Source organism: Tamandua tetradactyla, chromosome X (assembly GCF_023851605.1).
Source record: "Tamandua tetradactyla isolate mTamTet1 chromosome X, mTamTet1.pri, whole genome shotgun sequence".
NCBI classification, from domain to species: domain Eukaryota; kingdom Metazoa; phylum Chordata; class Mammalia; order Pilosa; family Myrmecophagidae; genus Tamandua; species Tamandua tetradactyla.
In genome coordinates this window covers 32,962,701-33,086,598 of record NC_135353.1, presented here as the reverse complement: position 1 = coordinate 33,086,598, position 123,898 = coordinate 32,962,701, and the positions used below count along the sequence as shown (strand labels likewise).

The window sequence follows — 123,898 nt, the reverse complement described above, 5'->3', positions numbered from 1 at the left end:
AGGATAGATCAAGCCTACTTAAAATTAGGCCTAAGAGTCACCCCCAAGAGAACAGCTTTTGTTGCTCAGATGTGGCCTCTCTCTCTCCAGTCAACACAACAAGCAAACTCACCACCCTTCCTACGTGGGACATGACTCCCAGGGGTGTGAACCTTCCTGGCAGCGTGGGACAGAGATCCTGGGGTGGGCTGGGGCTCAGCATCAAGGAATTTTGAGGGGCCCTGGAATGGGCCTTCTCAATTGAGAGGGCCTTCTCAACTCGGGGCGGAGGGGAGGAATGAAATGAGACAAAGTGTCAATGGCTGAGAGATTCCAAACAGAGTCGAGAGGTTATCCTGGAGGTTATTCTTATGCATTAAGTAGATATTACCTTGTTATTCAAGATGGAATGGAGAGGCTGGAGGGAACTGCCTGAAAATGTAGAGCTGTGTTCCAGTAGCCATATTTCTGGTATATGATTTTGTAATGATATAGCTTTCACAATGTGACTGGGTGTTTGTGAAAACCTTCTGTCTGATGTACCTTTTATTTACCTTGTGAACAGACAAGTAGAACATATGGAATAAAAATAAATAATAGGGGGACAAATGTTAAAATAAATTTAGTTTGAAATGCTAGTGATCAATGAAAAGGAGGTGTAAGGGGTATGGTATGTATAATTTTTCTGTTTTTGTTTTATTTCTTTTTCTGAATAGATGCAAATGTTCAAAGAAATGATCATGATGATGAATATGCAACTATGTGATGATATTGTGAATTACTGATTATATATGTAGAATGGAATGATCAAAATAGGAATGTTTGCATTTATTTGGTGTTTTTTTGGTATTTAAAAAAAGAAAAAAGAAAAAAGAAAAGGATGTTGAATTTTGTCAAATGCTTATTCAGCATCAATCGAGATGATCATATGATTTTTCCCTTTCTATTTGTAATGTGCTATATTACATTAATTTATTTTCTTGGATTGAACCATCCTTGCGTTCCTGATGTAAATCTCACTTGGTCATAGTGTATAATTCTTTTAATGTGTTATTGGATTCGATTTGCTAGTATTTTGTTGAGAATTATTGCATTTATGCTCATTAGAGAGATTGGCCTCTAGTTTACCTTTCTTAGGAGCCTTCTTTTTTGGGGAGTGGGGAGGGTCTCTTCAGATATTATAGACCCCAGTCATATTTGCCCAGATGAGACAAGCCCATATCTCAGGAGGAAAGTGTAGCCGAATCAGTTTTCCCTGAGGGTGAGACCCAGAAGGTTTTCAGCCTTCCCTATGAAGCCTCTAGACTCTGTGCTTTTCCTATCCTGCCCAGTATATGGCACTTGTCTGTCTGCAGTCTCCTACTAGCTTAAAGGAAGCAGTTCCTTTCATTTCAGTAGACTTTCCTGCCACAGGCATGGTTGAGTCAGAGGTGAGGTGGTAGGATGGCTTAATTTCTTCTGTTTTCTGGTCTCTGGGACCTGAATTCCTTGAAGGAGGGATTTCCACCTGAGCTGGGCCCTGCCCCCCCCCCCACCTTTTTCTTGGGGAAGACACACCCTATAGGGAATTAACTCCTTTCTCCTGACTAGTTACTTTGACCCTCAGACAAGCTTAATTTTGCCCTTGCCTTGGACAGTGCTGGAGCCTGAGAGTGCTTGCAGTTCTATCTAATGAACTGGTAAGAGGTTAGAAAAAAAAAAAAAGGCAAAAAAGCCTTTTCAGAGCTGGAACCCTGCTCTTTAGTTTGTCAATCCAGAGCTTGAGTTGGTACATGGATGTATTTCCAGGTTCTATGTGCTCCCTTTTCTTGTGGTCCAGCCCTTTTCCAGTATTTTATGCTGTCCAACTCAAAAAGTCTCTGTTCTTTTTTCTCCAGCAGCCCTGCCCTCTCTCTGTGGGAGTGAAAGCTCCTGGTTCCTTTAGTACTTATTCCAGGTTTATCTGTGCTGGGGACCCATTTTCAGAAGTCAGAATTTGTTAATTAATTCCACAGTTGGAGCTTGATTGAGCTAAGCCCTTGCTACTTGTAAAGTCTGTTTCCTTTCCCCTTGGGGAACCAGCCTGCTTCATTTGTAGGGGAGGGGCACTGGCCTCCAAGGCTTGTGGGACTTACAGTTCTGTGTGGGATCTCAGCTCTTCCACCTGGTCTAGGATGGTATATACTCTGTGTCTTATCATTGACGTTCCTCTAGCAGTTGCTCTGTACTGTTCCTGGCTATTTACTAGCGGCTCTGGAGGACGAACTAAATTCCACACCTCTCTATGCCACCAACTTGCCTAGCAGCTCATAAACATTTTTAATGCATTTGGGGCAGCAGGCTTTGAACAGCTATGGCAGGCATCTTTCCTCCCATTTGGGGGCTCATCTTTTGATATTTAGTGCATTAGACAAAAAGCGTTTTTAAAAATGAGGGCTGACTTTGTTTATTCGAAGTCACAAATGCAATTCAGAAACAGACCAAAGCAGTGCCACCAAGAAATCGCAGTTGTCAAATAGCATGCTCATGTTCTTTCTTTCTCCCTCTTTCACTTTCTCTGTTTTCTACCTTTCTGAGGGAGGATATTCAATCAGACTTCTTTCTAAAGTTATCCATTAGCATACTTTTCATCCCATGCAGTATCTCTGAAGGGTACTTGAAATATTGGTTACAGAGATTGCTTCTGGACAGGAGAATCAGGTAGCTGGAAAAGGGAGAGGGCAAGAGGCTTTTCACTGTACCTTTTGTACTTTTGATTTCTATACTGAGTGCATATTACTCATTAATAAAAATAAATTACAGCCATATGTAATATCAGTGCTTGTCATTGTTGTGGACCTTTAAAAAAATCAAATTATGCCGTTGCATGTGATGAACTTAAATATGTAGGACTGGGATTAAGGCGTGAGCAGATGAACACAACCACATTTGGGCATTGGTGATGTTTGGACATAAAGCTGCCTACTCCTCTGTTTGTTAAAATTCAGTTAATATAACATTCGTGGAATATTGGTGCTTCTGAAAGAAGATTTACTTGTCTACGAATGTTTCCCTGGGGAGTTCTGGATAGGGCTGGGACCTTTCTCTCCCCTTAGTTCTTGCATAAAGCTGGGGTATGAGAATTGCTAGTTGAGTGATCAGTTTTTCCTATTTATTGGGTGGATAGAGGGATTCCAGAATGGAGGCTTCAGTACCAGAGTGGTATTTCTGCCCACTGAAATACTGTGGAGGCCACTGGGTGCAGATCCTGATTTGCTTTCTTATCAACTGAGTTTTGGCAAGTGCAGGGAGCAGGTGTGACTGAAAAGCATGGTCTTCCCTCTGGCCATGCAAGTGGATCAAGCAATTTGAAGGGGACAGGAGGATTGCTTGGAGGCTTCAAAGCCCAGATGAGAGTTCAGGTCTCTGGACTACTGTAGATGTTTGGGGCTGGACAGTAAAAAGGAACTGTCAGGGAAATCCTGAACTGGCTAGTGCCGTAAGGTTGTGTGGCCAGGTACTAACTAAAAATGCAATATCTAATTCGATAGCTACTAGTCACATGTGGCTATTAAAATTAAAAATTAAGTTCCTCAGTGACACAGGTGATGTAGTAGCCATATGTGACAAGTGGCTACTATATTAAACTGTGTATGCATACACGATTTCCATCATCCCAGAAAATTATATTGAACAGTGCTGAATTATACTGATAAGGCATGGTAGGATTATAACTAGCTGTGTAATCCAAGAGGAAAGTGCCTCTGGTACTTTCTATGCCCATCTAAATCTTTTTAAGATTTGTCTTCGCTGGTTTCTCTGGGAAACTTATGAACACTCTGGCTCACAGCCATGAGTCCTTTTTTGAACTCTCTAGAGCATCTGAAATACTTAAGACACTGTCTAACTGGTCTCAGAGTTTTGCTTGTAAGTTAGTTTTATCTTCCCAGTGAGGCTGCAGGGCCCTCAAGAGCAGAGCTTAAATCCCACACTGCCAGGAAGATGCAGCTATATGGAAAGCACAGCCCCCCTTATACTTTCTTTACTCTTATTTTCAGTATTGTAAGAATCAGCACATAGGACACACTATGAAGGTTAAAAACCATTTACTTTTCTAAGGAAAGTCAGATGTAGTAATGTCAGTTTTTGTCCTGGTGAGAGGGTGGGGGTGGGTGAGAGGGTGGGGCTGGGGGTGGGAGTGAGGAAGATTTGGGAATATCCATGTTAGATCTTGAAAACACTTTTGACAGAGCTGATGATACCTTCTTCATCATTTCAGATCCCTGTTTAGAAGTACTGGGCTTATCAGAGTCTGTGAACAAACCAAAAGAGAAATACAGACAATGGTTACACTTTCCAATTGAGGCTCTCATGCCAGGAGATTGATGATTTAGGATTCAGAAATAAACATTTATATAATAACATGATTAAAAAAATGCTTTCACAAAGATTCTTTGTGCCTCCTGACACCCCTGTGAAGGAAACCTGAGAAGTTCGGTGAGGCCAACCCCCTTGCCACGTGGGTAGAAAGTGGCCATGTTGGCACTAGGGCCCAGGCTCTGTGACACACAGGCCAGCATTGTGCTCACTGCCTCCTGATGCCTCTCTCATTCTAGTGGATATTGTTCTGAAAATGCCTAATGACTTAATTCTCCATAAAAAGGGAATGCTCAACTCTTAACAGTATGGGTGTCTATTTCAGGATTTCCAGGTAAATTCAGAAGTGCATTAAAAAACGGCTATGATTTCTCACCCACTTAGGTAAATTTTCACTTGACTGACCCCAAATGATCTGTTTGTTGGGTGAGCTGTAAAGGACTTGCACAACCAATAAGTCTCCATTTGGACTCATTTTTTCTGCACCATTTGCTTTGTGCATAGGGCTCTCTCAGTTTACTTTAACAAACTGATCATTATATCTGGAAGGACAGAAATGAATACTCATCTACTTTGCTGAACTTTCATGACAGGATGTGATCTCACATGAAAAGATCCAGGGTGATAAAAGCACATACTTTCTATACTTCTTGTAGATACCTAGTTTTGATCTATTTCAGCAATATAACCGCTAGAACCTCAAGAATCTGTGGTCAAAGCTAAGGTAGAGGACAAGCAAATTCACCCCCAAATAAAAGGAAACAAATAAGTGTAGCTTTTCAAATTAATAATGAGGTACTGGCTTGGCAGGACTTCTAGTGCCTGCCACCCATGCCATCTAAAAACCAGTGGTGACCCATCCCTTATGACAGCACACTCTCTGCATTTCCAAGATACTCCCCTCTGAGAAACTGCTCTATTGTCTGCTGTTTCCTAATAACTATCTCTGTTTTTATTCTACTTTTAGGGGTACTATTTTAACATCATCTTTAACTATGTTATTTAATTATTCTTTTTATTTTAGTTTGCATATTTATAATTCCAAAAGCACTATCTAATAATTGTTCCTTACATCCAATTTTTAAAAACATTTTATTGTGGCAACATATATACAACTCAAAATTTCTCATTTTAATCCTTTCAAGTATTCAGCTCATCAGTATTATATTCACACATTGTGCTCCCATCACCACCATCTGCAAAACTTTTCCATCACCTCAAACATAAACCCCTACCCTTTAAGCAAAGACTCCCCATTCTTAGTCCTACTCATAACCCCTGGCCCCTGATAATCTGTACCTACTTTCCATCTCTGAATTTATTTATTCTAGGTATTTCATATAAATGAAACCATACAGTATTTAACCTTTTGTATCTGGCTTATTTCACTAAACATAGTGTCTTCAGGGTTTACCCAAGTTGTTGTATATATCAGAACTTCATTCCTTTTTACAACTGAATGATGTTGCATTGTATATGTAACACATTTTGATTATCCATTTGTCTGTGGATGGATACTTGGGTTGCTTTAATCTTTTGGCAATTGTGAATAATGCAATGAATATTGGTGTGCAGGTGTCTGCTTGAGTCGTTGCTTTCAATTCTTTTAGCATATATCTAAAATTGGGATTGCCAGGTCATATAGTAATTTTATGTTCTATTTTCAGAGGAGCTCCCAAACTGTTTTCCACAGCAGCTGCACCAATTTTCATTCCCACCAACAATGTACAAGACTTATAAGTTCTCATCCTCACCAACACTTTTTTTTTAAATTAATAACCATCCTTGTGGGTGTGAAGTGGTATTTTGTGGTTTTGATTTACATTTATTTGATGGTCAATGAATAAGAACATCTTTTCTTGTAAAACAAAATAATGAGATACTAGAATGTGCTAGTAGTGAAAAAAAAATGAGAACAACCTAGAAATTAATAAAGAGACAAACCTACATCTGCAAGGGCAAAGTCAAAGGCTTGAATGAAGAAAAGAGATCTAAAGTCTGAAAAGGCAGGACAAAGATTTTCAGTTACAGGATTGAGAGGTACACTGTGAGGCCAGATTCTGAAAGTCTTAATGGAAGGGACAAATGAAGCTTTGTTTTTGAAATTTGGGAGTCTGTTTAAAAGTGCAGATGCCCAGTCACCATTTCCCAGAGATAGTAACTGAGCAGCTCTGGGAAGGGTCAGGAATCTGCATTGCTAAGGGTGATTCTGAGGTTAGGAGTCCCTGGATGACACTTAGAGACACTGTCCCAAAGAGCAATCATTGTTAGATTACTGCATAGTGTTCAAGATTGGCAGTTATCCCAGGACACATGTATGAAACTCATCCCTAAGAGCACAGTGTACCCTTTGGCTACCAATTCGTATGCATTTTCAAAACTAAATGGCTAAGAAGAGAAATTAAGTGGTAGGTGTGGCATTCACAAGTTTGAACTAGGAGAGTTAGATATTATGTTAAAAGGAAGTCAGCTTAGTAAGACCAACTCACTTTTCAAAAAGCAAACCCTGAAGGACTCAATGGTCTGACACAAATACCCTGATGCTGATCAGCTTGTGGGCTGAGTAGTGGAGTTCACCTGGCTGGCACCAGCCACTATGAAGAAAGATGTGCCTGGGTGTTTATGGCCAAAGTGGCTGGGGCATGTGCAGGCTGAATAGCACTTCACAACATAAACTGACTTTGATTCCCAATCAAATTAGATTTGTACCAAGTATACCATAAGCTGTAATGGGTATGTGTGGTCCAGAGGTCCTCTTTTCTTGTTTGTTTTCATAAATAGGCATCACTGTACTTTCCACTAAATTCTCTTCTGAGGGCCTTTACGTGTTTTAAAGCATCTTTATTAGCATAAAGTTACCCATTTTGGCATCTCTTCCTCCAAAAGCCCTATAGAAGAGCAAAAATATGCTCTTTGAGTTTCTACCTGTGACCCGTGAATTCCAGTAATGTGTAAAATGCTAGGGGTAGTGGAAGTGCTCCCTTCAAACTTCAGATACAGAAGAATGTAGGTTTACTGTCAAACTGGGCACAATGCCAGAGACCTAGATGAGATCTTTCCTACTTGCCACTGAACTCTGCGGACTGTCCTTGGCTGTGGCATAGTTCTCAGATGAAATGGTGACGAGCTGTGTCTGGTGTGAGGAGAGTGCAGGGGATGAAAACTACCGGACCCATGGCGTCTGAGCCTTGGATCTGCCATTTGCTAGCTGTGTGACCTCAGGCAGGTCATATACCGCCATTTTCTCTTCTGTAAAATGAGACTTTAACACTGGCAGAGGGTGTGTGGCATGGTAACCTCACTTTAGTGACTGTTTTCCTCATCAATGAAATGGAGATAATACTTCACAGGGCAGATATGAGAAAAGCACTTGGCAGAATGTCTGGTACACAGCCAGAACCTAATAAATGTTCTGTCACACCAATATCTGTTAGGCCTTTGCCATGAGATTTGAACCAAAGAACTGCATAATAACCTACAAATTGCATTCTACAGACATATGCATATTGTCATATTGGTGGTGGGAGGGGGTACTGCAAGGCTGGAACCACTCATTCCAGGGGGGTGAATAATGAAAACTTCTATATTTAAAATGACATAACTGAGAGTCTTATTATATTAGTAGTTAAATGACATATACTTTGTACCTGAAATGCCATCACTTGAGGAATATGTACTGGCAAGAGCACTTTGGCGTCTATAGAGGGTGATCAACTGCCAAGACAAAGGTGAAATATTACCTTAGGCCCCTGCCTCTGTTGGATAGTAAACACTAGAGATACCTAGAAATCCTCACAGGATGGACTACGACCATTGCAACATTGTGCATGTAACCTTGGGGCTCTGCAATCTGAGATTTAGACTGTTTAGAGGCATTATTTCTCATAGTAATTAAGATCCCCGGGACTGGCCCCAGGCATGAATGTCATCCTTGGCTGCCCCTGTAGGATAATTTCAAGGTCTCAAGTATCCAAGGTCATAAAAAGTGTCAGCCCTGTCTGCCCCCCTCCTTCCTTGGGCTTGGAAGAAATAAAATGCTCTAGATCCTTCTCTGAGAGACGATAATAAGGGCAGGCTTAAGGAAAGAAGGGGGGAAAGGGATGTCTATTTACCATCCTGATCTCCTTTTGTAGAAATTTTAGCAATCCTGGGGTCTGGAGTAGGAAAATGGCAGTGTGGGTTGCAGAAGCATGGAGATGGTAGGGCAGGATAGTGGTGCTCATCCTGGAGCCTCTGTGGATGTTACCACCTATTTGAGTGCAGAAGTGGCCTTGTTGCAGAAGGACATAAAAAAGATGGGGAAGGGAGTAGGATGGCAGTGGGGCTACTCTCTGGTGGTGGTGGTTAAGAAAGAAAGTGAAGTAAGGCCTAAAGACATGCGAGATAAGAGGAGTGTGTTTTGTATTGATTGTGTGGAAGTATTACTATGAGAGTTTTACTCTATTTCTTCCAAGAGGACCTGAGGCAGTTTATGGCCTAAGACATTGCAAAACAGGATACTTAAAGGGATAAACTGGGCCAGAGACAATATAAAGCACTGATTCTCAATCCTGGCAGCACAAAAGAACCATCTGGATAGATATAAAAAATATGGATGCTTGGGCTTCACCCCAATTGAACCGGAATACCTGAGGCTGAGGAAAGTATTGATATTTCTGAAAAGTGCCCCAAGTGACTCTAATGTTTAGCCAGGTTGAGAAGTCCTGATCTAAAGGACGCTGCAGGGGTAGATGCTATGAAGTGCCTGACATGAATAGATTATTTAAATCAGCGGTTCTCAGCACTGACTCTACATGAAAATCATCTGGGGAGTTTTTAAAACTTCCAACGTCCAGGCAACTGAATCACAATCTCTGGAGGTGGACCTGGGCATCAGTAGTTTTTCAAAGTTTTCCAAATGATTCCGATGTGCAGCCGGGTTGGGGACCTCTTCTTTGTGTGGAAGTTGACAAATGTGGCTAAACATCAGATTCACAGGGAGAGGTGTTTGGGGGAACAAACTGCCTTAGATACTAAATTTGGCTCTGATGGCTAAGGCATTTGCTCATTCAACAAATGTTTGTTGAATGTCTACTATATGTTAGTCACTGTGTTGGGTCCTGGGGATATAGCTATGAACAGAACAGTAAGGCCCTTGCCTTCATGAAGATTATATTAAAGTAGATATATTGTCAGAGGGTAAGGGCAGGGATTTTTGTCTGTTTTGTTTACTGCTGAATCTCCAGTGCCTGAAATATAGTAGGCACTCAATAAATAATTGTTGAATGAATGACTGACTGAATGGTGACTTAAGTGCTTTGAAGAAAAATAAAGCAGGACAAAGAGGGTAGTGTGTGTGTGTATTTCTGTTTTACGTGGTATGGTCAGGGAAGGCCTCACTGAGGTGACTTTGGAGCAAAGACCACAAGGAGTTGAGAGAGCAAGCCACACTAATACTTAGGAGCAGAGAGTTCCTGGCAGAGGAAGAGCAAGTACGAAGATGGAAGCATGCTTGGCATGTTAGGGGTGCAGTATGAAGGCTGGAGCAACAGAGGTGATGGGTGGGGGTGGAGAGGGAGGGTTCAGTTCATGCAGGACCTTGTTAGTCCATGGTAAGGACTTTGGACTGAGGGAAACAAAATGATTTCTTTTCTGACACTGGAGAGCAGATATATTTATATATACAGAGACTACAGTTTTCCCGGGACTAAATGCAAGCAGGAATTTCCATGCTATTGAATAAAGGGTGCTGAACACCTTAATGGATCATACTTTAACTATAGTTTTACAATGGGAAAAAAAAATGAGCAAGTGAGAAGTAGGGCAATTGGCAGAAAGAGTCCAAATGAGCCAGGGAATCAGTATGGCAAAAGGAAGAGCATGTCAGTAGGCCCTTCAGATTGGAGGGTCAGCCTCTCCTCTTTATAATTTTCCTTGAAAAGTGCAGTCTGTAGGTAAAGCTTGAGGTTGTCAAGTAGATGTTAATATTGATAAATAAGGAATGACTGGAAAAATTGATGAGCCGCACGCTAGCACGTGTGTGTGTGTGTGTGTGTGTGTATGTGGGTGGGAGGAAGCTCAAAGTCAACCAAGAAGAAAGGAAAGGCGATACAAAACACAGAGGAGGTGAATGTACAACTATGTGATGATACTGTGAGCTACTGACTGTTATATGTGGTTGGATTGTATGATGTGCGAATATATCTCAATATAAATTGCACTACAAAAGAAATAAGAGAGGAGGATATGTAGCTTTGCCCCTAATTTGAAATTTCCTAAGAGGGACTTAGGGAAGGGGAATTTGCTGGGATCACACTGAGGCATTGGCAGTCCTCAGAAATACTGGGAAGATGTTGGAATCAGCACTCATTCCCTGTTTCCTCTTCTAAGCATCTGTTTCCTCTCTGCTCTCATCAGGTACCTCACCTGGGTCTACCTGCCGGGTGACTCACACTCCCTTTCAGATTTTCTCCAGAGGCTACAGGAACAGAGCAAATGATTGGAATGATTGAATGATACTAAGGTGCTGAGGGGCGACTGTGGCGTACTTTGTGCACATAGACAAGGAAGACTTAACCCAAAGGTGAGGATTTTGATATAGGGATTTGCAGGAACCTGGGCCTGGCCCAGCCGGGAGAGATTTGGGTGTGTGAAGTTGTGAACAAGGCTTCCCGATGTCCCTCAAAGCACACCACACAGGCAATCCCTTATTTTGCCTTGACAACTGGGCCATTCCCCTCTGCACTGCACCTCCATCATAACGGGGAGCCAGGGAAAAATAGTTACCTTAATACTGCTTGAATTCTTTAGATCTGGATCCTCCAAACTTTCTGTGATCAAAACACAATATTGGAAAACAGTTATTTCAGAGACATGTACAAATGTTGGCACCAAAATAATCCTAATAACTTTCATCAAAGAAAGAATCACAGAAATCAGGCAAATAGAACAGTTCCACTTTTTCAATATACAGACAACAAGAATAAAGCTGAAAAGAGGTGATAGTCCTAGAAGGCTAGACACAGGTCGTGGCTCTTTACTTTAGAAACTGGGAAAGATGGAATATGATGTAGTGGAAGGAGCACTGGCCAGAAAGCAGGAGAGGTAAGTTCTGGAACTCGTTATGCATCCTCGTTCAACCACTCAAACTCCATGGGTCTCTTTGCTCATTTGTAAAATGAGAAATTAGGCTGTGGATGATTTCTAGGGGCCCTGGTAATTCTCTGGTGTAAAATGTTATTAAAAAAAAAAAAAAAGAACAAGGCCTAAAGGAATTCCAGAAAGGTGCTGGTCTTAGGAAATAGTTACTTCCTGTGAAAATCAGGAGAGCACTGAGGTCCTACTCTGAGTTCCAGGACATATCACTAGGCCAGTAAGAGAAATTTAGCCCGAGGAGGTAGAAACGATACCGAGAGAGGTTTCCAAAAGATCCACACATAGTGAGGCAGCTAGTAACAAAAAGAGCACCGGACTTATTTGTAGTCAGAGAAATTGGGTTTGAGTCTTAGCTTCACTTATTAGAGTTGTGAGAACAATGACAGATTGCTTCCAACTTCTGTTTCCTCATAGGTAAAATGGGGATGCGACTACTTTCTCACAAGAGGCTCAAACAAGGTAATATGTATATATTTTATATGCATTTTATACATGTGTGATCATGAAGGATCAAGATGTGAGGGTTAGCTTTGGGGCCAAGGTAGGTTTTGGAAAAAATACTAGAATAAAATCTCAGTTATCTTGAATATGAAGGGGATCTCATTCATTGAATTATCTGATAAAATTAGTTAACTAGAATATTGTCTACATTTCTTTATTGGTTACTGTTCAGTCTAAAGTGTCTTACCTTAGGAAGACTTGTATATTGCACATATATAAATTTTTCTTTTGGGGGGGTACATGGTCCGGGAATCGAACCCGGGTCTCCCGCATGGAAGGCAGGCATTCTAACCATACTGTACATATTTTAACTGATTTTTTTTTGATGATTGAGGACATTTGGGTTTATCAGGGCCATCATTCCAAACATCAGTTTTTAAGTGTCTGAATTAAATGGGTATTGACTCCCCACAATATACCTAGAAAGTTGTTTTGATGAAGAAGGTACAGAAAAACTACAGGTATTTGAGAGTCCTAGATAATCAAAATAACCTTAAATGAAATTTTACTGTTTATTATATGAACTAAGAAATTATATCTACAGCCTTGACCTTTCCACTGAACTCTGGACTTAAATATCCAACCACTAAGTGACATCTCCACTTGAATGTCTAATGGACATCTCAGTCTCAACACAGCCCAAAGAGATTTCTGGTCCCTTAGTCCTCTCCTAGTCCTTCCTGTCTCATTTAATGGTACTATGAGCCACTCAGTTGATCAAGCCAAAATCATAAGAATCAGTCTTGATTCTTCTGTTTTCCTCACTCCCAGCATCCAGCCCATTAGCAAGTCTTGTTGACACTACCTTCAAAATATATGCTGAATCTATTTGCTTCTCACCACCTCCACTGCCATCACCCTAGACCAAGCCACTATCATCTCTTGCCTGGATTATTGTAATAGCTTCCTAACTGGTCTCCCTGCTTTAATCCTATCCCTATTCAGGTCATTCTCCAAACAGTAGCCAGAGGGATTTTTGTAAATTCACGAATTAGATTATGTCACTTCTCTGCTTAAGACCTTCCTACAGACTTCCTACTGCAACCAGGAAAATAATCCGCACTCCTTTCCATGGTGTACAAACGGCCCTGCATGATCTGGCCCCTGCCTCTCTCCAGCCTCATCTCAAACTACTTTCCTTTTCACTGTGCTCTAGGAACTGGCCTTTTTCTCTAACATGCCTAGCTCATCCCATCCTAGTGTCTTTGCACCTACTGTATCGTCTACTTCCAGATCTTCCTGTGGTTGCCTCCTTGTCATTAACATCAGATATTTCTGGGTTTCCTGAACTAAAGAAACTAAACTACCCAGTCAATATTATGTTTATTATTCTTTTTATCATACTTATTTGGGAATTCCATAAATATTTACTGAGGACTTACTATGTGCCATTTTTCTAGGCACATAGGGATATAATGGTGAACAGATAAAATTCTTCACCCTCACAGAGCTGACATACTAGGGGCAGGAGAGATAGCCAATAAAAACATTTTAAAAATACTGTCTTTCAGATGGTATAAATGCTAGGGAAATAAATAAAGCAAGGTAGAGGGGTAGGTGTGTTGGGGTGGTAGTGAGGTTGCAATTTTCAAATGGATAGCCAGGGAAGGCTTTTCTGAGAAGGTGGCATTTGAGCAGAGATCTGAAGGAGGTGAGGAGTGAGCTATGCAGATGTCTGGGAGGAAAATGTAGCAGGCAGTTCAGCAGATGCAAAGACCCTGAGAAAGGAGATTGCCTGGCATGTTTGAGGCTAGAATGGAGTGATTAGGAGGGATCATAAGGAGAGGTAATGGGGAGGGGCAGTAGTATCTAGATCACCTAGGACCTTGTAAGCAATTGTAAAGACTATAACTTTTACTCTAGATGAGATGAGAAGAACTTATTCCTGTCCAGAATAATCTTTATATCTCTTCTCCCGATTGCATGTTAGAATATGAGTACCATGAAGGCAAGGACTTTGTTTTATTCATATCTATATCCTCAGCACTTAGAACAGCTTCCAGCACAAAGAAAGTGCTCAGTGAATCTTTGCTGAAGAAATGATTCAATGCACAGGTGCAATATTACCAAAGGATAAGCGAACTGAGCATGATTCCGGGCAATGAAGCTGAAGGAAACACTTACACTGGATTCAGGTTTGGCTCTATACCCTGACTTGCTGTATAAACTTAGACAGGTCACTTTCCCATTCTGAACCTCAGTTTCTTCATCTCTAAAATGAGGGGGTTATATTAGATGGCTCATTTCTGGCTTTAACATCCTATGACTCCATTAAGTGGTAAATACACCAGCGATACATTATGTCACCTGGCTGTGGTGTGTTCATGGAACTCAGGCATACATACTGCTATTCTATGTTTCCTCTTTTAATGAATATCATTCCCACTCTCAAGTTGAGAGAAAATATTTCTTGAGTAATTCCTTGAATGGGTTGCACATTTGAAATAGTCAGGGGAAACTCCAGCCCTGTGGCCTGAGTTTCAAGGTTGTCTTTATAGTAAACAGGGCACTCCTACTTCTATTCCATGCTGTCATGTTAGAACTATATTGATCCTTTGAGGTTTCAACAAATAGAGGGCCCAAAAGCCAACTCATAAATGTTTTAATGAGCCAGTTCTAACGAAGGCAAAAAATAAAGTAGGGTCCACTGTAGTCAGATTTTAATGTAAGCAATAAATTTAGGTTTAATCTTTAGCTTTAAAAGCATTTTTTATTTATTTTAGGAGGGCTAAGATATTTATACAAAGCAAGGATAAACTCTTAGAGAGGATTATGTCCTAGTAGCATGGGTTCTGGGTCACATATAAATTAATAATAAAAGTAATCATAAACTTGTAATATCATACCACATCCACTACACTGAAATCATTAATGAAATCTTAGGAAAAATTCAGAAAAAGCAAATTAGTTGGCTCGTTTTAACTAGTTAACCAACCCAGTACACTTCCAAAGTAGATAAACTTAGTGGGAAACCCAGTGTTAACTTTGGGTTTGACAGAGGAAAATTCATCAACATAATGATCAAAATCTCTTTTAAAATACTATCTATTTCAAATTAAGGAAAAAAAAATCAATCCAACCTTCTGTTATTTTGGCACTTGGATCTGAGGGACGATCATCGTCATCACTAAAAACAAAAGGTAAAAGACATTTTACTTTTTATGTATTTAATGAATTGAAGAGATTACTGGTTAAGCAAAAGAACAATCTATAAGTCATTATTCATATAGAAGCAAACCTGGAATGGTATGTCTTTGAGTTCTCAAATCAAATGAAAGTAATTGCTAGACTGACTTTTATTTTGTCTCATATATGCCCTCTTCTCTTCTCCATCGATTCAAAGAATTGAGAGTTGCCTGCATTACTTATTATGTTTGTCATGATTATGAGGGAAGATAGGGTCAATAGTGGGCCAGGAGTAGATATCCCATAATAGCATCAGGCGAAAAAGAAATACTACCTTCATAGTGCCAAGAGGAAAAAAACGTAGTTACAACCAGGTCAGTGTTTCTCCTTATACCCAGTTTCTTCCATGATACTAAATGTTGCCCCTTCTAGTTTGTGAATGTTCTTATAAACTTAAGAAAAATTTTAGCTATTTTAGAAAAAAAATGTTAATCATACTTTAAGTGTACAGTGTCTTTTTCCCCCTGCCTGTCCCTTATAACTACTGCATAGTCCAGCCTTTGCTCCTGTATTCTTCCCCAACCTAGGCGGTCTTCTTAGGTAAGTCTTAGCTATCCTTAAAGGTCCAATTCACTCCCAATTCTTTTGAGGATTCTTTTGTGAATGCTTCAGCTTATACCCCCCTCCAAATTCTTTGGATTCCTGTAATAGTGCCATACTCTTGAACATTTAGGTATTTGAGGGAACTGAGTAGTAACCCTTTTGGGCAGGCCTTTGGCACAGGGACTAGTGCTGATCCACTGTCCATCCCCTAGGTTCAAGAACCTAACACGTTAGTCACAACCTAATCTAACCTTGCTAACTATATCACTATACTAGAAATCAGGTCCTAGGAGAAGAAGGTAGAGAGCAGGTAAATAGGAATGGGAGTCAGGTGAATATGGGAAGGGGAGGCCCAGGAGTAACCACAGTGGTGAACCAGGAGGGAGAGTGAGGGAAGGCTGAGGAGCTGGACACTGCCTTCCTCACAGGTTTACTTGAAGATCCCATTCTTCCCATGAGAATAATTTTAATTCCCCAGATTTTCGTTTTCTTAGCCAACTTGTACTGCTTTGACTGTACCTAGAGAGTGAAAACAGATCCTCTTCATTGTATGAGGATGAACTCATAAGTCTGTGTATAAAGTAATGTGTTGGTTCGGTAAGAGATTTTCTTTCTTCTCCCTGGAAAAGTATAAGCAGGTATTACATAAAGGAGAGTTTGAAATCAATCACATAAAGTATTATGTAACATTCCCTTAGTTATCTTTGTAGCCAGGCTTTCTGATTATGCTGTCTAGAGAAACTGTTTTGAATATTGTATTTGTTCATGAAATCACACATGGCTTTGCAGAACCTAGCACAGAGTTTGGGTTAAGGCTATGGACCTGGTGAGCTCCTGAAATGACCTGCTATATCTTCATTTTGTTTTCTCTGGTTCACTGCAGCTCCTGGGTTAAATTGGGAATCCTGGCAAGTAGATAATCGAGAAAATTGTCTCACCAGGAAATCCTAAATCATATGTATTCTCCAAATACGTGGTATGGTACAGATTTTTGGGTAAGGTTAACTCAGGAGGTCAGTGGGACCTAGACCATTGTTAGAGACATACAAAATCAAGGACAAGAGCTATGAGTCAGAGTGATAGTGGGGTTTATGGCTGATTGTGGGAGGGATATTCAACGTATATTGGCTAGCTTGTGATGTATGGAGAAGTTGACTAAGTATTTTAAGAAAAATTTTGGCTGAGTATTTTGTCCAAAGGTAATATAGCTATTAAGTGGCAGAGGCAGGATTCAAACCCTAGATAGTCTGAACTTGCATGAATCTTTTTACTCCCCTCCAGCCCATCTTCTGTTTCTATCCATTAGTATGGGGTTTCTGTGCACAAAACTTTCAATGAGTATTTACCAGCCAGTGTACAAAAAATGATGGTCTTAGCTTGCTTTTCTCCTGTTTTCCATTTTTCTTGTGCTTCTAACTAACCCAGGACTCTTTCTGTGATCATTTTTTCCTCAGTTGAAGCTTCTGGCTTCATATGTTAATCATATCCTTCTTATTGTATATATCATCAGAGATCAGAGAGACTGCCTGGATCCAGTTTAGTACCCTTTCCTTTCTGATCATGGTACATTACTTGGTCTAAGTTTGTGAAGCACACTGCTCTTTCCATAGAAATCCTGTCACTGACAGTCACATTTTTTACTTACACTAAACTGGGACTTTTTCTCCCATAAGGAAAAGTCTGTGTTGGTGGAGGATTGTGAAGTAGCCTTGCCGGTTTCTGAATCAGTTCTTTTCTTTTGTGTCTCCTCAGATTCTGTCAACTGAGTTGATGATGCTCCGACATTTTTTATAGTTACACTGGCTTTGGAATGACAACGTTTGCCGAGTGACAAATTTTTTTTCAGACTGCTTCTGCTCATTATTAGCTTGGGAGAAGCCACTATGCTTTCTACTGGCTTCGTGTCTTCTTTTATTTGACCTTCAAATGGGCTTTCTGCAAATTCTTCTTTCACAACCTCTTGTAAAACAACTTCCTCTTCATCAGAAACTAGGTCCTCTTCTATTCTATGTTCCAAATATTTTTTATTAATATCATGAGCTACCAACCGAATGATAAGATCTTTTTTATTCTGGACATCTTTTAAAAGCTCCACCCTGGTGATGTCAGGCTTTCTTAGATTCTGAAACGAATTTCTGCTAGCCATCTGGAATTGAAGAGACAATGACTATTAAAAACAACTGCCACAGGAATTTTCCTTGTGGTTCTGTTGAAATAGGGAAATTTTCATATGCTATCTAGTTTTAATTTACTAAAATCATTTATCTTAAAATGCCACTTGCATATTAATGATACATTTAACAGAAGAGATAAATGAAAATCATAAAGAAGAGAGTTGTTCATTTCTATAATGTCTTTTTGCATTCAGAAATTATATTATTCCTGTACAAAGAAGACGATCTAAGAGTCTTTCTTTGTGCTTTAAAGTTTACCTCTTACTTGCCAAGAAATGCCAAATACAAAATTCCTTTAATTACAGTTTGTTTTCATCATTTACCATGAAAGTTTTCTAATAGACTGAGACATGAAAATGTGTTTCAACTTCTTAGTAGGGAGCTAATCATAGAGTAATATAAGTATAGATGCTTCATGAAAAAAGACAAAATATTGACTGACCTGGTTTTAAAAAGATGATGAATAATACTCAAAATTGTGAAAGCCTTTGAACTCCTTATCCCTCTACCCTTAATCCTTTGTGCATATTTTGCAAAAGATGATTCAAAGAATAAATCTTCATTTTTCCTCACCTCCCTAGTCAAATGTCACTTTCCATTTTGCAATGTTAAGGACAGCTCAAGGAACAGATCAAGGAGTAAACAGTTATTATTAAATAAATGATTTTTCCCATTTCTGTAACCTTTGATGATGCCATAGAAACATTAGAGTTATCAATTTAGATCTCAAAATCCCTTTGTAACCCTGTAAACTGGATTTTCAGATGTCGCCCTAAAGAAGTATCTTTTGTGCAAAACAAAATGAAAGAACTTCTGTAAGAAATGGAAATACAATAGTTTTTGATAATCTGTGCTGGTAGAGGTGAACAGTGGTTCAAAAACTCCAAAATCATTCTATATGGCTTCACAGTTTGTTATTGTATGAACTTTTAATAAGCATTAGTCTAATGTCTTGGGAATATTTGGTATCTCAGAAAAGCAACTGAAGCCCTGTTTGTGGATTCCTGACTGAGAAGGAGAAGCCCACTAGCTGTCTGGGTCTCTAAATTGATGAACTTTCTTTCTTGATAAAGGAATAAGAACTGCAACAGATAATTCTGCAGATGATTAATTAAGAATTGATGTGGGGTAATGTTCTACAGTTTTTTCACCCAGATCTCAAGCTCAAGGAAGTACTTATATGTAAATGAAGACTACCAAGTAAGCACTAATGTAATTGTGAGAACACAGAGAGAAAGGGACATTTTAGAGCAAAAAACTAAAGACCAAGGAGATTCAATTAGTGTCCTAGCCTATGATGATCTCAATTATTTGGGACTAAAAAGAGTACGCATTGATGTATTTACCAGTGCTGAGACTTAGTTCTGTGGGTTAGAAAATAATGCGAAGGAAAACATGCTCCTAAGTTTAGGCTGATTCTATAGAACTTTGCTCAGTTTCCAAGCCACAGGCTACAGCTTAGCCCACAGTCTGCTCAGTCCCCTTCTGAATGAACAAGACCATGCCAATGCCCTAAGACAGTGTACATTTCAACAGCTGCCAGCATTTTGATGGTCTAAGTTCCTGTTTTTAAAGTACATTTGGGGCTCGCATATGGGGCTGTGGGGAAACTGGTTCATAAAAATAGCAGCATTAAGACAACTGGGTCTAGGATAAGGGTAGAATAGGAAAAAACTTGGTACATCCAGAGGATGTAAGGGTATGGAGGACTTGAGAAGTCTTACATAATGAGAGTGAAATGAAACGAGTGGCATCTAGGAGTTTGCGGTCTAATATTTGCTTATTAATGTTGCTATGTAAAAGCAATACTACTATGGATGGAGCCCTAAGTTTGAGGCTTTAAATTTATTGGAGGCTGATTTATCTGATATTCTATTAGATGGCCCTTTTGCACCCATATAATACTATGATAATGTATATGCATAAAAAAGAACTTCAGGGATTGTAAAAGACTGCAATTATTCTCAAACTGCCAAATGAGGAGCACAAATCCAATCAGTCTGGTTTGCTTTTAAGGGCATTTCCCTGTATTCCCATTCCTCACGAAATGGCAATGCAATCTGACTGGCTAATAGAAACTAGCCTGACGCCTTTACACTGAGCCACAGTGCTGCTGTGGTAAGCCCCAGGAAAGCAAAGGACTGTACTGATTGGATCAGAATACCCAACTCTCCTAGTGGGCTGGGCAAGAGAAAATTAACTCTATTTTAGAAAGGCATTCCTAAATAGACCTGAGAAAGGAAATTACAGGAGGTCAACCATGTTTCACTAGCCACTCATTTCTTTTCACCTCTGCCATTTGCACTTACCTCTAAGGGCTCTATGTCCAGTCGTCCAGTCTCATCCAGTGAGATGCGTCTTTCTTTCTCTCTCTTTCTTGCATTACATGGGGCTGAGTAACTCCTCCCACTTACTGATGCTCGTCTCAGTTCTTCTATGCTGTGTCCTGTTGTTGCCAAACACTTCATCTGGAGTTTCTTAAGAGGTTGTGTTTTTATGGAAATGACTCCTAAGTGTTCTGCAATGATGTCTGGATCTACATTGATTGGTTGTTTCCCATGGTGAGGAACTATTTTAACCTTTTCAATTAAATCTTGCTCTGACCTTTCTTTCTGTGGTTCAGATTCCATTTTAACGGCACGCTCATTTGTCTTTTCGACAATTTGATCCAGGTCCAAATCACCAAAGAGATCAGCATGTGACTCTTTTGCACTAATTGTTTCTAATGGATAATCCAAAACTTTACTAACAATTAAAGAAGCCACTTTTTCAGGGAAGAATCTGTTTCTATTTTTCACATCATAGTAAAGTTCTTCATGTGTTCCGGTTTGTTGTAGTGTGTGATTATAAACAGAATCAACAAGCTGAGAAATCATTTCTATACTTTCTGGATTTAAAACATGTTCTTCAGGATTAGCAGCTACAACACTAAGGTTATTTCTGGAAATTTCGGCAGTCACAGATTTTGTCAGTTGAGAAGCAATTTTATGTAACTCAGGCCTTGATAAATTTTTAGCACCTTTGTTTAAGGCACTTGGTAACTGGACTAATTTAGCTAAGAACAAGGCCAATGCTTCTTCTAAAACCGTGGCATCTAGCACAGAACTTTTTCTGGATGAAGGCTTTTCCTTTGACTTAAGGTTATCAATAATCTTAACCACTTTTTCCATAATTTTGACAGCTTCCAGAACTAATTCTGAACTTGATGCTTCTTCCACTTGAGGCTGAAATTCTGAGCTGTAAATTTCTTTCACCATTAAAAAGCCTATTATATCAGACAGAACATTGCTCTTACCCATTAAATCTTTATACACTGAAGTATGTGAGCCCGAGTGCTTTAAAACACTGTTGTAAACAGAACTGACTACTTTTTCAATAGTTGCCCTGTCTGCTAAAGATACAGTGGATGATTCCTTGGCCTGGAGTACAACTTTAATCTGACTTTTACAGATATATTCTTGGAATGACTTTAAAATTTTTGAGATTATTTTTTGCATTTCAGCATCTAGAGAATAGTTTTGCTCCTGATCCACTTTTGGAAACATAGATAAAAGCTTCGATAAAAAATTTACAGCAATTTCTTCTATTATGTTAAAAGACAGTTTGTAAGCATGTGATGGGTGAGGTTGAGGAACTTCGGTGGTTTGGATGATGTTAAGGATATTTTCAACAACACTGTCTACTTCCATACACTGATGTGGGGTTAGCTCTCCAGAAAAATAGTTCTGCAACTGATTGGCAGCCACTTCACGTACAACTAAATTAACTATGGTTTCTGAAAGGATTCTGCAACCACTGATGACACAATTTTGTAGGATCTCTTGTGATCCAAATTGTGGCAAGAGATCATTATAAATAGTCTGAACCACTAATTGAATAGTTTCATCATCATTAGGATGTAAGGATTCTACATACTGTACAACCATATCTTCATCTTTAGAGATCTCTGCCATAACTGTACTTACTAACTTCATTTGAAGGAAATCTAGTTCTGTGTATAAATTGTCCTCAGATATTTCTGTTTTAGTGTTGGTTACCAATGAGAAAATTTTTGATAGAAGAGAAGAGATTAAATTTTCTAAAAATTCACGAGGCAGAATTATGGTGTATGGCAATAATGTCTGACATTCTTTGCAGGTTGTTTGGGCTATCTTTTGGACTTTTTTAATCACCTCCTTAGATTCTACAGGCAAACAGACTGAAACTGGAGCCTCATCACACAGTAAAAAGTTTAACTGAAGTTGAAAAATTTCTTCTATTACTGCATTAGCTAGCCTCTTTGCTAAATTTTCACCATTACTATTTATGGCCTTACAAATGGAGTATTGAGATCTATATTCCTGCAAAATACTACATACAGAGGAATGAACAACCTTATTGACCAACGTTTTATTGATTGATGGTATTTCAACCATAAGTGCCTTATCTGAATGTGTTTTGGTTTCACTATCCATGGGTGGTAGAATTTTATCCATAGTAATTATCTGTGTCTTTGGTGGTCCTTTATCCACTGACAGTTCTTTTTGCCTGAGAGCTATATTAAGAACTGATGAAATTTTATCTGCAAATGGGAAAAACTGATTTCCCTGACCTGGACTTATTACTTTAATTTGAGCATCTGAAAACTCCTTTAACAGTGAATCTATAAGTTTCATAGCCATGTCATAGAGTTTGGGTTGATTCATCTCATTGGTTACACTTTGACATGTATCGTGTTTATCCCATGTGGAAGAAAAGATCAATTTGTTAACTATTTCAGCGATAACATCTTCTAAAAAGTTAGCAGGCAAAATCTCAGGTTTATTTTCTGGTGGGTTCTGAGGACTGTCCAGTTCACTAGGTTTGCCTTTAATCTCTTCATCCTGATTTTTCTCTTTCTTGTCCTTTTTTGCAGGAATATTTTGGTTGGCTGAAGAGAATAAATCCTTCCTTGAAGTAGGCTGTGCAAAATCTCTGCCATACACTTGAGATACATATGAGGCTTTATTACCTAAGGGATTTTGGAATTTTGAATCATCTACTGGTCCCTGAAGAGAAGATATTTCTAAAGCATTGCTGTAAATTCTTTCAGTGACATTTTGGACATGTTTGGGTTCCAAGATTTGTTTGTCATCTGTAACTCTGTAAGCTGGAGGATCTTTTCTCTTCTTTAGCATTTCTTTATTTCTCACGTTGGGCTTCCAAAAATGTAATTCAAAGGGTCTGTCCTCTTTTTCTAATGAATTTTCTCTTTTTTCATCACTCTTTTTTTTATTGCCTATTTTAAAATCTGGTTCCAGTACAACCTTATCGTTTTCTGTATTATTAGTAGCTGGTGAAAAATGTTTGTATTCCTTGGTACCTCGCCCTTTCTCATCTTTCCTAGTTGAACCATCTTTCTTCCTGATTTCATTCAAATCTGGCTCTTGAGTATCCCTATTTTTCACACTGGTAGTTGAAGCATTTTTTGATACTTTTTCATGCTCTTTTTTAACTGAACTTTTCTTTTTCTTTTCATTCATTTTCTTTTTATTTGACACACCTGCAGATGACCCTGATTCTAGGGTAATGATTTTGCTTTTCATAATGCTGTTTATAGCAGTGCATATTGGCTCATGGATACTGCTTTTTTTCATTGATGGCTCCTCCTTTTTGAAATTCTCTTTTCTGTTATTTACACTTCTACCTATTTCTGAAGTGCCCATATTGTTTTTCAGGTCTGAGGTTTGAACAATGAGTTTAGATGACTGTTCTGGTAAAGTAAGTGGGTTCCCCTCTAAGCTTTGTGTGGAGGTTTTATAGGGTAAGTGTTGAATCCTTTGGATGATGTTATCCACATCTAGAAATGAAAACAAGCTAGATGACCAGTCTCCTAAAAATAGTGGTTGAATCTTAAAAGCAGAGATTGCCTTCTTGGCTACTACAGCAATCATCTCTATAACAGTGTTACGTCTGTCATCTTTCTGGATATTGTTGGATCCATATATTTCTATAACTTCATTATACACAGAATCAGATAATTTATCAACCGTTTCTTTATCTACTTTTGGAAAAGAAAATGTTTCTTCGGCATTTGCTAAAACTTTAATTTCACTTTTCCTAAATTCCCCTATCAGGACATTTACAAATTTTATAGCCATGCCCACAAGGTTTGGTCCTGATATTTCTTTGCCCTTAGGATCTTCAGCAATACTTGGGAGAGGATAAAATTTGCGAACAAGGTCAATGATAAAATCTCCCAAAAATGTAGCAGAATACACAGAAGGCTGTAGGAAGGCTGGTGTTTTGTTTTTACCAGGATTAGAATGTCCAGTGATATGGTCACTTGCAGGTAAATCACTGGGAGATGATTCTTCGTTATGTAAAAATGGCTGTAGATGATGAGCGACAATTTCCTTCATAATGAAACCAGCTATTCTCCTGATGAATGAGCCTCCCTTTTTGTCTGCATCTTTCTGTGCTTCAGCTTGGAACTTAAATTTCTTCATAATGTTGTTACATATGGAGTCAATGAAATTCTCAGTTGCTCCTAGTTGCGTACTTTCTGCAGCCTCCTCTGCTGTGGCAAGTCGAATCTCATGTTCAGAAATTTCTGTTATAATTTCAGCAGTCAGTTTTGAAGCTGCACCCACAAACTCATAATCTGGTGCCACCTCTTCCTCTTTTAGTTCAGTTTCTGTCTCAGAGGAAAGAAACATATGTGTTAGAAGTTTGTAAATAATACCTTCTAACAGGGAGTGAGGCAATACAGTTATGCACGACGGCAAGATATGGCTATCGTTGTTGATGATGTCAAGCACATTTCTGATGATATTCTCGTCTTGGAGGGAAGAGTAGGAATACATTCCTAATTCTCCTGAAACTAATAACTCCACCTGATAATCATAAATTTCTCCTAAAAGCAAATCATATATTTTTCTTCCAAAACCAACAGCATCACTTTGTATCGCCTTATAAACATGAATCAGAGATTTATAATCATCTAATATTTTTTCATAAATTAGGTTGACCTTTTTTTTAACCATTTCTTTATATTCTTTTGAAAAATACAGCTTTTCATCCAGGTTATCTACAACTAAAATCTGTGAAGTTGTGAACGCTACCACAATTGCTTTTACTAATGTTGTAACGATGTCAGTCATACTGGCTTTTGCTTTAAGTGGTTTTTCAGCAGCCAAGACATTATGTGAAAATACATAAAGGATTTTGCATAAAAGCTCAGCAATTACTTCCTCCAAAAACACAGCTGAATTCACAATTAAAGACAGTTCTCTTTGTTTAGGATCTATTGCTCTCTGTTTAGTTTGATCAACTGTACCTGAAGGGAACATTTTATCTCCAGATAAAAATGACTGAAGATGATGGTTAAAGATTTCTTTTATTATATAACTTGCTATTTTTGTAACAGGCATATGACTTAGGCCTTTTTTATCTTTTGTAAGAGATTGGTATAAATTTGAATGAGAAAGATCAGTATAGATGGCATCAACCATAGCCTGGATGTCTGTTTCGGCAATCACATTTTGTTTTTCATCTCTATTTTTAATAATACATATTGCATGCCTAGAAATTATCAACATGATTTCATCGATCAGTCTCATAACATTGTTTCTTAAGTCTGATTGCAAAGGGTCTTGGACTTCCGCACTGCGGTCCAATGAACTTATCTGAGATAAAACCTGCGTGACTAATTTCTCCAGGTGGGTGCGTGATAATACGGTGGTGTATATTGTTGAAGTCTGTCTTTGGAATCTTGATTTACCAATATCATTTTGAACTCTCTTTATCAAAATATCAGCATTGAGTTTTGAATATGATTTCAAAGGCAGCTTTGCTATAAAATCTGGATGAATTTGGAAATGAAAAATTTCAGCCAGGATGATTTTAGTTACCCTCTCAGCCAATGTCTTGTTATCACTGAGTAAATCTTTATCAGGTAGTAGTTTCATTTCATATTCTTGTAAAACTTTGCTATATACGGTGTCAACAATTTCGATGACTACATTTCTAGCTATTGGTGGCAAACACAACTGTTCTGTAGCGTTTTCCAGGATGCTAACTTGGGATTTTGAGAATTCTTCTGTTATCGAATATATGAGATTTTCAGCTGTTTCTAACAGTTCTTTTTCTGAATCTCTTACCGGTTTTGTTTGCACAATGCCTAACACCCTGTGGAATATTTTGCTTAAAACCCCAGAGATCACATCTTCCAAAAAGACTGAGGAATAAACACCAGCAAAAAACTGTTGCTTTCTCACATCATCAAAGTATGTATACAATGAAGGAAATGAAGACTTTCCGTATACAAATGGCTGAAGATGTTGCTCACAGATATTTTTAATGATAAAACCTGCTATTCTATCAGTAAGAACATTGTCACTGCTTGTGATGTCATGCTCAAACGTATGAGACTCGCAGTTGTGCAAAATATTTCTGAATACTGAATCAACAAGATGCTGAGCATCATCCTCTGAATGAATAAACTCGGTTTCTTCATCTTTTGAAAATCGAATTTCATGTTGGGTAATTTTTGTCATAATGTCACTGATTACTTTTGAACAGATTTCATTGAAATTAAGTCCTGACCTATCTTTTGGGGTTTCTCTGTATGGAACCATGTTAGATTCAGAAGGAAAAATTCTAGATAATAGTACTCTTATTATATCTTCTAAAAACGTGTGTGGCATCAAGGTGTTATATGGAGATAAATGCTGGTTTGGCTTGGTAGATTTACTGATGCCACTAGTGATGTTCTGAATAATATTCTCTGCTGTTAAAGTACAATAGGAAGAAGCTGACAAATCCCCAGAAAACAGTGGATGAAAAAGGTAATCAGAAATAGCTGCTATAACTAAATTGGTAATATTTTCCACAAAAATATCACTGTCTTTGAGTTCTTTATCAGTCTCAGGGGCCATACCATGCTGCTTCAGAATATTGCTATAAATTGAATTGACAAGTTCATCCACTGTGTCTGTGTCTACAGCAGGGAGAGACTGCTCTTTGTCATCATGAAGAATGCGAATTTTGGCTTTGTTAAAATGGTTATTTATTGAGTTCACTATTTTTTGTGTCATTTCGCCTACTTCAAGTTCACTGTTATATTGTGGATTGAAGAGCTTTGCTAAAATTTTGGCAATAATTTGTTCTACAAATGTATTGGGATAAATGCCCAAACCTGGTGATGATGGCTTCTGAGGTCTGTATGACTCTGTGACTTCACCGAGAACCTCTTTAACCATATTTGATATTTCATCCAATGGAGTACTTGAACAAGATAAGCCTTCTCTATGCAAAAAGGGCTGAAGGTGATTTTCAAAAATTTCTAGAATAATAAGACTGGCTATTTGGTCAATTATAATTGGGCTTTGGCTTACTATACTTTTCTGTACCGACACAAGAGAGCCAGATATTTGCAAAATATAACTATAAACAGACTCCACCATCTTTTGGAATTTTTTTTCTGTATATGTACACTGATGATCATATTTAGTGAGCCAAATTTTATGCTTTGAAATGGCTAGCAAAATCTTATTTATTATACAGGTGGATATCTCATTAAAATCCAAAGTCATTAAATACTTCTTTCCTAAGCATGAAGCCTTGCTGGGTGGAGGAATGAGCTGAGATAATAATCTTCTGATGACATCTTCTAAAAATGAGTATGGCAATATGGTAGTATAGCCTGATGAATGTTGAACTGTGTAATTAAGTTCTCTGATGTTATTTTGAAGTTTCTGCAGTATTTTTTCAGCTTTGAGAGGGTAATATGAATTAGGCATGAGTTTTTCCACAAAGCACAGTGGGAGTTGGTAGTCTAAAATCTCTGTCAATATGCCATTAGTTATTTGTTCTGTTATTGAGGTGATAACATGTTCCAGATCATTACCACAGATTGCTTGCAATTCATATTCTTGTAAAACATCATTATAAACTGAGTCAACAATCTTCCTAACAGTTTCTTTATGGATTGGTGGGAAACAAAGCCTTTCCTCAACATCTTGTAAAACAGTGATTTGAGCATTGTTCAATTCATTTACCATGGAGTTGACACCTATTGTACATATTTCAATGAGTTGTGCCTCAGTGATGTTTTCATTTTTGCCCCACAGTAAGGTAAAAAGACTGAGAAACATTTTTGAAATGATTTCCTCCAAAAATGTGGCTGAGTAAACTCCTGTGCTTATGCCACGTGGATGCAGGATGTTATGAATGGCTGCTGTATTCATTTCTATTTTTCCTGGTTTTTGAAGTTGTTCTAAAGGAGACGGGTTTTTTAAAAACTGCTTACCAAGTGGGGCTTGAATTTTGGAACTAATCATCCCGAGATTATTCACTGCCCCTGTCAAAGGCTTGCTGTCATAATTTATGAATTTTACAGAGCTTTTACCTTGTCTTGATTCTTTTAATTCTGGCCTTTTTGCTTTTAGGAAACTAGAAAATCTCCCAGTTGTTCTATACTTTAAATGCTTGTCTGCAAAAGGTGGGCTTCCAAGGGGTGGCTGTATATTATGTGACAGTTTTTCCATTAAAGATTTTACCAAGCTATGGGAAATAATACTAAGCATACATTCTTGATCTATTTCTGCCAGATTTTCCAAAAGATGTGACATGTCATATCTTTGAAATAGTGAGTCATCATAGTTCATTTTTTCCCTGCAATAACCTAACTCTTCATCTTCTACGTTTTGCAGTATGTTGAACTGTTGATGTTCTGCTGATATTTCATCAGAAAGAAGGCCATTTGTAAGGAGGGTATTGGTTGTGCATTCTTCCAAAAGTATACTAATAAACTTCTCACATACAATATTTAAAAGAAAAACTGATTGTGGGGACAGCCCTGGGATATTGCAAGGTATGCTATTACTTTGCTGATTATTTGAGGATGAGAATATTTTTCTTAATATTGTATTGGCATCCATATCCCAATTTTGGCATTCATCTGACAAAAACAAATCTAAAACAATACAAAAAATTTTACTGACTGCTTCTTTGGATTCGTGAGTTTTTAGGCTATCAACTAGATTGCCTAGCTTACATGCCAGAGTATTTAATTTGTATTTCTGCACAAGTTGATCAATTTGGTGAGTAGGAGCTGATATCCAGTCTCTGGGGCCTGTCTGTCTTTTCATATTTTTGTATTTGTTGCAAATGGGCAAACTATCACTTCTAAGCTTGGGAAATGATTTATTTTTTCCTTTCATGTCAGGCTGATGATTTATTCCTATTTCTTTGGATAGAACATGAATTACTCCTATTAAGAGATCCTGAAAGAGATCATCAAAATCAGCCACAACTACTTTTGGGCAGTAAATATATTTTGTTTTTACAGAGACCGTTTGTTGTGTAACATCTACTTTTAAAATGTCACTATTAAAAAGGATTCGAATAATGATTTCAGAAATTCTTAAAGCAAGTTCTCCGATAGGAACTGACTGGCTCCCAAACACTTGGGAATGAACTAAATTAATCTTGCTAAATGCTGCATGTTGGCTTCCCAGTGCTTTCTGCTTTGTTTCACCCTCTTCACTGCAATCACAAATGTTTGAAATTATATGGGAAATAACCAATTCAGTGAGATGTTCACAAAATTGATTAAGCGAAGAATCACTGCGTATACTTCTTAGAGGCTGTTTTGACTCACATATTTTCTTTGACAGTGTGGAAGCAATAGATACTTTGTCATCATGAGGACCTTAAAACAGAAAACATTGTTATTTTTAACAGGCATTAAAAAGAAATGTTGACCTTTCAAAATAATGGCAAATATATATTAATTACACTGGGATGCATTTCCACACACGAAATGGAAAAACCTAGTCAAGAAAGAAGCTGGATTTTCTTTGCATCTGATTTCCCACCTTATGGAATCTTTACTTCAGCTAGGAAAAAAGAAAATAGCCCAGCAGAATTAAAATCTCTAAGTCAAGTTTCCATTCACAGAAATGAAGTGCAAATATCATCCTTATAAACATAGAGTCTTATGCTTAAAAATAATTCAAGTCAGAACACTGGAACATGGACAGAATAAGAATTTTAACACCACTATTATAAACTCTGTCAATATTAATGGCAAAGACTTCAACTGGATATCTCAAAGAGAAGTTGAATCATTACTTGGCCATCAATTAACTATCCATGAAGGTGACTATAATGTAAGAAGTTCTTTTAAGGCATCTAGGAGAAAATCTCTTTGGAGCTTCTCTTTGGGAACTGCCTTTTGTGCAGAGTATGTACCACACAAAAAAACTGGTCTCATCACTTCATCATCATAACTCATACCCAATCCAAATCTTCTGCTTTAAATTATACCCGTTTATTCTTATCTGTAGTTAGGAAAACTGAGCAACACCTCTCCAAGTAAAACTTATGCAACTCTAGCATCCTAACCAGTTGAAAAACAGATAAGTAAATAAACAGCCACCCAAAATCCAAGGCTATTTTCAGGGAAGCAGCAGATGCAGCTTTTGGGTGTTAGGGTAATAACAAAATTCTTAAAATTATCACTGGCTGTTTTTTTGCTAAAATCACACCAACCCTTTAAAGGAAAGTTCTTTCTCACTTACCTCTGATTTTGAAGTTCTTGAAATGTGTGACCACAGATGTAGTAACATATCTTGCTACTAGATAGATTTCATCCACCCCCAGTTCTTGTTCGGCAAAAGCAACAACTTTGACCTCTTTAAAAGTCTCTGTTTTCTCCATCTTTGGAGACTTCTTAGTTTTCCACTTTTCCAGTAAAGTGAAATCTTCTCCACTGGCTTTAGGGCTTTTGTTTTCTTCATCTGTTTTACAGCTGATTCTTTTTTCCCATATTTTAAGCAAGCTTTTCTCCTCATTCTTTTGTTCCCCAGACAGTATAGACAAAGGACTTTTCTTTGATGCAAAATATAGCTTCATTGTCTCTACACTTTCATTAGTGTGTAGGGGTTGACCTGGGAAGCCAAAACTCAACAGTATGGTATTGACGATACTTTCTGCAGTGAAACAAATATTGAGTGGAGTAATGGCTGCTTCTATTTGGTTTGCCTCAATAACTGGTTTTGGAGTTTCAGAATGAAGCATTCTTTGATTGTCACTTTCTCCCATTTCTATTAAGGACATAGCTTGCTTTATTGCTGTTTCTGTAGTTTTACTGGATTTCCAAGATGGTTTTTGTAAGATGCTTCCTTCAGGGAGAGAGCTGTTTCTTTCTATGGTTTGATCAAAATGATTGAGGCTTTGGGTTTCATTTCCAGAATATGATGTTTTAAATTCTGATTTGAGTCTTTCCTTTGGCTCTGAGGCTTTAGGGGTATCTCCTGCAGAGTATCTTCCATATGAAGGTAGATTTGAGGAAGGTTTGTTCTTTCTTTTCATATCTTCTTTTGGATAAATCATCAAGCCAGAAACACTGGTTTGTGGAAGCTCATCTCCATAGCTAACACTCTTTGACTTTGAAGTAGGCATATCCATTCTGGTTACCCAATTGCCAGTGTAGAAATTTTCAACTCCTTGGAGCAGATTGTCCTTTGGATGGTTTTTGATCAGTGACTCACAGAAGTCAGTACACTGGTCCATCAGTGTGCTGATGATCTCACTTGCTACCATGTTTTCTTCAAATATGCCGATTGAAGATGGTTGCACTTGGCATACTTCTCTATCTAGCTTGTTCTTAATTATACTAAGCATGTCATTGACAATATTAGCTGTATAAGTAAGAAATTCTGAGTGGAATGACTGAAGCTGTTGAAGGGTATTTTGTATGTTTTCTTGGGAAATCATATTGCTCGATTTAGATTCATCAGAAAACATATTCAGTGGTGGTAATTTTGGTAATATCTTTTTCATTAATGGTTTCTGCTGGGCAGGAACAAAGTTCTCAATAGGTATTTTCACAATTTCAGAAAAAGCATATCCAGAGATATGTTTAAACTGCAGGTCTACAAATGACTCTAAGATATGTAGAACATTTTCAATGATCTCTTGGGCAAGTTGATTGCTAGAACCCCTCAAAATTTTGTCTTTCAGCTTCATATTACAGATTGGTATATTGCTGAGGTTGTTTGTTCTTAAGGAACTATATTTACTCTTAGCAGTAGTTTCTTTCCTGCTTGGTAAAGTTTCTTTACCATCTGTTTTGAGCACCTGATTCAAGAAGTACAGGTCTAATTTTTCAAATAGCATTTCAACAATTTCTCTGCCAAATATATTAATCTGTGCTTGGGAATCTTCAGCTCTAGTGTAAACTCTTTTAAAACTACAGTACCTGCTTTCAAAAGCCTCAAGAGGTAAAAAGTTTAAAAGTGAAACAGACTGCTCTAATTCTCTTGCTTTTATTAAAATTTCATACAAAACAGTCTCAGCTATCATCAATAGTTTATATTTTTCATTTTCCATGTCATTTGATTCTGTTTGCCATTTATCAAACACTTGTTTAAAAATATCTTCCTTAGGAAAAACTTTTTCTAGATGTGATGAAACATTCTCCAAGGAAAAATGCACTTCTGGATTGGCAAAACAGATTGTATTTAAATTCCTCTGTGAGAGTTTGAGATCATCTGAATGTGAACATTTTATTTGATCAGCCAAATGGTTGTTCTTTGTAAAATATAATCCTTGCAAAACTTCATTAAGTATTTCATTTGCTGCCATGATTTGACCAGAAGGTAAAGCTTTTACCTTTGTCATTGCTCTATTTTGACTCACCTTTTGAAATTCATTCACAATTGTTTCCAGAATAGTACTTACTGTATGCTTGGCGTACATTTTTAGTTCTGCAGTAGACAGTTTTGTTTTCATTAAGGAGCTTTTGGTAACCCCTGTTGAGCGGATGTATAGCAGCCCAATGGCAGTCTTGGATCGCCTGTTTTTTTGAGTCTTCTCTCCAGGACTTAATTTGGTCTTGCTCTTGGCCTTAGTACCACTAGGTCCTAGCTGTGGTTTTGTTCCAAATTTAGGCAAGGAGGTAACTTTTGATCTTGTTTTAAAGCTTGTTTTACAACATGGCTTAAGGCTGCCCTTAGGACTGGTTTTAGAACTGTGTGACCTCAGAAATGGCATTTCATCAGACTGATCCTTAGGGAATGAGCTTTCTTTCAGATTCACCAAAGCAAAATTTCTGATCTTACTGACAACTATTTGGATCAATTCTTCACCCACTTGCAATGGAGGATATTGTGAAAGGGTGGTTTCCAATGCAGTAACCGTACTAATGCCTGTGTAAGTATAAACTTGAGGTATCACATATTCAGGGGGGACACTTTTTTCCAATCCCCTGAAGCATGATGTATTCATCTGTAATTCATCCTTGCCAGATGCACTGAATTTTCCACTGGTTTCATCATTTTTATATAAGGATGTCACAACTATTGAAAACATTTTCCCCAAAACGCTTTCAACTATGTCATTCGCAACACTGCTTACATGTGACTGAAAGGTTTTTCTTTGTGGTGTGACTGATGTTTTAATTTTAGAATCAGATATAAAGTGAGGGAGTTTGTTAAATGTTGGCAAATGGTCTATGTCTTCTATTACTCTTTGATATACCTTCTTTAAAATTTCCTTAACTGGACTTAACAAAGAAGTTGGTTTTTCATGTCTAGCTTCTCCATTTCTCATAAATATTTCTTCTAAAACCCTTCTCTGGTTTTCTTCCTCTGATATAATTTGGTTTTGATCTGGATATTTTGAAAAGAGATGCAGTTTAGCGTTGTCTTCCATCTCTCTTTGACCTGGCAATATTTCATTTTGTAAAACTAGTTGTGTAAAGAGGTTAGGGTTCTGTTTTGAATGACAATTACGTTCTTTTAAGGATCTTTTACTGTGTAAACTCTTTAAGATATTGTTGACAGTTTTTCTTGCAATGATGTTTTCCTGAAATGAAGTATTGTTCGGATATAAACATACCGTGTGAATTTCTAGGTCTATGTCATTTTTAATAAGCGCCAAAATTGTACTGGCAATTATATCACCATATTCCTTAAGCCTAGCATGTGATAGAGGAATTACAGACTCAGGTTTTTCCCTATATCTAGTATATGTGTAATCTGTGAGATCTTGACTGGGTGTGGTTTTCGCTGTTGATATTTTCAGGATATTCACATCTGATGGCATTTGGTTTGATTTAAGAAATGTGCTATTATCTTGTTCATGATTTGCAAATTCTGGGCGAACAAATAATTTTTCTCTAGTCTGGGAGTCAAGAGTAAATAGTGAATCTCTTCTTTCTGTGGCAAAAGATTCTAACCTATTCAAAATAGCTTTAGTAAGGAAGTGAGCATTTTCTTCATATGGGTCAGGAGCATATTTCTTGGTGTTTTGTTTCTTAAGTACAGTTGTCTGGTTATCATCAGAATAAGCTGATTTCAGCTGTATACCTTTTCTCTTTCTTGTCAATGTAAAACTCTCCTTTTCCCTTTCATTCATTGAGTCCATGACAGAAAATTGTTGACTTTCTACTTTTGGAAATGAATCTGAAAAAGACAGGGGTAACCTTGGAGGAATAGAATCCTCTGCATTTATGCCAAGCATGACAGCAGAACTGATATTATGAAGAACAATATCCACCATATCATTAGAAATCATAGAAACGCAAGACTTAGGAACCAATGGTTTTACAGGAACCTTATTTACATACTCAGTCACCGTTTCAGAATTTTCTCCTGAATGCCTCCCACCTACATTATATTTAAGAGCGGAGGCAGGAAACGGGAGAGTATCCTCACCCAGTGTTTTTTCACAAATGTCACTTAAGATACCTTCAATGGTATCTAGTATTTGAAACTGAAGTTTTTTCCGATAACCAGTTTGATTGAACAGCTTTTTAACAATACCTCCTGGCTGACCTAAATCAATCTCCCTGCCACATATGTTTTTTTCATATTTTCCTTTAGTAGATAGAATATCTAACATTATGTTAACAATCTGACTTGGAATATTTTCATATTCCATAACATTATGAGTTAATGGACTTTTTATTTCTTCATCTAACTTATGTTTGAGTCCTTGTAAAATTTGTCTAGCCACTTCTGTTGCATACATATTTAATTTAGAGACAGTCAGTTGACATATTGAGGTGGTCTTTAGTGACTTACTGTGATCCACTGTACAACTGGAAAATTGGTCACTAGAATATGAATCTTTGGTTGATAACCATGGTTGGCTTACTGACGTCTCATTCTGCTGTAGAGGTAAGGCTACTGGCACTGTAAAATTGATGTGAGGGCAAAATAGAGATTTTACTTTGGAGGTAACAAACATTTCTAAATTTGTTAATATTGACTTAACAATATCTTCAACTACACTTACTTTTGCCAGTTTATCAATATTGAATCTATATTGAAGAGTACATCTGTCCAGTGTGGTAGAATGAATAGAGGTCTTTTCTCCACTGGCTTGCTCAGAAAAAGAGTTATTTACTGGAAAGGTGATAGTGTCATACCTATTTTCAACTGCATTTCTATCTGTCGTGGCAGCAGAATAAAGTTTTTGAAATATAATTCTAACAACATCATCAGCAACAGTGGTTACATCTGCTTCAGACACCAAAAGAGCTGCTGTTTTATTCAGGAATTGAACAGATGTTTGCACAACTGACTCATCATTGGCATGAAGGATGTTACATAAATGGGAGTGGGAAACAGGAAGCATGTTCTGAAAAATTTCATTCAAAATATTTCTTATAATAGGCACAATTGGGGATTTATGTGGCTCTTTGAGTTCTACTTCAATTTTTTTTAAGGTTTTTTCTAGTTCCCGTTGCTTAAGAGAATCTGATTTAGTTTCTTCTTCTGGTGGTCTTTCTTCTCCAGAACATTCTTTCTCTGTATGTTCAGGATCTTCTAGATGTGACTCAGGTTCGGCTCCTCCAGGAAGAAAATTTCCATAGGTTGGCCTGTATCTGTAATTTTCAACATCTCTCACTATAGGTTCAGGTTCTTTAAACATATCTGGAAGCTCTTCATCTAAAATTAAATTGACTAGATCCTTAAGCATTTGTTTCTCTTGTAATGGGTTGTTTCCATCTGTCCCCAAATCTGGCAAGCTCACATTTAATTCAGTTTGAATAGCCTTCAAAATAGTACTTGATACCGTCTTTGCATGCATATGTAAAGCACACTGCAATAGTTCTTCATGTGCATTAGCACAAATGTTGGTACTTCCACTTTCCCAGTCCATCTTATTGCCCTTTTTATTTCCATTGATTATAATGCCCAAAGTTTCTAAATTTTTACTGGCAAACCCTTTCAGTGTAGCAAAAACTGTTTTAAGGATATCTGAAGCCACAGCTTTGAGTTTATTTGGATTATCTACGTTTGCACATCCTATTTTGGGAACAGTAATTTTTCCTTTGCTGTTAGACACCTCTTGACTGCCTTCCTGGATCACACCGGACACCATGCTGGAGATTATATCAGTGCACTTGGTCATTTCCTCAATAAGTGAAACAAATGATAGGCTGTCAATGTCAAGGTTCTCTGGCATAGTTCTAAATTCTGAATTTGTGAAACTGCTATCCATCTCATTACATAATTTTGTAATGATATCTTCTAGAATAGTATTAGACACCAGCTGAATATTAGACTGCAATGCAGTGGTCATTCTCAGGTTCTTACTGAGCCACTCTCTGTTTTGCACACTATCAGATGGAGGAGAACACAGATGAGCTCCTGTGAGCTTGCATAACATGTCATACAAGGTATCCCCAATTCTACTTAACACTTGCAGTCTGGCATTCTCTTTGAATTCCTTTCCATTAAAGACACTACTGCAAACACATGGAATAACCAAACATTTGGGGATTTCAGGAGGCACTGCCTCTTGTATAGTAGGGCAAAGAGGAGGCAAACATTTCTGCTTATCATTATTATCAGTTCCAGATGAGATTTTAGGCCTTAGCCTATCAGAAAGGAGCAAAACATTGTTTTTAGCTGTATTTCCACTTAATATCTCACAAATACAAGTTACTAACGAACGAGCCATGATATCGTTATTGAGAGCTGTGACAACACATTCTAATTCCTTTTCAGTGTCAGCAAAAAATCCTGCCTCTGTAAAGCTCTTGGGAGGGCCATTCTCCCTAAGATTCAGATATTTCTTATTGTGCTCCAGTTCATTTTGAATAACATCTAAAACAATGTTTACCACTTTAGTTGTGTAAGCACTAAGGTGAGACTGAAACCAAGAAATCTTGGCAGATGAATGGCAAACTGATGGCTCCAAACTGACAGCTTGGATTTCTGGTTTGAGGCATGTTTGTAATTTTGGACAAATAAATGAGTTCAACTTTTTAAAAATAGTATGAGTGATCTTTTCATTAATATCAACTATGGGTGCAGATGTTGAGTCACTTTCTCCAGATTCTAACCAGGGAGGTTTTGTATGTTCTAAACTGAGTGAAGATAAAACTTTCATCTTCTTTTTACTTTTGAACCATATTTCTAATGCCTCTTTACTTGGTATGTCAGCGTTATTGAGAGAAGTTTGATATACTGATGAAGGCATGGAGTCTTTGGTGGCAGTGATAATGTGACTGGAAGCCACGTGAAGTATTTTTAACACAGAGTTTGCTATTTCTTGAGCCACCGAACAGATTTCTGACACAGGGAACATCTGGTTCATCCATTCTTCATATGATAGACCTTGTGGTTTTCTTGATGTAAGAAGTGAAGCTTCTTTACCATTTTTATTGTCTAACTGACTAGGTGGTGCCAGAGGTGTATCTTTGACCATTTCTGCTAAAATAATTTTAATTACGTTTTCTGATGCGTTTTGTATTCGATGCTTTTCATCTTGGTTAAAAATCAAAGTGTCTTTATTCAAACATGGCTTTTCCTTTAAAGGCGCCTCATTATTAAAAGTTGGAATGTAAGTTTTTAATCCCCAATCACAAAATGCTGCTTTGCCTCCATAAGCAGGTTTTGTAAGTGATTTGATATTTCTTTTGTATTTAAAACCAGCATTTCCCTTTGTTAGCCAATAATCAGGAACCTGTTTTTCTAATTTTGATTTTTCATCTTTAATAGATGAAATGAGTACATCTGCTACAATTTTGTCTATTTCTTCATTTTCATCTTCAGAATAAAGGACCATGCCAGGAACATTAATAGGTGGAAATAGCTGTCCAGATCTAGGGCCATTAGCTACTCTAGTGCCAGTGAGTATGTTCTCTTCTTCAGTGCCAGAAGGACTTCTCAGTCTGGGGCATGCACTCTTTCGGACATCTGTTTTCATTGTGTTCCGATGTAGCTGAGTCAGGATATCATCAAGAAGCTGAAGGATGACCACAGTTTTTTCAGTTGCAATAAGTCTTTCATTATTAAGTCCAATTTGTATATAACCTAATATAGTGCTTATTGCTTCCTCTATATAACCAACCAGAGAGGACTGGGAAAAAATATTTGACAGTAAAGTTTGTATTTCTTCTTTGCCAATTAAATTGGTTGCATCATGTTCAGTAATAGATTTCCTTTTGCTGGCTCTTTGAAGGAACGTATATGTTGGATCTTTCATATGTTGCCAATTAGCAAGTCCAGTTGTGGGTTCTAGATGAGGAAGTTCATTTTGTTTAGAAGATGCAAGAGCCATCAGTTTTTCTAAAATCACATGCACCATATCCTCTGCAATATCACTCATGTTCTCTGAAGTATAAGGCAGTGAAGCTTTTAAAGATTTTCCTTTTGAGAAAATGGAATGTTCTCTACTGGCTGTTAAATCTGGTTTAAAGTGGGCCGACAAATCATCTTGTGAAAATATCTCGATACATTTTTTCTCAACTACAGACTGTAGCTTCTCAAGCACATTTTCCACAATTTCAGCAGCCGCTGAGGACATATCGACATTGGAGGGTAAGTCTTTATCAGTGCCAATTTGGTCAACTAAAATTTCAGCTGTAACAGCAGAAAGGGAGGAGATGGTCTCGGTTAAATCTGACACCATTTCCGGAAAAATGCTTTCTAAAATCAACTCAGTTTCCTCTTTTAGGTGACATTTAAAGTTAGAAAAAACATTCTGTAACTCCATCTCATTTATAGCGTTTGCTTTTTTGTCAGAAGACAGTGGGCATCCTAAGCCATCTGTTTCAGTGGTAACATTTGTAGGCTTTTCTGTGCCTGTTTCAATTGATGTGTTACTATCAGATTTACAGATTTTGAACTTGGAGTAATCATTGACTTCATTATACTTAAGTCCAGAGGTTATGGATTGTCCTTTTCTGTGATATGTTTTACCCATGTCTGTTGTTTCTATATGGGCAGAGAGAGGCTTTAAAGGTGTGGCTGGTTGTCCTGTTGACCTGTCAGTAGCCTTTGTACAGGGTTCTGCCTGAAACATCTTAGTAGTTGCAGATGTAGAGTTACCATGTTTAAATGCTTCACTGCATGTGCTGCAGTAACTTGAACTATCTGAATAGAGGACGGAGTCATCAGACATTGGGCATATATTATTTTGCAATTTTTCTTCATATTTTGTGATGGCTGGATATAATACACTAGTCACTGAAGCCACAACCCAGGTCATTATATTATCAACTATACTGTTCAGTTCTTCAGGAGTTACCTGGAAAGGAAGTAAGCAGAGATTTAAGGGAAATCAAGTATGGATTTACTCTATTTTAGGAACAGAGGTTAACCTTTAACTCTTTGTATCAAGCAATGCACAGCTAGAATACAGTAGTGGTGAAGAGAGGAAACATAGGCAAGGAGCTCCTTAGAAACTCAGATTAATTTCAAGTTGGTTTATTCTGTGTGGCTGCAATCTATTTTTGATTCAAAATCCCTTGGAAATTTTGTTTTGAGCATTTATTACTAGGGATAAATGACTTTCTGGTTAAAAAAAACAGTAGCCAAGATGCTTTCTAAGCTTATAAAAGCAAACAAATGCTTTGGCAAGAAGTGAAACTATGTTTATGATTTGGCCTATTTCTTAAAAATACAAAGCAGATTACATCTAACAAACTATTTCATGAAACAAATTTGCAGTCACAGAGTAGCCTCCTACTTAACCATCCCTTTAACTAGGGTGTAAGGGTGAAAAATAAGGTCCCCACTGTGGCAGAGGTCAGCTCAGTGGGCTCTGTGGCCCACCTGTTTGCTACATTCTTATGTAAATTGGCTGTGTTTATATATAGAAAGGACTACAGCTACTTTTTAAGGATTAATCAATAAGCAACAATTAAAACTGATGATTTAGGGGGAGTGGATGGTTTTGGAGCCAGCAAAAGGTGATTGTGCAAACTCTTTTGGATAGGGAGGTGGAAGACAGATTACAAAGTAAACAATTAAGTGATTTTGGTAGTAAAAAGGGCCAAGCTAGAAGTGGGACTCTAAGAGCCAGGAACACTGAGCAGGCGAGGGCAGTTGGGGTTGCCTTTAGTTTGAGATAAAATTGAAACCCAGGGACAAGATTTGAATGACCTCAATGGTTAGTGGTGCTCACTGTCACAGCTTAGCCTGGATGATGTGTAGACGCAAAGTGCATCTGCAAAACTCTTTATCTGTTTGTGCACCTCTGTTATTGCAGGTATATTTTGGGAACATAAAATTCTTATCTATAATCACATAGTATCTGTTTTTAAATTGTTGTTACCTTCAAGACAGCCAGACCAAGAGTGTGCACTATCATCCACAGGAACTCTACTTCTCATGGCTGTAGGTACAAGTCAGTGGCAGTAAAGGCTGGACACCTGGCATTTGGGCACCGGGGGAAATCGTAGGATCCCTATAATGTAGTTTTCAGCCCCCAGTTATCTCCAAAATTAGCCCTCGGTTAATTCAGACCAACATTCAGGAAAAGTTAACACCTTGTTTTAAGTAGGATACTCTCTCTTACTCCATCACAAAAAGTGTTAGGGTCACCTCAGGGAAGAACCATTTGATTCCACTTTAATCCCCAAATCTATTAACGTGTATTTTCACCTACTTCACAGACCAGAGAGTGGCTATCGATTTCAAAAAACCTATTTGGGGATTACAGCATGTGGTTGTAAAAAACCTGTCTTACATAAGCATGTCCTAAATGAAACACTTCTAAAAATCTAAACCTTAATAGAGAAGGTACTCACTTTCTTGGTACAAATTAGTCTAAATCCATTCTAATACATATGAACTAAGAATTTCAATATATATTATTAAGAATTTCAATATATATTATTTTCTTAATGGCAGACATAATGTACAGTATACTTATGTTATTACTTTCAGGCTAGCCAAGAAGAAATGTTTCCAACCTTGATATATGAAATAGGGGCATTCCTAAAGTTGTTAATGAAGTAAAATATGGTAAATAGGACCCAACTATTCAGTTTATTTTCATTATACTATTAAACCAAGAAATATCTTTTTGTTCCTTTCTATATACAAAGTCTTTGTGTTTGTTGCATGTTCTATGAATTGAGCTGGTGAACACTATAGGTAGAGAGTGGAACTCTGTGTTTTGTGTATTTGTTAGTACTGGTCCCTAATCAGCCCAAAGGCATGCATTTAGATCAAAGGAAAAAGTAAAAACCTGAGAAGTGTATCAGAGTGTGTGTTCTCTTGAGTCCCTCTCTCGTTCCTGAGAACAACAACTCTGGCCAGCCTCAGAGTTGGGGCTCATTAAATTCACCCTCTTATCTTTGTCTGGTCAAAGTTGAACATCTAGGTGGCCAGGTCCTTTCTTCGTTTTTTTTGTGTGTGTGCTGTATGGTGGGGGTCACATTTCACTCTATTTTCCATGCAAGTATCCCATTATTGCAGCACCATTTGTTGAATTATTATTTTTTTAGAAGTGCATGGGCCAGGAATCGAATCTGGATCCTATTTACCATATTTTACTTCATTAATAACTTTAGGAATGCCCCTATTTCATGTATCAGCAAGAATTCTACCACCAAACTACCCTTGTACCCCCTATAACGGGTCCTTTCTTATTACAGAATAGCTAACCTAAGATTCTTCTTACTCCCAAGAAAATTGAGAGACAGATCCAGGTTCAACTGTTGACAAGTTCATCAGACTGAGGGGCAAAGGATGCTCAGCCCTGAGCCTGGGCTGCAGCCCTCTGCAAAGGCACTTTCCTTAATGGCTTCCCATTATGGAGTGGGTTTGTGGTGTTTGATGCTATTCTCATGATGGTTAGGTAGCCTAAAGCTTCCTAATCTATCCTCAGAGCCCCCTGCCCAAAGACCCAACACTCTTTTAAAAATAACTTTGGATTCCTGCAAAGCCCAAGATTAACTGAAAGTGAAAGTCAAGGAAGTCAAGGAAGAGAAAAAGGCAAAGAGAGAGACTGACCAATGTCAGCAGATGATCTGATTCAGATTTTTTTCTTATAACATATTAGAAAATACCATTACTATGTTGCTTTATCCGTGAATTTCATCATACATACTTTTTTTTGACAGCAATTTTGACAGCAGCTCTGTTGTCTGTAAAGTCAAGAAAGATTGATTATTATTACTTAGGGTTAATAGTTGATATAACTTCCCCCCAAATTTCTAATCATAGATTCAGATTATCCTCTTACATTTGGAATTGTTTTCCTCCCCAGCAATTCCTTAAGAATAAGTATTTTTTGGGGGGGAGGGGGCTGTTTCTAAATTCCCTGTTCAGGCTCCTACTTAAATATTGGCCTCTGGGTATAGAGACATACTCTATTACTCAGAGGAGTAGAATAACCACTGCATAAACAGTAGAATAACAGCTGTTGCATAAACAGTCATTCTATCTTATATTCCCATTCTTGACCCACCTTACCTATACTTGCTTTGTAGTTAGCTGGGGAATAAAATGGGTTTTGAGAGAAGGATGGGCCAGTTCCTTTTGCCTGTTCTGTTTGATTATAGCTTTACTTTTCCCTCCGAAGGCCTATAATTCAATTTTGAGAAATACAGCCAGACTGAGAAATTACAACCTAACTCCTGATAGGAAAAAGAAAACTTACAGGTTTTAGCCAGTAATAAGGTTAGGTAGCAATAATCCATCCTCAGACTAGACAACTTTTTGCATTATGGAAAGTGGAACATGAATACTGATGTCAGCAACATAATTCCTATTTATTGGCTTCATTTATTCTTGTAAAACCGAGTTTCCTAAGCCAAGTCTGGTACAATTTCCTACTTGTAGATCTTCTGCAATCTAATTCTCCCAGATTCATTTTTCTGCTCTACCTTACACTATAGGTAGAGAGTGGAACTCTGTGTTTTGTGTATTTGTTAGTACTGGTCCCCAACCAGCCCAAAGGCATGCATTTAGATCAAAGGAAAAAGTAAAAACCTGAGAAGAAAACTAACCAAATAAATGAGATAGACTTCATATAAGACCATTGAAACTAATTTTAATATCAGATACAATCTGGAATTTGCAATGAACTGGTACATCTTATTGCAGTCAAACAAAAGCATGCAAATGAACTGGCTGATATATTGGGAAGGTGCACCACCATTCCAGAAGTGGCATGATAGTTCATCTACTTTTACCTAGTCTTAGGTGATTCTTCCTGTTATATCTCTATGTTTATGCTACTAAAGTTTTCTAGATATTAGGTTAACTGTAATGACAACTCTCCACTTCTTAAATAAAGAGGGCATTGCTAATAACAGTTAGTTCAGAAGACCCAAAGAAAGCACGTTTCACGATTTAAATCTGCCATGTCCTAAAACTATAAACATGCCTTTCTGCTTCTGACTTGCTCCTCCTTATGAATTCACTTTTGTTCAGAAGATATCTGAAAGATATCTTTACTTAGTTGCCAACCACCCTTTGAAGATTAATGGGGCCAAAGTAGAATTTTAGTCTGTCTGCCTAATCCTTCTGAATATCTAATTTTTAAGTCTAATTGATGGTGTTTTATCTGTATGTCAAGCCCATATGTTCTGGGATGATTTCTGATACCTCCTGATCATCCATACCACACAGTCCATTCTATTACCAAATCTTTTTAGTTATATCTGTGGTTGGAATGAGATTTAAAAGTAGCACCTCCATATCCCAACATCTGTGTTTAAATTAGAAAGTCAAAGACTGGGTAGTTTCACAGGTGACCCACACTTTGCCTGTCATTCAACCCTGCCCTTGATTATTATATGCAAAGAGAGTGGGCTCACCCACTTGGCTCACTGCTTGGAGGGTACAGGCCATCTGCCACAGCACATGGAGAGGGATGGCTGTACCCTGATGTTCAAAGAGAGTGCTAGCACTCCAGTGCTTGGAGATGGTGGGGCCTATACAATGGCATGCTTATAGAGCCTGGCTGCCATCCCAGTGCTTGAAGAGGGTGGGGTCTACAACCCAGGGTTCAGAGAGAGCATTGCCACTGTACAAGCCTTTTGAATGGGTGGGACTGCTGCTCCAGAAGGCCTGGAGGACAAAGCATTATTCTAGAGATGACTCTCAGAACTTGAAATCCAATGGAATTTTCACTGCTGGGTTTTGGACTTGTTTGGGATCCATAATCTGGTTTCCTTCCAATTTCTCCCTTCTGAAATGGAAAGGTGTATCCTATGCCTCTCCCACCATTGTATATTGGAATCAGATAAATCATTTTCTAGGTTTCACAGGTCCACAGCCAGAGAAAAACCTTGCCCCCCCCATGAACCACGCCCAATAACTGATCTTGATGAGACATTGTATTTAAAATTTTACTGAAATGACCTAAGGCTTTTGAGATGTTGGGATGGAATGAATGTATTTTGCATAGGAGAAGAACATGTCTTTTTGGGGTCCATAGGGCAAACTGTGGTAGGCTGAATTATATACTACCAAAAAAACCATGTTTTTAATACTAATCCCATTGTAAAAAAGACCTTTTGAAGATGTTACTTTTAAGTAAGGTGTGGCAAATTGAATGAGGGTGAGTTTTAGTCTGGATTACTGGAGTCCTTTATAAGCAGAATGAAATTGAGATAAAGAGAAATAAAACATGAGCAGCTAGGAGTCAGAAGTCAACAGAATCCAGAAGAAAAGGGAGAGGACATCGCCATGTGACAGAAAAGTCAAGGATTGTTGGCCAGCCAAAAGATATCAACCCCAGGAGGAAACAAGCCTTTTAGCCTCTGAAACTGTGAGCCAATAAATTCCTGTTTTTAAGCCTATCCATTACATGGTATTTGTTTAAGCACGCTGAAAACTAAGACATGTATTGTCAAGCACCTCTGAGTTCAGAGGCAGTATTTTATTCCTCTTGGTATCCACCTAACACCCACTATTATGCTTTGGTTCTCAATACATTTTGGTAAATAAATTCCCATTTAGCATACTTTGGATCTATGCTAACTTCTTTGTACAACAAAATAACGGTTTTGTACAGGCCACAATTCACTAATGGACTTCTAGAACTGGCTCCTAGTTTCCTGTCTTCGATTTGGCACACATGCTGCTCTCAGTGGTGTTCATCAGAGATGCTGATTTGACCATATCACATTCCTCCTCAAAGCCATCAAATTGTCACCCAGTGAATGAAGTACAAACTTCTGACCACATTCTTTAAGGCGAGAGACTCCTTGCCTTCCTTACTCTGCTTTCCTTCACATCTTCCATTCCAATCATAAGAACACAGTAATAATCTAAACGTAAAGCTTAATTATTGCAACTCTTTATCCCCACTACTATCTCCTCACATTTGCTGCTTCTTGTCCTGATTTCTCTGGTTCCTAATTGTACTTTATTAAGCTTACTCTGTATGTCCTTTGTGTTAGTATTAGAAAAAATATCTAAAAGTTGAGGGGAGGGAAGAGAGGGAAAGTAAATGGTGGAAGAGATGTGATGGTGTCACAGTTGCGCTTTGGGAAGCAAGGAGCTGAATCAGAACAAGATGACTAAATCAAAGGTCTTGAATCTGTGTTTTTCTTTGTAAGGTAAAGAAGGTAGTCATGGCTGTAACGGGCAGTGCCAGATCACATGGTGATATTGGCTAGGTTCTGTTGTGCTCTGGCCTGAAATTGTCCTGAATGTAGTAAGAGGTATTTTAACCTTGTGAATTTAAGGAGAATGGCAGAGAAATTCCAGATCATGTTTGGAAGTTCTTCATCTTAGCTGAGCTCAGATTTTTAATGAGAGGATTATTCAGAGCATTTATTATGAAAAGATTCAAGTGATTCTGTAGCTCTGTAGTCTAGGGTGGAGGAGAGGAGAGAAGAGGGAAGCAAGGATGAGTACTTTTTAAGACTACACCTAATCATTATTCTTCCACCTTTATTTAATTTCTTTAAACTGTCCCTAGACTGGGCTAGTTAGTTTCCTTCCTTTGGCATTGAACAATCAGTAAATCAGTCGAACTGATTTCTATCAGCCCAAAGCTCTAAATCCTTCCCCAGGAAGCTTTGTCTAAATGTCAACATCATTTATCACCATGCACTATTTCACTTTACCCAACCATTTTCATCAGAATTTGGGGTTTGTGAAGCTTACCCTGGTTTGCTGAATTTTTAAAAGATGAAGAGTTGAATGTGTGTGTTCCATCAGGGTGTTTTTTTTTTTTTTTATGAGTGTGAAATAGTATTCAATATTGAGGGAAATACAACACCAGCAGAATAGGTGGCCATCAAAGTTTGAAGGCTGATAGGCCCCTAGGCCAGAAAATATCCTCTCCAATGGCCATAATTACAGATTGATTATTATGGATAACAGTGCAAATATCTTTAGGAGAGGAAGAGATTGTCATTAATGCTATATGGTGAACTAATTTATTATCACTAGGAAACCAACAAGTGGAAGAGCATGACTGACTAACTTTTTCTACAATTTTAGCTTAGTCTTGAGAGGCTGCAAAAGATGGGCTTTCTCTATAAGGAGAACTACAAGTATGGAGGATTCCATGAAAGAATTTGCTCTTAAGCAGTACTCCTGGGTAATTATTAAAATGTTAGCTTAAAATGACATATTAATTTTCTTGAGATACTCACTTCACTGATGAATCATTAGAACTGGAGATTCTCTGCCCTGCTGGTTGATTTTCACAGACAGGAAAAGAAAATTATTATTAGTTGGTATCTTTCAAAAGCTACTTAAAAAGTGGTAATTAACATATCTTAATTATTCCCTGCTGTCATAATCCTGCTTAAACCCTCTAGGGACTCCACATCACATTTACAATGAAATCCAAATTCTGTAGCAAGTCAAAAACATGCCCTAAGATCTGGAGCCATTGCCTAATTCACCAGCCTCACCTCTGGCCACTTGTTCAACATATACTCTGTGCTGCATGATACCGAACAACATGCAATTTCCCTAAACATATCATGTTTTTGACACTTCAGGGCCTCTGTCTTCACTATTTTCCTTGTCTGGAACTCTCCTGTTCCCTTTTTAACTTCACAACTTTTAAGAACTCAGTCAGTTCATGTTACCTCTTCAGAAAGCCTTCCTTGAAATCTGCCTAGGTAGATAGGCATCCTCTGCCAATATCGAGGCACCATATGTGTGCTTCTATTGACTAACTGTGCTGTATTGTAATTACTTGTTTACAGTGCCTGGCACATATTAAGCACCCAATTATTTAATACATGTATTTGCTTAGTGTTTGTTCATTAGCTTGCCTGTCATTAATCTCTTCCCGCTCAAATCCTATCCAATATGCTTTATATGTGATCCAGCAAAGTTCTACGGGAGGATTTTTAGTACATGCTTTTGGACAATGATAATAAAGCAAATCTTAAGACCGTATACATACATAGAAATACTAAGATGGTATATGCCAATTTTGCACATACGTGATTGAATGAGTCTTAGACAAACAGAATGCTTTGAATAATAAAAAAGTAGTATTACCAATGAAACCAATTAACCAATTGCTATTTCTTTGTTTTTCTCCCAATAAATATAAAGTATTGTAGCCAATAAATTGATCTTGTAAAAATTTTTAATTCAATTCTGTATACCTTCTTGAGTTTCTCTGTGTGGGAGTATGCTTTCCTGCATGTTATTCTGTGCATGTTGTGTATTACTACCAGCAGTATGGTGGATTAAAGAGCCTAAAAAGCCTGAATGTGTAAAACTTATTCAAAGTGCAATAAGAATTTGAGAAAAATATAATTTTAGTGGAGAACTTCAATATACTCTTTCACGAATGGAAACATCTAGTAGACAGTGAGAAATGACAGTTTAGCAGATAAAAAAATCAGGAAAGACTAGAATAATTGAATACTATAATCAATAAATACAATTTGATGTTCATTTAAAACCTTATATCCCTGTGCTGGTTTGAAATGATGTATGTACTCTAGAAAAGCCATGTTTTAATCCTAATCCCATTTTGTAAAGGCAGCTGTTTCTTCTAATCCCTATTCAGTATTGTATGTTTGAAACTGTAATTAGAACATCTCCCTGGAGATGTGATTTAATCAAGAGTAGTTGTTAAGCTGGATTAGGTGGAGGCATGTCTCCACCCATTTGGGTGGGTCTTGATTAGTTTCTAAAGTCTGATAAAAGAGGAAACATTTTGGAGAAAGCGAGAGATTCAGAGAGAGCAGAGCAGAACAACATAGCCACAAGACGCAGAGTCTACCAGCCAGCGACCTTTGGAGATGAAGAAGGAAAATGCCTCCCAGGAAGCTTCATGAAACAGGAAACCAGGAGAAGAAGCTAGCAGATGATGCCGTGTTCGCAATGTGCTCTTCCAGATGAGAGAGGAACCCTGACTGTGTTCATCATGTGCCTTTCCAGATGAGAGAGAAACTCTGACTGTGCTCGCCATGTGCCCTTCCACCTGAGAGAGAAACCCTGAACTTCATGGGCCTTCTTGAACCAAGGTATCTTTCCCTGGATGCCTTTGATAGGACATTTTTATAGACTTGCTTTAATTGGGACATTTTCTCAGTCTTAGAACTGTAAACTAGCAACCTATTAAATTCCCCCTTTTAACAGTCATTCTGTTTCTGGTATATTGCATTCTGGCAGCTAGCAAACCAGAACAATCCCTCAAATAGAGAATATACATTTTTTGGTATTTCCAAGGGACATTTTCAAATATTGGTCATGTACTTGGTCACAAAGAAAACCTTGACAACTTCAATGTGGTAGAGATTTACAGGCTACATTCTCTAAACTTAGTCTAAAATAATAATGATAATAAAAGTAATCCAAATGATTAATTTCTTGGTAATTAAGGAAACATATTTGTAGATAACTCTTGGATCAAAGCAGGAATTAAAAAAGGAAAGTATGATCTACCTTAAAATGAAATTTCTACTTCAAAACTTATGTGAAATAGCAAAAGTTGTTCCCAAAGGTTTTGATATAAATGTTCTTTTCATTACTCTCTCACAAGATCTAGTTTAGAAATCTGAGAGTTGTCTTCACCTCCTTTATCTCCCATATTCAAATCTGTAACCAAATCTCATTCATTCAATTTCCTTAGTTTGAGTCAAATCTGTGCCCAGCTCTCTATCCTCATTGCCACTGCCTTTATTCAGGATTTATTTCTGAGCTTGATTATTCTAATAGCTTATTTTTATGGGTTTTTTTTAGGTTTTGACAATTTTATTAGAAAACAAGTTCAGTACATTGATCAATGATGCATGCTGTATAAGAATCTGGTGGTTTTAGATATAAAAATATTTGGCATCTGCTACAGAATTTGTACAAACAAGTTTTTAAAAAACCATCATTAACCAGTACAAACATAATTTATCAAAAATGGCTCAAAACCTTTCCTTTTTATTGCAAATAAAATTAAAGAAGGAAAAGCAAGAGGGGGCAATTATAAACTCTACCAAGCCAGTTCTAACAAGTAATTAAATACTTGGTTGTATTTGCAGGCTTGTTTTTAAAACACTTAAGCTAACTTTGAAAAAGCTTATCATCAGAAAGATGTAGTAAAATCTAGTTAAGGTGAAAGGAAGAGCTTACAAGAAGTTTTGGGGAAAACAATAAGTCAAAGGAAATAGTCAAAGGAAGTGTCATTTCACTTTCCTGTTGTAATAGATTCTTTAAATGTAGTAAGAGGCAGCGTGGCATTGTCATTAGGACTGGTTGAATAAGAGAGACCTGGGCAAAAACCCTAACTTTGCCACATACAATGTGACTTTGGGCAAGATAATTTACCACTTTGAACTTTAGTTTACTTATATGTAAAATGATAGAAATAGTATTGACTTCCTTAAAATATTGGGAATGTTAAAAACAAATGTAAGAGGTTTAGCACAGTACCTGGTACATAGTTAGTGTACCAAGTACACTAAGTAACAAATGCTAGCTGTTATTTTTATTGTCTTTTTTCTTCTAGTCTCTTCACTTCTAACTCGGTTTTCCCTTTTAAGGCAAGGCAAATTCTGATCTTATAATGCCCTTCATGAAATAACAGGAAAAAAGGTAGATTTCTTAGCATGGCCTACCAGAATCTTCATGATCTAATCCTTACCAGCCTAGTTTCATCTTTTGCAAATCTCTAACTTGAATTTTCAGCTAACATGATTCAGAAACAATATGTATTTCCATAATCAGAAAATGTTCTAATGTCCATATCTTGGTTAACATATTCCATTTTCCTGAAAAGTCCTCCTTCCATTTGTACCTAGAGAATTCTTTCTTATCCTTCACATTTCAGCAAAATTGTGGCCTCTTCTGTAAAAGCTTCCCTGGCTTCCCTATGCTTCCATTGGACTTTGTACAGCCTCCGTTATTGCACTTAGCATATTGGGTTGTGATTATTGGCTTGAATGATTCCCCATTAGACTGTAAAATCCCAGGGTAGGGACCATGGCCTTTCTTGTTTGTATGTTCAATTCTTAGCACAGTGCCTGGCATGTGGCAGAAGATCAATAAATATTAGTTGAATGAATGAATGGATGATTTAAGTAAAGCATGATTTACTTAAGAGATGTTGCTAATATTTACCTGATTCATAGGTGAAACTTGAATTCTTGGGCTTTTGTCCATTCAGATAAGCATTCTTCCCCTAGATATGCCACAAGAAAAACAAAAACAAAGAAATAAAAATCCTGAATGATTTTTTAAAGAATGTGAATATCAGCAGTTCTTTTATATTTAAAATACCGAAATTTAAGAAAATGATTTAAGAACTTATTTGAAGATTCATTTACAATAAATATAATGCTTTATTCAGTATACTTTTAGAAATCAAAGGTTCATACAATCCATTGGTATCCTGAAAATAACTGAGGTATGCACTGATCAGCATGGAAGGTGACTGACTGAACAGCTAAAAAGAATACGGGTTTTTTTTTTTTTTTTAAACAAAGCTAATGAGACAAAAAATGTTTTAGAAATTTGGAAGGAAGATAGCAGGTTTTTTGCATATATAAAGAAGTACCTCTTTTAACTTGTCCAAGAACTCTACCTACTTAGGCAATTATATACAGGGAGATAAATCCAATAGACTAGACTTCTTTTATATTTTTCCAGATCTGAGAGCTGAGCACAAACCACCAGATGTACATTTCCTGACACTGATAGGATGGTGAAACAGGTTGGAAAATAGTATCTTGTTCTAGCACAATAAAGGTGTTCATGCTATTTCTCAGAGTAAATTAGATACTTGTGACCATTTTATGTACTCATACTGTCCAAAATATTTCAAAGGATATGACCTTAACAAAAAGCCTCCCTTAAAAACTGGTGGGAGAGGTGGGACAAGATGGCAGCATAGTGAGGTGTGGAATTTAGTTCATCCTCCAGAGCAGCTGGTAAATAGTCAGGAACTGTACAGAACAACTGCTGGGGGGACATGAGTGACCGGACATATGGCATACATCAGTTTGGACCAGGTGGAACAGCTGAGATCCCACACAAAACTGTAAGTCTCCCAAACCATGGAGGCTGGTGCCCCTTCCCCATGGAAATGGCAGGCTGGGTCCCAGAGGGGAAAGGAAAAAGACTTTACTAGTAGCAAGGACTTCACTCAACCAAGCTCCGACTGTGGAATTAACAAATTCTGACTACTGAAAACAGGTCCCAAGCATAGATAAACCTGTAGTAAGAACTAAAGGAACCAGGAGTTTTCACCTTGGTCGGCGGGGGGGGGGGGGGGGGGGGGTGGCTGACTGAAAACAACAATAACAAAAAACCAAACACAGGCTTTTTGAGTTGGACATCACAAAATACTGGAGAAGAGCTGGACCACAAGAAAAGGGGGCATACAGACCCTGGGGACAGATAGAGCCATGTACCAACTCAAGCTCTTGATTAGAAAACTGGGCGGAGTGGGGGTCTAGTGTTGATAAGGCTTTCTTTTCTTAACAGCTCATTAGATAGAACTGTTAGCACTTTCAGGCTCCAGCACTGCCCCAGGCAAAAGTGGAATTAAGACATGTCTGAGAGACAAAGTAACTAGTCATGTGAAAGGGGTTAATTCCCTAAAGGGCATATATTCTCCAAGAAAAGGGGGCGGAGTCCAGCTCAAGTGGAGGCCCTTCTTCAGGGAATTCAGGCCCCAGGGGCTAGAAAATAGCAGCAATCAAAGCCCACCTACTACCTCACCCGTTTCCACCACACCACTGGTAGGGAGACGCTGTTGAAATTAAAGACACCACATCACTATACACTGGTGGGGAGCAGTGTGCTGACAAATGCCACATGATGGACAGGATAGGAAAAGCACAGAGTCTAGAGGCTTCAGAGGGAAATCTGACAATCTGCTGGGCTTCACCCTCAGGGAAAACTGATGCTGGCCACTCTCTCCTCCAGAGACATGGGCCTGCCTGGTCTGGGAAAATCTGACTGGGTCGTTAACATCTGAGGAGACCATTCTGAAAAAAAGACTCCATATAGGCTGGGGAAAAAACCAGAAAAACAAGAACTGAAAAATTCTCATCAGATAAACATGACCTAACCTAGAGGACGAGAACTAGTTGAACTGAATGCCAAAGAGTAGACAAAGAAAAAGCCATCCAACAAGAAAACCTAGGTTAAAGAGTGAAAACAACCCCCAAAATAAACTAATTAAGGAAATCAAATGCCTAGATGCCATAAAAAAATAATGAGTCACACTAGGAAAATCAAAGACATGGCCCTGTCAAAGGAACAAATCAGGACTTCAGATAAGATGCAGGAGTTGAAATAATTAATTCAGGATGTTTGAACAGATGTGTGAAAGTACATTAAAAAAACAAATCAACAAGTCGAGAGAGGATATAAAGAAGACATTGGGTGAGCAAAAGTTTGAAAAAACCAACTGAAGAAATTATAGGAATGAAAGGCAAAATAACAGAGATGAAAAAACAATGAAAACCTACAACAATAGATTTGAAGAGGCAGAAGAAAGGATTAGTGAACTAGAGGACAAGACATCTGAAAACTGACACACAAAAGAAAACAGAGGCGAAAGAACAGAAAAATATGAGCACGGTCTCAGGAAATTGAATGTTAACACGAAGCATATGAATATAAGTGTTATAGGTGTCCCAGAAGGAGAAGAGAAGAGAACAGAAAAGGAACAAAAAACCTAATAAAGGAAATAATCACTGAAAATTTCTCATATCTTATGAAAGATACAAGATTACAGATCTGAGAAGTGCAGCATACCCCAAACAGAATAGATCCAAATAGATCTATTCCAAGACATTTACTAATCAGATTCTCAAATGTCAAAGACAAAGAGAGCATTTTGAAAGCAGCAACAGAAAAGGAATCCATCACATACAAGTGAAGCACAATAAGACTATGTGTGGATTTCTCAGCAGAAACCATGGACATGAGAAGGTAGTGGTATCATATAACAAAGATACAGAAAGAGAAAAAACACCTACCAAGAATTCTATACCCAGCAAAACTGTCCTTTAAAAATGAGGGGCGGGCGGGCCGCGGTGGCTCAGCGGGCAAAGTGCTTGCCTGCTATGCCGGAGGACCTCGGTTCGATTCCCGGCCCCAGCCCATGTAACAAAAACGGAGAAACAGAATACAATAAAACAAGAAAATGTTTAAAAATGTTTCCCTTTCTTCCTTCCTTCCTTCCTTCTATCCTTCCTTCTCTCTGTCTTTCCTTTAAAAAAAAAAAAAAAAAAAAAAAAAAAAAAAAAATGAGGGGAAAAAACTTCCGGGAAGATGGCTGAATAGAGTAGCAGGAAATTAACCATGCTCCATGGAAAAGTTAGAGAAGGGACAGGAGGGCAACTGGGGCAGCGATTTGGGAGTGTGGCTGACTTGGGAGAGCCTTCTGCACCACATAAGACAAGCCCGGTCGCAAAGGCTGAGGAACTGAGAGGCAGAAAGCTGGAGCGTGGTGTGGAGGCACAGAGCCTGTGGGAGTGCACTGACAGGAGCCAGGGACTAGGAAGCAAGCCAGGCTGCATTCCTTGGGCTCAATACCCTCACCAGTGCAGCCCCGTGACCAGTGACTCACCCCACACCCCATGCACCTGAACCCCATCACCCGCTCCATTCCCTGCACTCCAGGTGCCCTCACCCCACCAGCCCCCAGTGCACATACCCCCCAAGTGCAGACCAACGCACCTCTCCTGTGCCCCTCCCAAGCACTACCTCCCCTTCCCTGTTCCCTGTAGGTTGTTGCCAGTGCATAAAGGCTGTGGGCACTACCTTCCATGCCCAGGCTAAACCTGCACCCCGGCCCACAGTGTTGCACAGCCTCACCCCACCCCCACTGATCTCTGTCCATCAGTTTATGGCACTCCTAGGCCCACACATACACACGGGCCCAATCAGGTCTTTCAGCTCTGGGAACCAACACTTTGCAGGCAGTCCTAGAACTTCGCATATGCATGGCCCTCAACCACACTTCCCAGGTCTGAGAAAGTGCTGACCTGTGCAACCGGGTCACATCTGCCCACAATCCATGAAGGCATAATGCCTACCTACCTACTGTCACAGCTCTACGCATGCACACAAAGGGCCTTGTGCCATAGACCAGCACACACCAGGGTTACGCACCTCAAACTGGTGCATCTGCACAGCTACATCCTCCCTGGCCACTGGGCCCCCATGTTCACAACCATCAGTGTAACATCTCCAATCTGTGCCTATACCTGCCCTGAAACAAATCACTGCACTGAGTGCTCCACCCCATACCCTACTCCCTGTTATACATCCATCCACCAAACACAAGGCCTTAGACCACTGAAAAAATCAACTCTCAAAGTAAATCAATCAAGATATTTACATGCCACAAAGACAGCAGAAGATCACTAAGCATATCACAATGCAGACAGATATAGTCCTGCATAATGACCAAATTAAAACACCAGAGGAGACAGAGACATTGGAACAACTAAGCAAAGATGCTCATATAACTTTACTTAATAAAATAAGTGGGATAGCAAATGACATAAAATAGATCCAGAAGACAGTGGAAGAGCATAAAGAGGAATTTGAGTGAATAAATAGAAAAATAGCAGGAATCACAGAGATTAAAGACTCTGTTGACCTAATAAAAAACATACTAGAGGCACACAACACCAGATTTGAAGAGACAGAAGAAAGAATAAGTGATATAGAGGACAGGATAACTGACTTCGAAGACTCAAAACAGCAAATGGCAAAAAAGATGGAAAATATTGAATGGGATCTCAGGGAAATGATAGACAAAACAAAGTGCACAAATATAATCATTTGTGTCCCAGAATTATTGGTGTCCTAGAAGAAGAGAGGAGTAAAGGGCTAAGAAGAGTAGTTGAGGATATAATGGGGGGAAAACTTCCCATCCCTCATAAAGGACATAAGTCAAAAAATCCCAACGAATTTCAAAGAGAATAAATTCAAATAGGCCTTCCCCAAAACACATAATAATCAGTCTGTCAAATGCTGAAGAGAAGCAGAAAATCCTGAAAGCAGCAAAAGAAAAACAATCTACAACATACAAGGGAAACCAAATAAGACCAAGTTCAGACTACTTAACTAGCACCCTGGAGGCAAGAAGTTAGTAATATGATATAATCAAGATCCTGAAAGAGAAAGACTTCTCTTTCAGAACCTGTACCCAAGAATTCTGTACCCAGCTAAACTGTCTTTCAAAACTGAGGGAGAGATTGAAGTTTTCACAGACAAAGAAATCCTGAAAGAATGTGTCAACAAGAGACCAACCCTACAAGAAATACTAAAAGGAGTTCTGCCAGATTGAAAAAAAAAAAAGAGACAGGAGAGGGAGGTCTGAAGGAGGGCACAGAATTGAAGAGTACCGTTAATGGTTATTTAAAGAATATGAAGAGAAAGAGGGAAAATAATATATAGATCTGACAAAATAAAAAAGATAAGATGGTAGATTCAGGAAATGCCTTTTCAGTAATGACTCTGAATGTTAATGGACTAAACTTGCCAATTAAGATACAGATTGGCAGAACAGATTAAGAAACATAATCCAGCTATATACTGCTTACAAGAGACTCATCTTGGATACAAGGATACACTAGATTGAAAGTGAAAGGATGGAAAAAGATCTTCCAAGTAAGTTGTAACCAAAAGAAAGCAGGAGTAGCTATACAAATATCAGACAAAATAGATTTTAAATGTAAAGAAATCATAAGAGACAAAGAAGGACACTATATACTAATTAAAGGGCCAATTCACCAAGAAGATATAACAATCATAAATGTTTATGCTCCCAATCAAGGAGCTCCAAAGTACATGAGACAGACATTGGTGAAACTGAAGGGAACAATAGATGTTTCAGCAAGAACAGCAGACTTCAATACACTACTCTCCTCTGTAGATAGAACAACCAGACAGAAGATTAAAAAGGAAATAGAGAAGTTAAATAACTTGATGAATGAATTAGACCTAACAGACATATATAGGTCATTGCACCCCAAAGTACAAGGCTATACATTCCTCTCTAGTGCTCATGGAATATACTCCAGGATAAATCATATGCTGGGGCACCAAAAAGGTCTTTATAAATTTAGAAATATTGAAATTATTCAAAGTACTTTCTCTGATCACAATGAAAAGAAGCTGGATCTCAATAACCACCAAAGAATGAGAACATTCACAAATATATGGAGATTAAATAACATACTCTTAAACAACCAGTGGGTCAAAGAAGAAATTGCTAGAGAAATCAGGAGCTATCTGGAGATGAATGAAAATGAGAACACAATTTATCAGAACTTATGAGATGTGGCAAAGGCTGTGCTGAGAAGGAAATTTATTTCCCTAAATGCCTATATTAAAAAACAAGACAGAGCAAAAGTTGAGGACTTAACAGCACACCTGGAGGAACTTGAGAAAGAACAGCAAACTAACCCCAAAGCAAACAGAAGAAGAGAAATAACAAATATTAAAGCAGAGATAAATGAATGGGAGAACAAAGGAACAATAGATCAAATCCATAAAACCAAAAGTTGGTTCTTTGAGAAAATCAATAAAATTGACAGGCCACATGCAAGCCTGACAAAGAAAAAAAAAGACAGAGGATGTAAATAAACAAAATCAGAAATGAGAAGAGGTACATTACCACAGACCCTGAAGAAATTAAAGAAATCATCAGAGTATACTATGAACAATCCTATACCAACAAACTAGACAACTTAGATGAAATGAACAAATTCTTGGAGACACACAAACAAGCTACACTGACTCAGGGGAAAACAGAAGATCTCAACAAACCAATCACAAGAAAAGAGACACAATCAGTCATCAAAAATCTTCCTACAAAGAAAAGCCCAGGGCCTGATGGCTTCATAGTAGAATTTTATAAAACATTCCGAAAAGAACTAACACCAATACTGCTCAAACTTTCCAAAAAATTGAGGAAAAAGGAACTCTACCTAACTCATTCTATTATGTTAATATCACTTTAATACCAAAACCAGATAAAGATGCTACAAGAAAGGAAAACTATAGTCCAATCTCCCTAATGAACACAGATACATAATTTTCAATAAAATATTAGCCCAAGTTGAATTCTTGATATTCTCACAAGTAGTGTGGACCACCAAAGCTATAGGCTGAGCCCCCAGTCTTGGGGTTTGCTCATATGAAACTTAACCCCACAAAGGATAGGTCAAGCCTACTTAAAATTTAGGCCTAAGAGTCACCCCCAAGAGAGCCTCTTTTGTTGCTCAGATGTGGCCTCTCTCTCCAGCCAACACAACAAGCAAACTCACCACCCTCCCCCTGACTACATGGAACATGACTTCCAGGGGTGTGGGCCTTCCTAGCAACATAGGACAGAAATCCTAGAATGAGCTGAGACTCAGCATCAAGGGATTGAGAAAACCTTCTTGACCAAAAGGGGGAAGAGTGAAATGAGACAAAGTGTCAATGGCTGAGAGATTCCAAACAGAATGGAGAGGTTATCCTGGAGGTTATTCTTATGCATTAAGTAGATATCACCTTGTTATTCAAGATGTAATGGAGAGGCTGGAAGGAACTGCCTGAAAATGTAGAGCTGTGTTCCAGTAGCCATGTTTCTGGATGATGACTGAACAATGATACAGCTTTGACAATGTCACTGTGTGATTGTGAAAACCCTATGTCTGGTGCTCCTTTTATCTACCTTGTCAGTAGAGGGGTAGAACATATGGAATGAAAATAAATAATAGGGGGAACAAAAGTTAAAATAAATTTAGTTTGAAATGCTAGTGATCAATGAAAGCGAAGGGTAAGGTGTATGGTATGTATAATCTTTTTTTTTTCCATTTTCATTTTATTACTTTTTCTTTTGTCTTTTTGCTTCTTTTTCTGAATTGATGCAAATGTTCTAAGAAATGATGAATATGCAATTATATGATGATATTGTAAACTACTGATTATGTATGTAGAACGGAATAATCATATGTTAATATTTTTGTTCGTTTGTTAAATTGGTTTTTTTAATAATTAAAAAAAACTAACTAACACAACATGTAGAAATCATTCCATTCTACATATACAATCAGTAATTCTTAATATCGTCACATAGATGTATGATCATCATTTCTTAGTACATTTGTATCGATTTAGAAAAAGAAATAGCAAGACAACAGAAAAAGAAATAAAATGATAATAGAGAGAAAAAAATAAAAATAAAAATAAAAAATATATTAAAAAACACACAAAAAACTATAGTTCAGATGCAGCTTCATTCAGTGTTTTAACATAATTACATTACAATTAGGTAGTATTGTGCTGTCCATTTTTGAGTTTTTGTATCCAGTCCTGTTGCACAGTCTATATCCCTTCAGCTCCAATTACCCATTATCTTACCCTATTTCTAACTCCTGATGGTCTCTGTTACCAATGACATATTCCAAGTTTATTCTCTAATGTCAGTTCACATCAGTGGGACCATACAGTATTTGTCCTTTAGTTTTTGGCTAGTCTCACTCAGCATAATGTTCTCTAGGTCCATCCATGTTATTACATGCTTCATAAGTTTATCCTGTCTTAAAGCTGCATGATATTCCATCGTATGTATATACCACAGTTTGTTTAGCCACTCGTCTGTTGATGGACATTTTGGCTGTTTCCATCTCTTTGCAATTGTAAATAATGCTGCTATAAACATTGGTGTGCAAATGTCCATTTGTGTCTTTGCCCTTAAGTCCTTTGAGTAGATACCTAGCAATGGTATTGCTGGGTCGTATGGCAATTCTATATTCAGCTTTTTGAGGAACCGCCAAACTGCCTTCCACAGTGGTTGTACCATTTGACATTCCCACCAACAGTGGATAAGTGTGCCTCTTTCTCCACATCCTCTCCAGCACTTGTCATTTTTTGTTTTGTTGATAATGGCCATTCTGGTGGGTGTGAGATGATATCTCATTGTGGTTTTGATTTGCATTTCTCTAATGGCCAGGGACATTGAGCATCTCTTCATGTGCCTTTTGGCCATTTGTATTTCCTCTTCTGAGAGGTGTCTGTTCAAGTCTTTTTCCCATTTTGTAATGGGGTTGGCTGTCTTTTTGTTGTTGAGTTGAACAATCTCTTTATAAATTCTGGATACTAGACCTTTATCTGATATGTCATTTCCAAATATTGTCTCCCATTGTGTAGGCTGTCTTTCTACTTTCTTGATGAACTTCTTTGATGCACAAAAATGTTTAATTTTGAGGAGCTCCCATTTATTTATTTATTTCTTCAGTGCTCTTGCTTTAGGTTTAAGGTCCATAAAACCGCCTCCAATTGTAAGATTCATAAGATACCTCCCTACATTTTCCTCTAACTGTTTTATGGTCTTAGACCTAATGTTTAGATCTTTGATCCATTTTGAGTTAACTTTTGTATAGGGTGTGAGATACGGGTCCTCTTTCATTCTTTTGCATATGGATATCCAGTTCTCTAGGCACCATTTATTGAAGAGACTGTTCTGTCCCAGGTGAGTTGGCTTGACTGCCTTATCAAAGATCAAATGTCCATAGATGAGAGGGTCTATATCTGAGCACTCTATTCGATTCCATTGGTCGATATATCTATCTTTATGCCAGTACCATGCTGTTTTGACCACTGTGGCTTCATAATATGTCTTAAAGTCCGGCAGCGTGAGACCTCCAGCTTCGTTTTTTTCCCTCAAGATACTTTTAGCAATTCGGGGCACCCTGCCCTTCCAGATAAATTTGCTTATTGGTTTTTCTATTTCTGAAAAATAAGTTGTTGGGATTTTGATTGGTATTGCGTTGAATCTGTAAATCAATTTAGGTAGAATTGACATCTTAACTATATTTAGTCTTCCAATCCATGAACACAGTATGCCCTTCCATCTATTTAGGTCTTCTGTGATTTCTTTTAGCAGTTTTTTGTAGTTTTCTTTGTATAGGTCTTTTGTCTCTTTAGTTAAATTTATTCCTAAGTATTTTATTCTTTTAGTTGCAATTGTAAATGGAATTTGTTTCTTGATTTCCCCTCAGCTTGTTCATTGCTAGTGTATAGAAACACTACAGATTTTTGAATGTTGATCTTGTAACCTGCTACTTTGCTGTACTCATTTATTAGCTCTAGTAGTTTTGTTGTGGATTTTTCCGGGTTTTTGACGTATAGTATCATATCGTCTGCAAACAGTGATAGTTTTACTTCTTCCTTTCCTATTTTGATGCCTTGTATTTCTTTTTCTTGTCTAATTGCTCTGGCTAGAACCTCCAACATGATGTTGAATAATAGTGATGATAATGGACATCCTTGTCTTCTTCCTGATCTTAGGGGGAAAGTTTTCAATTTTTCCCCATTGAGGATGATATTAGCTGTGGGTTTTTCATATATTCCCTCTATCATTTTAAGGAAGTTCCCTTGTATTCCTATCCTTTGAAGTGTTTTCAACAGGAAAGGATGTTGAATCTTGTCAAATGCCTTCTCTGCATCAATTGAGATGATCATGTGATTTTTCTGCTTTGATTTGTTGATATGGTGTATTACATTAATTGATTTTCTTATGTTGAACCATCCTTGCATACCTGGGATGAATCCTACTTGGTCATGATGTATAATTCTTTTAATGTGTTGTTGGATTCTATTTGCTAGAATTTTGTTGAGGATTTTTGCATCTATATTCATTAGAGAGATTGGCCTGTAGTTTTCTTTTTTTGTAATATCTTTGCCTGGTTTTGGTATGAGGGTGATGTTGGCTTCATAGAATGAATTAGATAGCTTTCCCTCCACTTCGATTTTTTTGAAGAGTCTGAGGAGAGTTGATACTAATTCTTTCTGGAATGTTTGATAAAATTCACATGTGAAGCCATCTGGTCCTGAACTTTTCTTTTTAGGAAGCTTTTGAATGACTAATTCAATTTCTTTACTTGTGATTGGTTTGTTGAGGTCATCTATTTCTTCTTGAGTCAAAGTTGGTTGTTCATGTCTTTCCAGGAACCCGTCCATTTCATCTAAATTGTTGTATTTATTAGCGTAAAGTTGTTCATAGTATCCTGTTATTACCTCCTTTATTTCTGTGAGGTCAGTGGTTATGTCTCCTCTTCCATTTCTGATCTTATTTATTTGCATCCTCTCTCTTCTTCTTTTTGTCAATCTTGCTAAGGGCCCATCAATCTTATTGATTTTCTCATAGAACCAACTTCTGGTCTTGTTGATTTTATCTATTGTTTTCATGTTTTTAATTTCATTTATTTCTGCTCTAATCTTTGTTATTTCTTTCCTTTTGCTTGCTTTGGGGTTAGTTTGCTGTTCTTTCTCCAGTTCTTCCAAGTGGACAGTTAATTCCCAAATTTTTGCCCTTTCTTCTTTTCTGATATAAGCATTTAGGGCAATAAATTTCCCTCTTAGCACTGCCTTTGCTGCATCCCATAGGTTTTGATATGTTGTGTTTTCATTTTCATTCGCCTCGAGATATTTACTAATTTCTCTTGTAATTTCTTCCTTGACCCACTCATTGTTTAAGAGTGTGTTGTTGAGCCTCCACGTATTTGTGAATTTTCTGGCACTCTGCCTATTATTGATTTCCAACTTCATTCCTTTAGGATCCAAGAAAGTGTTGTGTATGATTTCAATCTTTTTAAATTTGTTGAGACTTGCTTTGTGACCCAGCATACGGTCTATCTTTGAGAATGATCCATGAGCACTTGAGAAAAAGGTGTATCCTGCTGTTGTGGGGTGTAATGTCCTATAAATGTCTGTTAAGTCTAGCTCATTTATTGTAATATTCAAATTCTCTGTTTCTTTATTGATCCTCTGTCTAGATGTTCTGTCCATTGATGAGAGTGGCGAATTGAATTATGGTAGATGTGTCTATTTCCCTTTTCAGTGATTGCAGTGTATTCCTTATGTATTTTGGGGGATTCTGATTGGGTGCGTAAATATTTATGATTGTTATGTCTTCTTGTTTAATTGTTCCTTTTATTAGTAGATAGTGTCCTTCTTTGTCTCTTTTAACTGTTTTACATTTGAAGTCTAATTTGTTGGATATTAGTATAGCTACGCCTGCTCTTTTCTGGTTGTTATTTGCATGAAATATCTTTTCCCAACCTTTCACTTTCAACCTATGTTTATCTTTGGGTCTAAGATGTGTTTCCTGTAGACAGCATATAGAAGGAGCCTGTTTTTTAATCCATTCTGCCAGTCTATGTCTTTTGATTGGGGAATTCAGTCCATTAACATTTAGTGTTATTACTGTTTGGATAATATTTTCCTCTACCATTTTGCCTTTTGTATTATATATATCATATCTGATTTTCCTTCTTTCTACACTCTTCTCCATATCTCTCTCTTCTGTCTTTTCGTATCTGACTCTAGTGCTCCCTTTAGTATTTCTTGCAGAGCTGGTTTCTTGGTCAGAAATTCTCTCAGTGACTTTTTGTCTGAGAATCTTTTAATTTCTCCCTCATTTTTGAAGGACAATTTTGCTGGATATAGAAGTCTTGGTTGGCAGTTTTTCTCTTTTAGTAATTTAAATATATCATCCCACTGTCTTCTAGCTTCTATGGTTTCTGCTGAGAAATCTACACATAGTCTTATTGGGTTTCCATTGTATGTGATGGATTGTTTTTCTCTTGCTGCTTTCAAGATCCCCTCTTTCTCTTTGACGTCTGACATTCTAACTAGTAAGTGCCTTGGAGAACGCCTATTTGGATCTATTCTCTTTGGGGTGCGCTGCACTTCTTGGATCTGTAATTTTAGGTCTTTCATAAGAGTTGGTAAATTTTCAGTGATAATTTCTTCCATTAGTTTTTCTCCTCCTTTTCCCTTCTCTTCTCCTTCTGGGACACCCACAACACTTATATTTGTGCGTTTCATATTATCATTCAGTTCCCTGATCCCCTGCTCAAATTTTTCCATTCTTTTCCCTATAGTTTCTGTTTCTTTTTGGAATTCAGATGTTCCATCCTCCAGTTCACTAATTGTAGCTTCTGTCTCTTTAAATCTACCATTGTAGGTATCCATTGTTTTTTCCATCTTTTCTACTTTGTCCTTCAATCCCAGAAATTCTGTGATTTGTTTTTTCAGACTTTCTATTTCTTCTTTTTGTTCAGCCCATGTCTTCTTCATGTCCTCCTTCAATTTATTGATTTGGTTTTTGAAGAGGTTTTCCATTTCTGTTCGTATATTCAGAATTAGTTGTCTCAGCTCCTGTATCTCATTTGAACTATTGGTTTGTTCCTTTGACTGGGCCATATCTTTAATTTTCTTGGCATGATCCGTTATTTTTTGCTGGCGTCTGCACATTTAATCAGATTTCCCTGGGTGTGGGACCCAGCAGGTTGAAAGATTTTCCTGTGAAATCTCTGTGCTCTGTTTTTCTTATCCTGCCCAGTATGTGGCGCTCGTCTGTCTGTGGGTCCCACCAGTAAAAGATGCTGTGGCTCCTTTAACTTCGGAAGACTCTCGCTGCTGGGTGTGTGGTTGAGACAGAGGAAAGTTTGTAGGTTGGTTTTAATGGCTTCAAATTGTGAAGTCCTGGGATCTGAATTCCTTGAGAGAGGGATTCCACCTGAGTTGCGTTTCACCCCTCCCGCAGGGAAGGTTCGGTTGGTAGAGAGCCCTGAAAGCAGCCTGTTTCTGCGTTCGGGGCAGTTGCAACCTGTGTAATCCCAGCGCTGAGTCCAGAGGCAATGAAGCCTCCATAGAAACAGCCGCAGAAGGCTGTGTTTCACCCCCTTTCCTCTTTTTCAGTTAGCCCAATCGGTGACTTCCGCCTTGATCAGTTTCGCCTGAGCTCAGTGCCTATTTTTAATAGTCAGAAGTTGTTCATTAATGCCAGTATTGGTGTTAGGTTGGGCTCAGTCTCCACTACTCTTGGACACTCTTTCCTTTCCCTCCGGGAAGTCGCCTGTGGGGGAGGGGCGCTGGCCGCCGCGGCTTGGGGAACTGCTGATCTGAGGCTCCCAGCCGGCCCGGGAAGCCGCATGTGTGGGAGGGGCGCCAGTCACCGGCTGCTGCGGCTTGGGGAACCGCTGATCCGAGGTTCCCAGCCAGCCCGGGAAGCTGCGTGTGTGGGAGGGGCTCAGGTCGCCGGCCGCCTCGGCTTGGGGAACCTCTGATCCGAGGCTCCCAGCCGGCCCGGGAAGCCGCGCGTGGGGGAGGGGTGCCGGCTGCCGTGGCTTGGGGAACCGCTGATCCGAAGCTCCCAGCTGGCCCGGGAAGGAGGGAGGGAGGGGCTCCGGCCGCCAGCCGCTGCAGCCTGGGGAAGCGCGCGCCGCTCGGGGACCTCACCGCAGCAGAGTCTCTTAGCTGGTCCAGCCGTTCCAGACTGGGGTACACTGTGTGTCTGGTCTCTGTCGTGGCCCCAGGAGCTGTTCTGTACTGTTTCTAGTTATTTAGTAGTTGTTCTGGAGGAGGAACTAAGACGCGCGCACCTTACTAAGCTGCCATCTTCTCCGGAAGATGACATCCTTTCTTGATGAAAACATGTCAAAGGACAGGAATACAAGGGAACTTCCTCAACATGCTTAAGGGAATATATGAAAAACCCACAGCTAACATCATACTCAATGGGGAACAACTGAAAAATTTCCCTCTAAGATCAGGAACCAGACAAGGATGTCCACTGTCACCAATGTTATTCAACATTGTAGTGAAAGTTCTATCTAGAGCAGTTAGGCAAGAAAAAAAAATAAAAGGCATCCAAATTGGAAAAGAAGAAGGAAAACTTTCACTGTTTGCAGATGAGATGTACTATATGTTGAAAATCCCAAAAAATCTACAACAAAGCTACTACAGCTAATAAATGAGTTCAGCAAAGTGGCAGGGTACAAGATCAACACCCTAAAATCAGTAGTGTTTCTATACACTAGTAATGAGCAATCTGAGGAGGAAATCAGGGAAAAAATTCCATTTACAATAGCAACCAAAAAAATAAAATATTTAGGAATAAATTTAACTAAAGATATAAAAGACCTATATACAGAAAACTACAAGAATTGCTAAAAGAAATCATGGAAGACCTAAATCAATGTTAGGGCACACTATGTTCATGTATTGGAAGACTAAATATAGTTAAGGCGTCAATTCTACCCAAATTGATTCATAGATTCAATACAATACCAATAAAATCCCAACAACTTACTGTGCAGAAATATAAAAACCAATAAGGAAATTTATTTGGAAGGTCAGGGTGCCCCAATAGCTAAAAATCTCTTCAGAATGAAAAATGAAGTGGGAAGTCTCACACTACCTGACTTTAAAGCATATTACAAAGCTGCAGTGGTGAAAACAGCATGACTGTTTACTGACCAATATACTGAGATATACTGACCAATGGAATTGAATTGAGTGTTCAGAAATAGACCCTTTCAACTATGAACAATTGATCTTTGATAAGGCGGTCATGCCAACCCACCTGGGCAGAACATCCTCTTCCATTCCTCTGTCCAGTTGGACAACTGGATAACCATATGCAGAAGAAAGAAAGAGGATCCATATCTTACATCGTATACAAAAAATGAATGGAAAATAGATCAAAGACATAAACATCAGAATTATGATCATAAGACTTTTAGAAGAAAATACAGGGCAATGTCTTATAAATCTTGTGATAGGTGGTGGTTTCCTAGACCTTACACTGAAGGCATGAGCAATGCAAAAAAGAAAGAAAGGGATATCCTCAAAATTAAACACTTTTGTGTAGCATCAAAGAACCTGCAGCCTACACAATGGGAGACAATATCTGAAAACCACATATCAGATAAGGGTTTAATATCCAGAATATATAAAGAGATTCTACAAGTCAACAATAAAAAAGACAATGAACTCAATTAAAACATGGGCAAAAGACATGAACAGACACTTTTCAGAAGAGGAAATACAAATGGCTAAATGGCAAATGAAAAGATGCTCAACTTCACTGGCTATTAGGGAAATTTAAATCAAAACCACAATGAGATATCATTGCATAACCACTAGAATGGCTATCATAAAAAAAATAGAAAACGAGGAGTGCTGGAGAGGACATGGAAAAAGAGGCAAACTTATTCACTGTTGGTGGGAATGTAGAATGGACACTTGCTCTAGAAGGCAGCTTGGCGGTTCCTTAGTAAGCTAAGTATTGAATTGCTATATGATTCAGTAACCCCATTACTAGGTATTCATTAGGAGGAACTGAAGGCAAGGACACAAATGGACATTTGCACGCCTATGTTTATAGTAGCATTATTCATGATTGCCAAGAGATGGAGACAGCCCAAATATCTATCAACGGACGAGTGGTTAAACAAGCTGTGGCATGTACATACAATGGAATTTTATGCAGCTATAAGACAGAATAAAGTCATGTAGTATCTAACAACATGGATGAACCTTGAGGACATTATGCTGAGTGAAATTAGCCAGAAACACAAGGACAAATATTGTATGGTCTCACTAATATGAATTAACATTAATGAGTGAACTTTAAGAGTTAAAGTAAAGGTCACAGGTTATCAGAAGATAGAGGGGAGAGGTGGCCTATTTGGTGCTGAAAGAATACAGAATGTGCAACAGGACTGATTGTAACAATTCAGAAATGGATAGCACAATACCATCTGATGGTAGTACAATAATATAAGTACATTGTATGAAGCTAAGTGTGAGTATGGTTGATGAAGAAGGGCTGGGGGCATGTATGACACCAGAAGAAAAGATAGAAGAGAAAGACTGAGGCAGTATAACTTAGGAATGCCTAGAGTGGACAATGAATGTGATTAAACGTAAAAATAAAAAAAAAGTTTTTGCATGAGGGAGAACAAATGAATGTCAACATTGCAAGTTGTTGACAATGGGATGGTATACAGGAAAAGGCACAATCAGTGCCAGCTACGGTCTATAGTCAATAGTAACAATGTAATATGCTTCCACTGAATGTAACAAAAGCATTATGCCAAAGCTAAATGTCAACAAGTGGAAGATATGGGGGCGGGGTATGGATTCCTTGTGGAAGAAAAGGAAATATTTTCATATAGATTATGGTGCCAAAAGCATGGCTATTTCCTTAGGTTGGATTGTATGATGTGTGAATCAAACTGCTTAAAAATGGACAGAGAGAAACAAGTGCTAGAGAAAATGTGGAGAAAGAGATGTACCTATTCACTGTTGGTAGGGAAGTTGAGAGGTGCAGCCCCTCCAGACTGCAGCATGGTGGTTCCACAGAGGCTAAGTGTAGGGTTGTCACATGATCCTGCCACCCCGTTTCTAGGTATGTACTTGGAGGAACTGAGAATGAGGACATGAATGGACACTTGCACAGTGGTGCTTATGGTGGCAGTGTTGGCAATTCACAATGAATGGAGGTGGCCTAAGGGTACAAAGACTGAGGAAAGGAAAGGGGATCTGTGGTGTATACATACAACGGAATACTGAGTGGCTGCAAGAAGGAATGAAATTGTGAGGTATGCAACTAAATGAATGAAACTTAAGGACTGTATGTTGAATTAAATGTTAGAAACAAAAGACAAATATCATGCCTCACTCATATGAACTAACTATAATACACAAACTTGGAGAATTGAAGCTGAGAGAATGGGTTATCAGTTTGGGGCCTAGTGGAAAGGTTCCTAGATTATAAACTCTTAAAGCAGTTACATCTATTCTGGCTTTATAACTGTTGTTTCTAAATTCTGAGATCCTGAGCTATTTGCGTATAACCTGGTCATTCCCTGAAACGTCAGGTTTTTATATGATGCCTGAGACTCAGAGTTAGAGCACTGAATCTATGAATGTCAGTGTCACCACATACAGCAGCTGTTTAAGAAGTTGAAAACGTGATCAGACTTCGACTGGAGGTTTGAATGAAGCTGATCTGGATAGGAATAAGGTAAATCAGAATACAGAGTAGAGGATGATATGGGATTGAGTCCTGGCAATGTGCGCAGGACTTCTGGGATGAGCCGGGACCTCGCATCATGGGATTGAGGAGGCATTCTTAGCCAAAGGGTGGAAGAGAGAAATGATACAAAATAAATTTTCAGTGGCTGAGAGATTTCAGAGTGGAAAGGTTATCCTGGAAGCTATTCTCATGCATTATATAGATAACCCTTTTCAGTTTATAGTGTTGTGGAGTGGCTGAAGGGAAGTACCTGAAACTGTTGAACTGGGTTCCAGTAACCTTGATTCTTGAGGACGACTGTATAACTATATAGCTTTTGCAATGTGACCATGTGATTGTGAAAACCTTATGTCTGATGTTCCCATTATTTAGGGTATGGACAGATGAGTAAAAATATAAGGATAAAAAATAAATAAAAATTAGGCAGGGATAAAAGGCAAAAAATTGGGTAGAGTGAAATACTAGTAGTTAGTAAGAGGGAGGGGTAACACGTATGGGATGTATGAGTTTTTCTTTTTCTGGAGTGATGCAAATGTTCTAAAAACTATCATGGTGATGAATACAGAACTATGCTGTGATACTGTGAGCCACTGATTGTATATGCATGGACTGTATGTGTGTGAAGATTTCCCTGTAAAAATAATTTAAAAAACTGGTGGTCTAGATTTGTTTATTTAATTTTTTTGTAAAATATATAGAATTAAGTTTGACATCCATGTTGCATGCAGGAAACACTTTTTTCTGTTTCTATATTGAGGCTAGTGAAAAAATTAATTCTTGATGTAAGAATACTATGCTATCTAACGCAATTAAGAAGTTTCCTTTTTTAAGATACTTAGCATGCTGGATGTAGATGCTGACATAGTAGTACAGTGTTCTGCCCACAGCAGCTGCTTGATGAATGTTTGCTTATAATGATATTGTAGCAGAAAGAATATTGCAACTCACATGCTACATATTAACAGTTATATATAAGCCTGCCTATCATTTATTTTGTGTTTATCATGGGGTATGCAAATGATGTCACTTTCTACCTTAATTTTGTAGCGTTCATTTGGGAAATAGGTTTCTTCCTTCAGGAAATCGCTTTCAAATCATGTTAACTTGGTAGAACAATTGAGCTAGTTAACACAATGCTAATGGAGCCAAGGATATGGATTTGATCCCTATAAAGACAAGTTGGCAATCCACAGAGGCAATCTATGTGGTGACCAGAGGATGGACCTTGAATTTTTCTGTTGCTAACTTTCCAACATAGATTACTGATGACTACTCACAAAGGGGACAAGATGAGCCATTATGGCTGTCTGTGCTTAACCCATCAGTACTGGTAGAGAAATGATTCACAAAAGCCCAATTGGATGCTTCCTTTCAGGGCACAGGTATGTACCGTGAAGATCTTATGACTCACCATTTAGGAAGCCTGCTAACTTAAGGCCTATTTAGTGGGAACACACAATTGTTTCAGGTAAATTCATAATGTAAGACTGCAGACAATTGTAATTCTCATATTTTGGATCTTTTAACAAATTTCACAAATCTCAGGACCACCACTTTTCTTTTGCTAGCTTAAAAATTGTTACTTATATTCCCCAAGCTTTACAGTATGGCAACACATCATAACTGATGGCTATAAGCATCAGCAAACTTAAGCAGAACAGGACTACACTGTGTGTTTGCATTTAAATTTGCATAAAATTATTTCTATGGGATGGTTAACTTCAGAGGATAAAGATCTTCTAAATGGTCATTTTAATGAGCAAAGTTGTTTTATATGGAACAAGAAAATAATTTCATACTTCATTTGTTCTTTTTTGCATCTGGGGCAAAAGAAATGTTACTTGCCTCTTGTTTCTGAATATCCTGGAGAGATTGTCTGGGGACATTGGTTGGTTTAGCCGAAGTGAATAAAGATTGAAGAGTAATTCCTGGGGGAAAGAAGAGGTACATTTAAATATGAGAAAATGATATAGTTGGGACAAGGGTGAATGTCTAATGGATGGGGTTGCTTCATAGTTCTCCTTGTTGGGTTGACATAATATCAAACATTACCACAGCCAAGGATTTATTTATTCAAGTTGAAGTAGCACCTCCAAGTATAATATAACTTCTTTTAAGTTCTCTGCCTGCATACTTCCAGCTCCTCACCTTCCAGCAGTTCACTTCAGCTGGTCCTAACTTACATTGCCAGCATAATCTCCTGCCACCCCCCATGTCCCCTCCAGAATGAGCTATTTTGCACTTTATTCAGTAAGAAAGGATTGGACCTTTGAACAGAGGAACTGTATACCTAAAGATAGATGTCGGGAAGATTACATTCACAGGAATATGTAGGATAGATTAAAAGAAAGTAGAAGAGACTGGAGGCAAATTATTCTAATAGTTAAGGGTAGGAGTGGTGCGAATGTAAAGGAGAGAAAGATTATGAGAGTTTAAGGAGGTAGATTAGACTTCGGGATGTAAAACAGGAGGAATAGGAAAGAATGAAAGATGACGCAGCTTTCATGCCTGGATAAAAATAGGAGGGGGACAGAGAACAGGTTTGAGTGAGACAGGAAGGTGATAAATTTGTTTTGTGCATATTGAATTTGAATATGGAGATGTCTAGCATTCTTAGTGTGTGTGTATAGAATATGCAGAGTCTCAGCTAACATCTAGTCCAGCACTGGAGAAATGAGAAAAAGGGATGTATTCTTATGTCTGGGGAGGAACAACGGAGACTTTCTTGGGGAGAGTTCTCTGTCCTGGAAACACCCTAAATCAAAGTAGGTCAAGAACTTACTCTGCTTATCAATATAGGCCACCACAGCATAGACTCTAATTTCTTCACACTTTGCAAATTCCAAAGGCCCCATTCATCTAACAATCATTAAAAAATATGGGCTAATAACATTTATATTCATGAATAGTTTTTTTATCTACATGTATAAGAATAAGTACAGATTTTATAATAGGAAAAAAGCAAAACTTGAAAAGCTATATGATGAAACTATTATTATTATTTAACTGGAAAATAACAGAACAATCACAAATACTGTTTATTTTCTTACCGCCATCATCTGAAGGACAAGATGTTTTAGTCATTTCTCTATCTTTCTGTATGGTTTAACAATCAAGAGAAAAATATTAGTAATTAAGCTCCTCTATAGCAATCAAATTAATTCTATATCCCCTCCCCACAATTCCCTGCCCTGTTTCTTAAGCACTGGTCTCAATGCTAATACATATGATCAATCTCTTACTGGATATCTCTCACAGGTACCTAAACTTGACCAGTTCAAAAAGAAGCTTATTCTGTACTCATGTTCCTCTGTCTTTCCAAACTCAGCCCTCCTCCTGTGTTTCATATCTTCGTTAAAGGCCTGGTAATCCCCCCAGTGCTCCATTCTCCAAAGCTTAGAATACTTTGATTTATTTCAGATAAGGCTAATCCAATCCTAAGGCTTTTAAAAAGAAACTTTAAAACTAAATATTTTAGCAGTATTTTCAAAATTTGGAGTATTGTGACAGTGTCCCCCAAATCATACTAAAAGAGACATTAAAAACCTATGACCTAGACTTTTGAGGAGATGGCTGAGTACAATAGCTTGAGGTTAGCCCTGCTCCACTGAAAAGTTAGAGAAGAGGCAGGAGGGTGACTGAGGTGGCAATTCCGGACTGCGGCTGACCCCGGAGAGCCTTCTGCACTACAAGTGGAAGCCGTGGTTGCAGAGGCCGAGGAACTGAGAGGCAGAAAGCCTGGTGCAGAGGCGCAGAGTGGTGGAGCCTGGGAGTGCACGGATGGAAACACGGGACTAGGAAGTAAGCCAGGCCATATTCCTTGGGCACGCTACCCTCACCACTGCATCCCGTGACCGGCAACTCACCCCTCACCCCACGTATCTGAACCCTCCCATCCGCTCCCATTCCCTGTGCTCCAGGTTCTCCCACCCCACCAGCCCCCAGTGCACGTACCTGCACCCCATCTCCACTCCAAGTGCAGCCCAACCCACCTCTCCTTCACTCCTCCAGACCACCACCTCCCCCTCCCTGTTCCCTGCAGGTTGTTGCCAGCTCATAAGGGTTACGGGCACTAACCTCCATACTTGATACCCCCACCCCTTGCCCATAGTGTCACATAGCCTCACCCCACCCTCCATATACACAGTGCATCCATTTAAGGCACTTACAGGCCCACGTATGTGCACAGTCCCCAATCACATCATTCAGCTCTGGGAACCGCACTTTACAGCAGTCCTAGAACTACGCATGCTCACAGCCCTCAGCCTCACTCCCCAGCTCTGAGAAAGTGCCAACCTGCACAGCCGGGTCACATCTGCCCACAATCCATGAAGGCGTAATGCCAACCTCCTGCCATAGCTCTACGCATGCCTTAGACCAGTACACACCAGGACTATGGCACCCTGACTGTGCAACTGCACAGCTGTATCCTCCCTGGCTGCTGGGTGCCCATGTTCATAAGCATCAGTGTAACATCCCCAACCTGTGCCTATACCTGCCATGAAACAAATCACTGTAATGAGTGCTCCACCCCAAGCCCTGCTCCCTCCTGTACAACCATCCTGCAAACACAAGGCCTTAGACTATTGAAAGAAATCAACTCCCAAAGTAAATCAATCAAGATATCTACATGCAACGAAGACAGCAGAAGATCACTAAGCATATCACAATGCAGACAGATATAGCCCTGCCTAAAGACTAAATTAAAACACCTGAGGAGACACAGATGCTGGAGCAACTAATTAAAATGTTCATACAACCCTACTTAATAAAATAAGAGGGTTAGCAAATGACATAAAGGAGATCAAGAAGACATAAACGAGCACAAAGAGGAATTTGAAAGAACAAAAAGAAAAATAGTGGAAATCACATAGATTAAAGATTCTGCTGACCAAATAAAAAACATTCTAGAGGCACACAGCACCAGATTTGAAGAGACAGAAGAAAGAATAAGTGATATAGAGGACAGGATAATTGAGTTTGAAGACTCAAAACAGAAAATGGCAAAAAAGATGGAAAAAAATTGAATGGGAACTCAAGGAAATAATAGACAAAACTAAGTGCACAAATATAAGAATCATTGTTGTCCCAGAAGGAGAAGAGAGGAGCAGAGTGCTAGGAAGAGTGGTTGAGGATACAATGGGGGAAAACTTCCCAACCCTCATAAAGGACATAAATATACAAGTCAAAGAAGCCCAAAGAACACCAAACAGAATAAATCCAAATAGGCCTTCCCCGAGGCACATACTAATCAGTGTGTCAAATGTTAAAGAGAAGCAGAAAATCCTGAAAGTGGGAAGAGAAAAACAATCTACTACATACAAGGGACAACAAATAAGACTGAGTTCAGACTACTCAAATAGCATCCTGGAGATGAGAAGGCAGTGGTATGATATATTCAAGATCCTGAAAGAAAAAGACTTCCAGCCAAGAATTCTGTACCCAGCCAAACTGTCTGTTAAAATTGAGGAAGAGATTAAAGCTTTCACAGACAAAGAAGTCCTGAAAGAATCTGTCAAAAGAGACCAGCCCTACAAGAGATACTAAAAGGAGTTCTGTCAGCTGAAAAGAAAAGACACGAGAGCGCAGTCTGGAGGAGGGCACAGAATTGAAGTGTACTATTAAGGGAAATTTAAAGAATTCAGACAGAAAGAGGGAAAAGATATATGGATCTGACAGACAAAATAAAAAATAAGATGCTGGAATCAAGAAATGCCTTTTCAGTAATAACCTTGAATGTTAATGGACTAAATTTACCAATTAAAAGATACAGATTGGAAAAATGGATTAAGAAACAAAATCCAGCTATAAGATGCTTACAAGAGACTCATCGTAGACACAAAATGCAAATAGGTGAAAGTGAAAGGAAGGAAAAAGTTCTTCCACACAAGTTGTAGCCAAAAAAAGCAGGAGTAGTTATAGTAATATCAGACAAAATGGACTTTAAATGTAAAAACATTATAAGGGACAAAGAAGGACACTATATGCTAATTAAAATGTCAATCCACCAAGAAAATACAACAATCATAAATGTTTCTGCTCCTAATCAAGAAGCACCAAAGTATATGAGATAGACATTGGCAAATCTGAAGGGAGCAATAGATGTTTCAACAATAATAGTAGAAGAGTTCAATACACCACTCTCCTCTACAGATAGAACAACCAGACAGAAGAACAATAAGGAAACAGAGAAGTTAAATAACTTGATAAATGCATTAGACCTAACAGACATATATATGTCATTGCACCCCAAAGCACAAGGTTATACATTCTTCTCTAGTGCTCATGGCACATTCTCCAGGATACATCATATGCTGGCACAAAACAGGTCTTTATAAATTTAAAGATATTGAAATTATTCAAAGCACTTTCTCTGATCACAATGGGATGAAGCTGGATCTCAGTAACCACCAAAGAATGAGAACATTCACAAATATATGGAGATTAAATAATAACACAGTCTTAAACAGCCAGTGGGTCAAAGAAGAAATTGCTAGAGAAATCAGTAGCTATTTGGAAATGAATGAAAGTGAGAATACAGCTTATCGGAACTCATGGGATGCAGCAAAGGCTGTGCTGAGCAGGAAATTTATTGCCTTAAATTCCTATTTTTAAAAAGAAGAAATAGCAAGTATTGAGACTTAAGAGCACACCTGGAGGAACTTGAGAAAGAACAGTAAACTAACCCCAAAGCAAATAGGAGAAGAGAAATAACAAAGATTAAAGCAAATATAAATGAATAGAAGAATGAAAGAACAACAGAAAGAATCAATAAACCCAAAGTTGGTTCCTTGAGAAAATCAATAAAATTGAAGGGCCACTAGCAGGACTGAGAAAGAGAAAAAGAGAGAGGATGCAAATAAAGAAAATCAGAAATGAGAAGGGGTGTGTTACCATAGACCCTGAAGTAATAAAAGAAATCACAGGAAGATAGTATGAACACTTATACACCAACAAACTAGACAACTTAGATGAGATGGACTAATTCCTGGAGACACACTAACAAGGTACACTGACTCAGGAAGAAACAGAAGATCTCACAAACCAATCACAAGTAAAGAGATTCAATCAGTCATCAAAAATCTTCCTACAAAGAAAAGCCCAGGGCTAGATGGCTTCACAGGGGTATTTTATCAAACATTCCAGAAAGAACTAATACCAATCCTGACCAAACTTTTCCAGAAACTTGAGAGAAAAGGAATTCTACCTAACTCATTTTATGACACTAATAATTTAATACCAAAACCGGATAAAGATGCTATAAGAAAGGAAAACTATAGGCCAATCTCCCTAATGAACATAGATGCAAAAATTCTCAATAAAGTATTAGCAAATCTAATCCAACAACTCATTAAAAGAAGTATACACCATGACCAAATGGGGTTTATACCAGGAATGCAAGGACAGTTCAATGAAGAAAATCAATTAATGTCATACAGCACATTAACAAATCAAAAGGGAAAAATCACACGATCATCTCGACTGATGCTGAAAAAGCATTCGAAAAAGTTCAGCATCCTTTTCTGGTAAAAACAGTCCAGAAGATAGGAATCAAAGGTAGATACTTCAATATGATAAAGGGAATATATGAAAAAATGATAGCCAGCATCGTACTCATTAGACAAAGACTGAAAGCCTTCCCCTGAAGATCAGATAAAAAAGACAAGGATGCCCACGGTCACCACTATTATTAAACATTGGGATAGAAGTTCTAGCTAGAGCAATCAGGCAGGACAAAGGAATAAAGGCATCCAAATTCAAAGGAAGAAGGAAAACTCTCATTATTTGCAGATGATATGATACGATACTTGGAAGATCCTGAGAAATCTAGAGCAAAGTTACTTAAGCTAATACACAAATTCAGCAAAGTGGTGGGATATAAAATCAATGTGCAAAAACCAGTAACATTTCTATACACAAGCAATGACCAAGTGAGGATTCAGTTAAGAAAAAAATTTCATTCAAAATAGCAACTAAAAGAATCAAATACTGAGGAATGAACTTAACTAGGGATGTAAAGAACTTGTACACAGAAAACTGCATAACATTGCTAAAGAAATCAAAGGAGATCTAAATAGGTGGAAAAACATTCCCTGCTCATGGATAGGAAAGCAAAATATAGTTAAGATGTCAATTCATCCCAAATTGATCTACAGATTCAACACAGCACCAATCAAAATTCCAACTATCTACTTTGAAGATTTAGAAAAGTTACCAAATTCGACTGGAATGGAAAGAGAACCCGAATAGCTAAAAGCATCCTAAAACAGAAGAACAAATTGGGAGGATTAACACTCCCTGACTTTAAAACCTATTGTAAAGCCACAGTAGTCAAAACAGCATGGTACTGGCACAAAGATAGAAGCACTGACCAATGGAACCGAATTTAGAGTGCAGAAATAGACCACCAAATCTATGGTCAACTGATTTTTGACAAGGCCCCCAAATCCTCTGAACTGGGACAATTGGGCATGGAAGAACCAGATATCAACAGCCAAGAGAATGAAAGAGGACCCCTATCTTACACCTACAAAAAAATTAACTCAAAGCGGATCAAACACCTAAATATAAGAACTAGCACCATAAAGCTTCTTGAGGAAAATGTAGGGAAACATCTTCAAGACCTAGTAATAGGAGGTATCCTCCTAAACTTTACACCCAAAGCATAAGCAACCAAAGAAAATTTATATAAATGGGAATTCCTCAAAATCAAATGCTTCTGCACTTCAAAAGACTTTGCCAAAAATGTGAAGAGGCAGCCAATTCAATGGGAGAAAATATTTGGAAATTACATAATGGACAAAGGTTTGATTACTTGTATATACAAAGAAATCATACAACTCAACAATAAAAGAACAAACAATCCAGTTATAAACTGTGCTAAAGATATGAATAGGCATTTTTCTGAAGAGCCAATATAGACAGCTCAAAAGCACATGAAGAGATGCTCATTTTCACTGGCTATAAGGGAAATGCAGATCAAGACTACAATGAGATAGCACCTCATACCTATAAGAATGGCTGCTCTCAAACAATAAGGAAAGTATAAATGTTGGAGAGGATGTGGAAAAAATGGGACACTTATGCACTGCTGGTGGGAATGTACAATGGTTCAGCCACTATGGAAGACTGTTTGGCGGTTCCTTAGGAAACTAAATATCGAGCTGCCCTATGACCCAGCAAAAGCACTACTTGGTTTATACTCTGAAAATTTGAAAGCAACAACACAAACAGACATTTGCACACCGATGTTCATAGCTGCATTATTCACAATCCCTAAAGGATGGAAACAAACCAAATGCCCATCAACAGACAAGTGGATCAACACAATGTGGCATATACATACGATGGAATATTATGCAGCAGTAACACCAAATGATGTCCTGAAGCACATGACAAGATGGATGAGCCTTCACGACATAATGGTGAGTAAAATTAGCCAGACACAAAAGGACAGATACTGTATAATTCCATTTTTATGACCAACATAACGGAATAATCAGAGACTTATAATACAGAATACAGGGAACTTAGAGATACATAGAAGCTAGAGATGTGTGACCCATAAACCAATGAGGTTGAATTCCAATGTAAGGGAATAAATAGGAGCAAAGGTGATTCTCTAGTGGGTTTAGAAGTAATATTACCATTTTGAAGATGAACAACATTGAAAGGGGTTGTATAGATCTACGTGTCCCACTGACTCACACTAGAAATGTGAATTAGTTCTCATAAAAATTACTTCAAAGACATGAGTCTTGTATAAAGAGTGTTTAAGTCCAGAATACAGGGGGAAACTGCTATTGCATGCTCTAAGCTATGTTCAAAAGGAACCATCAGCACTACCACAGCAATAGCAGAGGTAAATAATGGGGTGAAGGACAAGAGTTAAGAGGAGCTTTAGATCTCCTATTTGTTGAGGATGTGTTTATTGTTCTTCTGTCTCTTAGGAACAATGAAATTATCTAAAATTGAGAATGTTGATGGACAGTGGACTTTGGGTCCTCTACATGATGCCCGATGAATGCAGGTGGCTGAAGGATGCAGTGATGGAGAAGTAGAATGGCGAACGATGGTGTATACTTATGGACGAAGGCTGTGCTGCTACAAAAAGGAATAATGTCGTGAGGTATGCAACAATGTGAATGAACATGTGGGACATTGGCGAGACAAAATAAGCCAGAAACAAAAGAACATCAATGGTATGGTCACCTGTAGAAAATGCTTATAAGAAAACAGGGGCCTAGGTTGTAAGCTTTTAAAGCAGACACATTAAGTCTGGAGTGGTGATTATTATTTCTGAATTTTGAGTAGCTGTTTTATATATATAACCTGATATTCAGAGATAAGAATGTAGCCAAATAGGTTGGGGTTAAAGTAATTCAGAACATAGGGGTAAGGAAGACAGTGTCTATATTTTAGAACTACACATACTCTTTGAGACCAATGGAAGAAAGGTCTATTTGATCTGGAACTGAAGTTTTCTGTAGTGCATAATCCAATTCAACCTATCTGTATAGCTCATTTGAACAACTGAAACACAGAGAGCGCAGAATGAGAAATAGGTCCTTTAATCCTGTACAGATTATTTTAATGCCTGGAAACATCCTAGAGTATATTAACCAGATAATGAAAAAGTATTGGCAAAGTCCCCTGAGGGATGGGAGAAAGGCTATGGAACTATGAAACCTTACCATCAGGGAATCCCTGGATACAACTTCAGGGATACCCAAATCAATAGGCCATGCCCTCTTATCATGAGGCTCATTCTTGCGAAGCTTATGTAGTAGCATAGAAGCTTAGACTACCTATAGACATGCCTAAGAGTTACTCCTGGAGGACCTCTGTTGTTGCTCAGATGTGATGTCAGTCTCTCTAAGCCCAACTCTGCAAGTGAAATCATTGCCCCTCCCCCCTACATGGGACATGACATCCAAGGGTGAAAGTCTCCCTGGCTATGTGGGAGAAGACTCCCAGGGATGAATCCAGACCTGGCACTGTGGGATCAACAATTACATCCTGACAAATAGTGAGAAAGAAGTATAATTAATAAAGTATCAGTTGCAGAGCGAGCTCAAATAGAGTCAAGAGGCTACTCTGGAGGTTGCTCTCATGCAAGCTTCAGGTAGACCTTGCTACCTATCATAACCTGCCAACCCCCAACCAGCCAATCCTAAAGGACACCTAGGGCAATATTTAAGATTTCACAAGGGTTCCAGGCACTAGAGTAATTTTCCAGAAACCTACAGCCTCCAGATGGGTCCCTGGTCCAGATAAGTCCTGAAGCCTCACCCAGCCTCATTAGAACATCAGATAGTTTCATCTTCCTACCGCATATTAGTGACAGACCCTTCCAATATAAAAAATTTAGAGTTGCCATAGCCCAAACAACCCCAAAGAGAGGTATGGAAAGATCAAAGGTGATGGTGGAATTATACATAGAAGATAGGGCTTAACAAATGAATATGAATGATGAATCATTAAATTGATATCTCCTTTAGTCTCTAGTATTTTAGAGTAGATGGAAGTAAAAACCTAAAATTGTGAAATTGTAACCCATGTGAAAGTCTGAAATATGTTCTATAACTAATTGTGGTGCTGTGCTTGGAAATTTATAGCTTTTTTGTATATATGTTATTGTTCACAAAAAAAGAAGGAAAAAAAGTTGATTGTCAGGATGAAAAATATTTAAGCCCTCTAGTTTCCCTATATTTTTGAGCAGCTAGAGGGAAAAATAGGAGAGGATCACATGATAGCCCATGACAAAATCTGGGATCTGTCTTGCAACTACTTGTTGAAGAGTGCTTTGAAAACTATTGCTTTTTTATTTCTTTGCTTTGTGTATTATAATAAAAAAAGTTTTAAAAAATTGAATCATCATTATCACCATCATCATCATCTCCTTCGTCTCTCTGGATCTATGCATCTATTGAATCACCAAGTTTTGACATAGAATTAGTCTGAAATATCTGGAATCTGAGGCCTGTTGTTCATCCTCAATGCCACTGCCTTATCATTCTTATCTGGACCATCACAGTAGCCTCAAAACCATCTGGCCTCTAATCTCTTCTCTCTACAATTTATCTCACACTGCACCTCAGATTATCTTTTTAAACCCCAAATCATTTTTATTTTACAACCCTACTCAAAAATCTCTAGTGGCTCCCTACTAACAATAGATAAAATTCATGCTTCAGCAACACATACAAGGCTTTGCCTTCAACCTATCTTTTCAGTTTTATCTCCTGCACTGCTCTGGCTATGCTGGTTTACACATCCATGCTTTTACTTACATTTCCCTTTTTTGTGTCTGGAATACAGCCTCACATTTCCTCATGCCTGTTCATCTGGAAAATTCTCACCCACATTTGAAGACCTAATTCATTTAAAATACTCCTTTAATAAGGCACTTATCGGCCTCTCTAGGCAAAATTATTGTCACATCTTTTGTGTTCCCGATGTATTTGTAGAGATCAGAACTCTCCTTTCATTTTATTGAAGTGACTTTTGTTTGTGTGTTTGTCCCCTAGATAATGGGACCTCAAAGGCAGTGACAATGTCTTACTCATCTTTGCAATCTATGTCACCCACTCTCTTCCTTCTGGCTTAGCGCAGAGCCTGGCTTACATCAGGTTCTTGATAAATATTAGCTATTATCATTATCATCATCATTAAATGTTTCTTGAAGTTAGTTTATGCTAAAGTATATGATACATTTAGCATGAAGCTGACTCAACATCTTCTCTGCCAGGGAGAGGGTTCAGACCTCCTGTGTAGAACCTCATTATCTCTGACCAGTCAGTACCATACTAGTGAAGGGAATATTGCATAAGAATAAAAGTGAACTCGATAAATTATCAGTAAAAAACACCTGAAACCTATGATATCATACCTTTTGTTCTGTATTGTCACCCTGCACATCACACTGAGGAAATGAGGTCGGAGATTTTTTGATAGTGGTCTTTGAACCATATTGACAATGGTAAACTGGTCCTATAAATAAGCGAAAGGAAAAACATAAATTTTCACCAACTTCGTTGAAGCACAATTGCAATAAAATAAACTACACATGTATAAACTCATGAAGCCATCACTACAATCAATAAGCATTTCTATCATCCCCAAAAGTTTCCTCATGCCCCTTTAGAGTTCTCTTTCCCCATCCCTGTTCCCAGGCAACCTCTGATCTGCTTTATGCCATATAGATTAGTTTGCATTTTCTGGAGTTTTATATAAATGGAATCAAACAGGATGTACCCTTTTTGTCTACCTTCTTTCACTCAGTATAATTATTATGAGATTCATCAATGTTGTTGCCTTCATTGATAGATCATTCCTTTTTATTGCTGAGTAGTATCTATGTACCAAAGTTTGTTTATCCATTTACCTGTTGAAGGACGCTTGAGTTATTTCCAGTTTGAGGCTATTATGAATAATGCTTCTATGAATACTGGCATACAAGTCTTTATGTGGAATGCCAACTTATACACCAAGGTAATATTCAGCTTCTGTTTTCCAAAAGTAGGGCAAGGCAGGAAGATAGTATGCATTGTAAGCCATGCAAATGTCTCAAAGAATTTCCCCAAATCTAATCTTCTTCTTTGTGTAAGTCCACTCTAGCAGTTTAGAGATGGTGGGAAGACAGAAGGGTGGTGGTGAGAGAGCCCAGAGCAAAGCAATTCAGACGTAGATTCATATTTTCCATACTTGGTTGCTTTAGATAAGTGAAGTTATCTGGAAGAAGGGAACTAATGCTCCACTATCCATTTAGGAAGCTAGAAAAATATCTCCTCTTGAGTTACCCTACATCCCTGCTTCTTCCTTCTCACCTGGGGCAGTACAGTGAGGTCAGGCAGGACGAGGCTCTGTCTGAGGTTTTGCTTTCTTAAGCAGATCTTGGTTCCTATATGGTGTATACATGGTTCTGAAACGGCTGAGAGTCTAGCTGGGGGGACCGCCAGAGGGAGTTGTTGTGGTGGCGGTGAGAGGGTTTCACCTCGAACGTAATGCAGCTGCCAGCCAGATTTGGGGTGGAATGAGAAAGCCAGAGAATGCTTCAAAGCCCGGGGAGTCAGTGCATTGGTGGCAGACTTCAACTGTGAAAGTCAGCAGGTCAACAATATCTGAGCGGAGATAAGGGCATCTCTCTGGAGACCAGAAGGGGCAGAGGACACGTCTTACAAGCACTCTGATTTTATTTTGCCTTTGGGAGGTCAAGGAAGCCAGTGTGTCTCAAATTGTAATTTGCATATGAATCATTTGGGGATCTTGTTAAAATGCAAATACAGATTCAGCGGGTCTGGAGCCGGGCCTGAGATTCTGCATTTCTAGCAGACTCCTAGGTGGTGCTCATACTGCTGACACTTAAAGGAGTAAGAATATGTCATACCTCTTATCCCAGACATCTGTACACAATCTTTAAGAAAGATACAGAAATATGGGGAGGTTCCCAGAAAGTCTGATCCATTTTTAGGACGCCACAAAGACAGAATGTAGAGTAGTATGTTAGAAGAACTGATGACTGAAACAGAAAGCCAAAGGAAGGAAAACACAGATGTGAAAACAGTGTTAGGCCTCCATGCGTAAGGTAGGCTGAAGGTTAAAGTAACAACATCAATCCAGATTGGCCTTTCCAAAAGGAGCAGCAGAACAATCGCGGGAAACAGAATACTGGAGCCATACTCTGCTACTGCAGAAAAGTATGCTGCAGAATAAAATATTTCTGCTGCCACTGAAGTGACAAAAGTTGCTAAAAACTTCAGAGCTTAAGGAAGGGAAGGGTTTTGAGAGTGTTGGCAGAGATCTTGGTCCTCACTAGTCCCTAGGACCGCAGGCTACAGAAACTTAAGTAGCTGCTCCATTCAGCAATCTGTCAAGTTGATTTTCCAGATGAAACAAATGAGATGCAGGGAAAAACCTCCCAGCAGTTGTGGCAGCAGCTACTGAGGCTCAGGCAAAAAAATGTCTCCGGATTTTGTTGGGTGAGAATGGAAAACCAGGGACAAGATTGGGAGCAGGGGCTATGGAGAAGTCAGGACTCTGAACTGTGCTTGGATAGTTGCATGCTGCAAAATGTGGAGTGCCTTCCTCATAAAATGTGGAGGCAGCGACACTAAATGAGTAATTAGAGAGTCTAATTCAGACAGTAACAGACTTATTATTGTTGGTAAGCATCACCCAGAGAATTTATCTAAGTTAGAAGCAGAAGAGGTCATTATCTAATTTAGTCTTTCAACAAATTACTATTTTAGTATTTCTAATCATAATAATTTCAATTACGTTTTTGTCGTTGATGTGCTTTGCGGTCACTGGCAGTGTCACTCAATTTCTTCATCTTTGGAGAAGAAGCTTAAAGAAACATAAAGAAACATTTATTTTTAATAGTGGAGATAAGAAAATTATCCAAGATTGATTCTATTTATCCTTTCATGCCCAAGAGGAGGAGAAGAGCCTTATGCTTATCCATATCTGGGGATATGGGGAGGAATTGGAGAGGATAGGCAATAACTCTCAATGGGAGGTGAGTCTGCTCCTCCGAGACCATTTGGCAACTTCTGGAGACATTTTTGGTGATTACAAATGGGGAGGGGGAGGGTGCTCCTGGCATCTAGACGGTTGGGGCCAGGGATACTGCTAAACATTTTACAATGCACAGAACAAGAATATCCAGCCCCAAATGTCAAGGTTGAAAAACACTAGGATAGAAATATGTGATGGAGAGGAAGGGTAATTGCTTTTACAACCTTATCTTGCCTGGTTAAAGCCATACTTGGGGGCACAGAGTTGTCTTCTGAGAGGAGGGAGAAGCTTCAGCCTGCCCAATTCAAACACAGCTTTTCCTCTGTGTGGAATGCAATCGTAATGACTGGGCTGAAGAATCTCTTGGACACAGTGGTCATGGCAATTCTTGCTTGTGCCTTATATAACCTGGCACAGACAAGCATATACCTATAGCACATTGGTGAAAGAGGCGATTATAGTTCCAGGTTCTAATCATTTAGGTGGACAAAAGGATTCCAAACAGCATGTGTGCTAAGTGGGTTTTCGTATGAGTTATAAGATGTGAGAGTGATCTGTCAGGCCACTGATTCCAGGAGGTATTTGGCTGGTGTTTCCTTCTCTTACTGCCCCATGCATGCCCCTCTGTGTGCATGTGCTGGAAGATGACAATCAGATTATACGGTGACATAATTTAATTTCCTACATGACACAAACACCTTCACTCTTCTGTCACCTTGGTAATATTTTGAACTTAAATTCATTTATATTTTCTCTTTCAAAGAAGAATTTAAGGTGGCCACTGTATAAGATGCCTACCTGAAACTTTCCTCTTACTAGTTAACAGTTAAAGATGGAGGTGAGCGATACAGCTGCTAAAGTGATTTTATTATCGCAGAGGCCTAAGACTGTTGCTTCATTGTTTCACTAAACTAAATTATTGGCTTTTCTTACAGGCTCCACTTTTTAAAATCTCCCCATACCCTCCACTGTCTCTACCAACCCCCCTACCCCTTTTCTCTGTTTCTCATATTGCCTATTCTTTTGGCCTCCTCCTTTATAAACTAATTTTCTCTCTCCTTTTATTAAAATGTCTTATTTTTTTACTCTCTCTCTCTCTCTCTCTTTTTTGTATGCTGTATGGCGGGGTCACATTTCATTATTTTTCCATGTGAGTATCCCGTTAATGCAGCACCATTTCTGGAATTTTTGTTTGTTTGCTTGTTTGTTGGGAAGTGCATGGACTGGGAATTGAACCGGGTCTCCTGCACTGCAGGCGAGAATTCTACCACTGAACTCCCCTTACACCCCTTTACTCTCCTTTTAAAATTTCTCTCTCCCTCCCTCCCTCTCTTCCTCCTTCCTCTTTCTATTACTCTATTTACTGGACCTTGTTTTTAAACTTTTTTCTTAACTTCTATTTTTCTAACTCTTTTGGTACAGTTACCTCTGCTGGTTTCTCCATTTTAGTCAGTTCTTTCTATCTATTGATCAACTGATCAATTCAATTGACCGATGACTTACCTGTCTAGGTAGCTGGCTATTGATCATCTATCTATATACCTTTATTTTACTGACTTAAAAAACTTTTTTGTACTGACTTCTACTTTTAAGTTTCTCTTGCCCCCCACAATTGTACTTAATTTTCGTACTGGATCCTCCTTTTCAAACTCCTTTCTCTCTCCCTCTCTCTCACTCATTCTAACATTCCTTCTCTCTCCTTTAAGTCTCTCCTCTAATAACTCACGCTTTTCAATTTCTTACTCTTTTCTCTTCCCTCCCTCCCTTCCCTCCTTCATTTTTATTCCATTTTTCTATGTCTTTTCTTGATGTTCTTTTCACTTTTTTTTTTTTTTTTGCATGGGCAGGCACCAGAAATTGAACCCGGGTCACTAGCATGGCAGGCGAGAACTCTGCCACTGCGCCACCATTGCCCGCCCTCCCTCTTTTATTTGCCTGTCTGCAGGCCTTCCTTCCTTCCTTCTTTGCCTCCTTTCCTTCCCTTCCCTCCCCTTTTCCTCCTTCCCTTCCTTCCTCCATTTTCTTTTTACTGGATATTTTTTTTAAAATATTTTCTTTCCTTCTTTTTTAAAAGTACCTTATTTACTCACTTATCTTTTAAAAAATCCATTCTATATATATCTATTAATCTACCTACCTACCTGTCTCTGTCTCTCTATGTTGTCTTCTTTTACTGACTTCACCTTTTTAACGTACCATCCTCCAGTTGTTCAGGATTAGAGTCCTTTATCTGGCTCTTTTAACTCCTCCCCCTCTTATATTCTATTTACTTTCCGCTTGTTCTTATGAACTTATCTTTTTAAGCTTGCCCTCCCTCTCTCCCTCCCTTCCTCTTTCCTTCTTTCTTCTTTCTCACTTCCTTTCATTCTTTGTCTTTGTTCCTTTCTCCTTTCTCTCCCTGCTTCTTTTACTTTTTACTTGCCCCTTTAAAATTTTTTTTTTCTCTATCTCCCTATTTTTTCACGGACTTGTACTGGTTTTCTTTTTTTGGAATATTTTTGAACTTACAGGACATTACAAAAATAACACTAACCCCTTACATAGAACTCCAACATACCCCACCCACCCACACCTCGCCCCCAGATAGCCAGATTCACCAATTTTAACATTTTGCCATGTTTGGCATTTCTTTCTTTCTTTCTCTCTCTCTTTATCTGTCTACCCATCCATCCATCCATGCATCCATCTGTCAACCCATTTTGTGAACAATTGAATGTATATGTCATTCTCCTTGAACACTTAATACTACCAAGCACATTTCCTAAAAACAAGGATAGTCACTTAAATAACTACCTTAAGTGCATTTAATCAAGTTCAAGAAATTTAATACTGATATAAAGCTGTCAGTCTATATTCCAATTTTTTCATATGTCCCAATAATGTCCTTTTGGACCTTTTATCTTCCTTTGCTAAATCCCATCCAGGATCATGTACTGCAATTAATTGTTATTGTCTCTTTAGTTGCTCTTTCTTTTTTTTTAATTGTGGGAACATATACACAACATAAACTTTGTATATATGTTGTTTCTATATGCCATTTATATATGCCAACCACTCCCAACCATTCAACCACTCCCAAGCATACCATTCGATAGGATTAATATTGTGGTATACTTAACCACCTTCCATTACTGAAACTTTCCCATCTCCCCAAACAGAAACCCTACACTCATTATGCATTAACTCCCCATGTCCCCTGCCTTTCACTCCTGGCAATCTGTAGTCTAATTTTTGTCTGTATGAGCTTGTATATTCTCCCATATTTTCTTTGTAGTTACCATAAGGTTTAAATTTAACCTCTTAAATCTGTATTAATTTTAGTTGCTTTGATACCAACTTAACCACAATAAAATATACAAACTATGTTCCTATACCCCTCCATTCACCCACCTTTATGCAATTCTTGTCACAAATTACACGAATTTATACCTGAGTCCACAACCACTGATTTATCATTACATTTAATGCATTTTCTTTTTAGATCCTGTTAGAAGTAACAAGTGGAGCCAAAAATACAATAATACTGCCATTTAGATTTCCCAACGTTGTTACCCTCACTGGAGATCTTTATTTCTTCATGCAATGGTGGCTTTGATCTACTGTCCATTCTCCTTTCCTTTCAGACTACAGGTCTCTCCTTAGCATCTCATAGGGCTGAATTTCCTCAGGTTTTGTTTATCTGGGAATGTCTTAATCTTTTCCTCATTTTTAAAAGACAGTTTTGCTGGATATAGAACTCTTCATCAGCAATTTTTCACTTTCAGTACTTTAAATATATTATCCCACTGCCTTCTTGCCTCCATGATTTCTGATGAGATACTGACACTTAGTATATTATTGTAGCTCCTTTTACATGACATGTTGCTTCTTTCTTGCACCTTTCAGAATTCTCTCTTCATTTTGGGCATTCAACGGTTTGATTATAATATGCTGCAGCATGGGTCTATTTGAGTTTATCTTATTTGGAGTTCATTGAGCATCTTGGATGTGTATAATCATGTCTTCATTAAATTTTGGAAGTTTTCAACCATTATTTCTTTGAATATTTTCTCTGCCTCTTTCTCTCTCTTTCTCTCTCTCTCTTCTCCTTCTGGGTCTCCTACAGTGAATGTTTTGATGATATCTGTGCTACTTTGAAGCTGTTATATACTCCAGAAAAGCCAAGCTATCTTAATCCAGTCTTGTAAGGGCAGACCTAATGTTGGATGTGACCACTTGATTAGGTTGTTTCCATGGAGATGTGACCCCACCCATTTAAGGTATGACTTAATCCTTTTCTGGAGCCCTTTAAGAGAGAGCACTCAAAGCCACACAGAGAGCAGAGAGATGAAACCAAAACACAGACGTTTGGAGATGCAGAAGGAAATGCCCCAGGAGATGCCAGAAGGTGAGAAAGCCATTTGAAATCAAAAGCCAGGAGAGAAGGGCAGCAGACGTTGCCATATGCCTTCCAAGGTGACAGAGAAACCCTGCACTCCATCGCCCTTTCTTGAATGACAGTATTATCTTGTTGATGCCTTAATTTGGATATTTTCACAGTCTTACAACTGTAACTTGTAACTTAATAAATCCTTTTAATAAAAGCTAATCCATTTCTGTTATATTACATTCCAGCAGCTTTAGCAAACTGAAACAGTGTCTCACAGGTTTCTCAGGCTCTGTTCACTTTTTTCTTTCTTCTTTCCACCTCTCTGAATGATTTCATTTGTCTTTCACTCATTCGTTCTTTTTCCAGCTCCAATAGTTGTTGAACCCTTCAGGAAATTTTACATTTGTTACTGTGGTCTTCAGCTCTGTTTGGTTCCTTTCCATAATTTCCATCTCTCTATTGATATTCACTCTGTTCATCTATCATTTTTCCTGATTTCCTTCTTTGCCCATGTTTTCCTTTAGTTCCTTGGGCATATTTAGGACCTGTGGTAGTTAGGTTCAGGTGTCAACTTGGCCAGGCGAAGGTGCGTATTTCTTTTGCTGTGGACATGAGCCAATGGCATGTGATGCTCATCTGTTGTTAATTACATGTGCAGTCGGCTAGGAGGCGTGCCTGCTGTAATGAATGATGTTTGACTTAATTGGCTGGTGCTTAAATGAGAGACTCAACATAGCACAGCCCAAGCAGCTCAGCGTACCTCATCTCAGCACTTGCAGCTCAGCCCAGGCCTTTGGAGATCCAGAAAGAAATCACCCCGGGGAAAGTTGTTGGAACCCAGAGGCCTGGAAAGAATGCCAGCAGAGATCACCCTGTGCCTTCCTGTGTAAGAAAGAACCTCAGTTGAAAGTTAGTTACATTTCCTCTGAAGAACTATACATTTTTAACTAAATAAATCCCTTTATTGAAAGCCAGTCCATCTCTGGTGTGTGGTATTCTAGCAGCTAGCAAACTAGAAGAGGACCATTTAAAAAAAAAGTCTTTGTCTGGCAGGTCCCAGGTCTGGTCCTCCGCATTGATGGTTTTCAATACTTTAATCTTCTGTGTCTGGGCCATCACTTCCTGTTTCTTTGTACATTTTATAGCTTTTTGTTGAAAAAATGGATGTTTTGATATTTAAGTGTCTTGTCACTAGAATTTAGACAGTTAGACGTCCGTTTATTAAGCTTATATCCATCTAATGCTATGACAGAACTTGTCACAGCAAGGTCTCTGTGGGTAAAACATATCTATTGGGTCCCTGTGGTGCTCTAATTTTTGTTGGCCCACAAGACCTGAGTTTATTTTATGTCACTGCTTTAACAGTTAGGTTGTCCATATTTCTCAGCCAACATAGGGGCATGTTCCTGTACAGGGGGTCTAGACCTTTCCCAATGGTTCTGATACATTCTCTGGAGAGTTATCAGAAAAAGCCCTTCGACTCCCTTTCATTTTGTCTCGTCCAGCGGATGGGGCTGTTTGATAACTTGATTGTCCTCAGAGACTGCTTGCCTCTCAGCTCAGGCTATCTCTGAAGGCCTGGATTTGTGGGTATCCTGTGCCTTTGCTTTGCCAGCAAAAATCTGGCTCAATGGCTCAATGGCAGATGACTCCCCAAGCTGACCCAATATGTAATCGACCACCAGGCTGGAATCAGACTGCTGGCTACTGTTTCCTTCAGGGATGAGAGAAGGGCTTTCTGACCCAGGGATGGAAATACAGACCGTGTCCATGTTTTCATAGACTTTTATCTTCACTGACCTGAGTCTTGAGATGTACTCCCCTGTCCCCTGGTTCTCCAAATGATAGGGGTCTTTCTCACAGCTGTGAGAGAATTTGTATTCTGTGTGCCCAGTGGAAGTGATTGCAGTTGCTGTTTCTGTGCCCACCCATGCAGCAGGTGAGACCAAGTGAGAGGGAGGAGACTGGACCATTTGCTCTGGTATGGAGGTCCTACCTGAAATTATTTATCTTTCTCTTCAATTCAGCACCTGTAGAGACCCTCTCCAGTTTTCCTCCAGAACTCCAAGCTATATAGACACCGTTGCCATTTTGAATCCAGTTTGGCCTCCTTGTGACTCCAGGCTGCTGCTCCCATTGCAGTCTCAAGACATTTCCTTACTCATCTCCCAATCTTTTCTTTTTTTGTGGTTACTTTTTTTTTTTTTACTGACTTGTCCCTTTTTAGCTCATTAGTTTTATCTATCTTTATCTTACAATCTTTTTCTTTTAAATCTACTTTTAAATCTCTCACTCATAAAAGTAAGACACGATTAGATTATTGACTTTCCTTTCAAACTCCTCTCTCAATCTCTTACATTCTATTTTACTTTTTCCTACTGACTTTTCTTTCTTCCTTTCATTCTTCCTTCCTTTTTCCTTTCTTTATGTTTCTTATTCTCTCATTTTTTCCTACCCTTTCTTCTTCTTATCTTTGCCTGCTTGCCTGCCCACCTACGCACCTACCTACCCTATTTGCTTCTTTTACACTCTTTTTTATTAGCTCCTGTTTAAAAACTTTTTTCTGTCCTTCCCTCTTTGGTAACCACCTTTTATGCCCTTTTACTGGCTTCTCCTTTGGAAAACCTTTCTGCTTATCTCTGTATCACTTGTTCTTTATTATATTTTCACTGTCTTTTACATTTCAATTCCACCTTCACCCACTCAATTGTACTTTATTTTCTTACTGGTTCCCTATATGCTTTCCCCCCTTCTCCCTCACTCTTTTCTAATTCTTTTTATTTTTTTGTAACTATCTTTTTACTGTGTTTTACACCTATAAAGTCTTTTCTATTCATGTATCTGTATCTACCCACTTAGACAGCTATCATATTGTATTCATTTATCTTTATTTTCCTGTCTCCCCTCCCCCATCTTCTACTTTAAAATCTCTCTCCCCACTTTCCAAATGTGCATAATTATACTAATGGCTCCTCCCTTTCAAACCTGTTTATCTCTCTCTTACATTCTCTTTTACTTTTTCCATGGATATCCTTTCTTTTGTTCTTATCCTTCCTTTCATTATCCTGTTATTTCCTATTTCTGTGTCTCTTTCTCCTTTTTGTTCACTTTCTGTCCTGCTTTCTCTTTTTTATGCCTCCTTTCCTCCCTCCTTCCTTCACTTCTTCTTTTACTCTTTTTACTGAATAGTTTTTAAAAACTTTTTAACTTCCTTTTCTTTCTTTTTCTATCTTTTTTTTTTTTTTTGGTACTGAGGTTTTTTTGTTTGGTTGGTTTTTACAGGCTTCTCCTTTAAAATTTGTTTTTTCAGTCTGCCTGCCTACCTATGAATCTTCTATATTTCACTATCTTTTTATTTTTTACTTTCTTCTCTATTTAAATATCTCCCTTTCTCCCTGTCCTGATTTGTACATTATAATCGCTCCTCCTTTTCAAACTCCTCTCCAAATTTGTCTCAAACTCTATTTTATTCTTTCCCTTCCTCCCTATTTCTTTTTGCCTCTTTCTTGCTCCCTTTCTTTCATTCTTTCATTTCTCTTTTCTTTACCTGCCTGTGTGCTTGATATCCTTCCTTCCTCATTTTCCTACCTCTCTTTTTTTGAACTCTACTTTTTTTGTGGTGACTATTTACCTTTAAATTTCTGTCCTATCATCATTCCGTCTAGCAATCAATCTTCTTCTTAATGTCTTCTTACACTGATAACTCTTTTTAAAATATCTCCCCCCCACACACAACTGCACTAGGTTCTCTTACTGGCTTCTCCTTTGCAAACTCATCTCTCTCTCAAATTCTCTCCAGACAATGATTCCTTCTCCTATTGACTCACCCTTTTAAAACTTCCTTTTGTTTTCTTCCTTCTTTTCTGCTTTTTTTTTTTTGGTCTCTTTCTCACCCCCTCTTGCCTCTCTCCCTCCTTCCTTTCCCTGCCTCCCCTCCTGCTTCTTTTACTCTTTTTACTGCATCCTTTGGAAAACATTGCCCCTCCTTTATTTGTTTTTTTCTAACTCTATCTTTTGTGTACTGACTTTTCTTTTTTTTTTTTACATGGGCAGGCACCGGGAATCGAACCCAGGTCCTCTGGCATGGCAGGCGAGCATTCTTGCCTGCTGGGCCACTGACTTTTTTAACAAGCTTCTTCTTTAAAGTCTGTTCCATCTATCCGTCTGCCTGCCTGCCTACCTAATTACCTATCTATCTAGCCATCTATCCTATATATTTCACTGTCTTTTAAAAACAGTTCTCCTACATTTAAATCTCTCCTTTCCCTGCCCTGTTCCATAAATCAGTCTTTTTTGTAGTGACTTTTCAAATTCCTCACTATACTTCAAACTCCTCACTATCTCTCACTCTCACATACTATTTTACCCTTTCCCAATGATTAATTCCCTTTCTTCCTACCTTCCTTTTTTGTCCTCCTTCCCTCCTTTATTCCTCCCTCCCTATTTCTTTTCCTCACCCCCTGCATCTCTCCTTTCCTCCATCTGTTTTTGCTCCCTTCCTCCTTGCTTCCTTTTCCCTTTCCTCCCTCCCTACTCTCTTCTTATCTTCTCTCTCTCTCCCATTCCTCCTTTCCTGCCTGCCTTCCTTCTTTTCTTACCAGCTTCTTTTACTCTCTTTTTCTTTCTCTTTTTAGACTTTTTCCCTTTCCTCCTCTCTTTTACTTTACTCATCTTTCAGTCTTTTTTGTAGTGACTTTTTACTGGCTTCTCCTTTGAAGTCTTTTCTTTTCCTTTCTTATCTATCTATCCATCTACCTACCCACCTACTTATGTACCTATCAATCCTTTTCTATGTATCTTTATTTTACTATATATATATATTTAAACTGTCTTGTAGAGAGCTCTCACTCCACCCCAGGCCCTAGTTACACACAATTATCTTACTGGCTCTTCCTTTTAAACTCTGCTCTTTCTTTCTCACTTTCCCTCTTTCTCTCTGTTTTCATTTTACTCTTTTTTCTTCTGAGTTATTCTTTTTTTAACTTTTCTGTCTTTCATCCTCGTTCTCTCCCCCTCCTTCTTACTTCCCTTCTCCTCCTCCAATCCCTCCTTCCCTCTCTCCTTTTCACCTTTTGTTACTCATGCTTTACTGGCTCCTCGTTTTCAATATTTTCCTCTCGTCTGTGTTACCTCTCTCTCTCTCTCTCTCTCTCTTTTTTTACTGTCTTCTCCCATTTAAGGTCCGTTTTATCCATCTATCATATATCTCTTATCTATCTATGTAATCTATTCATCTAATCTATCACCATCTATCTTTCTAACTACCTACCTATAAAATCATCTATCAATCAGGTAATCATACACCTATCTCTCTTTTACTGTCTTTGTTTCACTAATATCTACTTTTTAAATCGCCCCCCCACACACAATTCTATGACGATTATCTTATGGACTCCTCTTTTTTCTTGGGAGGGGAGCGCCTCTTTTTTAAACTCTTCTGTCACTCTCACATTCTCTACTTATTTTATTCTTTTCTTACTGACTCTTATATTTTCAACTTTCTTTGTTTCTTTTTTATTTCCCTCTCTTCCTTCCTTCCTTTATACTTCCTCTCTGTCTCTTTCTCATTCCCTTTCACTCTTTCTCATTTATTTGCCTAACTCATTTTCGTGCATACCTCCCTTTCTTCTTTACTTTCTCCCTGCTTCCCTTCCTTCCTTCCTTTTCTCCCCGCTTCTTTAAACTGGCCTCTGCTTTTCACCTTTTTTTCTTTCCTTTTCTCTCTTTTATATCCAATCTCTCTTATTATTTTTTTGAGGGGGTGCATGGTCCGGGAATCGAACCCAGGTCTCCTGCATGGAAGGTGAGCATTCTACCACTGAGCCACCCCATGCACCTCAATCTCTCTTGTTTTTGCAATGTCTTTTTTTTTTTTTTTTTTTACTTCTCCTCTTTAATATCTATTCTGGTTATCATCTCACTACCTATTTATGTAGCTATCTATATGTAGCTTTCTAGATATCTTTACTATCTTGTTTTTACTGAAGTCTTTTTAAAGCCACCCCCAACCCCACAACTAGGCATGATTATATTACTGGAGCCTCCTTTTCAAACTTCTCTTTCTCATTCTCATTTTCTGTCTATAGTTTACTCTTTTCCCTCTGACTCATCCTTTTGAAGCTTTTCTTTCTTTCTTACTTTCTTCCCTTCCTGTCTCTTTATCACTCTTATTTTTTACTCTCTCTCTTTTTTGCCTGCCTACATGCCTGCCTTTCCCTTCCCTCCTTCTTCCCTTCTGACACCTTCCTCCTTCCTTCTCTCCCCCTCCTCCTCCCTCCCCCTCTTCCCTTCCTGGCTACTCTCCTCCTTCCTTTCCCCCCTTCCTCTCTCCTTCAGTCCTCACTATCTATGAGTTCCCCTCCTTGAAGTTTCTTTGCGTCTCTCTATTGTCTCTATCTTTTGTGTATTTTTTTATTTCTCCTGTTTAAAATCTATTCTCATTTTCTGTTTAGCTAGCCATCAATCATCTATCTGGCTAATCTATCACTACTTTATTTGACTGCCTTTTCTTTATTGACTCCTTTTTACATCTCTCCCCTCTCCACTTATACAATGATAATCTTAATGCCTCCTTTTCAAATTCCTCTCACATTCTTTCTCCTTTTTGAACTTCTTCCTACTAACTGATCCTTTTAAAACTTTTTTCTCTTTATTCCCTTTCTCAATGTCTCTTTCTCACTCTCTTTCTTTCAGTTTCTGTCTTTTTTTCTTTGCTTGCCTGTATGCTTCCTTCTTTTAGTTTCTTTTTTACTGGCTCCCCTTTTTTAACTTTTCTTTCTTTAGCTCTCGCTTTCTCTCATTTTTGTCCTGTCTTTTGTGCTGGCTCCTCTTTTTTAATCTTTGCTACTTGCTTGATTTCTCTCTATGTGTTTTTGATCTGCCACCTTTCTCCTTTCTCATTCTTTCCCTGTTTTTCTCTCTCTTCCTTCCTTCTGTGGTTGTTTTCCTGTACTTTCTTTCTGCCTATTTTTAAACTTTATTTTTCTGACCTTTCTTTCTGATTCCACGCTTTCAATATCTATTCACTTCTTCTATCATCTATTTTATTTTGTCTTCTTTTCAATTTTCCTTTCTTTCCTTATAGTATTGACTCCTTTTTAAACTTCTATTTTCTTTGTTTTGCTTTTTCTTTTCCTGTCTCTCCAATTTCTTCTATTCAACTCTTTCCCTTTGTCTTTCTCTCAATATATTTTTATACTGCTCTTCTTACTGTCCTCTATTTAAATTTTTCTTTTCCTCCTTTCTTTCTCTATTACACAGCCTTTCTTTCAGTCTGTCTTCATTGTACTACCTTTTCTGTCTTTTCCTTTCTAAAGTCTGTTCTGTCCTCTAGCATGTATGTTTGTGTGTGTATGTATGCCACTGTGTGTGTGTGTGTTTGTGTCTTTTCCTGCTGGTTTCTTTTGTGCAAATTTCTTTCTTTCTTTGTCTCTTTTATTCTCTTCCCCTCATTTAACCTCTTTCTCCATTTCATTCTATTTATTTGTACCATCTTTTCTTACTGCCTCCTCCTTTCTAATCTTTTCATTCTTTCTTTTTTCTCTTTCATTGTTTCTCTATCTCTATTTCTTGTTTTCTATATTTTTAAACACCTTTTCTTTTAGCTCCTTTTCACAAACTTATCTTTCATTCATTTGCTCCTTTTTCTTCCTTTGTTTTGTTTCTTTTCTTACTGCCTTCTCTTTTAAAATTTGTTGTCCTTTTTTCTAAATTTTCTTTCTTTACCTCTTTTTTTCAGTGTATTTTTTTGTAATATTTTTTTGTTACTGGCTCCTTTGGTTAAACTAATTTCTTTCTTTTTTATCATTTGTAATTTTTTCTTATTGGCTTCTTTTTTAAAATTTACCTTTTTCTCTCTGATTTCTCTATATACCTCTCTTCTTATCTCTCATTTTCTCTGTCTTTATCTTTTTTTGTACCATCTCTTCTTACTAGCTCATTTTCCTTTAACATTTTTTATTGTGAAATGTATATACAAAAAAGCAGTAAATTTCAAAGTAGATTTTAATAAGTAGTTATAGAACAAATTCCAATGTATGGTATGGATTACAGTTCCACAATTTCAGGTATTTCTTTTTAGCTGCTCTAAGACACTGGAGACTAAAAAGAAATATCAATGTAATGATTCAGCAGTCATATTCATTTGTTAAATCTTATCTTCTTTATCACAACTCTTCCTTTTCCTTTGATCCTTCTCTCAATCTTTAGGGATATTTGGGCAATTATCATTTTAATTTCTTCATGTTGAAAAGGGGTGTTGACATTATGGGGTAGGGGGATGCAACCAATTGACACCCTTGGAGAAACTTGGGGTTTCAGGGCCTATCTGTCCTAGGAATCATCTGGAGGGTTTAGGTTTCTGAAAAATAAACTCAGTGAGTAAAACTTTTATAGAGTCTCAGCACCCTGGGTATTTACAAGAAAACTGACAGTTGGAGCTTGGCATTCCATGGCAATTAGCAGTATCTAGCTGAAGCTTTTGTAAGAGTAACCTCCAGAATAGCTTCTTGAATCTATTTGAAATCTCTTAACTGACTCCTTTTTAAATCTGTAAGGCAGGCAATCTTGTCTACTGAGCGCTTTACAATTATTTAATTTGTTGTGATACAAATAATATCAATACTATGGGTATGTGTGTGTGTGTGAGCTCTAACAGTGAAGTATTCTTCCACAGTGACTGGCATGGGTAGTATGTGTTCCTAGATCCTCCTTTGCAAGTGCTCTGTGATCTTACTGTGTAAGTACACAGAGTAGTTTACAAAGTCACTAATATTTTATAGATATGTCTTTTCTACTTAGCTACTTGTCTTTTATTTTCTCTCTCACCTTCTGTTCCATCTTGTTCTTTGTTTTCAAATGTACTTCCATCTGATCCTTCTCTTCTATAGTCAGTTCTTTGCATTTTTTGTAAATGATGAGCGATTTTTTTCTCTAGAAGGATTTGCTTCTAAAATATTAAAGAAAATATATTGCTTGATATGAACTTAACCATTAGAAATGCAAACCAAGTATTTAAAATGTGATGGGGGTATATTTGAAGCAAGCTCTCACTCATGTCTTGATGTTTCTAAAGTCACAATGAGTAAAAGTTACAAAGGTATATGGGGTAAGCCTCCTTTGTGATTTAGCATCAAGAATATATATATATATATATATATATATATATAATTTTTTTTTGCATCAAGAATACATTTTAACAACTAGATCCAATTTAATTTACTACCTACTTTCTGAAGACTGGTCCCATTTGAGATCAATGCTTAAGTATAGGCTCCAACTAAACTGCCTCTATCCATCAATAGTTATCCTGGTGAATTTAGACCACTTCTGACAGACTATTCTTTAGATTATCAAAAATAGCAAAAGCCTTTCCTCAAACCGCCCCAAGTTACAGGTAAAAGCTCTACCTTCCGGTCAGTTTCTTCTCTGTTTTTTCGCCGCTGTTCTTCAATTCTAGCTTCTCTTTTTACTTCTTTTCCAATCTTTGTCAAGAGAAACATTTCTTTTGTCTTCCATTCCTGAAGAGGACAACATTATGGTACTCAGTAAGTATTCTCTTCCATAACTTTTTTTGTGTTTTGTATTCACATTACCAATAAACAAATGAGATCAAATTGGGTCAAACATAATAAAAATCTTGCATTGGGCTTAAAAAATGGTAATCATATGACTTTTCTATTGGGAATGTATTGATGGATGCAATGGAATGGCGGATGGAAAGAAATTATTTTCCTTATGAAAGCTTAATTTAAGTATAAGTTTAGCTCCAAAGATGGATCTAAAATGATGCTGGCAAGCAAGTTTTCTCTTATTGTTTTACGGGGTTATATCATACTAATCTGATGCCCTTAAATGTATTTTGACAGAGAAACTAAATAAATAATGGCCTTAACCTGCATTTTGGGAAAAAGAATGCAGGCATGATTATTTTTCATTGGACCTAAATTTAATAACTTTAAAGAATAGAAGAGGCATGCCTATAATGTAATGGAATTAAATGTCATGTATAATTTGTGGTATCAATCTCTATTTTAAGTAAAAGCTTGTATATTTTAACAGTGATGAAAATTAACGGGGGATTGTTTTTTAGATCTGAGATGACTTTAAGGAGCATGGCAGGATTGCTAAAAATGTTAATAAATAAAACAACCACATACAATTTTACTTCACTATTTAAAATGTGGTGTTTCTCACCTCTTCAATCTGTTTACGGAGACTAAGTTTTCTTCTTATGTGGTCCCGGTGTCGTCTTTCTTCTTCTTTCATCCGTAGTTTGCTCCATTTTTCCGCTTTGTGCTCAGCCTTGCCTAATTCCTTAGTGAACATATCTAAATATCTAAGTGAAACATAAGTGGCGGTAAATTGGGTGTTTCTCTTATGATAGCATTATGTGCCCAAACCACCTTCTTGGTTGCTTTTTACTTCTTGAAATACAGGAAATTTAGAGTTTTTCATGGACCTTTAAGCTAGACTGATCTTCCAACTCACCATACCATACTCATTATTTTACCAGCCTCTCCATTATGCAAATCTCTGTTACTATTGCTGGGACAATGGCCAAATGTGGAACAGAGTAATTCAAAGCACTTTACACAGAAATTATTCATAACTCTGTAGGTTCGGGAACATGAGTTTCCAAAGACAGCCTAAATCACCTGAAGCACTGACATCAGAAACCCAGCAGATTTGAATTTCTTGGGCTTCCTATAATTCTCAAGTCCTTGACTGGACCTCTATAGATCTGCAGACTGCGGGTCTGGAACTCTGGTGGGTCAGTATATATTCTGGCACTATACTGAGATGAATCCATGGAATATAATAGTCATGAGTTGGGGCAAAAACTGACCCTCACTCCTGATAAAGAACAAAGAACTATAATTCATCTTTTCACCTCCTGAGGCATGCACTTGGCCTCTGAATGATAACACTGAATGCATGTGAGTAATAGCTAAATGAACATACATAATTGGTTGGGGGAATGACACATGTTTATATTCACATCGGGTAAAGTTATAGCAAAACTTTTTCTTTTGACCTTAAGGTCACTTCCTTAAACTTAAGTTTGAGACATGTGCTAAAGACACCTTCTCTGATGCTACAACAAATTTGTGTTTCCCAAGATCAGAGATGTGAACTTAGGATTTCTTATTCAAATATTAGTTAGATTTACCTTTTGGGCTCCTAGTGGCCCCAGTTTCTCAGGTAGAATCTCTCCTTCCTACTCTTGGTACCAAAGTTCCCAATCCCTGTGAGTCTGGATTGCCCTTCCTGTCTCCCCGCATTGAAAGCTATAGGAGGGGTCAGATAGTGTCGAGTACTTTCTTTCATCCTGCTTTCAGTTCTTTCCAGTATTTTTCAACTTTTGGGAGTCCAGAAAATAATACATGAAATACACATTAGCTTCAATCATACCTGTGTTTCAGTAGTGTATCTTGGTTCCGAATTGTTTGTGTGTCTTCCTTTAACAGCCATTCTCGGAACTGTGCAGCTTCAGAAGATTCAAAGGCTCTCTTGCTTTCATACAATTTATTTACTTGCTCTTCAATCATTTTCTGAATAAAAATAATTAGATTTTTATATTTTCCATAAATAAACCTGCTGTTTGATATGACTTCTTATATTTAGGGCTTAGTAAAATTCCTGTATTGCACAAATGGCTAATTCTGAGAAACTGCATTTAAGTCTAGTTTGGCTCCATTTCAGACAAGTGAAAACTTCTCTGTGAATCAAAGGAAGAGGTTTCATTTTATCTATTCTAAGTCTCTTATAGAGATCTTATTTGATTTATTACCACAATACTTCTAGGTCTGAATATTTCAAGAATATTCATAGGACCAAACCTTTCCTTCAAACACTCATTAAAGTTTCTCTTGCAGGCCTAAATAAAACCAAATTTAAGTATTTAAACTTACTTGTTCTCTTATATAGTTTCTTTCAAAGTCTAATTTTAAAGTCGTCAGGTACTGCCTGTACTTATTCAATTCCTTTAAGGTACATATGACCTACAAAAAAACCCCACAAATGCATAAGTATAAAGTTGTTAACAATCATAACACATTCCAGAGAACTTATTACTAAGTCATTTTAGCAACCATTTTGGGATGAAGGGTAATAACCATTTTGGTAATACTTTTGAAGATAGTATCTCTCTATAGTTGCTGTATCACCAGGAAATCCCTAAACAAAATAAATTACTATATTAATATGGTTCACACAATAATCAGGAATATCCTAAATCCAATCAATTTGAGTTATTAAAATGCCAACGTAATAATACTGTTAACCTCCAGAGGGATTGATTCTATCAAGCAGTATTCTGCTAGGTTCCCATCTTATCCTAGTTTTCTCAAAGGAAATATTTCTTGACCAGTGTACAGTGCTATCATTACTTTCAGAGCCGGGGGCAGGCACTACAATACAGCTGGGGAAAATAACTAAATGTGTGTGTATGTGTGTGTGCATATCTATCTCTTCTCATTTTCAAATCATTTGGTTATTCAATTTTACTATTATCAAAGAAAAAAGATCAAATAGGAACAAGTAGTTTAATTTAGAAACAAGTTTCCTTGACTTCGCTGACTAATTAAAGGAGTTTTCTATTAGGTATGCCCTATCGTGCAACCGAGAGGTAATACAGGCACCCAGCAAGGTACACACTTAAGTGTCTATCAGGTTTCTAGGTCTCTGCTTGTTCACAAGAAATAGTCTTCAACCCACTTTATTATTGCTGGTGATGTAGCCCCCTTTCTTTAATCTCCTTAGGATATCTTTTCTCTTATAGTATGCTTTTAAATGTGGATCGTGTAGACTTTGATACTTTGGTTCCAGAAGTCGACAATAAGGATCAGTCAGGTTAAAATCATAAGAAGGCTGATAAAGCTGTAAAGAGACAGATTCAAAATTATTACAAATGTAAAATTATTGAAATCACATTTTTAAAACATCAATTTGTTGAAATGACTAGGGTATTCTTAGAAAATAAAACCTGCAAGCAGAATCTGCAGTAGGGGAAGACAGACAATGGAATGATTTAGCTAAACCTACTTTTCTCTTCCTATCTTCTCTACTTGTCCGAGTGATGCTAAAGATTTTCCTTCATTTCCTTTGGTCCTATTCTGAGCCCTATTAGCCCTTGGCTTTGAGCCAAAAGTAGGAGAAGGGGAAAAAAAAAAGAAAGGTACAGGCTTATAATTTGTTTAAAGGTATAAAATAAATACTAGGCACAGTGGCTCAGCAGGCAGAGTTCTTGCCTGCCATGCCGGAGACCTGGGTTCAATTCCCAGTGCCTGCCCATGCAAAAAAAAAACCCAATACTAGGTTTCTCCCTTTCTTCTACTCTATTCTATGTCAGGCACTGCATCAAAGAATGAAGATAAACTATAATGATTATTTTATATTAATCATCTGAAAATGAAGAAAATTAACGGCAAATCTCATCATGATTCATGGAAATAGCTTTAATAAAAATAGTAGGAGTAAAACTCAATTATTAAAGATTATGGGTCAAAAAGTTATTATAGCTTAGGGTTTTCTTTAATGCAAGAAACTCTGAGTGCTATAGTTGGAAGAAAATTGAAGGAGTCTATATTATTCAGTTCCCTATCATGAAGTAGTAATTAAAAGGGCTATTTATAAGAACCGAGATTTCTGCATATGAATATAGTCAATAAAACATCTTTGGCAATGACTATTATTATATAAGAGAAGGAAAAGAAAAACCAGCCAATTATCACATTTCTATAATTACCTTTGGAGGAAAAAGCTAAGTTATTTGGTTTCATTTATGAATTAAATTTTGGTGTGGATTTTTAGACCATTTTTCATTAGCAAGATGATGATAGTGGGTCAGGGAAGGTCCTCTGATGGAGTGAAAATGGAGGATGGAAGTAAGTGTGGAGTAAGCTTTCTTAGTGTGGTTTTAATAGTCTTTCTTTTTATTTTACTTAGCCAGCAGAATAAAAAAGGTTGTGGGCCAAGAGTTGAAAGCAAAGAACAGGCATTTAATGTTAAAGCAGGAAAAGATGGAGGATTGTGGCACACTGGAGACCACCTGCCCTGTCTGTAGACATCCAATTCAGTTCAAACCACATATAACATGTGGGTCAAACCAGATCTGTCTTCAGGCTAGAGGTAGTCTGTAGAATCCTAATTTGTGAACCCTGTGTTTGGTCTGCTTATAGCCTCAACCTCAGTCCAATTTTTGAACACAGAGGAGCTGGTCTGCGTGAGGCCCAAATAAGAGATCCTGCAAGGTGGGAGGATGCTTCTTATGTGGGCAGAGGGACTGATAAAGAGCTAATTTTCTTTTTTTTCCTTTTAAGAGCTTCCTTTGTAAGTTTCTGGCATCTAGTCTCTCCCAACAGACCTTTATGAGGATGCTGGATTGCCTGACTACCAATGCTCCTTTAGAAGGGCAAAGAAAGACATCCTTCTGGGCAATGATTTAATTTACAGTAAGACTAGAGAGAAAGCCCAGATCATTCCTGGAAGAGAAACAATGAACAACAATGTAATTGAAACAATGCTGCATTAAGCAGATTGATTATTGCTTCTTCTTTTAAATGCTGAATTTTGTTGATGACAGGCATATATTGACCCAAGACCAAACCTGGACTACTGAACTATCAAGAGAGAACAAATCCATTCATTAAGGCCAGGGTAACCCTTCCACTGTCAAATAATTGGTTTCTATAAGCTGAAGTGGTCTGTTATTATCACTTTCTGCTAGTGAGAAATAATGGAGGATATTTTTCCCCATAGTGCTCTGCTAAAGTGTTTTGCAGTACAGGAAGGTAGCAAGGTCAGGTGAAAGAGTGTGACCTAAGAATCAGGAGACAGTGGATCTGGTCTGAACTCTGCTACTACCTACGTGTGACCATAGATAAATCATAGCTTCATCTCACAAGGTGGTCATGAGGTAAAATGAGTTTATAAAATCTAAAGCTGTAAATATAAAGTCTTTCTTTCTTGAGAAGATCATGCTAAAAGACAAAGAAATATCCTACAAACTTAGTCTTCAGGGAAACTGAATGTACTAACTGATCATGATGAAATGTATGAATTTTGGAGGAATCAATATAATAAAGAACAGAGAGGCCATCTGAAATAAGAGGTAGCTGACCAAGTGAACGGGGCAAAGAAATTGTGTATATTTGACAAATATCAGAAATAATCAAGAAGCTCCTCCACATCCTTGATACATCCTGGACAGCAGAAGGGTAAAGATGTCAGAATTCTTCCTGTAGAACCTTTTGCCGCTGTGATCAAAGCACACAATCAACCAGGTTTTGGACCTCCTTCAGTCTTGGCTCTAAGCTAATGGCTAGGGGGTGAAAGAGAGAGGACCTACAAGTGTTAGCAATCACTGACAGAGCTGATCCAGTGCTAAGTGTGATAGTACAGACTGAAGGCAATGTAAATCCCAAGGAAAGATAAGATCACTGGGGCTAACTACAGCTGGGAAAGGCTGCATGTAGTGGCTCCTGAAGGATGGCTCAGATTGACATTTTAGAGATGAGAGGGCACCAGATGGACAAAGGCACAGAAGTAGAAATTAGGATACGTGTGGGTAGACAGAAATGGCCCTAAGCTGCTGGAGCTGAGGCTTTGGGATGTAGATAAGACTGGATGGTGCAGCAGAGGACAACCGTGGAGGCATCTTATAGGGCCCTTCTTTCATTCAAGTGAGGTTCAGGCACTAAACGCTTCAACTCATTTAACTCTACTTGATGTGTAAAACTGAAGTTGACTCAAAATGAAATATTAAGAAAATATTTCAATTTTAATAGCAATTTTAAAAAGGCAAAGAAAATCAATGTTATGCACTATTAACTCAGTTTACCTTTTCACTTAAATTTGTAGTAAAGAATACATTATTGCTTCCAGGGATTACAGGCAGCTTGACTCCAAGAGGCAGATCCAGTAGTTGAGCCGCTCCCACCTCTGGAATGGGGATTTTTTGAGGGCCCTGCCAGATGGAATTTAAAAGTTGGTCTTTTCTTTTAGGAACTATTTGTTTAGTTTAGACTAAACAACTCACACATCAATGGACTGATGAGTCCGAATTAACCAAAACATCGCACAGTCAGTGTTGGGAGAACCTGCTCGGCCTACAAACCAGAAGCACCCCCCCCCCCCGATTCCGCGCTCCCCCAAGCCCCTCTTCCCTAAACCAGGTTTCACCAGGCCCAGGCCTCCCAAGGCTAGTTCCGACCAGAGACTTCGAAGCCACAGTCTGCTACCGCCCGCCCGGGAGGCCGGAAGTTGAGCTGTCAAGGGCCCGCCTCTTTCCCTCCCCTCTGCTGGGGTCTCCATCCCGAGAGCCCATTGGGGTCCGGAAGAAAGAGGATCACGGATGGGTCGCCACTCACGGTGCCGCACTGATCCCTGCTGGCGGTCAGGCCGCTGGTGGCCGCCTTGGTGGCGGCAGCATCAGCAGTCTTACAGCAGTTGCTGAGGTACAGATCCATGGCCACCCGTCAGCCCCCGGGGGGCTGGGGGCCGGGGTAGCAGGCCGACCTCGTTTCTCCTCTTCACACACAGCTGTCCGGTTCTCTGCTCTGCTCAGGTCTGGGCGGCCAGGACAGTGGTCGCTAGGGTAACAAGTACCCGAGGCCACGCCCTTCACTATGCTGTGTTTCAGGTTGGAGCTCTGGGGACCCAATGGTTGTCGCCCCAACGGGCATCTTCCTCCAGTGGGGGGAGGGGGACAGTGTCCCATATGCCTTTGGGGTTCCACACATGCTCAGAAGACTCCAGGCTTTAAACTCTTGAGTTGGAGAAGGTGGTCCAAAAGGCCAGGTTTAAGGACACGCTGTCAAGATGTCACTTCTCAATTAAACCTGCACTCCTCATTTAAACCAAAGCAGAGTGCATCAGTCTTTGTCAGTAATTCCTCTAGTTCTTCCTGGCCCCCAAGAAACTATGATTTGGCTCAACAGATGACCACTTTACTGTTGTATAGTTTATACTAGGGCTAGAGACCTAACCGTCCACATCTCCCACTTTTAATAGACACTAGTAACAACACCCCCTACTCTCCTAGGCATATCATCCTCTAGTCTCACTTAAGGTACTCGTTTCTTCAAGGACTCATTTGCGTTCCTCTCTTGTTTTCCTCTTTCCATTCTTGGGCTTTTCCTGTCTCTACCCCTCCTCTACTCTCCCTTTCTCTCTCTGTCTCCAATTTCCTTCTTTCTATCTTCTCATCCATTCAGCCAATACTTATCGAGTGTCTGCTCTATGTGACACACTGTGAATGCTGAGAATACAGCAATATGTGAATCATTGTCCCTGCTGCCAAGGATTAGACTAAGTACTTTGAGGGCGGAGATTGCACTTAACTTGTTAGGAGTTATTATTTTGCTTTATTCTTTATATTTTTTACTGTTTGTTTATGATGGAGGAGGGAGGGAGGGAGGGTATATAGAGAGAAGGAGAAATGGAGGAGGAGAGAGAAGGGAGAAGAAGGAATTGGAGGAGGGGGTGGGAAGAAAGAATGAGAGAGAGAGAGAGCATGAATATGTACGTGAGAGAGACAGCAATTTGCAAAGGAGGAGCCATTAAGAAAATCAAACACAATTGGGGGTAGGGGTGCATTTGAAAAGCAGAAGTCCGTATAAGAAGATAGTAAAAGATGATAGATAGTAGGGGTTCAGGGGTAGATAAATGATAGAATTCACACCTGTCATGCAGGAGACCCAGGTTAAATTCCTGGCCCATGTACTCCGAAAAAAAAAAAAATCAACAAATGGTGTGGTGATAACAGGATATTCACATGGAAAAGAATGAAATGCATCTCCCTGTTACTGCACAGCTACAAAAAAAAGATGATAGATACTAAGAAAGGCAGAAAGAAAAAGGAAAAAAGAGGTTGAAAGATAAGTAGGTAGATACACAGAATGATTGGTATGTAGAATGGATGTTCAAAAGCAGAAGCCATTAAAAAAATAGTACATAAAAGATAGTAAGAGAGAGAGAGTTATAGGGAAAGAAATAAATAGCTTAAAAGAAAAGCTAATAAAAAGAAAATAAAAGCAGGCAGCAGGCAGGAAAAGCACTGGCTAGCAGGAAAAAGCAAAGTAAAGACAATGTGAGAATGAGGTAGGGAAAAGTTTGAAAAGGAGGAGCCATTAATGTAATCCTGTACATTTGAGGAGTTGGAGAGAGGGAGATAGATTTAAAAGTAGAAGAAAGAAAAAAAAAGAAAGCCAGTAAAATAAAGATGAATAGAAGGTAGCTAGGTAAGTAAGCAATATTTAGATAGATGATACATAAATATCTAATGTAAAGATATATGGAAAAAATTTTAAAGAGAAGCCAATAAAAAAGTAACTATAAAAAAGATGGAAGGAATGCACAGGTGGTTCAGGGGTATAATGCTTGCCTTCCATGCAGGAGACCTGGGTTTGATTCCTGGACCATGCACCCTCCAAAAAAAAAAAAAAAGATTGAAAGAAAGAAGAATTAGAAAAAGAGAGAAGGAAATAAAGATATTTAAACAGAGGAGCTAGTAAAAAAAGAGTAAAAGGATCAGGGAGGTAAGGAAGGAAATAAAGAAGGCAGGCAGGCAGACAAGTGTAGATTGAGGAGAGAGGAAGAGAGATAAGGAGAGAAGGAAAAAAGGATGTAAAGAAGAAATGAAAGGAAGGAAAGAGAAGATTAAACAGAAGAGGAAATAGGAGAGAGTAAGATGAAGGAGAGAAAGAGAATATGAGTGAGAGTAACTTGAAAAGGTTAAAAAGACAAGCAAAGAAAAAGAAGATAAAAGAAGCAGGAAGTGCAAGAGGAAGGAAAGAAGGGGGGATAGACAGAGGGAGGAAAGGAAGAAAGGTAGAAAGACACAAGTAAAGAAGCAAGGATGAAATATTCTTTCATAAATTGTAACAAAGGTACTATACCAATGACTAGTGTCAATAATAAGGGTAATGGAATTTTTCCTATTTTGGAGCACTGCAAATATTCTCAAATTGATTGTGGTGAAAAATGTACAACTCTGTGATTATATCAACAACCATGGATTATACACTTTGGATTGATTGTATGGTGTGTGACTAAAACCATTTTTTAAAAAAGTTGAAGCAAGGATGAAAAGGAGGAAGAAAGCAAGGATAGATGGAGGAAAGAAAGAATGGATGGTGGAAGGAAGAAAGGAAGGGAAAGGAAGGAAGGAGGAAAAGAGGACAGAAGGAAGAAGGAAGGAGTGAAGAAAGGAAAGAGAAATTTTTAAAAAATAGGTGAGTGGCTCACCTATTTTACTCATGAGTAAAATGAGAAGAGAGAGAAAGAATGTGTGTGAGAGAGTAGTTTGGAAAGGTAGAGCTAGTAGGAACATCAAATTCAATTGTGGGGGTGGGGAGCATTTGAAAGACAGAAGTTAATATAGGAAAACAGTAAAAGATGGATAGATGATAGATATAGATAGAAATAAGTTGATAGGTAAATAGGTAGGAAGATAGGTGGAATGACTGATTAACATTTAGAACATATTTCAAAAAGGAGAAACCAGAAATAAGACAGTACAAATAAGATAGTAAGAAAGTCAGAAAGAAACAGAGAGAAGGAAAGAAATGCTTTAAAAGAAGAGACAATAAAAATAGAATAAAAGAAGGAGGGACGGCAAACATAAGTCATTAGGAAAAAGAGTACAGCAGAGAGAATGTGAGAGTGAGATTGGGAGTAATTTGAAAAGGAGGAGCCATAATATAATCATGTACATTTGGGAATTGGTCAGACAGAGATTTAAAAGCAGAAGAGCATAAAAAAGCTAGTAAAATGAAGATGAGTAGAAGATTGGGCACTGGATAGGCAGGTAGGTAGGTAAGCAATAGATAGATGATAGGCATGGATAGTTATATATAGCTAGGCTAAGTGATAAATAAAAATAGTAAGAACAAACTTTAAAGAAGAAGTCAGTGTGAGGTGGATTGAATCATGTCCCCAACAAAGACATGTGTTCTAGTTTGCTAGCTGCCAGAATGCAACACATCAGAGACAGATTGGCTTTTAATAAAAGGGGATTTTTATTCGTTAGTTCTTCAGAGGAAAGGCAGCTAACTTTCAACTGATGTTCTTTCTTATTTGAGAAGGCACCGGATGATCTCTGCTGGCCTTCTCTCCAGGCCTCTGGGTTCCAACAACTCTCCCGGGGTGATTTCTTTTTGTATCTCCAAAGGCCTGGGCTGAGCTGCGAGTGCTGAGATGAGGTATGCTGAACTGCTTAGGCTGTGCTACATTGAGCTGACTCATTTAAGCACCAGCCAATTAAACCAAACATCATTCATTACAGCAGGCATGCCTCTCAGCTGACTGCAGATGTAATGAGCAACAGATGAGGGTCACACACCATTGGCTCATGTCCATAGCCACAGAACTAGGCACCATCACCTGGCCAAGTTGACACCTGAACCTAACTACCATATGTCCACCCCTTGTCAACTTGGCAACTATATGCATCACCTTAAACAATATTAAAGTGGCACAAATTCTCTTTTGGCTGTGGACCTATGAATCTCAAAACAAGTTGATCACAAATTTATACTGTTAATCTTCCTCCAAGCCTTCCCCAAGGAGACCTATGGCCTTTACCAGGGTAACTGTGCATTGGGGAAAAGGAAATAATCAGATATTTCAGGGATTATTAGACATTGGTTCAGAAATGACATTAATTCCAGGGGACCCAAAACGTCACTCTGGTCCACCAGTCAGAGTGGAGGTTTATGGAGGCCAGGTGATCAATGGAGATTTAGCTCAGGTCCATCTCACAGTGGGTCCATTGAGATCCTGGACCCATTCTGTAGTTATTTCCCCAGTTCAAGAATGTATAATTGGAATAGAAATACTGAGCAACTGGCAGAATCCCCACATGGGCTCTCTAACTCATGCAGTGAGGGCTATTATGGTGGGAAAGGCCAAGTGGAAGCCACTAGAACTGCCCCTACTGAGCAAAATAGTAAATCAGAAGCAATACTGATTCCTGGAGGGATTGCAGAGATTAATGACACTCTTTTTTTCCCCATTTCAAATCACTTTAATATATACAATTCAGTGACATTAATTACACTCACAGTATAGTGCTTCTATCACCACCATCCATTACCAGAATTTTTTCATCACCCCAAAGAGAAATTCTTCACCCTTGATTACTGCCATTCTTAAGAACTTGGAGGATTCAAGGGTGGTGATTCCCACCACATCCCCATTCAACTCTCCTACTTGGCCTGTGCAGAAAACAGATGGGTCTTGGAGGATGATAGTGGATTATTGTAAGCTCAACCAGGTGGTAACTCCAATTGCAGCTTCTGCTCCAGATGTGGTATCATTGCTTGAGCAAATCAATACATTCCCTGGTACCTGGTATGCAGCTATTGATCTGGCAAATGCTTTTTTCTCAATAGCTATTAGTAAGGACCACCAGAAACAGTTTGCTTTCAGCTGGCAAGGTCAGCAATATACTTTCACTGTCCTACCTCAGGGGTATATCAACTCTCCAGCCCTATGTCATAATCTTATCCTCAGGGAACTTGATCATTTCTCTCTCCCACAAGATATCACACTGGTCCAGTATATTGATGATATCATGTTGATTGGACCTAGTGAGCAAGAAGTAGCAACCACTCTAGACTTAACCAGTAAGGCATTTGTGTGTCAGAGGATGGGAGATACTTTCAACAAAAATACAGGGTCCTTCCACCTCAGTGAAATTTCTAGGTGTCTAGTGGTGTGGGACATGTCGAGATATCCCTTCTAAGGTGAAGGGTAAGTTGCTGCATCTGGCCCCTCCTACAACCAAAAAAGAGGCACAATGCCTATTTGGTCTCTTTGGATTTTGGTGACAACATATTCCTCATTTGGGTGTGCTACTCCGGCCCATTTATCACGTGACCAGAAAAGCTGCTAATTTTGAGTGGGGACCTGAACAAGAGTAGGGTCTGTGACAGGTCCAGGCTGCTGTACAAGCTACTCTGTCACTTGGGCCATATGATTCAGCAGATCCAATGGTGCTGGAAGTGTCAGTGGCAAATTGAGATGCTGTTTGGAGCCTTTGGCTGGCCCCTATAGGAGAATCACAATGCAGACCCTTAGGATTTTGGAGCAAAGCCTTACCATCTGCTGCAGATAACTACTCTCCTTTTGAGAAATAGCTTTTGGCCTGCTACTGGGCCTTAGTAGAGACTGAATGTCTAACCATGGGCCACCAAGTTACCATGAGACCTGAGTTGCCTATCATGAGCTGGGTGTTGTCTGACCCACCAAGCCATAAAGTTGGGCGTGCACAGCAGCACTCTATTGTAAAATGGAAATGGTATATACGAGATAGGGCCAGAGCAGGTCCTGAAGGCACAAGTAAGTTACATGAAGAAGTGGCACAAATGCCCATGGTCGCCACTCCTGCCACATTACCTTCTCTTTTCCAGACCAGAGCTATGACCTCTTGGGGAGTTCCTTACAGTGAATTGACTGAGGAAGAGAAAACTCGGGCCTGGTTTACAGATGGTTCAGCATGATATGCAGGTACCGCCTGAAAGTGGAGAGCTGCAGGACTACAACCCCTTTCTGGGGTGTCCTTGAAGGACCGTGGTGAAGGGAAATCCTCCCAGTGGGCAGAACTTTGAGCAGTGCACCTGGTTGTTTATTTTGCTTAGAAGGAGACCTGGCCAGAGGTGCATTTGTATGCTGACTCATTGGTGGTAGCTAATGGGTTGGCTGGATGGTCACCATAATTGGAAAATTGGTGACAAAGTGGTCTGGGGAAGAGGTATGTGGATAGACCTTTCTGAGTGGGCTAAAAACATAGAGATATTTGTGTCCCATGTGAATGTGCAACAGAGGGTGACTTCAGCAGAGGAAGGTTTTAATAATCAAGTGGCTAAGATGATGCATTCTGTGGATACCAGTCAGCCTCTTTCCCCAGCAGCTCCTGTCATTGCCCAATGGGCTCATGAACAACGTGGTCATGGTGGTAGGGATGGAGGTTATGCATGGACTCAGCAACATGGACTTCCACTCACCAGGGCTGACCTGCTACTGCCACTGCTGAGTGCCCAATCTGCCAGCAGCAGAGACCCACACTCAGCCCCCGATATGGCACCATTCCCTGAGGTGATCAACCAGCTACTTGGTGGCAGGTTGATTACATTGGACCACTCCCTTCATGGAAGGGGCAGCAGTTTGTTCTAACTGGGATAGACACATACTCCGGATATGGGTTTGCTTTCCCTGCACGCAATGCTTCTGCCAAAACTACCATCTGTGGGCTTACAGAATGCCTTATCCACCATCATGGTATTCCACACAGCATTGCTTCTGATCAAGGAACACACTTCACAGCAAATGAAGTGCGAGAATGGGCACATGCTCATGGAATTCTCTGGTCTTACTGTGTTCCCCATCATTCAGAAGCAGCTGGATTGATAGAATGGTGGAATGGCCTTTTGAAAACTCAATTACAGTGCCAACCAGGTGGCAATACCTTGAAGGATGAGGATGAGTCTAGGGGTGGACATGTGGTAGTTAGATTCAGTTGCCAACTTGGCCAGGTGAAGGTGCCTAGATTTATTGCTGTGGGCATGAGCCAATGGTGTGTGAACCTCATTTGTTGCTGATTACATCTGCAGTCGGCTCGGAGGCCTGCCTGCTGCAATGAATGATATTTAATTTAATTGCCTGGTGCTTAAATGAGACAGCTCAATGTAGCACAGCCCAAGCAGCTCAGCATACCTCATCTCAGCACTGGCAGCTCAGCCCAGGCCTTTGGAGATGCAGAAAGAAATCACCCCAGGGAAAGTTGTTGGAACCCAGAGGCCTGGAGAGAAGGCCGGCAGAGATCATTTGGTGCCTTCCCATGTAAGAAAGAACCTCAGTTGAAAGTTAGCTGCCTTTCCTCTGAAGAACTAATGAAATAAATTCCCTTTTATTAAAAGCCAGTCTGTGTCTGATGTTGCATTCCAGCAGCTGGAAAACTAGAACAACATGTTCAAGTCCTAACCGTTGGTCCTTGTGTGTGGACTCCTTTGTAAATAAGACCTTTGAAGATCTTGTACGGATGAGACCAACCAGGGTGAGTGTTACTCCAATATGCCTGCAGTCCTTATATGCAGAGGGAATTTAGGTACAGTCAGGAGAACTCAGTGGGAACCAGTGGAAGAGACAGATTTACCACATGAGGGTGAATTGCTGGAAAGTTATCACTAGAACACTACAGACTTTGGAAAATACATAGCCTTGCTGTCAATTTAATTTGGACTTCTAGCCTCCAAAACTGAATGAATAATTCCTGTTGTTTAAGCCAATCACTGTGTAGTATTTAACAGAATAGCCCCGGTACAACAAAACACAATGAAAAAGTAACTATAAAAAAGATAAAAAGTAAGTCACATTAGAAGGAGGAAGTAAAATGTTTTAAAGAGAAGCAAGTGAAAAGAAAGTAAAAAGAGCAGAGAAGTAAGAAAGGAAGGAAGCAAGAGTGAAAAGGAGAATGGAAGCAATGATATATGGATGAAGAGAGGAAGAAAGGGAATGAAGGCAGGAATGAGGAAGTAGGAGAATGAGTAAAATGGAGAGTGAGAATGTGAATGACAGAGTGGTTTGAAAGGAGGAGTCAGTAAGAAAATCGACTTGATTGTGGGGAGTGGAGACATTTGAGAAAAGAAGTCAATATAGGGAGACCCTAAAATAAAGATAGGGTGGGTAGATAGATAGATAGATAGATAGGTAGATAGATAGAGATAGATAGAAGATAGATACAATAAAGATGGAATATGCTGTTAGGTAGAAGATAGCTAGCTAAATAGAAAGCAGGCTTACAGACAAATGCACACAGAGTTAGAGGGTTGATAGGTACATAGATTGGTTGATATATACAAGAGATTTCAAAAATAGAAGCCAGTACAAGAGACAATATAAAAATGCACAGTAGAAGAGAGATAAAAAATGCTGGAAATAAAGAATATTTTATAAAAGGGAGCCAGGAAAAAGAGTAAATGAAAATGGGAAGGAATTAAGAAGGGATAGCTGGAAGGTGGGTGAGCAGGGGAATGGAAGGAAGAAAGGAAGGAAGACAGGAAGGATGAAAGAAAGAGAATAGGTCAGTAGGAAATAAGTAAAATAATAGAATGTAAGAGTGAGATAGAGTAATTGGAAATGAAGATGGGAAGGAAGTAAGGTTGGATAGAATGAGGGAAGGTGGGTGGGGGGAAGGAAGGGAGAAAGAAAGGAAGGAATGAGATGTTGAAAAGATGAGTCAGTAGGGAAAAGGGTAACTTAAAGAGAAGGAATGTGTGTATGGGGGGTGTCATGGTCATGTTCACGTGTCAATTTGGCCAGTTGGTGGTGCCCGGTTGTGTGGTTGGTCAAGCCCTGGCCCATCTGTTGCTATGAGGCTATTTCATGGACTTAAATCATGATCACATTGGCTGCATCCACAGCTGATTGCATTTGTAATCAGCTAAGGGGAGTGTCTTCTGCAATGAGTGATGCTTAATCTAATCGCCAGAAGGTTTTTAAGGAGGATTCAGAAGAGACAGTCACTCTTCCTGCTTCAGCCAGCCAGCCTCTCCTGTGGAGTTCATCCAGACCCTTCATCTGAGCCGCCAGCTTCACAGCCTGCCCTATGGATTTTGGACTCTTCCATTCCCACAGTTGCCCAGCCAGCTTCTCCTGAGAGTTCATTGAGGACCTTCATCAGAGTTGCCAGCTTGCAGCCTGCCCTACAGACCTTGGACTCCATGTTCCCATGGTTATATGAGACACTTTTATAAATTTTATATCTATGGATATCTCCTGCTAATTCTGTTTCTCTAGAGAACCCTAGCTAATACAGGGGCAAGGAAAGTAGAAAGGAGGGAGAAATTTGAAAAGGAGGAGCCAATAATATAATAATGTACAATTGGGAGAAGAGACAATGAAAAAGGAAAGTCAGTTAAAAAGACAGTAAAATAAGATAGATTGATGAAGATTAGATGATAAATGCATACATGCATACAAACATACATACATGAATAGATGACTAGGCAGACAAGCAGATAGGTGGATAGTTTGATCAATACATTCGATGGACTTTTTTAAGGATGTAAAAATCACAGCACATGAATGCAGAAACAAAGAGAGACATTTAGGAAAAAAGAGGAGGAAGAAAAAGATTTGGAAAGAGAACCTGTTAAAAAAAAGTGGAATAAGCAGGGAAGGAAAGAAGAGAGGAAAGAAGGAAGGAAGGAAATGGGGATAGAAGGAAGTATAGACGAAGGGAGAGATATAGAAAGGGAGCTAGGGAGGGACAAAGGAAAGAGGGATGGATGGATGAAAAGAAAGGAAGGAAAGAGAGAAGGAAGGAATGAGGAAGGGAGGAGGGGAAGAAGGAAGGAAGGAAGAGAGGGAGGGATGGAGGGAGGGAGGGAGAGAGGGAGGCAAAGAATCCAAAAAAACAAAGAGAAGGAAAGACAAGGAGCCAGAAAGAAATGAAAGAAGGAAGGGAGGGAGGGAGAAAGGAGTTTGAAAGGCAGAGCCAGTAAGAAAATCAAATACAATAGTTGGGGAGAGGCATTTGTAACTATAAAAAAGATAAAAAACAAGACACATTAGAAAGAGGAAGGAAAATGTTTTAAAGAGAAGCAAGTAAAAAGAGAGCAAAAAGATCAGAAAAGGAAGAAGGAAAGAAGTCAGTATAAGGAGCCAGTAAAAAAAAAAAAGACAGATGATAGAAATATAGATAGAAGTACAAGATAACTGAGGGGGACGAGGCAGCCTGGAGGCAGCAGCTGCAGCAAGGACTGTGAAGCCCGCAACCCAAGAACCCGGGTTAACCACGTCTCGACCAAGACCTCTCTAGGATTCCTAAAGTTGGATTGGTGCAAAAAATGAACCATTAACTGGCTTTACACGGCAAGATTGTTGCAAGAGAGAAACAATTGGCATACAAACCTGGAACGAAGTGTTTGTAATTGGCAGACCTAATGGAATAAAAGTGGTTGTACTGTTAATGGATACTCAGGGTGCCTTTGGTAGCCAGTCAACTATCAAAGACTGTGCAACTGTGTTTGCTCTGAGCACTATGACCAGCTCTGCCCAGGTATATAATTTGTCTCAGAATATTAAAAAAGATGATCTCCAACATTTGCAAGTATTTACAGATATGACAGGCTTGCAATGGAAGAAATCTACCAGAAACTATTTCAAATATTAATGTTTTTGATTCAAGATTGGTGTTATCCTTATGAATACTCATATGGTTTAGAAAGTAGAAAACAATTACATGACTGCAGATAAACAAAATCAACATGGAGAGCTAAGCACATTCACAATTGTTTCTCAAATCTTGGTTCTTCCTTTTGCCACATCCTGGTCTTAAAGTTGCAACTAATCCTAGTTTTTAATGGGAGATTGAAAGATAATGATGAAAACGTTAAAAGGAAGCTTCGAAATCTGGTTCCATTGCTGCTTGCCCCTGAAGATTTGGTAGTAAAAGAAATGTGGTTCAGAAGTTACTTGTAGAGATCCTGTAGAATACTTTAAGGCTTACATTAAATTTATTAAGGAGAGGAACGTCCACATCCAAAGTCCATGCTTAAGGCAACAGCTGAAGCAAATAATCTTGCTACAGTAGCAGGAGCAAGAGACATCTATTGCAAAAATAGGAACAGATATGTGGTAGGGACAAGCCTTACACTGCACCTTCCTATCTGGAGTGAAAATACCTGGACCTCAAGGAAGTGGCAATTTACACAGTTTCATTATGTAAAAAAAAAAAGTGGAGATGACTTCTGCTGTCATTATCAGGACCAGCTTGAGGCTGAAATTGGAGAAACCTAGGCAAATTTTATAAAGGACAATGAAGGCAAACATATCTTCTATGCTTCTTGTACCCCTGCCACACTGTTTGCAGTCATGTTTGCTATATATATATATAAAATCTCAGGACTGACTGGCTTCATTGGATTAAACCCTATAGCCATTTTGAGAACAAGCATTGATGACTTTTTTTGAGGAGCAAGCATTGATGACTCTTTGTACTTGGGCATATGTTAAATACTCTGGGGTATTCAGAGAAATTGGAACAATGATTGCTCAGATTGCTGAAACACTGTGGGATCAGATATTGAAACCCTGGTGATAATTTGATGGAGGAAAACATAAGGCAGTCTGTAACCATCAAAGCAGGCCTGACTGATTAGGCGTTTCATCATGCCAAATTAAAGACAGACTGACAGTTTATCTCCACATGGATGCCACTCTCCCTTTTTTTCATTCTTGCTGTACAATGAGAACTCAAATAAAAATAAACCAAAGTTTATAATCAACTCTAAAAGTTGTTTAGTATAATTGGCTTCACAGATGGCTGCCACAGAGTGTGAAAATTGTTTATTGGTTTTAAGCATTCTTTTCATTAGCTCCTAAGATTTGGAGATTGGTTGAGCATTAGTTTATCGTGCACATTTGTGTCGTGTTTAATTCTTTTTTTACTTTTTACTTAAGCTAATGTTTGTGAAATTTGTCTTATGTGAAAGGATATTTCAGGAAACTATCTTAAGAAATCTATTTAGAGTCTCTTTAAGAGTGTCCCTTTGAAATTTTAAATTTGAGAAGTTATGAATCACTGAGCCAAGAATCAATTTGGAATGAAATGAAGCCCTTGTTGAGCCACTACATTAAAAGTATATATTGCTTTATTGCCTGCAATACTAGTATGACATAAATGCATGTATCAGAAACTTCATAGAAACTACATGGCAACTCCTGTAGCTAAGAAAGTGATTCTGAGGTTGACCTTTTGTCATGGTCAGGTTCATGTGTCACCTTGGCCAAGTTGTGGTACCTGTTTGTCTGGTTGGGCAAGTGCTGGCCTGTCTGTTGTGATGAGGACATTTCATAGAATTAGATCATGATCACGTCAGCTGCATCCACAGCTGATTCCATTTGTAATCAGCCAAAGGGGAGTGTCTTCTGCAATGAGAGATGCTTAATCTAATCATGGGAAGCCTTTTAAGGAGGATTGAGAAGAGACAGGCTCTCTTCCTGCTTCGGCTGGTGAGCCTCTCCTATGGAGTTCATCCAGACCCTCCATCGGAGTCAGCGGCTTCACAGTCTGCCCTGCAGATTTTGGACTCTGGGTTCCCATGGTCATGTGAGACACTTTTATAAATTTTATATTTGCGAGTGTTCCCTGTTGATTCTGTTTCTCTAGGGAACCCTAACTAGTACATCTTGGTACCAGGAGTGTGTTTTGCCTTTTTAAATTTATGAACCTGCCCTGAAAGAAGATGCCTATTTGGGAAACTTAACTGTGTTTTTTGCAGTTTAGCCCTTGTGTACATAAAATATGCCATTAATTTTATTGGGGGATAAATTTCATCTGACAATGTTGCCCACAGATAGGGCATGTATATGAGTTCTAAATATATAAATATGATTTTATGTTAAAAGTTTTGTAGTTCATGGCAAAATCTGGTTCTTTGGTAGGCTAATAAGTACCGTCCCTGTGAAGGAATATTTGTGGCTCATGACAGTGTATGAATGCATAGACAATTTGAAGTTTTTGATAAATTTGTGATATTTACCTTTCTTGAGCATTACAGTCTCACCCACCCCTTCCTCCCCAACCCCATCCCCTGCCAAGGGAGTTCATTAGGAATGTTTCTTGGAAAACTTTGTCCTCTGTTGCATTTTAAAGTTATTTCCCATAATTTATTTTCATTACATGTTGTATATATAAAATGAAGCTTTTGATTCTTTTTAAAGGAATTCTTCCAGTGTGTAATCTACTACATAAACCACATTTGGTGATACTAAAAAGAGCATGAGCAGGAAAACGCCTAAGTGAGGGTGCTAAGGTCCGACTGTTCCTCGGACCTAAGCTTGTGGACAGATATTTTTCTGTGTGTGTCTTTGTTAAGGAAAACTTGTAATTAGCCTAGGTGTAGCTGGGGATTTATTAATTTCTTTTCTCTCTCTTTATCTTCTTTTTGTGTGCTATGGGAAGGCTAACCTTTTTGTAGTATTTTTATAGCCTTCTTTATGAATGCCCAGATAGGTTTTTAAGTGGAGAAACTTCAGATGTTGAGTTGCATGCATGAAAGCTCTAAATTTACTTCGGTTGATAGTATCTTTTTCCCTTAGTCAAATACTGTTTTTATATGCATTGTATTGTTTTCTTCTGTATCAAATTGCTATCAAACTCATCTGTCTTTAAACATAAAGAATCCACCTAAAAAGCATCTCTTTATTTCTTCTACCACCCTGTTATATGAATCTTGTGAACTGTTTATGAATGAAAAAAATAAAAACTTTATGTATAATAGTAAACAAAAGAAATAAAGACAGACAGAAAGAAAGAAGGGTTGATAAATAGGTAGGTAGACGATAGTTGGAATGATTGAGTAATATATAGAGTGGCTTTTAGAAAGGAGAAGTCATCAAAAAGAACAAAAAAGATGGTAGGAGAGGGAGTTAGAAAGAAACAAAGAGAAGAGGAAAGAAAATAGTTTAAGAGAAGAGCCAGTAAAAGGGGAATAAAGGAAGGGAGGGAGGGAGGGAAGGAGCAAGGGAAGGAGGGAGTGAAGGCAAGCATAAGCCAGTAGAAGAAAGAGTAAAATAGAATGTGAGGGTGAGATAGGGAATAATTTAAAAAGGAGGAGCCATTAATATAATCACGTATTTGGGGGAAGTGGAGAGACAGAGATTTGAAAATAGAAGACAATTTTTAAAAAGCTAGTAAACTGAAGATAGGAAGAAGATTGAAAGCTAGATAAGCTGGTAGGTAAGAGATGAAGATAATTAATAGATAGATAGATATAGAGCAAACTTTAAAGAAGTAGCCAGTAAAAACTATTAAAGTGATCGAAAAAAAGAGAGGTGGAGGTAACATTTTTAAAAAGGAACAAGTAAAAAGAGAATAAAAAGTGCAGGGAGGGAAGGAAGGAAGGAAAGAAGAAGGAAGGACGGAAGAAGGGAGAAAAGGAAATAATGAGGAAAGTAGAAAGGAAAGGAAGGGAACAAGAAAGGAAGCAAGAATGAGAAGGAGGAAGGAAGCAAGGATACATGGAGGGAGGAAGGGCAGAAGAGAGATAGGGAGGAACAAAGAAAGGCTGAAAGGAAAGCTGGAAAGAAGGAAAGAAAGACAAGTTGTAAAAGAATTAGGAAGTAGGAGAATGAGTAAAATGAAGGAGAGAGAGAATCTGAGTGTGAGAGATAATAATTTGAAATGTATGAACCAGTAAGAAAATCAATTACAATTGCGGGGGATGACAGCATTTGAAAAAGAAAAGTCAGTACAGGAAGATGATGATGATGATGATGATGAGATAGATAGATTGATTGATCAAAGATAGATATAGATGGGTAGGTAAATATGTAGATAGACTAACATATAGAATAGATTTTAAAAGGAGAAGCCAGAAAAAAGATAATATGAAAAAGAGACTGAGAAAGTTAGATAGAAACAGAGAGAAGGAAAGAATAAGTTTTAAAAAGAGCCATTAAAAAGTGAATAAAAGAAGGGAGGGAGGGTAGGATGGAACAAGGGAAGGAAGGATGGAAAGAAAGAGAGAGAGAGAAGGAAAGTCAGGTAGTGAAGAAATGAGAAAGAAAGAAAGAAAGAAAGTGAAAAAAGTAAGAGCATGAGAGACATAAAGAAGGGAAATAAAGGGAAAAAAGGAAGGAAGAAAGAAAAGAAAGAAAGAATGAAAAAGGAAGAAAGGATGAGGATTAGTCAGTAAGAAATAGGGAGTAAAAGAGAATTTGAGGGAGAGACATTTGAAAAGGAAGAGCCATTGATATTTTTTGCTTATTATTTATTATATTATAACATTATTTGTTGTACTTCTTTTGTTATCTCTTGGCCATTTAGTTACAATACCTACTACATATTTTGAATTTAGTAATTTTAGGTACCATGCTAACACCCACCTTAGTTAATCCTCACAACAACCTTATCTCTATCGATGAGGGATTTGCTCAGTGTCAGTGGTTAATAGGTGGCAGAGCTGAGATTTCAATCCTGTTTAACTGACCCCAGAAGCTGTATTCTTAATCAATGTACTTCACTCATCTATATATTCCCATTTTTCATTTGATAGTTTTTTTCTTTATTAGATGAGTTGTGAGTTTCAATGCATTCTTGCAAAATATAGGATTCCCATATACCACCCCACTGCAAATACCCTACACGGGTATGAAAATTTGTTACAATTGATGATAGGACATTTTAATAATTGTACTGTTAACTAAAATCCATGATATAATTTAGGGATTACTGTTTGTGTAGTACAGTGTCGTGGATTTTTTAAAAACTTTTTTTATTGTATAGTATAACATATATACAAAGCAAAAAAATAAAAAAGCAATAGTTTTCAAAGCACTCTTCAACAAGTGGTTACAGGACAGAACCCAGAGTTTATCATGGGCTGCCATATGATCCTCTCAGATTTTTCCTTCTAGCTGCTCTAGAATATAGGAGGCTAGAGGGCTTAAATATTTTTTTCATCACAATCGACATTTTTTCCTTCTTTTTTTGTGAAAAATAATATATATACAAAAAAGCTATACATTTCAAAGCGCAGCACCACAATTAGTTATAGAACATATTTCAGACTTTGACGTGGGTTACAATTCCACAATTTTAAGTTTTTACTTCTAGCTGTTCTAAAATACTGGCGACTAAAAGAGATATCAATTTAATGATTCAGCATTTACATTCATTTGTTAAGTCCTATTTTCTATGTATAATTCCACCATCACCTCTGATCTTTCCATCCCTCTCTTTAGGTTTGTTTAGGCTATGGCAATTCTAACTTTTTGACATTGGAAGGGTCTGTCACTGAAATGGGGTAGGGAGATAGAACTATCTGGTGTTCTGGAGAGGCTGGGCTAGGTTTCAGGACTTATCTGGACCAGGGACACATCTGGAGGTTGTAGGTTTCTGGAAAGTTACTTTAGTGCATGGAACTTTGTGGAATCTTATATATTGCCTAGGTGTTCTTTAGGATTGGCTGGAATGGTTCTGGTTGAGAGTTGGCAGGTTATGATAGGTAGCAAGGTCGACCTGAAGGTTGCATAAGAGCCACCTCCAGAGTAGCCTCTCGACTCTATTTGAACTCTCTCTGCCACTAATACTTTATTAATTACACTTCTTTTCCCCCTTTTGGTCAGGATGTAATTGTAGATCCCACGCTCCCAGATCTGGAGTCGTCCCTGGCAGTCATCTCCCATGCCACCAGGAGACTTTCACCCCTGGATGTCATGTCCTATGAGGGGGGAGGGCAATGATTTCACTTGCAGAGTTGGGCTTAGAGAGACTGAGGCCAAATCTGAGCAACAACAGAGGTCCTCCAGAAGTAACTCTTAGGCATGCCTATAGGTAGTCTAAGCTTCTCCGTTACCTACACAAGCTTCACAAGAGTAAGCCTCCTGATCCAGGGCACGGCCTATTGATTTGGGTGTCTCTAATGTTTGACACAGTATCAGGAGATTCCCTTATGGTAAGGTTTAATAGTTCCATAGTCTTTCTCCCCTCCATCAGGGGACTTTGCCAATGTATTTTGGTTATCTGCTTAATATACTCTAGGATGTTTCCAAGCATTACAATAATCTATACAGGATTAAAGGACCTATTTCTTATTCTAGGTTCCCTGTGTTTCAGTTGTTCAAATGAGCTATACAGATAGGTTGAATTACATTATGCACTACAGAAAATTTCAGTTCCAGACCAAATAAACCTTTGTTGCATTAGTCTCAAAGAGTATGTGTAGTTCTAAAATATAGACACTGTCTTTCTTACCCCTATGTTCTGAATTACTTTAATCCCAACCTGTTTGGCTTCGATCTTATCTGTAAATATCAGGTTATATATATAAAACAGCCTCTCAAAATCCAGAAATAATAATCACCACTTTGGACTTAATGTGTCTGTTCTGAAAGCTTACAATCTAGGCCCCTGTTTTCTTATAAGCATTTTCTAAAGGTGACCATACATTCTTGTTCTGTTATTTCTGGTTTATTTTTTTATTTGTATTTTTAAACTTTTTTTTATTGTATAGTATTACATATATGCAAAGCAAAGAACTAAAAAAGTAATAGTTTTCAAAGCACTCTTCAAAAAGTGGTTACAGGTTAGATCCCAGAGTTTGCATGGGCTACCATGTGATCTTTTCATATTTTTCTTTCTAGCTGCTCCAGAATATAGGAGGCTAGAGGGCTTAAATACTTTTTAATCATCACAATCGACTTTTTTCCCCTTCTTTTTTTGTGAATAATTACATATATACAAAAAAAGCTATACATTTCAAAGCACAGCACCACAATTAGTTGTAGAACACAATTAGTTATAGAACCCTGTCAGAGTTTGACATGGGTTACTTACAATTTCACAATTTTAGGTTTTTACTTCTATCTACTCTGTACTGGAGACTAAAAGACATATCCATTTAATGATTCAGCATTCATATTCATTTGTTAAGTTCTATCTTCTATATATAATTCCACCATCACCTTTGATCTTTCCATACCTCTCTTTGGGGTTGTTTGGGCTATGGCAATTCCAAATTTTTGATATTAGAAGGGTCTATCACTAATCTGGGGTAGGGAGATGGAACTATCTGATGTTCTGGAGGGGCTGGGCTAGGTTTCAGGACTTATCTGGACCAGGGACCCATCTTCAGGTTGTAGCCAATTTATTTTGCCCCTTATCACCCTATTATTTATCCATTTTTATCCATTTTTTTTTACTTATCTGTCCATACCTTGGTTTTTCACAATCACAAAGTTATCTTGTAAAAACTATTTCATTATACTACTGTCTTCAAGAATCAAGGCAACTTCTCTCTCTAAGCCAACTCAGCAGGTGAACCCGCCGCCCTCCCTCTACAAGAGACATGACTCCTAGGCATATAAATCTCACTGGCAATGTGGGAAAGAAATCCTGGGATGAGCTGGGACCCAGCATCAAGGGATTGAGAAAGTCTGCTTGACCAGAAAGAGGAAAAGAGAAATGAGACAAAATAAAGTTTAGTGGCTGAGAGGTTTCAGAGTCAAAAGGTTATCCTGCAGGTTATTCTTATGCATTATATAAATATCCTTTTTTAAGTTTTCGATATAGTGGAGAGGCTGGAGGGAAGTACCTGAAACTGTTGAGCTGTGTTCCAGCAGCCTTGATTCTTGAAGACAATTGTATAACCATTTAGCTTTTACAATGTGACTGTGTGATTGTGAAGACCTTGTGTCTGTTGCTCCTTCACATATCCTTTAAATCTTTGGCTAGATTTATTCATAGATATTTGATTATTTTGTTGCTATTGTGAATGGAATTTATTGATTTCTTCTTCCAATTGTTCATGGCCTATGTGTATATATACTACTGATTTTTGCATGTTGAACTTGTACTCCGGTACTTTGCTGAATTCATTTATTAGTTTTAGGAGCTTTGAGGTGAATTTTTCAGTATTTTCTGTATCTAAGATCATATCATCTGCAAATAAAGAAAGTTTTGCTTCTTCCTTTCCAATGTGGATGCTTTGTATTTCTTTTCCTTGTCTAATTGCTCTTGCAAGATCTTCTAGTACAATGTAGCATGTCAGTGATGACAGTGGGCTTCCTTATGTTTTTCCTGATCTTAGGGGGAAAGATTTCTGTCTTTCACCATTACGTAAAATGCTAGCTAGGGGCTTTTCATATA

The 123,898-nt window shown here is 38.4% G+C and overlaps 1 protein-coding gene and 1 pseudogene across 1 annotated transcript; one reads left to right on the top strand and one right to left on the bottom strand.

Annotated features, from left to right (window-relative positions):
• Positions 1 to 4,076: 4,076 nt before the first annotated feature.
• LOC143671763 (fibrous sheath-interacting protein 2-like) lies at positions 4,077 to 104,798 on the bottom strand. Its single transcript, XM_077146943.1, has 23 exons — positions 104,610 to 104,798; positions 104,081 to 104,206; positions 100,957 to 101,118; positions 100,152 to 100,241; positions 99,652 to 99,791; positions 98,434 to 98,575; positions 97,647 to 97,757; positions 97,066 to 97,186; positions 83,631 to 83,699; positions 81,244 to 81,344; positions 71,402 to 71,447; positions 70,197 to 70,279; positions 50,621 to 50,681; positions 46,690 to 46,729; positions 42,180 to 42,216; positions 30,398 to 39,368; positions 20,162 to 29,526; positions 17,324 to 17,824; positions 16,198 to 16,298; positions 15,030 to 15,076; positions 11,080 to 11,123; positions 7,962 to 8,028; positions 4,077 to 4,249 (listed from the first exon to the last, which is right to left on the bottom strand). Exons 1-23 carry the CDS (start codon positions 104,706 to 104,708, stop codon positions 4,077 to 4,079), a joined length of 20,697 nt encoding a protein of 6,898 aa, XP_077003058.1. The 5' UTR covers positions 104,709 to 104,798.
• A 10,400-nt stretch (positions 104,799 to 115,198) lies between these two features.
• LOC143670690 (atlastin-2 pseudogene) lies at positions 115,199 to 116,438 on the top strand (annotated as a pseudogene).
• Positions 116,439 to 123,898: the final 7,460 nt, after the last annotated feature.

What these genes read in the sequence shown, in the direction of transcription:
- LOC143671763 (XM_077146943.1), bottom strand. Translation starts at nt 104,708, where the DNA reads ATGGATCTGTACCTCAGCAACTGCTGTAAGACTGCTGATGCTGCCGCC. An exon ending in AAGTGCCAAAATAACAGAAG is followed by an intron (nt 11,124 to 15,029) that starts GTTGGATTGATT and finishes TTTTGATCACAG; the next exon opens with AAAGTTTGGAGGATCCAGAT. An exon ending in AGAATTCAAGCAGTATTAAG is followed by an intron (nt 8,029 to 11,079) that starts GTAACTATTTTT and finishes TTGTCTTGGCAG; the next exon opens with TTGATCACCCTCTATAGACG.